Genomic DNA, 144,179 nt, shown 5'->3' on the forward strand with positions numbered 1-144,179 from the left:
TTCGAGCAGACATAAAGCCAAGTTTACAGGACTGTCAGGTGACTTATGAAGTTCTGTTGGAGAAAATGATCACTGCATATAGTCTTGAAATGGAAAGAAAGATCAAGCTGTCAACCACAACAAAGGCAAGGATGATAAGAGTGTCAGCAATCAGCAGTGAGAGCTCCACTCACTGGTAAACAGCGACAAACACCGAAGTTGGTGGGAAAGAGATGTCTGGTTTTAGCCTACTTAGGAGGTGCTGACACAACAATACCGTGGCACACTGGTTCACAAGTATCAATAGTGGGAGTGAATTGGAAAAAACGTATCCCTACTAGATGTTGAGTTGAGGCCTGTGAAAGAGCTGCTCGATGATGGACCATTGGAGCACAGCAGCAAATGGAACTGACATTGAGGGATGGCTGGAAATCGAACTGTCCGAACATGTCCAAACATGCTATGGCTGCAATGAGTGACAAACTTGTGCTGGTTCCGATCCTGGTTAAACATTCTATTATTGGCTTTAATGTAATTGATACATAGCAATGACTTGGACTCACTAACGCCCCTGCATGCCTTCAGCGCTACATGGAGGAATGCCTGTGCGATCTCAGAGATGAAGCTTGTGTCCCATATCTGGATGACATGCCAGTGTTTAGCCTCAGATTCGATGAAGACATTAGACATGTATGTTATGTGGGGTGAATCATCTCTGCAGAGGAATAAAAGGTGAATCCCAAAGAGGTGGAGGCAGTCCATGTACTGAAAAATGAGGCAACAACCACAGTATGAGAGGTGAGAAAGCTGAAGTGATACAGTTAGGTCCATAAATATTGGGACATCGACACAATTCTCTTTGTTTTGGCTCTATACACCACTACAATGGATTTTAAATGAAATGAACAAGATGTGCTTTAACTGCACACTTTCATCTTTAATTTGAGGTTATTTACATCCAAACCAGTTGAACATTGTAGGAATTACAACACTTTCTATATGTGCCTCCCACTTTTTAGGGGACCAAAAGTAATGGGACAAACTAAACAATCATCAATCAAACTTTCATTGTTTAATACTTGCATGCAAGTCCTTTGCAGTCAATTACAGCCTCAAGTCTGGAAGGCATAGACATCACCAGATGCTGGGATTCATCCCTGGTGATGCTCTGTCAGGCCGAGTGTAACGGTCTTCAGTTCCTGCATGTTCTTATGTTCTTGGGACATTTTCCTTTCAGTTTGGTCTTCAGCAAGTGAAATGCATACTCAATCAGATTCAGGTCAGGTGATTGCCTTGGCCATTGCATAACATTCCACTCATTTGCCTTAAAAAACTCTTTGGTTGCTTTTGCAGTTTGCTTTGGATCATTGTCCATCTGCACTGTGAAGCGCCGTCCAATGAGTTCTGAAGCATTTGGCTGAATATGAGCAGATAATATTGTTAGAAAAACTTCAGAAATCATCATGCTGCTTTTGTCAGCAGTTACATCATCAATAAATACAAGGGAACCCACACCATGACACTACCACCACCATGCTTCACTGATGAGGTGGTATGTTGTGGATCATGAGCAGTTCCTTTCCTTCTCCACACTATTCTTTTCCCATCACTGTGGTACAAGTTGATCTTGGTCTCATCTGTCAGAGGATGTTCGTCCAGAATTATAACAGCTTTTTTAGGTGTTGTTTGGCAAATTCTAATCTTGTCTTCCTGTTTTTGAGGTTCACCAATGGTTTACATCTTGTGGTGAACCCTCTGTATTCACTCTGGTGAAGTCTTCTTTTGATTGTTGACTTTGAAACACTACCTCCTGGAGCGTGTTTTTGATCTGGTCAACTGTTTTAAAGGGGTTTTTCTTCACCAGGGAAATAATTCTTCTGTCATCCACCACAGTGGTTTTCTGTGGTCTTCCAGGTCTTTTGGTGTTTCTGAGCTCACTGGTGCATTCTCTCTGTTTAAGAATGTTACAAACAGTTGATTTGGCCACACCTAATGTTTTTGCTATTTCTCTGATGGGTTTGTTTTGATTTTTCAGCCTAATGATGGCTTGCTTCACTGTCAGTGACAGCTCCTTGGATCTCATATTGAGACTTTTATCTGCTTAATTGAAGATTAAATAATGAGGGGATAGCCCAAACCTGTCCATGAAATAGCTTTTCAGTCAATTGTCCCATTACTTTTCGTCCCCTAAAAATTGGGAGGCACATATAGAAAGTAATTCCTACACCGTTCACATGATTTGGATGTAAATAACCTCACATTATAGCTGAAAGTGTGCAGTTAGAGCACAACTTGTTTGTTTGATTTCAAATCCATTGTAGTGGTGTATAGAGCCAAAATAAAGAGAATTTGGTCGATGTCCTAATATTTATCGACCTAACTGTATCTCAGTTACAGATCATAGATCCCGTACTTCTCTAGAACAGCCAAAACCCAGCTGGCAAACCCACCAGTAATGGCCTATCTGGACCTAGAGAAACCCTTAAACCATTAATCAGTAATTTGTGTATAACTGATTTACTGTGAAACAAATACAACAGAAATGCTATTATCAGTAAGAGTCGAATGTTAGGCATTTTGGAATCCTAACTCGAGGTATGTGAGGTTCCTCCAGGCTTCCAATTTGGAAATTTTAGTTTTGACTACAAATGGAACACACCATGTTTCAGTTCTTGTGAAAGTTTGAGATTGTGAATTTGTTCACCTCCAACATAAAAAAGTATGTATCCCCGTTTTCCGTGCATTATCCTGTGAAAATCCAATGACACGAACGACAGTGTGCATGCGTTTGTTGCCGCTAGGAGAATTCCCCCGGGGCAATTTCACTCCTGGAGAGTGAATTTATGGAGATCCTTACCTCCATAAATACTAAATTGGATAACTTTGATGCTCGACTTTCCTTGGTAGAAGTGCTACACAAAGAATTTCAATTCCTGCACGGATCTCTGGAGTTTAGCCAGCAAACAGATGCCCCTACTTGCGGCCGAAAATAACTCCCTGAAAGGATCAGTAAAAACCCTCACTGAGGAAATGAGGCACCTTAAAGAGGAAAACAGACATATTAAGGACACAGTTATAGATCTACAGGCACGCAGCATGAGGGACAATCTGGTTTTCTCCAGGATCCCAGAAAAAACAGAAGAGGATGCAGAAGCGACAGTTCGGAGACTTTAGTGAGAAACAACTGAAACTCCCGGCGGACACAGTCAAAAACATCCCGTTCCAACGAGCACACCGCCTAGGAGGGAAACGGCAGGAAGGTCAGCGCCCATAATACACATCACAAGCGCGTACACACACACACACACACACACACACACATTCTTGTACTTGCTGCATACTGACTGGGTTGCTGGCAAAGTGAGGACCAGCAATTTCCACTTTATAAATCAACACAATTACAAATATTGACATCTATAAAGAACTACTGGTTGCAGGGTTGCAGCTGGAAAACTTTCTTGATTTTTTTTTCATCCAAAATTAAAAAAAAAAAAACTTTGACCAAAAATGTTTGGTCCAAAATTTGAAAAAAATTTTTTACCCAAAATGTTTGGTCCAAAATTTGACAAAAACATCATACTATACTATGTCGTCCAAAATTTGAAAAAATCTTGGACAAAAACATTTTGGCCAAAAATTTGACAAAAACGTCATACTATACTATGTCGTCAAAAATGTGAAAAAATCTAGAGCAAAAAAATTTGGGTCCCAAATTTGACAAAAACGTCATACTTTACTATGTCGTCCAAAAATTGAAAAAATCTCGGGCAAAAAAATGTTGGTCCAAAATTTTACAAAAACATCATACTATACTGTCGTCACCCAAAAGTTGAAAAAAAAATTTGACCAAAAATTGTTGGTTTAAAATTTCATACAACGTCATACTATACTATGTCGTCCAAATTTTGAATAAAAAAAAAAATTGAGTATAGCATGTTAGCATGATAGCAACCTAAGGAAGTGATTTCAATGAAAACAAAGTGAGAACCGGCCAAAATGTCCTCACTCTGTAAAAATGACCTCACTCTGTTGGTTAAAAACCCTCATGGTCCTCAATATGCCGCAAGTACAAGAACACACACACACACACACACACACACACATCCACATGGTTATAATTTCCACATAGATTAAGGTTAATAACATGAATACACTCAGGCTTGTCACTTGGAATGTGCACAGAATTGGCTCTAAGCATAAACGGCTTAAAGTTCTTAACCACTTCAATAGCCTTCAAGCAGACATTGTCTTACTTCAAGAGACACACTTATATAAGACAGATTGCCAGTTCACTTCATCACAATTTCCCCACATATACACAGCAAACTACAACTCAAGACAGAGATCATGATCAATAGAAAACTACATTTAACACATAAAAATACTACAATCAAATACCTGTTCAAATTGCAACAAGAACACAGCAGATAGCTACATGCATGCTATATGGCTATGCACACCTGTGTATAACTTCTGGTGTAGGGTATGTGAGGACCTCTCAGCATGTTTTGGTTGCACCATACCACCTTCCCCAGCATTATGCATATTGGTGATTTAAATTGGTGATTTAAATCAAATACATATAGACACAAATAAATCACACATACTAATCACTAGCCTAAGCATCGCCGAGAAAACTATCCTCCTGAATTGGATAAATAAGAAACACTTAAGTTTAAGGCATGTTGCTAAAATCACGAAATCTGCCCGTCTTTTATCATGATTTGGTGTATTTTTATTATTTTTATTTATGTGTGAATTTAATTTGGGTTCTTTAAATTTGAATGGAGCCAGAGCAGATGTTAAAAGAGCCGCGCTTTTTAAACTCATGGAGATTAAGAGAGACGTCATGTTTTGTGCAGGAAACCCACAGCACTGAAGATAATGACTGAATGGAGGCAGGCTTTTAATGGGGAGGTGATTTTAAGCCATAAGTCCAGCCGTAGTGGGGGGGATTTTATTATCTAGAAGTTTTCTAACTGTCTCTTTTGCTACTGAGGAAATTATTCCAGGTGTGTTTTTAAAAGTGAAAGCAATTTTTGAGAATACTCAACTTGTGTTTTTAAATGTCCATGCCCCAACCAATGCTTTGGAGAGGATGGCATTTTTAAACATTTTAAATGAAAAGGCAAAGGAAAAGGCATTTGACCGGGTCGAACTCCGGGTCGAACATCAATACCTCTGGTAGACTTTAGCTGGGTATGGCTTCGACCCTGTGTTCATTGCCAAGATCAGGGCTCTCTACAGTGCAGTTGTGAGTGTGCTTAAAATTGCTGATGTATTTGGGAGTCTGAGACCAACACAAAGAAAAACTGGGACAACGTTGTCGAAACGGTGAGGGGCCGACTAAATAAGTGTAAGTGACTCCTCCCGAAAATGTCATACAGAGGCAGGGTCCTGGTCGCCAACAACCTGGTCTCGTCTTATGGCATAGGTTGACTTGCCTGGATCCTCCAGCCTCTCTCCTCTCCCAGGTACAAAGGCCTTGATTTGATTTTATTTGGGACAGGATGCACTGGGTCCCACAGAGTGTCCTCTTCCTTCCAAAGGAGGAAGGAGGGCAGGGCCTGGTCCATTTGGTAAGCACTGCATTTCGTCTGCAGTTTATCCAGAGGCCGCTAAATGGAAGAGAGGACACTGTGTGGAGGACTCTGGCCTGCTGCATCCTGAAGCGATTTAACAGCCTGGGTATGGATTTAAATTTGTTTTTAATGGACAGAGAGACAAAAGCAGGCAGACTCTCATTGGTTGTTACAGGAGCCGGTGCTTCACGGGACAGTCCTGGACTGTCCGGACTGGGTTGGCTCCTGTCTGTCCTCCATGTTCCAGGCTGCAGGGGTTACCACTCTGGGCAGATTGGTGGAGCTGGCTGGTCCCAGTTTGGAGGACTCTGCGGGTCTGGCTTTAGTCTTGGGTCTGAGGTCCAGTAGAGTCGCCTGACAACTTCTGGACCACTGGAGGGGGAGACTGAGTGGACACGAACTCTGGATGTTGGACACCTTTGCCTGTAGTGAAACCACACCCAACACCCAGGACTCCTTCCCCCTCATCCAGCTAACCCCAGACCTGAAGGACTGTGCAGGTCCTCATCTGGATTGCTGCCCTCAGGCCTCTCTGCAGGAGGCGTCGTGAAAGACCTTTTACCGTCTAAAGCCCAATTTATACTTCTGCGTAAAGTTCTCTGCGTAGGTTACGCAGAGTCCTCTGCTTCGACGCAGAGCCTGTCGGGGAGACTCTGCGTCGTCTCTGACTGCACAAAATATTTTTTAAGTGTCCGTCACTCCGTCAAGGGACAACGGAGACGGCAAGAGCTGCGATTGGTCCTCAGGACAGGCCGAGATAATGCTGCTCTGTGCCGGCTCACAGTGCGCACCCGAGCGTCCACAGACGCGGGGCTGATCCCCACCGATAACGCCGCTGCCAAACTATAAATACGTCATATCTTAATACACACGCCGCATGTTTAGACTCTAAATGGCCAATTTCTCGCCTCAAATGATCTTAAAACTGCGTTCCGTGACACAGAAAAGTGAGAAACGGCCACTGTTTCAACAACAACAGTCTTTCTCTCTCGGACTCCATTGCCCACTGTAGCCAGAAGCACAACAACCTTGCGCAGCGACCCCTACTGATCGGGCGGGAAATTGCAGTGCGTATCCGTCACCACGACGCAGAAGTATAAAGGCTTGAGGTGTTTCCGTGGTGACGCAGTCGGATAACGCATTATGCAGTCAGAGAAGTATAATGTGGCTGAACACTGAACAAAGAAAAGCTGAATGGACGCATTGACCCTCTACTTTGACCTGGAGGGAGGGACACATCTCTCCTGTCCCTGTTTGTGTAGAACTGATCAGGGCCAGGACCAAACTGGATTTTAGCTTTTTTAAATTGTCATGAGATTTTGACCTAAAATCCCAAACCTTCTCCCTTCCCTCGTCTGTCCACCTTCCATCCCCCTGTCTGGTCTGGTTGCCGGACAGGGGGATGGCAACCGGACACCAACTGCTTATACCTTAGTCTTGAACAAATACACTGTCAACAATAAAAGCATATCACAGTAAAAGAGGTCCAGTAAAAAAAAGGAAACGAAACTGCAAATAACTCGAACTTGTCACCTCAAGCAATGATTTCACCCTGGGTTGTTAGTCTGGTCTACTCCTGCAAAACCTGACAGGGTGCTTGACAGCCTTACCATATGACTCGTTTCTTGAATGCAAACTTCTGGTTTTTCATGTTTTAAAGCTGCACATGATTTTGTTTTCTGCATACAGTATTGTGCAGAAGTCTTAGGCTACCATTAGATTTGTTGTTTTAGAGCATGGGTGTCAAACTCTGGCCCGCGGGCCAAATTTGGCGCGCCGTGTAATTTCATTTGGCCCTTGAGGCAATATCAAATTAACATTAGAGCTGGCCCGCCGGTATTATTATACACTTATCTATGTGAGCAACTTTTCTCCTCAATGAAGATGACGAAAACGTCTCACAGGATACGTCTGACTGATAAACACCTTCGTTCGATAATGAAGGTTGCCTCAGCTCAAAGACTGAACCCCGACATTTATGAACTAGCATCCAAGAAAAGATGCCAGGTATCTGTCTTGGGCACATCAGATTAGATCAGTGTGTCGCAAACTGAGCAGTAAAAAGGCCTGAATGGTTCATTTATTCATTGTTATTTTATTTTCAAATTTATTAGCTTGTGGAAAAAATTAATGTTGATATTAACCTCAGAAGGCTGCAAATAGAAAAGAGGCATTAAATGTTTTATTTAAATTTTATTTAATATGCCATTGATGTTTTTTCGTTTGTTTTTTGAAAGTTGATTTTGCACTTTTAAGTTATATAAGCTTTGTTTGTTCCATATTCAGTGTTAAAGCAAATCAGTGTAGCAAACTGAGCAATAATTAACATTTTATTCATGCACTTTCTCTTGCTACTTCAAGGCTTGAATGTTTGATTCATTCATTATTGTTATTTTATTTTCAAATGTATTATTAGCCTGTGGAAAAAGTTTATTTTGATATTAACCTCAGAAGGCTGCAAATAGAAAAGAGGCATTAAATTTTTATCCATCCATTATCTACCGCTTATCCTGTATTTAGGGTGCATTAAATTTTTATTTAAATTTTATTTGATATGTTCAACATGGCGCCTTCCATGTGGCAGCCTGTTGCAGCAGCTCTCGCTACTTTTTAGCTCTTTTACACTTAAAACTAAAATACACTTATTGCGATAGCTGCATACATTCCTCCCTCTGCTAACGCTAATGCAGCCTGTGATGCTCTGCACTCAGTGGTGACCAGGCTGCGGTCACAGCATCCACAGGCTCTCTTCTTGATCTCTGGGGATTTTAATCATGTATCTCCTTCCTCCTCTCTGCCCACATTCACTTAGTATGTCACCTGCCACACCAGAGACAATAAAATACTGGACCTTTTCTATGTCAACACCATACAGCTCATCCCCCTCCCCCCCTTGGAAGATCTACATCAACTTCTGTGTAGAGAGCACTGTACCCACCAGGACAGTACGGTGTTTCTCCAACAACAAACCCTGGATTAATCCTGACATAAGAGCCCTCCTTAAGGAGAAAAAGAGAGCTTTTACATCAGGAAACAAGGACGGGCTGAAGACTGTACAGAGGGAGATCAGGGAGGGCAAGGACAGCTACAGGAGGAAGATGGAGGAGCAGCTGCAGCAGAATAATGTCAGTGGAGTCTCCTGAGGCCTGAAATCTGGCCACAAGAAGCTGTGGCCAGACTGTAGGGGACCAGAGGTGGGCTAAAGACCTAAAATTATTCTTCAATAGGTTTGATCAGCTTCCCACCCCTCCCCCGACCCAGCCAGCCCTGCTGCAACCCCTTTCATCTGCATCTCTAGTCCACTGCCCAACCTCCAACAACAGTGCCAAAAACAATGCACCCGAAAGATCTCAACAGTTACAGGACGGTGGCACTAACATCCCACCTGATGAAGATCCTGGAGCGGCTATTACTGTCTCATCTTCACCCTGTGGTGAGCCTACCAGCCTTGCATCGGGGTGGATGATGCTGTCATCTACCTGCAGGACAGAGCTCTTTCTCACCTGGAGAAGTCTGGAAGCACTGTGAGGATCACGTTTTTTGATTTCTCCAGTGCTTTCAACACCATACAGCCAGAATTTCTGAAGGCCAAGCTGAAGCATGTAGGTGTGGATCCTCACCTCACATCCTGGATTGTGGATTATCTGACTGATCGACCCCAGTATGTGGCATCAGCCATCCTCTATGGAGTGGTCTGCTGGGACAGTAGTATCACAGCTGTGGACAAGAACAAGCTGGATAGACTGATTAAAAAAGCAAGCTCTGTTCTTGGATGTCCCCTTGACCCAGTGGAGGTGGTGGGAGAGAGCAGAATGGCTACCAATCTATCATCTCTGATGGACAATCTCTCCCACCCCCTGCAGGACACCATCACAGCACTGGGCAGCTCCTTCAGTAACAGACTGAAACATCCTTAATGTCTGAAGGAGCGTAATCGCAGGTCATTCCTCACTGCAGCTGTTAGACTGTACAACAAGCACTGCTCTAAGTAGACCACATGTAATCAGGCTCCTCATCCCATGTGCAATATACTGTCTTTTTACACATGTGCAATATAAATATCCCATGCTAAATCTCTCTCTAATGTAAATATCTAGTCCAAACTGTGAATATTCTGGAAATTGTTTATTATGTACACGATAGATTCTACTCTATTTAATGTTTTATATAGTCTTAGTGTTAATATCTTTATTTTGTACTTTATTTTTGTTAATGCATGCTTATTATTTATTATCCTTATCTTTACTGTCTTGCTGCTGTAACATTTCCCGAATTCCAGAATGTCCCCACCGCGGGACGTATAAAGGACTATCTTATCTTTTCTTATCTTGAACAATAACACAGCTCCGTTTATACTGGAGTGGAACCTTAATCAGTGTTACTGGTAAATCCTGTGTTTGTCCTATTATTTTATTTAAATAAATATCTGCTGTAAAAAAGTCTACTACGCCAGGCTTACACTCATTGACAGCTTGCAAATATTCGACCAGCTTTAAGTCGCATCACTTCATTCCAAATTCCAGGGGGGAGGAGCAAAGCCACAATTCTACTGTCATCCTCCTGCTGGAAGCATGGACTAGATACAGTGTGAGCAAAGTGAGGATGAGTAGGAGAATCACTTCTGAGGCTCCAGACTGAAACAAAGGACTGCAGTGGAGACGGTGTAGTAGCAAACGTTTAGATCACAAATCCCATTCTTACTGTGCAACATTAGGCAGGAACAGGCGCATGCAGTACGGTGGGAGGTATTCTTGCAAGCATAAGTGAAGCAGTAATCAGGGTAGCAATCGAAGCACATTTACCAGAGGAGGGACAGAGGAGGGAGGAGGTAGGAGAGAGGCAAGAGAGAGAGAAAGAGAGCAGATCACTGAGAGGAGGGAGGGGGGTTGTTGCATGCTCACACAGACAGAGATAGAGTGATTCCACGAGCAAGAAAGAAGCACAGAGAGGCAGAGCCAAAGCAAAGATGGGGAGTGAGCACAGAGGCAGTTGGCAGGAGTGAGCTCTGCACACACATGTAAGCATAGGCAAGGAGAGAGGAGGATAGTGGAGGTTGAAGGAGAGCCAGAGGAGAAGGAGACAGAAGGGGGGATGCAAGACGATGGAACCCAGAAATAGGCTTTTCAGGACAGCAGTTCATCTCAGCTCTCTGCGGCAGACATGACTGGCACTGGACTGTGCTGAAATTTGAAAAGCCAGGGGGACAACACAGGACAGCAGGTCTATAGCACACGCAATGGATACAGCAATGCAGTTGATTTATTACTGAGGAGCTGGGTGATAGCGTGTTTGTGTGTGCAGCTGTGTGCATGTGTGTGTGTGTGCGTGCAGGTTTTTATAGGTTCCTGAGGTGCTTGGATATGTGGGAGCAACCGTTCCTTTAGTCATAAAATGACGTTCAGCAGGCAGTGGCTTTGTGTGCTGGTGAGCATCTACGGTCCTCAATAGGGAGAGGGAAGATGGCTATATGTATGTAATCAGCTATATATTGCGCATGTGTGTTTAGGTTCGAACAGCAAGAGTGCTGCAAAGGCACAGATCACTCACAATGCAAGGACAAGCACAGAGCAGCACTGATGGTAGGGAGTGCAGCTAAGGTACACAGAGTGTCCTGGGGGTTGGGTGAAGGACAAGGAGAGGCAAATCGAAAAGAGAGGGTGATCATGGCTGTCATTGGTGAACTATAGCATATGCTGTAGCATAGAACAGACTGGTGCGGCAGAGAGAGGGCAAGCATCACTGCATAGGGGAGGGGAGAGACTGAGGGAGAGGTTATCGGCTCTGTACCTCTCTTTCACCAGGAAGAGAAGCCCAGGAGGAGACACTCAGTCACACACACACACAGTCAAAAAGGAACTGACTCGTGAGTTGATCAGTGTGTGGAGGTCAGAAGGGAGCTGGTGTGACACGGGGGCTGGGTTTACCCCACGCTGGCTGGCAGGTCTACCAGAGCAGAAGCTGATCCTTGGCAGAAGAAGACGAAGTAGAAGAAAGAGGGGTCGACTCCCCAAGTGCTGTTTCCTCTGACAGTTCTGCCACCTTTCTGTCACCATGGGGGAATGGACAATTTTGGAGAGGCTGCTGGAGGCGGCTGTCCAGCAGCATTCTACCATGATTGGAAGGTAAGACTGGTTGATATTTTTTGTGTGAAAAGGTTTTATTTTACTATATTTGTATCCATTTTCTTCCATAAAGATGATGGATGAGTATTTTTTAAGTGTACATGTAATTCTGTGTGTATCAGTTGATGGTATCTCTACAGTACCTACCCACCTCGGGATTGTCCCAGTGCTCTTCTCTGTTCTACAATCCCCCACAGTGATCCCTGCCTCCCCCATTCTCTCCACACCCCTGCTCTTGTCATCCTTGTCCTCCACAACCACCTTGTCCTCCACCACTTGGTTGTGCTGTATATAATCAATTACAGGCATTAATGAGCATTATAGTTGATTCAGAGAGGTTCCTGTGTTGATAGCATTAGCCTCTGTATTAATAGATTACACTTACATTTGGCCAGAGACCAATAGGACAAAAGTAGGAGAGGGATGTGGAAATGACGGGAAAAGCAGAGGCACAGAAGATGAAAGAATGGTGAGCAAGCAGGTGTAGGATGTAGACTCATAGGGGACATAGTGGATCTGAGGTATGCCAACTTGAGAGAGAAAAACATTTATCCAGTATGTTCTCATTCAGTGGAGACTTAGCAAGAGTCAAGTTTAATTATATCATATTTTTTGTCAGTGGTACATGAAGAAGAGTTGAAAAGATTAGCTCTTTGCCTCACGGAACAGTGAAATTTGTGATTACTAAAGGTTCCCACAAAGTAAACACAATCCACATATCTTGCTGGGGTGCTCATTTAGAAAAAAATGAAGAGTCAACATGCTTTAGATTTTGGAGCATGTGTGTATAGATTTGTGAACTGAAAATTGCTCTTGAAGGAAAAAAAATACCTAAGTCATGAATTGGTTTTGCACTGCTGCGCTCATTAGTTCACATCACAGGGCTTCTGAAACAAGGGCATGGTCTCTCTCTCTCTCTCTCTCTCTCTCGCTCTCTCTCTCTCTCTCTGTGTGTGTGTGTGTGTGTGTGTGCTATGGTTCATACCTTTTCCAAGTCATTTTAAAGTGATGTTTAATGCTTTGGTAAATTAACCAGTATACTCAAAATGATTATTTCACTCTGGCACATTAAGAGAGATGCTATTTTATGATTAACCGTGTCACTGTCACACACAAACAAGCTAGGTCCAGGCCCAGTTTTTTTGGTATTTGTTTATGCCTCCATCTAATAAGCAAACTGTTTTTGCTCTTTTCAAACCTTGAAAAAACATCAAGCCTTTTTAAGGATTTCAAGCACCTGTATGAACCCTGGCATGTGTGTATATGTATGCTTGTGTGCGTGTGTGTGAGAGAGTGAGTGAGAGAGAGGTCAGAAATCTGCTGGTCAGGAAAATTAAACTATGTGAGATTGAGATTTTCCTTCCAACCTACTGCAAGTAATTTAAGTGAATTCTTCTTTGGATGATAAACATTTGTTAAAATCACCTGGTCTAGTCAAGTGTAACGAAAATCTGCAAATAACTGAGCATGTTGACTTGATTTAAAGATGCATTAAGCAGTATTTCATACCATTTAATTTTAACTCCCGCCTGCCTCTGAAATTGGCAATATGGCTGCTACCACTGAAAACATCCTACTTTGAAGCTGTGTATTTATTTTATTTTCAGCTCATTGGTTTGGTTTTATGAAGTGATAAAATCAAAACAATAATTTATTTCAATATTGGTATTGCTGCTCCTAGCAGACAAGCTAAAAGCTAATGTAATAACTATGCAGTGCTAAATGGCAAAGAGCTGAAGACGTAATGAAAGAATAACAAGCCAAAAGACACATATGAGCGGGGAGACCTGAGAGGGGCTATATGCCAGTGAATACTGGGATTACATTCAACAGGTGGCCAGAAAAAGGAGACCACAGGGATATCCGTGTTGCTCTGTTTCTGCTGGATATGTAAGTAGGCAACTGTTTGCTAATATGTTAGCCATAATGACATCATTAGCTATCTGCTAACTGTTGTGAACGAGTCTTTCTGCCCCCTAGTGGTCAACAATTACGTAATGCAGCTTTAAAATTCTGTCCTGGCAGTTGAATCAGTAATACCCTGGAAGCACAGGGGTACAAAAATGGTGAAAATCTATCTTTGGATGATTCAGTGACTGTAAGCCACCAACAGTTTCTCAGAGGCACAGAAGCAACTCTCAATTTGTCTGCTACCTCTTTCAAAAGTCTTAACGAATACTTGACGATGTAATGGCTTTCTCTTATAATTTGTGCTATTTGTTGATCATGCACTTCACTGGCTGAACATTATAACTGGTTCTCTGAAAACCCAATAAACACATTTAGTAAAAGGAGCTATGCTTTTCTGGGTCAATTTATGCACATAATTTTGTTCTCCATATGACAGAGTATATGCTTTCCAAACTGATATGAGTTAGTCAAACTGTGAACTCGTAAAACCCTTTGATCGTACAGGAAGTATGATGACCACAGCGATGCGCTACTGTGCTGAATTCAGTAAATTGCTCTGTAAATGATCCCTGTGTGTTTTGGCTTCCCTCAAACTGTGTTTGTCCTACACGGCTCTCTACTCTATCTGAGGGTATTAGCTGTAACATAAGCCGCTTTCCACTGAGGTTCTCTTTTTCTACATTGCATTTTTATACCATGCAAGCCAAAATGTATTGTGTCCCAAATCACTTTGAATATTTTACAATGTAGTTTCCTAATTTTTTTTTAGCTTTGCCCTACAAATATTGTTTTTTCTTGTTTTAATTATTCTGTTTGCAGGAAATATAAAATATACTGGAGAATTATTGGTGGACAGAGAGAACTTGGGTTAGAGTGTATTAATATTAAATTAAGTGGTGGTCTGGATCTTGACTTTTTACCTGAAGACAGGTATATTAAATATTCAAAGATATTACACGTAACACAAAACTAAAGACTTGAGTCTTAATCCTAAGCATGTGTCTGCATGGTCAGGAAATCAGTGACAGTTAATATTTAAATTATCATTAAGATGTTTTGTGGATGTACCAGCAAGTTGGAGAATTGTTCACCACTGGCACAATTTTGTGCTGAAAAGGTGCCTCCTAGTTTGTTCATGAGCAACTCCACACTAAATAATGTACAGAGTCAAAATTGTTGCACTGACCTCTATGGGTTGAAAGGTTCAAGTCTGTTGTACCACTGATCACACCCAACAACTCAAGTGGGTGTGGTCAGGTATGTACACCACCAACTTTGTGTAGTGTTGCACTGTTGCTGTGTTGCACTGCATTGTAAGTCCTGCATTTCAGAGGATGTGGCCAGAGCATGCAGCGAACACAAGATGGCATCATATATAGAATGTTCAGCCCATGTGCAGTGTCTTTTTTAAGAGTTTGCATGTGTGCACCTGCAGTACCAGTGATGCAATTTAACAGAGCAGTGAAACTTCCCCAGGACTGTTGTGTCTCCCCTGCATCAAAACTTTGGAACGTGGATGCATGTCACTGATCAGTGAGTGTTTGAGTGCCAACCCTCTTTCCAGCAACAAGAGGATGAGCTTCCAGAAGACACTATCAGATAGCATTGTTGGATGTCTAGACTGTCTAATACAGCTACAATTAAGCCATGTCTTAATTGTAGGTTTTAAGCTAACCCATGCCTTTGCATAGGACAGATAATAAGACTAGGAATATAGAACTGTGATCAAAGTAGGGACGGAGAAGCTCAACGCAGTGGCATAGGTTAGCTTAATTATAGTGTTTGAAAGAGACACACGAGACTTGCTTCTATGCCTCTGACTAACCACAGGTGGCTTGCACATTATGTTGTGTTTTGTCATTTCCCTCAATCTGACTTCTAACTCGGCAATATTCAGTGAGTGTGCATGGATAACCAATGAACAGAAACCTTCATCATTGTCAAGGCTGCATTACTGATCTCAGACTCACAGTTATACTGATCCTGAAGTGTACAGCATCAGTTATAAGGCAGTTCAGTGTGGGCTGTGTGTACTAATTAGGAAGCCTCCATGAATTGTGTTTATTGCTCTTGATCTAACCACCGGTATCCTGATAATAGGTGAAAATACAGTCAGGCTTATTGTTAAGAACTGGTGCTCATAAAATGAAAATACAGCCTAACAAATGCTTTTCAATCTCTATCTGCAAAAGGCCTGGGTCATAGTTTCCGCAGAAGGCTGCTATGGCCTATGCTCCGTAAATGTTGCTATCTCCAAACACATTTGTGATACCTCAACATTTTCTGACTACATGGACCACACGTGCTGACTGTGCAAGTAGATAATGACGTAGCCTGGGTAAACCACCAATTTGATACTGCTCTGCAGACACTTCTAGCAAGGACGCCATTTTGGCCAACTGAGAGAATGGGAACCAAACACAAAACCGGCCATACAAGCGACATCTAACAGATTTTGTATATATCCAACTGGAGTGCAGCTGTCTTTCAAATTGGATGTTGCTTCCAATTTAAGCGAATTGCTCCACAAAGCTCAACCAGGCAGAATTAATTAGACACCATTACACGATAGCCATTGCTTCTACGACACTACAACAAGCACGTTTGTTGACATGTTTTGAGTCGCTCTGCATTTGTCGTTCATTAGTCTGATTGGTTGTAGGTCTATCCAGTTGTGTACAGAGGTATTTGGATCAATGTCAGTCAAGACTCTTGAGAGTGGGAGTGGACTACGCCAGTTCCAGACCCGCATTTAAATTCATTGAGATGTGTCTGGCTTTAGCCAGACTTACAATGACAAGCGAACAAGGGAAAACTCCTGAGGCCCGTTGCGCAAAAAGCAGGATATGTTATGACATAAGTTACCATGGAGATTTATCCTGTGGCGTTAGCCTGGTCTGGAGCAGGCTAAATTCAGGATTTATTAAATCTCATCCTTCATCTCAGCCAGCAGTCACCACAAATGGAAACTAATAGTTATTCCACTGCCCACTACACTATGTTTTCACATGCAATTATACCCACAGTCATTATCTAAATATTTGTGATAATTGATTATAATAATTCATAATGAACGTATATTTTTACACACAATAGAAATATAAAAACACATCAAAGAGTAACATGATGTTGCTTTATTGAATAAAATCAAAGCAAGTAAATCAGCTCCTTTCAAAAATGAAGTCTGTCTCTACAAGACAAAAAGCACCAATTCAAAGAATATTATAGAACATAAGAATAAATGCACATTCAAAGGTCTGTATATAATATAGACCCCACATGTCTGCACATTGAAATGAATGCAGGACAAATCCATACACAAATGAAAAGACAAATGAATGGATGCCTCCCAGCAGCTTGTATGCATACAGTATACAACACAAACATCATAAGAGGCCAAATATTAATGCATATTAACTGAAATAGATGGCAGGATTGTCCTAGTCCAAGTGTGATGGCACTCTGGAAGCCCTCTCCCTCCTCAGGCAGGACACACTGTGAAGGACAGCACAGATAATGTGTTTGTAGACATCCTATAGGTAAACTAATGTATGTTTGTGCTTTGGCCCAGTTATCTTTAATCTAAACACAGAAATCACCACTCCTCAAATGGAATATGAGATCGAGAACAAATATGCTGAACACTGTCATGTAAATGCATGGGCAGTGCACTGCGGATATCAAACCCAGGCTTAAACAGTCAATTGAGAACTGCAAGGAAGCAAATTGCTACAGATTAGCCTCAAGTGACTTTCTATAGACCTCCACATAGCATAGTTTTGTCACAAAATGTATTTAGTTGATATACTGATGACAGGCAGCTATATTTGTGTACAATGATTCCAGCAGCCTTGATAATGTTAGTAGTTGTGCTACATGTCTCAAAGGTTTGTACACACAATTATTCATTCACATTTACACTTAAACATATATATATATCTATATCTATATAATATGTTGGTATTGCAGTTAATATTAAAGAGTCAAAGATTTGCTGATAGTTATAGTGTAGCACAGATTCTACTACTAATAATGTTGTTCGGTTAAACTTTTTATTATATTCCTCTGTGTCAGACCAGCATTTGAACACCTCCACAATATTTTCATGGACGTAGACATTAGCAGTTGCACAAACAGCTGCTGGTAAAATAACACAACATTGCTGAATGTATCATACAGCATCTTTGTGTATCTGTGTTCATGACTTATTGTTCTTGCGATATGTCACTTTCAATCTCTTTTTATTGACTTCAAGTCACTTTAGTTCAGGTTTTTTAAGAGTGCTTGTATGAGGCACTGGCACATAGACAAGGACAGTGCCCTCATTAAAAATGGCTGCCAGCAGGGACACAAGGACAAAGTGATTTCATGGTGCCTTCCATTAGTAGTTGAAACTCTGAATTTTCAAGGGCATGAGGCATTCCTTACAGAGGAAAGCCCCCTGAACTTTCCAACAATGATAACTGTCATATTTGTTTCACAGTAAATCAGTAGCTCACATACTGTTTAATTCTTAAATGTAGACTTGATGCTATGTGGTTTGTGCAAAATAGTATGTAGAGTGTTGTTATTGACTGCTATTGCCTCACCTGACAATGGCTCACCTGAGATACGATTGTGCACATGCTTTTTTCCAACTGAACTGGAATATTCTGAGTTCCGTCATAAATGGAACACAGAGTCAAACACTTAACAAGGGAGAGGTGGGCGAAAGAGTGTGTAGCAGTGAGGGGTTGTGGTCCAGTAGTGAAAACTATTAGTTACACTTTAAAAAACCTTTGAACGATTTACAAATAATGTATTTTAAAAAAGAAAAAAAATCTGCAACCTATATAGCATTTAACAGAATTCTGTGACATACAGTGTAGTGTATGTGCTATAGCATACTGCAGTAGAATGTCCAACGTGAAATAAATTGAAACACAACATTCTATTTACATGTGGTGCTCAGATGTTTTTTGTGTCATATAATATTTGAAATACATTTTAAAAGAACATGACAGAATGAAGCCTTAGGTTTGAATTGTTCACCATGTAGTTTGGGAGGAAGTGAGAAAGACAGTGTGTTGATGCATCTTCATCTGCACTGCAATGCTGTAGTGAGGTCAGTGCCAAAGACAAGTACAGTGAAAAAAAGAACCAGAGATAATGGTGGAGTAGAGTGATCTATGGAGGATAAAAAGGGTTGTGGATGAAGAGATAGAGAGGAGAGGGGAGAGAGGGAGGGAGTTGTAGAAGCAGATCAAAAAAGAGACAGAAAAAAAGAGTTAGAGACAGAGAGAGAGATGACAGAGGAATGAAGCAAGTTTTCTCTTTGCAGAGGTTTAGTGAAGGAACTGTGTCAGTAAAGGTTCATTCAATTCATCTGAATGTAAAACTGGCTCAAACATGAAGATAATAACATTGTGAAAGGCATTCCATGCAACTATCTATTCACTCTCTATGCAAGCAAAACAAAGCAGGTTTAGCATAGAGGGAAAATAACTCATTGTGTATCTTACCTTACAGGGATTTGTCTTATATGATCTCTTTTTCCACTGAAAAATTGAGTGAAATAATGTAGATGTAATGTATTATTCACACCTATCATGACCCCCTTGAGTGTTTTTAATACTTCATAAAATCTTAATAATTGTGGCCCCTGTTGCATGGAAAGATATCAAGACATCATTAAACATTTATTAAGCCCTGACCAGCCTTTTCATTTAATAGACAAGGTAATAAGTAAACTCCCTGTCGTTCTTAACTCTGAAAGCATGGACAGGCTTGAAATGATTGATGGACCCAAATACATCAACATCCAATTTGTAGGTTCTAAAAGCTAAATATAGTCTAGTTGGATGCTTGACTCCTTTGCCCTAATGTCCACTCCTGTAGCGTTCACTTTTCCTAATAGGCCAAGATATCCACAGAAGAAGATACTCTACTTTCACAAAGGGCACACCACTTCTCCCAAAATAATCAGCGGTACAAAAACTCAACTTTAACGGAGGGTGTCATTCTGTTTGATAGTGTACTGTATATGTATTTCTTCATTAAAAAAACGAAAACGCCAGCAAATAAGAAAACGCCAGCAAATAAGAAAACGCCAGCAAATAAGAAAACACCAGCAAATAAGAAAACGCCAGCAAATAAGAAAACACCAGCAAGTAACAAAACGCCAGCAAATAAGTAAACACCGGCAAGTAACACAATGGGCGCTGTCGTGCAGGACCAACCTGACCAACCTTCGACCAACCTGTTGACTCGCAGTGTTGGGCCAAACTGAAATACCGGTAAGTGATGGATGAAGATGATGAAAATGTGTCTTTTAAGTAAATGTGGCTTTCATTTTTCCTGAATGTATAAAAGAGGTGATAGTTTTGTAGTGAAAGAGTGTGTTTTCCTGGTCTAACATTTAACAGGAACTAATGGTTTACGTAGTAGCTAAGAACTTAAGCACCCGTCACAATTAACCATCCTCTACAGTATCCCTGCTGTTGATAGATATATTGAAAAGGTAAGCACAATGCATAAATTTCATTAATTCGTTAATTAATGAAATGAATTATATTAGTGACCTGAGGGGGAAACATCTCTTCAGTGGCAGTCATGAGCACATGTGCCTCATGCGTTTTGTGTTCTTGGGTGTGTTACAGAAGGACCTTGATGAATACCGTGAAAAATGGAACACCCATACCATCCGACCTGTTAAACACTCTCGTTGTCCATCTGGTAAACCTGAACATTTACCAATTAATGATCATTATCTTGAAATGCAATAAATTATTGTTTGTTACGTAGCTTTCAATCAATGTTTTAAAAAAAGGCAGCATCTTCAGTCCAGTGGCAAACATCAGGATGTCTTGGAGTGAGAGTCCTGTTTGATTTTCTGGAAGAAAAAAAAACACACAAGAAAAACATTTAAGTTAAGTCTGGAATACTGATGCATGCTGCTGCAAGGCGTGGAGAACATTCAGTGTTGAAAAAACATTCAAAGCAATCCTAATTTATTAGTTCTAAAGAATCTAAAGATTTCTAACAAGAATAATGAAATCTCTCGCAAATTGTAATCATAGCAAAGTTTGCATTTAAAAAAATGTGCCCTTGTCTGTACTGACTTCAGCCTGGAGGCTTTAAATTATTATTAATGAGGTGGAAGACTTCAAAAAACTTCATATGGGTATTATTTCATGTAATTTACATGTTTTGTAGACCAACCAAATATGACGATTTTGTTATCTGAACCCTAAATAAAGCCCCAGTCCAACACTTACAGTTCCATCCATCCATCCATTTTCTACCGCTTATCCGGGGCCGGGTCGCGGGGGCAGCAGTCTGAGAAGGGACGCCCAGACCTCCCTCTCGCAGGACACTTCCTCCAGCTCTTCCGGGGGGGACCCCAAGGCGTTCCCAGGCCAGCCGGGTGACGTAGTCACTCCAGCGTGTCCTGGGTCTTCCTCTGGGTCTCCTCCCAGTGGGACACTTACAGTTCCATCCATCCATCCATTTTCTACCGCTTATCCGGGGCCGGGTCGCGGGGGCAGCAGTCTGAGAAGGGACGCCCAGACCTCCCTCTCGCAGGACACTTCCTCCAGCTCTTCCGGGGGGACCCCAAGGCGTTCCCAGGCCAGCCGGGTGACGTAGTCACTCCAGCGTGTCCTGGGTCTTCCTCTGGGTCTCCTCCCGGTGGGACATCCGATACAGATGCCCGAGCCACCTCAGCTGGCTCCTCTCGATGTGGAGGAGCAGCAGCTCTACTCCGAGCTCCTCCCGGGTGACAGAGCTCCTCACCCTATCTCTAAGGGATTGCTCTGCCACCCTGCGGAGAAAACTCATTTCAGCCGCTTGTATCCGTGATCTTGTTCTTTCGGTCATAACCCAAAGTTCATGACCATAGGTGAGGGTAGGAACGTAGATTGACCGGTAAATCGAGAGCTTTGCCTTTCGGCTCAGCTCCTTCTTCACCACAATGGACCGATACAACGACCGCATTACTGCGGCCGCTGCACCGATCCGTCTGTCAATCTCACGCTCCATCCTTCCCTCACTCGTGAACAAGACCCCAAGATACTTAAACTCCTCCACCTGAGGCAGGATCTCTCCACTGACCTGGAGGGAGCAACCCACCTTTTTCCGGTCGAGAACCATGGCCTCGGACTTAGAGGTGCTGATTCTCATCCCCGCCGCTTCACACTCGGCTGAAAACCGCCCCAGCGCATTCTGGAGTTCCTTTTTTCGTAGGAGCCATCAAGACCACATCATCTGCAAAGATCAGAGATGGAATCCAGCTGCTCCCAAACCAGACCCCTTCCGGCCCCCGGCTGCACCTAGAAATTCTGTCCATAAAAATAATGAACAGAACCGGTGACAAAGGGCAGCCCTGCCGGAGTCCAACATGCACTGGGAACAAGTCTGACTTACTGCCGGCAAGTATGGGGTCGGGGGCCCTTAACAAAGGGCCCCCGACCCCATACTCCCGGAGCACCCCCCACAGAATGCCACGAGGGACACGGTCGAAAGCCTTCTCCAAGTCCACAAAACACATGTGGACTGGTTGAGCAAACTCCCATGAACCCTCGAGCACCCTGCGAAGGGTATAGAGCTGGTCCAGTGTTCCACGGCCAGGACAAAAACCGCATTGTTCCTCTTGAATCCGAGGTTCGACTATCGGCCGAACTCTCCTCTCCAGTACCCTGGAATAGACTTTCCCCGGGAGGCTGAGGAGTGTGATCCCCCGATAGTTTGAACACACCATCCGATCCCCCTTTTTGAAAAGAGGGACCACCACCCCGGTCTGCCATTCCAGAGGCACTGTCCCCAACCGCCACGCAATGCTGCAGAGATGTGTCAACCAGGACAGCCCTACAGCATCCAGAGACTTAAGGTACTCAGGCCGGATCTCATCCACTCCCGGTGCCTTGCCACTGGGCAGCTTCCTAACTACCTCAGTGACTTCGGCTTGGGTAATGGATGAGTCGACCCCTGAGTCCTCAGCCTCTGCTTCCTCTAGGGAAGGCGTGTCAGTGGGGTTGAGGAGATCCTCGAAGTATTCCTTCCACCGTCCAACGATGTCCCCAGTCGAGGTCAACAGCTCCCCACCTCCACTGTAAACAGTGTTGGCGGAGTACTGCTTCCCCCTCCTGAGGCGCCGGACAGTTTGCCAGAATCTCTTTGAGGCCGACCGGTAGTCCTCCTCCATGGCCTCCCCGAACTTTTCCCAGACCCGAGATTTTGCTTCTGCGACTGCTCGGGCCGCCGTCCGCTTGGCCTGCCGGTACCCGTCAGCTGCCTCAGGAGTCCCTCGAACCAACCAGGCTCGATAGGACTCCTTCTTCAGCTTGACAGCATCCCTTACTTCCGGCGTCCACCACCGGGTTCGGGGATTGCCGCCGCGACAGGCACCGGAGACCCTACGGCCGCAGCTTCAAACAGCCGTGTCCACAATGAAAGTGGAGAACATGGTCCACTCTGACTCAATATCTCCAGCTTCCCTCGGGATCTGGTCAAAGCTCTCCCGGAGGTGGGAGTTGAAGACCTCCCTGACAGGTGATTCCGCCGCCTCTCTCAAGGAGTTGGGTTCCAGAGCCCAGACTGTGCGTGGAGGTGAGCCCGACTATTTCTAGCTCAGGCTCTTTCCCCCCCAGCGAGGTGACATTCCATGTCCCCATAGCTAGGGTTGTTGTCCCGCGATTGGGCCGCTGGGGCCCCCGCCCACGACTGCCACCATGACCACATTGCACCGGCCCCTTATGGCCCTTCATGTGGGTGGTGGGTCCACTTGAAAGGGCGCCCACCTCGCTCTTTCGGGCTGAGCCCGGCCGGGTCCCGTGAGCAAAGACCCGGCCACCAGGCGCTCGCCTGCGAGCCCCACTCCCGGGCCTGGCTCCAGGATGGGGCCCCGGTAACGCCAGTCTGGGCGACGTACTCGTCTTTGATTTCTTTCTTCTCATAAGGGGTAAGTGAACTGCTCTTCGTCTGATCCGTCACCTAGGACCTGTTTGCCTTGGGAGACCCTACCAGGGGCATTAAGCCCCGGACAACATAGCTCCTACGATCATACGGATAGCACACTTACACTTACAGCTAAATAGCTTTAATGTTTTCATTTTAACTTAGGTCAAATTAGGCTAGCATATTACCTCTGTATCAAGAAATGGTTGCAGTAAATAATTTACCACAGCATGAAATCCTTTATGATGTTCTTTTTATCATCCACGCTGTCAGGATATCGAAAGCAACCAGCAGTTTGCAACAAGCTGGAATACCTGTCAACCGCTGCCTACAGTTCATCACTTGATATCTAGGGTAGACAACAAACAGGAGAAACAAACTCTATTAAGGATATCTGAGCAATCTAATGCAATGCAACTCGGCCACTTGATATCATTAGTAGTTTCAATGGTGGTTGACAAACTTTTCACTGACTAAAAGAAGGGTGGTTTAAAAATACATTAAAAATTTTTGTTTTTTTCAGGTGGAGAATGGACCGTTTTTAAAAAGATTTGTTGAAGATGGTATGATGCTGATCTAGTAGCATTACTCACAAAAAGCAAGAACGTTACTTATAATGTTATGATCTGAATTATAATAACAATGATAATGTTAATAAAATATTTGTCAAAGGACTTGACAGTGCCTTGAGATGTGCGAGTATGTTGTGATTTGGTGCTATACAAATAGAAATTAAGTGAACTGGCACTACGTTAAGTGCATGTTACATTGTGACGGTGGAACCAAATGAGTTTTGATTTGACAACCTACTTCAAACAGGGAAGTTCTCATAGTTTCGTCAGTAACATCTTCGATAGTGGCTCCAATATAACTTGTGTCTCCAGGGAGGTGCTGGTAGAGAATCTCTGACAGGAAGCGAGGACCTGGACCAACATGAACTATTGAGGTAGCAATCATTTTACCAGCAACAAAGTACTCGTAATCTCTCACAGCTGTTGAAAAATGTCAATTAGAAACCCATTTAACATTCAAGAGTTAATATCAAAGTTAAACATTTCTGACACACACCCTTAATCACCATTACCTGCACGGTCAAAAATCTTTTATCTTCTGGGCCATCAAATATTCTTCGCATTCTCAGGCAGTCCATTAGTAGGGTCAGGAACTCACGTTTGGGACCACCATTGTCCAGCCCATCATCAGGTCGCCCCTCATCATCAGTGAACTTTACCAGTATCTCGTTACATGGATCAAACGAAGCACGTTTATGCCACGGACTGCACCATCCCAAACAGTAGCTTTATTTATATTGAACCTGCTAAAAGATGTCCTGGTTATCTTTCCTGAGAGTTCAGAAATAATGTTGGCGGCTGTCAAATCCTCTGTGCTGTAAGAAAAATATGGTATGTTTACTATGAAATGATATAAAGCCATGTATATTTAGAGAAATGCTAATAATACATTTTCTCTGAACTGGTCTCGATTTTGAATTTCTGGATCTGATTCAGTGTCAATAATTATTGGTGCATACACATTAGTGTAATTGCTACAGAGAGGATAGGTGAGTATAATACTCTATAATCACTTTTATATCCACAAGACAATCATGGTGTAAACTTAACATCCTAAGTGCTATTTTCCAGTGCAGCCAGTCCATGTAAAGGTGAAAAGACTTAATGAATGGGTGCACAGGATGTGTTAGTTCCTCATTTTTATTGAGGGACAATACCAATAAATGTCAATTTGGTGGGCACCGAAAGAGATGAAGGTAAAATGAAATATCAAGTCACATAAATATTTGGTATTTTGGCTTTCCAAGGTTTCAGGATCAATGCTAATAACTTCCACTATCAACAAAGCTTACCTGTAGAAGCTGCTCTGTCCCTGTGTTGATTCAACCTGTTCCTGGACTACAGCTTCTTTGCCATCCTAGTTATAAACTTATTTATTTATAAAACTGTGGCAGTATCATTGTCTTACAAATTAACAGTTTACAAGCCATAGAGATTTGTTTGTATCTACACAGATATTTTCAAGTTAAGTGGTGATTCATCTAACACCATTTTCTCTTACTTAACTATATCTTACATTTTTAGATGCTGGTTTGGGGTCTCTGCCATGCCTATAGATATTAAAACACAAATAAAGTACACTTATGCACTGAGGTCACATGGTGCTGCTTGTACATCAAATATAATATTGGCCATATTGTGTTTTACCCATGCAAAATATTCTCCAGTGTGGGAGTGCTTGCATCATTTGGACCTTCCCACACTTGTACACAACACACAAATGACATAGTGGAACAAAATGCAACATAATTTAATTGACTGATCACAAAAAGAAATGCCATTATAGTTCCCATGATAGAAACTAACCAAAGTGTCCGACAGTGAGACATCTCCAGACGGTAATTGAACATGAATACTCTCATCTTTGCTGGAAGACTGCTCACTGTAACCTTAAAATAAAGATATGAAATGGCAATAATTGTCATGATTGATGTGGTTAAAATTATGTTAAACACATTCCAGATTCATCAAAACAAAATTTTGAAATAAAATCACGATATAGATTTGGTTTATTCGTACAATATTCAAAATAAAGTGCTCATAGTTTATTCCCCTATGACTGCTGAAGTTTGCAATGTGGAAGAATAACCAACATACAGTTATGGTTAGAAAGTTGTACTGGAACGTCAGACCAAAAGAGACAATTACTATTAAGTTTAAAATGAAGTGACTTACCGGTATTGAAAGTCTGATAATAGTTCCAAAGAATATGATTTAATTTGGTGACATTTATCATTAAACTTGCACTCTATTATTGATATAATTCCTACCAAAACACTATGGTGGTCTATTGTTGACTACTGTAAATATGTACAATGTACATATACCTGTAACTGTACAACATGATGGAAGAAGAATCGCTGAAGTAGAGAATCTGTTCACTGATCACTAGGCAGGAATGTTTCATTTAAATGTACTGGTAGGTCTTCCCAATTGCGTCCTTGCATTTTTCAACTGTGTAAGGGATGTCTGTTCCTGGAATGTTTTTCACTTCTCTTCCCTCAGGATATAAGAGAAGATAGGTGTTTTTTTACTGCTGCAGTCAACACATGCTCAGAAGACCAGTGAAGTTGTATCTGGAGAGGAAGGGTCATCCCTCTCATGGCTTTGATTGTGTTGCCTCTAAAAGTCATATAGCCAACAGATATCTGAAGAAACAAACATTTGGAGATGCATGAAAAGCAATAAAAACTATGCAATATCTAAGGGTATGAGTGTACAATTTTTTTTTCTTTACTTTTACGGTGCCTTTTGGTAAAGAATGCTGAATCTTTTGTTTCCCTAAATTTCAGAAATGACTCTACCGCTGAGAAATTACACATTACTTTTAAATAATACAATAAGCACACTTGAAGTTTATCTCTATCAACGGCGAAATATAGGAGACATCACATCAATATTTAACTGGGAAAACAACATAGCACTGTAATGTGTCTGAATACAGGAACACAGTTAAGATGCTTAACCTATTTTCTAAGTTCAATTTTCTATCAAATAATTTTATGAGTTAGGTTGTGCATTACTGGCTGTGAAGGTGGTTGGCACCTCCTCTGCTTCATTTGACCAACTTTTTAGAAACTTTACAAAAGCCAGGGGCAGAAGTCAGAGTTCCACCATAGAATTGACAGTACATCTCTGAAAAAGGAGAGGAATATGAGTGTTAGCAAAACATTACCAGTGACTTTTTTTTTCTGTATATCTAAATGAAAAAGAGATACTTTTACATAGCTTCAATGCATGAATTAGAGTAGAATTAGGGGTCTAAAAATTGTCATGGAACTAGTCGCCTGACTAATACTAATATATAACAATAATAATATATTTTCTATCTTATAGCTTTCATTATGACAAAATGTACTTTCGACCATCTACATTTCTGAAATCTACATGTTTCAAAAATACCCTATCAACAGCAGGTGCTTAAGTACTTATCTACTACGTATACCAGTAGTTCCTGTTAAATGTTAACGACCAGGAAAACACACTCTTTCACTCCAAAACTATCACCTCTTTTATACATTCGGGAAAAACGAAAGCCACGTTTACTTAAAAGACACATTTTCATCACCTTTATCCATCACTTACCGGTATTTCAGTTTGGCCCAACACTGCGAGTCATCCGGTTGGTCGAAGACCTGCACGACAGCGCCCCCACAGACCTGGAGAACTTCCGTTTTGTTACCTGCTGGCGTTTTCTTACTTGCCGATGTTTTCTTATCAGCTTGTGTTTTGGGGTTTGCAGTGCGTTTACCACTGTCGGCCACCGTATGATACAATCTCATGTGGGGATGCATATTAGGAAACATTTTAATGCCAGGTGTGAACAATTATGATGACTGAGGATGGAAGTTTAATGGTGCGTTGCATTTGTAGAACTCAGACTTGGAGTTAGGATTCTAAGATGGCTACATCATATAAACACTGCTACTTATACCATTTCATCAGCCATCAGTATTGTTAATGACCACTTCTCAGTAGTCCTCAGATTTTCTCTGTACTGGTATTGTTAATCTTGACTCATATACAGTAAAAGGTGACAGTGTGAATGTGTGTGAAAGTAAAAAGTCTATTTCCCCAAAGTATCTTCTGCTGTGCTCCAGGTCATTTCTATCCCAGGAGGTTAGTGACAGCAGCTGCTGCATGAATGAAAGTGCATGAGTGTGTGTGTGTGTGTGTGTGTGTGTGTGTGTGTGTGTGTGTGTGTGTGTGTGTGTGTGTGTGTGTGTGTGTGTGTCTGTGTGTCTGTGTGTCTGTGTTAGGACCTTTTTTGGCATAAACACTGAAGTACACTGAAACAGGACCAGCAGTCCTTATGGAGATACTATCTTGGTTAGCCTGTCCAAACCCAGCCAGCAGGTCCATGTGAGTGCCATAAGGGTTATATTCGGGCTGACAATTTTTGTCCGTGGTTTCCATGGTGGCCTCACCTGTGTTTGCCATTGTTAGGACCAACACTTATAAACCACAGGAAGTGAGGACATGTTGGCTTCCCCTTACATTCTCTCACACTTAAAAAGGCAGTTTAAGGGTTATGACTTTGTTTCAGGGTTGTGTGTGTGCATTATGTGTGTGAGAGTGAAATCCACAGGGAAAGACAGCCTGCATGTTGAGATCAAAACAGCTGCATACTGTAAGTATGCCACTGATACAAGTCAGTCAGCTGCCTACACATCAGTTTCTGAAGTCACAGAGCAATAAAGTTTAAGGTTTGGTGTCCTTAATCTTTACTTCCTTGTCTTAATCTTAACTTGACTGTAAACTGCTTGGTTGTGTGAGTGACGCAAACAAGCGGTAGTGAAAATTAAGAAAGAGACTCACAGATGAAGAGTAATGTAATATAATTCATGACAAAAATATTTTACATTTTTTTTAACATAAACCTACACAATAAATTTGACATGATGCATATGCAGTGTAACAACTCCTATTCATTTGAAATTCATATTCACCAGGTGTATGCATTTAATATTAATATCATTTATTGAATTAAACGCATATTAATCAGATGATGTATTCAGAATACATAAAGTATATTTATACATATTATGTTTGAATTACAGATAGTTAGGTTACCTATTCAAGATGAATAATGTGTATTTGTTTGAAATACATAATAATCAAGCTGAAATTAAATCATGCATTACATTTATATATTTTTATGATTAATATGGAATTATTTTTTTCTATTTCCCATTCAACAACTTAATGAAGCATACAATCAGACCTTGTTTATTCAACACATTGACTTGATATAAATTCACCCAGACAGGCACAGACAGTACTCAGAGCAGGTAAAAAAAATGTTTTCTAACAGTTTAGTAAAGCTTTCAGGATAGCTTAGATTAAGTGCGTAGATTAAGCCCATTAAGCACATTAACGGCGTTATAACGCATGACGAGTTTCCATGACTGACCGGAAAAAGACGTGCGTAACGTCATGTTTACGTGCCTCCCGATTGTTAAAATAATTTTTTTGTGCCACGGCACAGGAGTCCATGTGCTGTTTACCAGTTAGCTCCGTTAGCTGCATTAGCTCCTTGTGTCCTTTAGCACGCCTATAGTGGAACTGGAGCAGTCTGTTTATTAAAGGAAAAGAGCAGCGCTACAAATGACCAGCGTACCTGTGTACTGCGTATGTGTGCCTCTGTTTTTAAAGTTTAACGTTACTTTAGAGACTCATTTTAACAATCGGGAGTCAAGTGCGTCTTTTTTCGGTCAGTTGTCATGGAAACGTGTCATTCGTTAATATTAACGCATTATAGTGCCCAGCGCTATATATTATAAATCATTTTTTATGAATTTTAGATGTAATATTCGTGAAACATTTAGGTAAGCAGTAGGGCTGCAACGATGAATTCATCGATTTTAGAGAGGTTTTTTGTTTGTTTTTTTAACAATCAATACAAGCTTTGTGATATTTTAGCTTCTTAAATGTGAATACTGTCTGGTTTCTTTGCTCCATTTGACAATAAATCATCAACTAGGTTCCACAATTATTTTCATCATAATGTGGGTGTCTGTGTCTTGCTGCTACATCAAACTGCACAACCATCACAAAATTACTTCATCAATGAATTGATATTAATGTAATATGAGTAAAACAAAGGGTGGCTTGGATTACTCACCATTAAAGGAAAAGAAAGGAAAAGAATTTCCGGTTTCGAGACTATAATTAATTTTAATCCGTAAAAAAAAAAATTGTATTTAAATAAAGTCAAGTAGATTTATATGTTTAAAATTAAACTCTACCATGATTCATCAGTCTCAGTGTCAGTTTTCAATCAATCAATAGAATGTTTGAAAAGTTAATCAATGTTCTTAGTCAGAGGTTCCTAAAGGAAGCCAGCTGCAGTGCTGTTATATCTGCACTCAATTCATGTTGTCCTTTTAGAAACCACTCAGTGACTGTGTCCTGTTTTCACGTTCAACCCATCAGGATTTAGATTCTAAAATCTTGTTCATCATTTATGAAACTTATTAGTTTTTCTGCAGGTTCAGGACTTTGTAGCTGTCCCACCCAAATCTGCTCAAACATCCAATATTGACTTGTTACACTGCAGTGCTTAAAACACTGATGTTTGCAGATAACCACTGCCCACTGTTTTCTGCAAATGCAGCAATCTGCCCCATGCTGATTATCCTGTTATCCAGCTGGAGAGTGCACACATCCACATACACAAACAGTACACATATGCCTGCCGACACAACACTTAATATTTGTGATGTATTTGAGTTTTCTTGATGATACTGTAAAGATTTTTTTTTTTTGTTAATCCTTTGGAAAGAAAATTCCCAAACGTGCAGTCCATAACTAGCATGATTCTCCTCTGGGGCTGATATAAGGAAACATCGACAACAGAGCAGCTCACTTTGCTCTTTTAGACAGAAGGTGACAAAATGAGAGTCATGGTGCATATGGTATGGTCATGTGCAGAGGAAGGACAATGATTATATTTGACAAAGGATGTTGAATATAGAGCTGCTGGGCAGGAGGAAAAGTGGAAAACCACAGAGTTGGTGTAGGACAAGATGGAGGCAGCCAGCATTTAAAATGCCCCTTTACTCTCAATCCAATCCAGTGCTACCCTCAGTTAGCACACAACCAAAACAAATTTTCTCAGCATGTGCTGGGAGCTTATTGATAATTTGTAAATGTGTAATTCGTAAAAAACTAGTGACTTGTAAAGCAGTTGTTTTCAGTGTAACTGAATCATTAGAATCAGTTTATTAAAACTATTTGTTCAGTACTTCCTCCATGACCGGATCACAGACTCCGTCTGACACAGTCACTGGACTGAAGTACATCGGCAGGGTTTTTGAGAGTTTTTGCTCGTGATCAGCAGTGCTGTCGCTAAAAACAGCCGACACCTCTGTTAAATATTGAGATTTTAGACATTTTCTGGTAATTGTTGGAGATTGGGATTGTTAAGTCTTTTTAACGGATCTACAGTTCAGCATTGTTTGGCATGATTCTTGTGCCGGACGTCTACGGAGCACAGACTGACAGTCACTGGACTGAAATACAGTGGCAGGAATGTAAGCATGCAAAAATCTGCATTTGGCAAGTGGAGTCACACTGGGAAACTTACTAATGGAGGCACCAGTGGATCAACAACTCTATGTGCATTGATCACTGAAAATCATTTGTTTTCTTTATGGATTTGCTGCTGAGCAGTAAGAGATTGAGATAGCAACACATACAGACTGCCAGAAAAACTGTCTAATGGTGATGGCAGTGACCCGCTTCTGGGCGAGGGACTGTGTGGTTCCCATTTATTGTTCTTTTCATAGTAGGTCTTTGAACCACTCTTTGTCCAGTCCCTCACCTAGGATCTGTTTGCCTTGGGTGACCCTACCAGGGGCATAAAGCCCCCAACAACAGAGCTCCTAGGATCATTGGGACACGCAAACCCCTCCACAACGTTAAGGTGGCGGCTCATCGGAGGGGTGAAGTGAACATATTCTTAAGATATGAAGCTGACGTACATTTTATTTGGTGAGCCTTTAAGCAATTAAAATCTGTTTTCCTTGTGTCCCTATTTGAAGCCTTGTAGCCCTTTAAAAATAACAAAGAAAATATAGTTTAGTTTACTCAGCATATTTTAGGATGAGGGATTGCCAGTGAATTCCACAGAGGTGTTCGATTTATATTTTTTGCATAATTCCACCATCTTTTAGTTTTGGATTGTTATATCGAAAAAAAATCATGAAAAATATGTTTTTGAGGATAATAAAATATCCACCTGTTCTATGAGATTGTGTCACTATGAAGACTAGACTCAGCGGCATTAAACAAATTTGTTTAATGCCATTATAATGTAGCAATATCCCTGTGATCTTAGCTTGAAAAGAAACTGAATGCAGACTTGCTGTATTGTCTTTCGACCCATGTTCGCAATGACACTGAACGCTGCCTTTATCATTTAAATAATTATCTTTTTTTATATATCACTTTTTTTAATACAAGGCATTGTCACTCGAAGTGCTTCACAAGTTAAAAATATAATAAAGGACAAAAAACAACTCATCATGGCTGCCATCTGAAGACATGGGAGCTTTTGATGGACAAATTAAAAGCAAAGACCATTACACCAAAAGACCAAAAAAACAAACTTTTTTTTATTCTAAAAGAAATAGGAAGCCAGTACAATGATTTTGACATTAGTGTAGTGTGTGCACTTTTTCTGGTCCTGGTCAGCACATGTGCAGCTGAGCTAAACTTCCGGGTTTTTTGTGTGAAATTGAAGCCATTCAAGTCCAATGAATAGCTTGAAATGGTACAAATGTAATTTGAACTGCTGGAGGTGAAAAAAAGGTAAGGTTACCCAAAACGAAAAGAAGAAAGTCAAGGTGTCAGTGAGTACAGTTTCCTTCACCATCAAAAGGCACTCAGAAACTCTGACAGGAAGAGGTCTGGCAGACCCAAAGCCACAACAGAATCAGAAGACACGTTTCTGAGAGTCAACAGCTTATGTGATAGGACAACAGCTTCAAACACACAGCTTCATAGTGGTCGTGGTGAGCAAGTTCAGTTTCAACTGTGAGGAGAAGACTTCGAGTTACAGGTTTGAACGGTCGAGTTGCAGCAAGAAAGCCATTGCCAAACTTTTGACCGGTAGTGTATATTCATACATAATTGTGCTGTGTTGATGACAGGTTTCTATATCAATGTAGTAGTAGTATGTCTCCAATAAATGTGGTGCCAATAACCCTCAGTGAAAAGCCTTCTGTCAAATCCACTGTTGTCAAATGACAAGTGAAAGGTGATACATCTGGCTCACAGCTAAATCTGTTGTGGAGTTTTCTGTTACCAAATCTTTGGAAACCAGTGAAGAACTCTTTGGAGTGAGTGGTGAGAACAGAGAAAACATCAGACAAGAGCAGCTGGTCTGCTGGATTCTGACATGCAGCCTGTCAGTGATGATACATGTAGTAATCTATCTATCTATGACTTTATAAACACAAACTGTCTCTGGAATAATCTGCTTTCGGCTCCACTAAGGTCCGACGGTAGCGAGTTCTGATTTCTGCGGAGACAACCTTGACTAGAACACACTTTCTGCGTATTATCATCTCCCTTCAGTAAGAGTTAAGAAACAATACGTGTCCAGTGTGAAATAAAGTGTGACAAATTTAGAGAGACGAGCATTCTCTCCAGTCTCCAACACTGCAATGTGAAGAAACAAACAATAATGATTATTTTCATGACTTTATTTTGCAAAGTTTTGGGTATCTGTTTTCAGCTGTCAGCTGAGCCCCCCACGACCCTCATGTGGAGGTTAAAGTGGTAGAAGATGGCTGGATAGTCTGCATAGCAATGTTAACATAGCAATTATTTATATTACACTACTCAGTACTAATGCTAATACTAATGTTACAAAGCCAGATTGTGTCCATTAGTTTCCCTCCAGAATTATATGGGGCTTGTACACTTTGCTAGTCACCTGGAATAAAACAAGAATGATGTCTTAGGTGAGCACTGATTATTCTCTGCTGCTGGTAAGAGTCGTAACCTACAACATTTTACTTTACCGCCTTTTGTCTTTGTTTGTGTGTGTGTGTGTGTGTGTGTGGGGGGGGGGGGGGTTACTTCTAGTTTTAAAATAATGTAATCGTTTGTATAAAAAAAGTCCTCCTTCAGGGTTCACTGGTATCACTGGCTTGTCAATTAATGCACATTACCTTGAAATACAGTATATTATATCCTACATTGTGTTACTTGAGTCTGAGTATAAGTCCCCATCTCTGGACTAATATAACAAATAAAAATTAGAAATGCCCCTCACAGAATCAAATATAAGACCTGCTTTTAGCTTCTGGTAGACAAAAGGTGCAGAGAGGCTTCATTCAGCTGATTTTCCAAACATACTGAAAGTCATTGTAGCGTATCTGCTGGCAGCTGCTCCCAACACAGATGCCAGATGCCATTTTATGCAAGTCACACACATGGCTTACTCTCCTTTTGTCCCTGTGTCTGTCTTTCTTACACAATTATAACAAAAAACAAGATCACACGCACATACTTATTTAGAGTAGAAACAGGACTGCAGCATCGCCCTGCTCTATTTTCAGCCTGTTTCACATCATGTTTCTTACCTGTTTTCCTCTTGGCTCTCACAGACTGTCGCTCCCAAAGGAACAAAACACGTTTCAGAGGTCTTTTCTCTATGTCCCCTCTGTGTCTAAACCATTTTCCCTCCTTGCACTAAATTGTAGAACCTCTCATTTCTATTTTGTGGTTACTGGCCATGGAAGGCTTTTTTTGAGGCCTCATTAAAAGATCAAAATTAAGGAATAATCATTTGACATGTTTTGGATTAAACAAACAAAAGAAAAACGTTTTTATTATGTTTACATTTAAAATGTGCAGGTATCACCTACATCACCCAAAATAAAGGTTATTTCCTTATGAATCTGCCATTTTCAGCAGTTGTTCCAATCCACCATATATATCCCTTTAGTTACCTTGGATGCCCCTCTTCTGTCTTCTAAGTGACTTCTCTTTTCAGGGAACATACACATCCACTGCGTTGTAGCATAAATACCAGGGAGCCCTATGATGTACAGGCTTGCCTCACTCATTAAAAAGAGCTGACAGTGCAGCCCTAAAGCCTCAGTCTTCCACTGCAGTGCCAACAATGATTCAACACCAGAATCCACTGGACACAGCTGTTTTACTGCAGCACTGATGGTGAAAGTCCTCCCAGTTTTTACAAAACATCACCCACATCCATTACATGACTCTTGAAGCAGGAGCTACCTCCATTTTAGCAACTGATGCTGAAGCTTTGATGAGCAGTAAATAAGTAAATCTTTTTTTTGTTTTTTTTAAGATTATTGGCATAGTTCCAGCTTTTTGAAATGTGGTTGTATGGGTTACTGACACATGGTCAGCTTTGACTGAGCTGTAAGCGTCCCCCTGTTAATGAAAACATGGCTGCCGATGGGGACCAAGGGGAAAAAAGTCTCACTTATTTAAATCACCTGCTTCATTCTATGATGTCTTTAGGAAATTGTTACCTATTGTTAATAATGTTAAGCCTGGTTCACACTTAATGCATGATGAGTAGATTACGGCTGCTGTGTCTCGCTCGCGCATGTGTGTTTTCACTGGCTGCTTGTCTGCTGTGTTTCTGCTGCAGTTTTATGTAATCATAAACACTCTCATCTGTTAACATGGGTACCAAAATTAATAATATGATGGAAAGCAGCAGCGACACACACAACGCGACTGGTGTGAAATTAGCGTTTCCTAAATTCATACAAATCAGTGATTTTACATCTCAGCACACACAAATTGTTATCCACTGCTGCCACAAATTTGAATGTGTTTGAATGTGTTATTTTGTTTCTTTTCTTTGGTGGAACTAATTGAGGTAGTAGACCAACAGCTCTCCTGCCACTGCGAGAAACTAAAACTAAAAACTTTGGTGCAGGATAATGAGAATTTAGAAAATTAAATGTTCTGCCAAATCTGGCAGTCTAATAGTGACATAAGGTGGTTGTTATTTAGAAGAAATGGTAGGCTTAAGCGTAAGCTAGAAGTTTTAGTTGAGCCTTTGGGAGACACTAAAAACCTTATACAGTGCTTCATACAAAACCTGAAACGTCACTTTAATTATAATAATTACACACTTTGTATATTATCTTAACAGTTAAAATACCTCTGTTGGAGGATCTCAATGTGGGATGTATGGAGATAAAATCGTCTAATATATAATATATGGAGGAGCCAGGCCATTAAGAGCCTTTTGTGTACTTGAAAGAACCTTAAAATAAATTCTAAAAGGTACAGGGATAGAGTACCAAGGCTAAAATGGAATGCGTTAAAACCTATTTACTCTGGTTAAAAGACTGGCAGCTGAATACAGTCTACAGGTTTTCTCTTAAAGGTACAGTGTAAAATTTAGCAACATCTATAGATGCAGTTACATGTTGGAGCTGAATATCCCTCACCTCACCCTTCCCTTTCAAGTGTGTTTCAGCATCAAAGCTCAAAAGCTGTTTAGTTTGTTCATTGTAATATAAAATGAATCAATAAAAGAAGTATAATTATATTGTCATCAAATTAATTTAGATTGTGTTTATCTTCAAATATAATTTCACTTAAATCCAACACACTGGACCTATTATAAAAGCTATTATATCTCAGGCGTGATAAAAACAGAAACAGAATGTGTGTTTAGATGCCTTGCAGTATTTGACTGTTGATGTGGTTTGGGCCAGTTATGAGAATTTATGTTTTAGATTGATTTCATTGCATGAAGTTCTTGGACATCCAAGATGATAATCCTAAAATGACTATCCTGAAAGAACTCAGATGAACTCAATGGCCTTCTACAAATACAGAGCAGTGAATTAAGCGTTTTTTCCCCAGAGGTTTAACACAAGAGAGATTTCTGATGAAGATGAATATGAGGAATGACACTTTTCCTGAAATTGGTATACAGCGGTAGACTAACCCAAGAAAACATGTCTAACTTTGTCTTATTAAATTATATTTCTCATGGTTTGCATTAAATACCAAATTAAAATACACTATCATAGAGTGTATGTGCAAATATAAGAAATTCTAAGGAATAATACTCATTTTAACTAAACATTTCTTAAATGACATTGTTGCTTATTATAAGCACAACTTTCTTAAATTTTGGCCAGTTTAGTCCTGTTTTTGGCCCATTGTTCCTAATTTACAAGCTAGTTTAGTGACCTTTAGTATCCAACCACACTAGGTATCCCATCAACACATTATCAGACTCAAACCCAGATATTTCTGCATCTGTGCATGTGCTCATCACTTTCTCTGTCTTTTTCTTCTTCTCCTCCCCCTCTTGCCGCTCCTCCTCCTCCCTCTGTCTATCTGCAGGATCCTGCTGACTGTGGTGGTGATTTTCCGCATCCTAATAGTCGGCATAGTTGGTGAAAAGGTGTATGAGGATGAGCAAATCATGTTCGTCTGCAACACTTTGCAGCCTGGCTGCAACCAGGCTTGTTATGACAAGGCTTTCCCCATCTCGCACATCCGCTTCTGGGTCTTTCAGATCATCCTGGTGTGCACACCCAGCCTGTGCTTCATCACATACTCTGTTCATCAGTCTGCTAAAGCCCGCGACCGCAGCTATTCTCTGCTGCATCCTTTCATGGATCACCACAGTCACGGTCACCATGGTCGGCACCATGACCATCACACTCGCAAGCTTCATGCTCGCAACATTAATGGCATCCTGGTGCACCCTGACAGTAGCAAGGAGGATCACGACTGCCTGGAAGTCAAGGAGATCCCCAATGGACCTCGAGGTCTCCCTCAAACACACAAAAGTCCTAAGGTGCGGCGACAGGAAGGCATCTCACGTTTCTACGTCATCCAGGTGGTGTTCCGCAACGCACTTGAGATCGGCTTCCTGGCCGGCCAGTACTTCCTCTATGGTTTCAATGTGCCGGGAATGTTTGAATGTGATCGCTACCCATGTGTGAGGGAGGTGGAATGTTATGTGTCTCGTCCCACAGAAAAGACCGTCTTTCTGGTCTTTATGTTTGCAGTGAGTGGCATATGTGTGGTGCTCAACCTCGCTGAGCTCAACCACCTCGGCTGGAGGAAGATAAAGACGGCCATCCGAGGGGTGCAGGCTCGAAGGAAGTCCATTTGTGAAGTGCGCAAGAAGGATGTTTCACACCTGTCCCAGGCCCCCAACCTGGGCAGGACCCAGTCGAGTGAGTCAGCTTACGTCTGACAGAGGCTTCTCTGTCTGGAAGCTCGAGGACCTCTTAGATTTTGGAGAAGAGTGTTTCCCTGGCCCAGGACCTGTGAACATTAGGGCACAGAACTCACCGCTGCATTATTATTCAGGAGCACAGACATACTCTGTGTAGTCATGAAGACACATCAATTCACACGGTAGAAACTGTGACACAAAGAGGTGAACCACTTTCCTTAAAAAGCAACTATGTTGCTGGAACAAAGCTTACATCTCAAGCTTACATGCTGGAGAGTTCTGCTCTGCCAAGAGGACACTAGGTGCCTTTTAAAGAAACAACAGATACTGAGCAATGAATTGGGAATAACATCAAATGAAAAATACTTTGTCTGAGGTTGAATTATCTGAAGTTTTTTTAATTATTATTTGTCTTTGCTGTAGGTTAGACATAGTCCCCTCAGTTTTTAGTTATGTGCACATATGCAAGAGCTTAACCGTGTGCATGCATACGCATGTGTATGGGGGAAAAAAGCCAATCTTTAGAATTTTGAGAATTAAAAACATATCTGAGATCTATTGAGATAAGGTAATGTTATTTCTCATTGTCCAGAGACTTTGAGTGAAGCCACTTGAATGATGAAAGATGAAAATGCACATTTTTAGACATGTTCTATGAAAAAGTCACACACACACAAGTCAATAGCTTAAATGGATATTTGAGCCACAACACAATGTTTGTGATCAGTGTTTGAGTCATTTCCAAAAAATCTAATTGTCACTATTACTCTTCATATTCAGTAGTTTGTAGCTTTTGAGGTCAGCCAGACTGCAAACAGACATTGACCGGAAAGTTGTGCTCAAAGTGAGACATGTTGCATTGAAGACTCAGATTTACTTTTAAACATGATCTTAAGTCTGCTCTTTACTCCCAGAAACCACTGAACTGTGTGTGTCAGTGTTTCCACTTTGGCTCATAAAGTGTGAACACGGATTAAGAGGATGAAAGAAAGACAAGAAGATTTAGTTTTTAGTTAAAAAGGATAAAAGGTGTTATACTCTCAAAAAATCTCAATATGTAATCACCAACCTTATATTTCACAAGCAGATCTGGTGCCATATTTTACTTTCAAAGTGACTGTACATAGATGATATGATTAAGTTCATGTAGCCTCTTCCCTCTATGGTAGACAGGCTTTACTTTGATTGGGGAAACAGGGATTTAGGTGGTATTGAAGATTCGTCATAGATTACCAGCTTTAACAATATGTATTAATGTGCTTTTTGCTTAAGAGAGTATACTTTCCCAAAAGTATTTTACCCTATGGACTTTGAAAAAGGCATGTTACTCAAGCATTAATAGAATGGATAGATTATGACTTGTATTTAAGAAGAGACTGTTTTATTTATTTGCACCCTGCTCCTGTGTAATGTATTACTCAGCATGCATGAAGATGAAAAATATAAGGAACATAAAATAGAATCCCATTGTGGGATAATTGAAAGAGGATAACTGAAAGAACCCGAAATCGCAGCAATAATAATAATATATAGTATGAGAAATTATGTGAATAAATTATTATGCAAACAGAACTTGGCTGTGGTGTCTTTACCAAACCCAAACCCACCTAACTGCTTTTCTTCTCATCAAGATGTTGTCAGGTAAGTGTTATGCAATTTGTACATTCTGGATAAGTCATAGCCTACTGCTATACTACTGTATCAAATGTGAAGACTGGAGCAGAACCCACCAATGGGTCGCAGAAAATAGCTGAATTGTAAGATGTATCTTAAAAGGGAAGTAAGTGGGTTCTGGTAACATCTCGAGGAGAGGCTGAAATTTACAACACAAAACTGCTCCTCTGCTCACTCCCTCCCTTCCCTGAGCTCTACGGTGGCCTCCGCCGATCAAATTCCCTCCTCGTCATCTGTGACCGCATCAACAGATGAGGTTCCCGACAAGACACGTTTATAAATGTTCTTGTCTAAATACTTATCAGAGACGTGTATGATATCGAAACTTGTTATTTTTTTCATAGCCTGTTAGCATTTGTGTGCTAACTGTGGGCTAGCTGTTCAACGTAATCGTAAAACAAGTAGCAATAATTGCATTTTACTGTACGTGATCAGTCTGGACGAGACGAGGAGGGCAGTAAACATCACTCGAGAAGAGAAGCTCCTCACACTGAAGACAAATAACAGAGGTTTGTACTGATAATGTGCGATTTTCTTACCAGAAACAACAACAGAAATGCAATATGTATTTATATAACGTTAGCATCATACTGTAAATGACAGTGTAATCTACATGTTTTCTCATTATAACAGTTGTTGCCTGAGTAACTTCAGATGAATGATTATATGTAAACCAGGAGGAAGAATTATGACAATATACATGCACAGACCAAATTATGTTCCATACTTATGTTATTGTAGTGCTGAATAACCTACTAACCATAACATGCAGTTTGCTGTCATCTATCAAACGTCATTCAAACAAACCCTTTATTTTTCTTTTCTATGTTTTATGGTCATAGACTTGTGGTGAAGACAGAGATCCAACAGCTCAGCTGCTGGAGACAAAACCAGGTCTAGTTTTTGATGCTCTGAAGGTGCATCAGTGCAGGGATGATAACCCACCTTCTGCTGCTGTGTCAGGGCTAAGGCTAAACTGGTGTTCTTTTGCCAACTATAGGGACATGACTACAGACCAGGAGAGGATAATCTGAGGCCAGGTTCCAACCATGTAAAACTACAACCACACTGCTCCCAGTACTGCCTTTAATGTTTTTGTACATTCACAGACACTGGGAGGATCTTACCTTATCCTGTCTATAGATATTTCATATGTTCATTTCGATTCAATTTATATGATCCAATTTATAACACACAGTGGTATGCAAAAGGTTTGGCACCCCTGTACATTTTCATGATTTTCCTTTATAAATGATTGGTTGCTTGGATAAGAAATGTCAGTTAAATATATCACACAGGAGACAAACACATTGATACTTCAGAAGTGAAATAAAGTTTATATGATTTACAGAAAGTATGCAAGAATTGTTTAAACAAAATTAGGCATGTGCACAAGTTTAGGCACCACAAAAGAAAGATTTTGTGCATCCTTCTTTTGCAGAAATAACAGCCTCTAAACGCTTGAGAAGAAGAAAGGGTTAGTTATAAAAATAAAATACATTTTAATTTTAATCAGCTGGTATGTATTTATTAACCCCTTTTCCATCCAAATCAACAATTAAAGTTATTTTTTTTAATTAAGTATTCACCTTGCTGTGCCTCTCAGTTGATCATGTCATCCCTTACAAACTACGTGATGCTAATAGTCTTTCGCTAAACCTCTCTATATCGCAAATGAAATGATTTCAAAGACTCTAATTATATGTGCTGTCTTTCCAGAATCATAATAATGTATGAAATATATTTCTGTAACGTGTTTACGGGCTCTCAGATTAATCATAAAACCTCAGTGAAAAGTCACAGAGTGAGGCAAACAGTATGCTTGACTCATGAGCCGGAACCACTGCAATTGTCTTCTTCGTCTTGTTTTATATTGCATTAAAAATCCGCCTTATCAAAAAAATTGCAACTCTGGACTTTCAATCAAAACAAGAGGTAATAACTAAAGGAAGCTGAGAGGATTACTTCAGACCACGGGAAAGAGCGTTACCCGATCTTTTCAAACGGAGTACATGGATGTTCTACGAGCGACATGCACACGTATTTGTGTTATATAGGCATTATTTTCTTGGGGGGGGGGGAAGGGTGGCACACAGAAATTACATTTTTCATTTTTCTGTGGGTGGTGCTAAACGACACAAGGAGCTAATGAAGCTAACGGAGCTAACTGGTAACCGGCGCATGGACTCCGGTGCAGTGGCACAAAAAACTCATTTTAACAATCAGGAGGCACGTAAACATGATATTACGCGCGTCTTTTTCCGGTCAGTCGTCATGGAAACTCGTCATTCGTTATAACGCCGTTAACGTGCGCAGCACTTATACTTTTTTAATGAGATTGTCTATAGTGTGCAAGCTAGGTTTTTATTTTTCAAACAAGGAGCACTTGGTTCATTAATTACATGGGACTTTCTGTTGTTTGCTTGGGGCTGGAGCTAACTAACTGTTACTACCAGGAGTGATGAATACTTACTTTCTTGAAAAACTTTCTGATGTCCATTCTTAATTCACGTTATTCTGCTAAGATGCTGTATTCGCTCTGTGTGCTTCAAGGTGCACACACGCTGCAGGAGTGCAAGCAAGGTCGCAGGGAAAACGTGGACTAGATTTTTAGTGGTGAGCGTTCTCTATATGAACAAGTGGAATGGATTGGATAACGACGCACTGCAGGGGCTCTCTCTGCCTTACACTATGAAGTGAAGGGAAACTGGCAGATTTATGATCATATTTGAGTGAATAATGACAAGTTATATCATTGTTTATTTAAACTCAGATTATGGCCATAATATAATATTATTATTTTTTATTTTATATAGAATTTGTTGGCAGTTTTTTATAAAAAAATAAAATAAAATAAAAACTCAAAATTATGTAGGCGGCTTAAGAATATTTTAGGGGGGCTTCAGACCCCCTAAAATAGACCTAATGACGCCACTGGGCCCCATAACCCGGTAATAAACATGGAAGTTGGCATATGTGCTGGGTGAGCAGCTCCATAGGAAATGGAGCCAAATGGGCGGTGCTCTATCCAGATTTTATAATACAACTCCTCTCTGCACCTGCATCATCTCCACTACAACTTCTTCCTCGGTCACATTTCTTCTTCGTGGCTAGAGCATGGATGTATTATAAAATCTGGCTAGAGCACCGCCCCTCTGGCTCCTTCATTCCTATTGAGTTATCGACATGCTTGGCGTGTCCATGAACAGCGAAAGGCATGATAGGAATACGCTAATGATGTCCACTAGAGGATTTCATGAATACCGACCAGTTTCATGAATAAACCATGGATTGGTAAATCAATGGCAAAACCGATAGTGAAATACAGTTAGCTGAAAAGCATGATGTAATTAAAGATTAAAATTATCAATAAAAATGGTTTATTTAAGTGACCGTGGCCCTTAATGTATATGTGTTACAGGAATCATGTTGTTTTTGACTGATTTCCCTTATATAATTGTATAATTATTAGGGATGCAACGGTACAGTTTTCCCACAGTATGCATCACGGTTTTTGGGCCACGTAACGGTATGGTTTTGATATCTTAAAGGTGAAGTAAGTAGTTTATAGTGACATCTAGAGGAGAGGCTGGAATTTACAACAAAGAACTGCTCCTCTGCTCACCCCCTCCCTTCCCTGATTGCTACGGTATCCTCAGCCGGTCAAATGTCGTCCTCGTCGTCTTTCTCCGTGTCAGCAGATGAGGTTCGTGAGGCGAGGGAGAGGGCGAGCTACCACGGCCGTAGCAGACGAAGCGGAGAGAGAGGAGGCGGGACTTCCGCTTCAAGTAAAGCGACGCTTGATTTGTTCTCTCGCGTTTGTCTATACAGGCTCCCGTAGAAACATGGCGATGTGGCAATGCAGTAGTGGCCCGTGACCATGTTATTTTACATGACTTTTTGAAACACTACAAAATGAAACAAAGATTATACAGCGACTAGACAATGCAGGAGCACATAATATGTATAAAATAGTGGATTTTGGGTCATATAAACCCATAATTACTACACAGTGTCGCTTTAAATGTCCAGTGCACAAGTATTCTCAGCATTATGGTAAATGCGTGGAAACGGCGTATGGAAACAGCGTATTTACTTCCAGTCCGGATAACTTCATCATAAAGGTATTAAAACGGTAAACTATAATTCTAACAGATTTTGAATAAAACATGTTCCATTCCAGTGTTTCATCCGCCCATGTTGAATAAAAAAGTATCTTTACTCTACTACTGTGTGGAGAAATTTCAAAATAAATGTCAAAATTTTCAAGTGGCATAATCGGCCATATCTGAGCGACTGTAAAAATATTTTAAAAATAATTCCTGACTATGGATGGCATCTCTGTCTTCTACACATCTAAGACTACATACACACTCAATATCAAACATTTTAACTGTACCAATATGGAAAGTTTCAACATTAAAAATTCATGTTTGTTCTGTTATAATCCATCAATAAATGATTCTAGTTTAAAAAGGGATTTACAAAACAACATGGAATTATATATTTACATTATCATCTCTCGCTATATATATAATATAATGTATTATATAATATGATATATATATATATATATATATGTACATATATATGTATATATATATGTATATATATATAATTATACTGCATTGACGTTTGAGTATGTGCTGCCTGATCTCCGCCACCAGATGTCATTCGCGCTGAATCAAAAGTTTAGCGGGCGGAGTCAAACGTTTAGCCACGCCCACATTTAGCCCATCCCTGGTCTGCGGACTGCAGTCAGGTGCACTTGGTGTAGGGACCGAAACAACGTTGTTTGCTGTTGTTTATTGAACCGAACAGGGTGTACAGAACACTTCGGTAAAATACCGAATACCGTTGCATCGCTAATAAGTATTATTAGGAACAATAACAACGTGTTAAAAGTAGTTTTATAACTCCAGATTCCTTCACTCAACATGTTTATTTTCAACTCTAATTCTCTGTTCATTACATTTAACAGTAACTTTATGAACCAATAGTGATGAAAAGACAAGCAGCCTCAAGACATAAGTGTAAATAAATAAATGCATAGATAAATCAATAAATGCATCAATAAATGATTAAAAATATAAATAGAAGAATAAAGAAAGAAATGCTTTACATTTATTTATACATTTCTGTTTATCTAGAAATAGAGAAATAAATAAATGTAGGTGAACAGCAATGTAGAAATAAATGTAAATAATGTATTTATTAAATCTGTATTCATCTATGCATGCATTTATTATTGTATTTATACATTTATTTATTCCTGTAATTATTTATTATTTTATGTATATATCTATGTGTTCAATTATGAATACTTTGCAACCATTAATACATGGCCAAATACTCTTAAACAGAATGCAGCATTCAGGGTATCAGGTGCATTATCTTTTTTTTTTTTTTTGATCAACTGCAATCCATTATCCTTCTTATTGAGGTTTCCATTAGGTATATAGGTATGTAGATGTAAGTAACATACTTACTGTATGTAAGTATGTTACTGTTTTTGGCACCAAAATGCCAGAAAAATTGTTGCCCTCCATAAGGAGAACTTCAACAAATTTCAGAGGACAAAAAGAAGGCAGTCAAGGTATTTTTTATTATATTTTTTAAAAATGGAGAAATTGTCAAAATATATATTTTTTTTAATTATTTGATACACAACTTGCTATGGTGCTGAGCAAACAACAAGATGAATGTAGTGGCTATTTGTAAAAGAGTTCTTTCAATTTTGTAACTTACACAAAATTGCCACTGATGCACCAGTTCGATGAGGATGTACTCAGGCAAAAGAACTCCATTGTCCAGGCAGGATTCATGTTTTGTTTAATTTAATTTCCAGTCCAAAGCAAACAAATATTTTATGCTGCCTCTCTGTGTCCCTTCTGGTGCCTTACCTGTCACTACCGCCTGCTACCTTTATCAATGCCCGATACCTGTTTGGTCTGGTGCTTAATGCCCTAGTGTACACAAAAATAAATACAAAATAAAGAATAATATAACAATAATAATAATAATAATAATTATAGTATTTAAATCTAAATCAAATCAATTAACATAATAACAGTCAAACTCTTGGTGTTTTTCATTGTACTTTTGCTTGTTTTGCTTGTTTGAGTGGAGGAGCTGGGTTAGGTCATTCAGAAGTGGGTGCTGAATTCCCCTCAATGTCCCAAATGCAGGGACAGTGATTTAAGTGAGAATTGTTTTGTGTTGATCGGCATGGGGGAGGTGGTAACTGCCCTCCATGATGTTTCCTCATATTTTTTTGAAAATTGTGTACTTGTTCTTGTTTCATTCAGAGTGTTGTTTTAATATAGTACTGTTTTTTTTTTTTGTATATACTCGTTTTGTTGTTAGAAAGTAAATGATGGCTTCCCACACATGCATGGTCTCTTCTTTAATAAGCTATAGTAAATGCTGGATGTGCAACCACACATCATTTGTGTTATTTATTTTGATAACCATTTCAGACCTGTAGATATTTATGTGCAGATACAGTGCGACACCTGCTGGTCAGATTCTGTCATGCTTCATTTTATGTCTATTTATGCTCTCCATGGAGTGAAGGGAGCAAAAATATGCATATTTTGCAAATAGATATGATTCTTAAAGATATATTTGGCAGCCGACCAGCTGTCGAGATGAAATAGGAAACAGACAAAGAATAAAAATAGGGAACATACTCAGCTAGGTTATAAGCACATTTTGACTAAAACTACAAGTCTTGAACCCTGACCCATAAGTTACAAGACTGGTACTAAACCCACTCACCCACCATGACTCCTTGTAAGTGCTCACACCCAGACACGTCGTAAGTTTTTAAAAATAAAAAAAGTATTAATTGTCAGTCAGTGATCAAACTAAGATTTCATATCAAGTCTAATTGACAGAGGTAAATAGCAGTAATGATCAGTGGCGGCTCCTGAATAAAATTTCAGGGGGGGCAATTTTTTCTGATAATGATAAGGTGACCCATTCAATAAGTGCATAAAGCAAGACAGTATCATTGTGTTGTTAGGTGATTAACAGTCCTTGTGTCCACTAGATGGCAACTTGATAAACAAATATTATTTACATGAATCTAATGTATGATGTAAAATAGCTAAACAGGACACAGGATGTGTCCAGCAACCACATAAAGACAGGGGCAGCATATTAAGTCAAGTATTTATTAACTGACCAAGGATCAAGAGCTTTCACAACTTTTACCAGATAAATACAACAAACATGACAAGATAGTGCATTTAAATTATTAATTAAGTGTAAAGGAAAGTGCAGAATTGGATCTTTACATGTGTTGCTAAAGGCATCTTAGAATACTTTCTTACACAAAACAGTCCGATTGTCTACCTGAAGTTTAACCTGACTGCTGTCCGCTGCTATGAGCCATAAACAGCTAACACGTATGAAAGCGTGAATTCTGTGGCACTGGTAAAACTACGTGTACTTATCCTTTGTGCTGGGACTGATTAAACGAGCACAATCCTCCGTGTATTTTTAAAAACGCTGAGCTTCGCTTTGCTCAGCGCGCTGCGAGCAGAGACGAACAACTTATCGAGAGACGTGAAGTGAAGAGAAGTTATCCCCTCTATGGCAAGCCGTTTAATCATTTATTCGATATCCTTGATATCAGACTTAGGGTCCATGTACTAGTAAGCTTTTTGTCTTCACTAGTAAGACAGTTTGGCACACTAGTAGAACTACTAGGGTGCACTAGTAGAATGACTGTGTCTTACATGTAACGCTTTTTCCATTACTAGTGCTACTTTTGGCCTACTAGTGCGCAATCAAACCTTACTAGTAAACCACTGTGCTGTACTAGTCACACTACTAGGCCTACTAGTAGGCATGTGTCACGCACTAGTAGCCTCCTGGACCATACTAGTAGCGCCAAAATGCCCACTAGTAGCACTAGTAAGGCATTTTTTACCTCACTAGTGCCACTAGTAAATACCAAAATGCCCACTAGTAGTACTAGTAAGAGACATAATGTCCACAAGTAGCACTCATAAGATGTTTTTGACCTTACTAGTACTACTAGTGAGGCTCAAAATGTCAACTAGTAATACTAGTGAACATTTGGACCCTTACTAGTGCTACTAGTAGGCCAAAGACACCTTACTAGTACTACAAGTGGACATTTTGTCTACTAGTACCACTAGTAAGAACTAGAGTAACCACTAGTTGCACTAGTTCGGATAGTTTGGACCATACGAGTACTACTAGTAATGGCAAAAATGCTGACTAGTTGAACTAGTAGAAACAAAAGTACTTACTAGTAACACTAGTCGCACAAAATGCTAATGGAAAGGTAGGGAAGAAGCATGCATTGAGGTTTCCTATTGGCTCTCTAATTCAGAATAAATAGTGCCAACCAACCAAGACTCAGGATTGTATTTTTATCCCACCTGCTTTATTTGCATTTTGCGCACTAGTACTTCATGTTGGCCAGACAAAATGCAACTAGTGACACTAGTGGATTGATGGCGCAGCTTACATGTTTACTAGTAAGTACCAAACTGTCCACTAGTAGTACTAGAACAACATTTGTGACCTTACTAGTACAACTAGTGTGTGCCATAATGTCTACTAGTACTACTATTAACAGCCAAAATGTCTACTAGTAGCACTAGTGAGCGATTTATGATTTATGATCTTACTAGTACTACTAGTAGATACAGCCATGTGTCACTAGTGGACTGCATGCAAATGAAGAAGGTGGGACATGGATTCTGATTGGTGAATGTTCAAACTGTGTGCTTGAGGCCTTAAAGGGGCAGCTCTGAATACCTGAGTGTTTAGCAGCAGTCATTTCGAAAGATGTGTCAACTTGTTTTGTATTACTATAGTCTATAACATTAAAATAAACTGAATGCATTTCTTGTATTAAAAGTGTTACTTATAAGGTCCTTAAATCAGTGTTCCTCAAGTATTTTTTGTTTATTTGTGTGTATTATATATATTAAATTATTTACAAATCAATATCGCTGTTATCTACATTTGTAGGAATTTAAATGTTCTAAGCTTAGATAGATAGATAGATAGATAGATAGATAGATAGATAGATAGATAGATAGATAGATAGATAGATAGATAGATAGCGGCTGATATGCCCATAATTATTATTGCAAAAGTTTTTGTCATTACTTTAGTAGACAGTACGTGAGTGTTCTTTGTTCTTTGGCTGCTGAGCTGTTTGACTACTCTTGGATGTACTAAAACCTGGATGTTTGTGAACTCCGCTGACTGAATTCCAAAGAAAGTGACTGAAAAGTATTGAATTGTTGTTTTTATTGACTCCCTACCTTTTATTTACAAATCCCCTGCAGCCTTGGGGTAAATTTTCGAACTCTCACTCGGACGACCCGGGATCGATTCCCCGGTGTGAATATACTTATTCTAGTTGCCACTATATTATGTGTAACATGTAGCACGAGTGGACCTCTGCTAAGCCGTTTGAGCATTAATTCAACATGTAGCATGAGTGGACCTCTGGCAAGCCGTTTGAGCATTAATTCAACATGTAGTACTAGTGGACCGTAAGGTTTGATATCGTGGATATCAACATGTAACGAGCAACATGTAGTACTAGTGGACCTTAAGGTTTGATATCACGGATATCAACATGTAACAAGCAACATGTAGTACTAGTGGACCTTAAGGTTTGATATCACGGATATCAACATGTAACGCGCAACATGTAGTACTAGTGGACCTTAAGGTTTGATATCACGGATATCAACATGTAACAAGCAACATGTAGTACTAGTAGACCTTAAGGTTTGATATCACGGATATCAACATGTAACGCGCAACATCTATCTTATTAAATCCATCATCAGCCCTACTCCAATACACAGTTGTTGAGCTCCTCCAGCTTCGGTTTCATCCAACTGCCGATGCTGCGCTTCTATCCGGACATCGCTCGCCTGCCATATCGGAAATACATCCACCGTGGTTCCCGACGAAGCTTCCACATTGATGACTCCACTGCCTAAACTCCATTTGGTCCACGAAACGCCGTCGACCGTGAATCTCTACCCGCAAAGTGGACCACAGTGTGTTAGCTCGCATTCCCAGAGCGGCGGCTAACGTTAGCTTATCCAACGACCGTTGCAACATCAAAGTAGGTTTAATTAATATCCGTTCTCTCACAAGCAAAGGACGTCTGCTCCATGACCTGCTCCTCGACCGCAAGTATGACTTTTTATGACTTTTTATATCAAACCGAGACGTGGCAACAACTTAATGATTTCTCTCAGCTCAATGAAGCTACACCACCTGGGTTTGTTTACTCCAGTCAGCCCCGTCTCACCGGAAGAGGAGGAGGCCTCACGATAATTTATCGCGAGACCTGGAAGATCTCGTCTGTCAAACTGATCTGGCTCATCTATCAGCCTCATCGCGACTCCTGCCCGTCTGACCACCATCGGGGCCATGGAACTCTCTCCCCCCCGGCATCAGGAACATTGTCTCGTTCGCCATCTTCAAATCCCATCTGAAAACCCACATTTTTTAACAGGCCTACTCCCTCTAACTCTCCAACTCTCTACCCGTTGCTCTTACCTTTTGTTATTTTTTGTTATTTTTTGTTATTTTTTGTTATTTTTTGTTATTTTTTTTTTTTGTTATTTTTTTTTATTTTGTTGTTGTACGGCGACCTTGAGTGTCTTGAAAGGCGCCTTAAATATAATGCATTATTATTATTATTATTAACATGTAGTACTAGTGGACCTTAGGGTTTGATATCACTAATATCACGGATATCAACATGTTACGCGGAACATGTAGTACTAGTGGACCTTAAGGTTTGATATCACAGATATCAACATGTAACACGCAATATGTATGTTGTATTGGTGATATCAAACCTTAAGGTCCACTAGTACTACATGTTTAGCGTTACATGTTGATATCCGTGATATCAAACCTTAAGGTCCACTAGTACTACATGTTGCTCGTTACATGTTGATATCCGTGATATCAACCTTAACGTCCACTAGTACTACATGTTTAGCGTTACATGTTGATATCCGTGATATCAAACCTTAAGGTCCACTAGTACTACATGTTGCGCGTAACATGTTGATATCCGTGATATCACACCTTAAGGTCCACTAGTACTACATGTTGCGCATTACATGTTGATATCCGTGATATCAACCTTAACGTCCACTAGTACTACATGTTGAGCGTTACATGTTGATATCCGTGATATCAAACCTTAAGGTTTACTAGTACTACATGTTTCGCGCTACATGTTGATATCCGTGATATCAAACCTTAACGTCCACTAGTACTACATGTTGCGCGTTACATGTTGATATCCGTGATATCAACCTTAAGGTCCACTAGTACTACATGTTGCGTGTTACATGTTGATATCCGTGATATCAAGCTTTAAGGTCCACCAGTACTACATGTTGCGCGTTACATGTTGATATCCGTGATATCAAACCTTAAGGTCCACTAGTTGTACATGTTGAATTAATGCTCAAACGGCTTGCCAGTGGTCCACTAGTTCTACATGTTGAATTAATGCTCAAACGGCTTGCCAGTGGTCCACTAGTTCTACATGTTGAATTAATGCTCAAACGGCTTGCCAGAGGTCCACCAGTGCTACATGTTTCACTTAATATAGTGGCAACTAGAATAAGTAATGGATTGCCAGGGATTCGATCCCGGTTCTCCTGCATGAGAGTCAGTAAATCTACCCCTAGGTTACAGGGGATTTGGAATGAGGGATAGAGAGGCAGACAACATCACAAATATCCAGGGTTCAGTACATTCAGGTATCAGTACATCCATAAGCAGTCAAGCAAAAGTATTTAAACGGATAAAAAAAGGATTCAGCTCAGCAGCCAAAGAACACTCACGTACTGTCATGGCCTTGTGTCAAATCAAGACTGAGCAAAAACACAAAGGATCAGGCATAATTAATCACTGATTAAGGTAGACGTGACTGGCATACTAACACACTGAGGATCCCACATGGACAAAACAGGTATTACATTAAAATATTTATCTAATTGAGTAATGATTATAGACACTGTGACATATTTTGGATATGATTGTTACATTACTGGACAGAACGGGAACATAATTGAAATAAAAAACAAACTTTTAATAAAGGAGTTACAGGAAATTAATTCTTTATGATGATGATACCACAACCATTGTAGCTTTTGTAAAAAGGTGAGACAACCAGGCACAATGCTTGCTTAATCAGTGCTAGCTCAGGATACTTGCTATAACTTAAAATTTCCTCATGATGAAAAAGAGATGGCTATAAAATTAGTTATTTCATGTATCATTAATCATGCTGTTTCCTCTCTAACATATATTATATTATATACTGTATACTCTGTGTATGTATATCATTATTAATTAACGATACTGTTGTTCTTTTTACCCACAAAAACTCATCAGGCTTTATGGGGTTAAATTTTTGTTGGGTGGAATTCTTTCAGAAGAACCAATAGGAAACCTCAATGTATGTGCTGTCCCCACCTCCTCATTAGCATTTTATTTCACTAGTTCTACTAGTGAACATTTGAACCCTTACTAGTGTTACTAGTAAGCAATTGAGCTTCTACTAGTTGAACTAGTCAGCATGTTTGCCCTTACTAGTAGTACTAGTAGAGTCCAAAATAACCCAACTAGTGCTACTAGTGGTTGCTCTGACTTATACTAGTAATACTAGTAGACAATTTGGCCTTTACTAGTAGTACTAGTAAGGGCTATAGTGTCCACTAGTAGGACTAGTAAGGTGTTTTTGGCCTACTAGTAGCACTAGTAAGGGTCCAAGTGTTCACTAGTATTACTAGTAGACATTTTGAGCCTCATTAGTAGTACTAGTAAGGTCAACACATCTTACTAGTGCTACTAGTGGACATTCTGTCTCTTACTAGTACTTCTAGTGGGCATTTTGGTATTAACTAGTGGTACTAGTGAGGTAAGACATACCTTACAAGTACGTCTAGTGGACATTTAGGTGCTTACTAGTAGTACTAGTGAGGCCAAAAATGTCTTACTAGTGCTACTAGTGGGCATTTTGGCGGTACTAGTAGGGTCCAGGAGGCTACTAGTGCGTGACACATGCCTACTAGTAGGGCCTTGTAGTGTTACTAGTGCAGCACAGCAGTTTACTGGTAAGGTTTGATTGCGCACTAGTAGGCCAAAAGTGGCACTAGTAGTGGAAAAAGCATTACATGTAAGACACAGTCATTCTACTAGTGCACACTAGTAGTTCTACTCGTGTGTCAAACTGTCTTACTAGTGAAGACAAAAAGCTTACTAGTACGTGGACCTTAAGTCTGATATCAAGGATATCGAATAAATGATCAAACGGCTTGCCATACCCCTCCTCTCTTTGCTCAATTTACATATGTTAGTGCATGCACATAAATCCTCATTAAAAATGCATTGGAGGGTATGTTTTTCGAAAAAAAAAAGTTTTTAACATGAGAGTCAATGGGAGAATTTTTGGGCGATTCTTCAAGTCAGTCAAATCGCCCGAGAAGAGGCGGAACCATAAAACGTGACTTGAATCTGACGATTCTGATTGGACGATGACAGACAATATGTCTAGAACACTGATAATAACTACATTTGCTGGCAAAGACGACTGAAATGAATATTAGTACCAAGGATCTTTAGAATTGCTGAGGAAAAAAATGATCTTTCTACTCCTAGTTGGGAGGGTGTCGCCCAAATCGTCCCTATACACCGTCCGCCCCTGGTAATGATACGAATGCTGAAAACACACCAGTGGTTAAATTATACAAACTTTCTGAGTAGAGGGGATGAATATTACAAACTAAAATGTATGGCCTTTTTTAATACCTCATGACAAACTGAAATGTAAATATGATATACTGTAGTCATTATACAGCGTGGCTGCTCACTGTATTGTCTCAGCTCACAATATATTTGGAGACTTGTTTGGATTTAACTTCCATTGTTTTTATTTTGCAGTGCTCAGATGTAAGAATGCTATTGCACCCTATGTGACAGAACATATTGCATTAAAGTTTATTCATGTCACTGCAAATATACATATTGTATAACATCATGTTTTGTTCAGTCTTACAAATACACTGGAGTGTAAAGGGAGAAGATAGAGAAATATCTTTTGCGTAGCTGAGCTCTCCATGTTTCAGGCTGATAAAATTCCATACAGTTCACTCCGAAAACAGTGTTGAGTCATTATATAGCACAGTGTGGTTTTTTGACAAAAAACCTTACGTTACATAAGATACAATTACATTAGTAACACAAAAACAAGCACAGGTGGTGCAGTGACTGTGTGGTAAGGTTTGAAACCTTGATATTACGGATATCAAACCTTGATATCACGGATATCAAACCTTGATATCACGGATATCAAACCTTGATATCAAAGGTATCAAAGTACTAGAGCACTAGTAGTAGTAGTTCCACTAATACTTCTAGACATCGAGACAATCCTCATCTTTTTGGCTCTATACACCACTACAATGTATTTGAAATGAAACGAACAAGATGTCCTTTAACTGCACACTTTCAGCTTTAATTTGAGGGCATTTACATCCAAATCAAGTGAACGGTGTAGGAATTTCAACACTTTTAGGGGTCCAAAAGTAATGGGACAAACTAAACAATCAAAAACCAAAATTTCATTGTTTAATACTTGGTTGCAAATCCTTTGCAGTCAATTACAACCTGAAGTCTGGAAGGCATAGACATCACCAGACACTGGGTTTCATCCCTGGTGATGCTCTGTGAGGCCTCTACTGACACGGTCTTCAGTTCCTGCTTGTTCTTGGAGCATTTTCCCTTCGGTTTGGTGAAATGCATGCTCAATCAGATTCAGGTCAGGTGATTGACTTTTCCATTGCACAACATTCCATATTTGCCTTAAAAACTCTTTGGTTGCTTTTGCAGTATGCTTTGGATCATTGTCCATCTGCACTGTGAAGCGCCATCCAATGAGTTCTGAAGCATTTGGCTGAATATGAGCAGATAATATTGCTTCAGATCATCAATAAATACAAGGGAACCAGTTCCATTGGCAGCCATACATGCCCACACCATGTCACTACCACCACCATGCTTCACTGGTGAGTGGGTATGTTTTGGATCGTGAGCAGTACCTTTCCTTCTCCTAACTCTTCTCTTCCCATCAGAGAAGGTTTTGTTTTGATTTATAAACCTAATGATGGCTTGCTTCACTGACAGTGACAGCTCCTTGGATCTCATATTGAGAGTTAACAGCAACAGATTCCAAATGCAAAGGTCACTCCTGGAATCAACTCCAGAACTTTCACCTGCTAAACACACGTATACGTAATAATATTAGTTATGATGCAAAATTAAAGTATTCTGCGCCATCTGTAACAATGCGGCCAAAAACGGTTACTACACTCAAAATCAAAACACTGCAGTGAGTCGTATCCGCCTCCCACTCCACCCCTCCCTTCCAGAGTCGGGGTTGCCAGAGCGGTTGATATGTAACTCCCATCAGCAACGAGCGAGGAGCCAGCGTTTTATCATAAATGAGTGGCTCTAAGACACACAATTCTGTTCTCTCAGTAAAGATTGAGATGTATAATCATTTATGGTAACATTAGCTGTTGACTAGGGATGAATATATCAGATGGAATAACTTTATGCATGATAATTGACAGAGCTGTCCTTCATTTTTGCCTCCCCTTTTACAATGTTATATAGCAGGGCTGCCAACTTCTGACAAAACCTTAGAGTGAGACATCGTGGCATGCGGGGCAAATTACCCTAACCCACACCACAGCCAATATATTTATTTATGGTAATATTTTATGCATTGCAAGCTTATTAATAAGGTAAATAATGTTGACACTGTCCGGAATCAATCCTACAACCTTCCCGACACAAGTACACCTATTTAACCACTCGGCTACTGCTGTGATTATCTCTATGTGTGTCAAAAGAAGATCATTAGGTTAGATTAGAAAGCTACTAAAAAAACGCATCTTCGTGTCATCTGGTCCACCGGTTGTTCAACAGCTGCAGCCGCCAACAGAACAGAACCGACCGGCGGTTGTTCTGTCGGCGGTGGCGGCTCCGGCAGCAGCCATACCCGATTCGGTGCTAGAAGACGGCAGCCTCCAAAACCGGGGGAACAGTTCAAAACACAACTCGACAGTCGAGCTATGATGCTAACTTAGTTAGCCAAGCTTTTGACATTCATACCGTGGTCTTTTAGGTTTTGTTTAGTTTAATTTCCATTGTAGCTATGTAATTGGCAACCCATGGTTGCTCGGCAGCTGAGACTCTACTGACTGCTATGACGGCAGTAGGTGGCGCCTTATGCCAAAACATAATTTCAAAACATAAACATAACTTTTCGGTTGCAAAATATCATTTTAATCCAAACATTTTGTCTGTACTGTTGTTGTTGGTGAGTTCAGTTTGTCATATGAACATTATTCCTGAGTCTCTGTGACATATTAGGAGGATTTTATGGGCAGTTGCTTTAGATTTATTACATAATGCACCTTTAAATTTAGTGACAGCACAACAGCTGAGCTGATAAACTAGCGTTAGTGTGTGCGCTTTACCGCACCTTTGCATGGAGTTCAGGCTCTGCATGGTTTACAAAGTGTTTTGTTCTCTGTAATATTGAATGTAACATTTGACCCTTTGTTGTCGCTTCACCTAATGCAAACTTTTTAATTAATTTCTACCACTTTACCCCATGTGTCCTTGCTCGTGTTGGCATCTGGGTATCGACCTAACCTCTGGCAAAGACTTAAGATCTGATTGGATCTCTTTTCTTATTTGTTTCTACTTAACATTTCCATCTAGTTTTTATGTTTTGATGTAGATTTCATCATCGTTTTTTTCAAAAACAACTTTATTTTTATTGAGTTACCATCTTGTTTTCAGTGAGGGAAAAAAAGTTTGTTGACAAACATTTTTCATCATTGATGAATGAACAGATTTGAGAGACCACCAATATTCCCTCCTGTCTTTGCTCCTAATCCTCGCCTTTTGTTTAACAGAGAGGAGAAATGTGCAGAATTCTTTTCACTGACCGCACCAAACTCTCCTGTCACATGCTCTCTTTTTCCTTCCTGTCCCTCTCCTAAAAAAGGAATTACAATTTGAGTGGGGAAAAAGAGGGAGGAGTGGTGAGAGAGAGAGCCTAGAGGGCGGGACACAGATTGAAATAAGAGGCTATGAAGGCGTTTTCCTCTTGCGTGGAGAAGTCAATGTGGTGAAGTCATATATTTCAGACACTGGTGTTTGCTGCATTCACACTCCTGTCCAGAAGAGTGGGGCCAAAGACGCAAACCCAAACCAACCTGTGCTCACCTGAAACAACACAAAGTAAGTATTTTCTCATGTCCTTATTCATTAAGCTCACTCTTTTCAGTTTAACCCATTTGCTTTGTAGAGCTTCTCACCGACTCACTCGAACTTCTCAGGAAATACTGTATAATAAATTAGACACCACACCCTCTGTGTCTGTCTCCTTCTCTCTTGTTCATATTTGATCATGCAAAGACTCAGGCTGACATCTTAGTTTAAGTTTACTTCGATGACTCACAACTAACCCATGGATTCTTGAGTTATGAAATCTTGTTATCTGCCTCTCCGCTCTCTTCAAAATGTGACCACATTGAACCTTTGACAAATTGTGACCCTGCACTGTCTAATCAGATTGTTCTCCTTGAATATGCACTGACAACATAAAACTGCAAGAGCCAGACACAGCAGTGAAAGAAACATTTATGTACAAGCCTAAAGATTTATGTGTAAATAAGTGTTTTGGACTGTGACATTAGCTGCATGGTGTCTGTTCTTGTTAACTTTAGCGATTGAAGTAAAGAGCAGTGAACTAACAGTGTGCCTCAACAGCAGAATTTCTTAGAAATAACCACATGAATCGTGTATTATATTTGTCTCACAAAGGCTTCACAGAACAACCTTTTTGCAATTGTTAATCTTATCAGCAAATTTTACTATGCTGTCAGACAGAGCTTAAGTACAGTGGTATGCAAAGGTTTGGGCACACCTGTTAATTTTGATGATTTTCCTTCATAAATCATTGGTTGTTTGGATAAGAAATTTCAGTTAAATATATCATAAAGGAGACAAACAGTAATATTTGAGAAGTGAAATAAAGTTTATATGATTTACAGAAAGTGTGCACAAATTGTTTAAACAAAATTAGGCATGTGCATGAGTTTAGGCACACAAACGAAAAATGTGCATCCTCCTTTTGCAGAAATAACAGCCTCTAAACGCTTCCTATAGCTTCTAATTAGAGTCTGGATTCTGGTGAAAGGCATTTTGGGCCATTCTTCTTTACAAAACATCTCCAGTTCAGTCAGGTTTGATGGTTTCCGAGCATGGACAGTCCGCTTTAAATCACACCACAAATGCCATCCATCCATCCATCCATTTTCCACCGCTTATCCGGGGCCGGGTCGCGGGGGCAGCAGTCTGAGAAGGGACGCCCAGACCTCCCTCTCGCAGGACACTTCCTCCAGCTCTTCCGGGGGGACCCCAAGGCGTTCCCAGGCCAGCCGGGTGACGTAGTCACTCCAGCGTGTCCTGGGTCTTCCTCTGGGTCTCCTCCCGGTGGGACATGCCCGGAGCACCTCCCGAGGGAGGCGTCCAGGGGGCATCCGATTCAGATGCCCGAGCCACCTCAGCTGGCTCCTCTCGATGTGGAGGAGCAGCGGCTCTACTCCGAGCTCCTCCCGGGTGACAGAGCTCCTCACCCTATCTCTAAGGGAGCGCTCCGCCACCCTGCGGAGAAAACTCATTTCAGCCGCTTGTATCCGGGATCTTGTTCTTTCGGTCATAACCCAAAGCTCATGACCATAGGTGAGGGTAGGAACGTAGATTGACCGGTAAATCGAGAGCTTTGCCTTTCGGCTCAGCTCCTTCTTCACCACAACGGACCGATACAACGACCGCATTACTGCGGCCGCTGCACCGATCCGCCTGTCAATCTCACGCTCCATCCTTCCCTCACTCGTGAACAAGACCCCAAGATACTTAAACTCCTCCACCTGAGGCAGGATCTCTCCACTGACCCGGAGGGAGCAAGCCACCTTTTTCCGGTCGAGAACCATGGCCTCGGACTTAGAGGTGCTAATTCTCATCCCCGCCGCTTCACACTCGGCTGCAAACCGCCCCAGCGCATTCTGGAGTTCCTGGTTCGTAGGAGCCATCAAGACCACATCATCTGCAAAGAGCAGAGATGGAATCCAACCGCTCCCGAACTGGACCCCTTCCGGCCCCCGGCTGTGCCTAGAAATTCTGTCCATAAAAATAATAAACAGAACCGGTGACAAAGGGCAGCCCTGCCGGAGTCCGACATGCACTGGGAACAAGTCTGACTTACTGCCGGCGATGCGAACCAAGCTCCTGCTCCGGTCGTACAGGGACCGCACGGCCCTTAGCAAAGGGCCCCCGACCCCATACTCCCGGAGCACCCCCCACAGAATGCCACGAGGGACACGGTCGAAAGCCTTCTCCAAGTCCACAAAACACATGTGGACTGGTTGAGCAAACTCCCATGAACCCTCGAGCACCCTGCGAAGGGTATAGAGCTGGTCCAGTGTTCCACGGCCAGGACGAAAGCCGCATTGTTCCTCTTGAATCCGAGGTTCGACTATCGGCCGAACTCTCCTCTCCAGTACCCTGGAATAGACTTTCCCCGGGAGGCTGAGGAGTGTGATCCCCCGATAGTTGGAACACACCCTCCGATCCCCCTTTTTAAAAAGAGGGACCACCACCCCGGTCTGCCATTCCAGAGGCACTGTCCCCAACCGCCACGCAATGCTGCAGAGACGTGTCAACCAGGACAGCCCTACAGCATCCAGAGACTTAAGGTACTCAGGTCGGATCTCATCCACTCCCGGTGCCTTGCCACTGGGCAGCTTTCTAACCACCTCAGTGACTTCAGCTTGGGTAATGGATGAGTCGACCCCTGAGTCCCCAGCCTCTGCTTCCTCTGGGGAATGCGTGTCAGTGGGATTGAGGAGATCCTCGAAGTATTCCTTCCACCGCCCAACGATGTCCCCAGTCGAGATCAACAGCTCCCCACCCCCACTGTAGACAGTGTTGGCGGAGTACTGCTTCCCCCTCCTGAGGCGCCGGACAGTTTGGCAGAATCTCTTCGAGGTCGACCGGTAGTCCTCCTCCATGGCCTCCCCGAACTTTTCCCAGTCCCGAGTTTTTGCTTCTGCGACTGCTCGGGCCGCCGTCCGCTTGGTCTGTCGGTACCTGTCAGCTGCCTCAGGAGTCCCTCGAACCAACCAGGCTCGATAGGACTCCTTCTTCAGCTTGACAGCATCCCTTACTTCCGGCGTCCACCACCGGGTTCGGGGATTGCCGCCACGACAGGCACCGGAGACCTTACGGCCGCAGCTTCGAACAGCCGCGTCCACAATGGAAGTGGAGAACATGGTCCACTCTGACTCAATATCTCCAGCTTCCCTCGGGATCTGGTCAAAGCTCTCCCGGAGGTGGGAGTTGAAGACCTCCCTGACAGGTGATTCCGCCAGGCGTTCCCAACAGACCCTCACAACACGCTTGGGCCTGCCAAGTCTGTCCAGCTTCCTCCCCCGCCAGCGGATCCAACTCACCACCAGGTGGTGATCGGTTGACAGCTCAGCCCCTCTCTTCACCCGAGTGTCCAAGACATGCGGTCGGAGGCCAGATGACACGACCACAAAGTCGATCATTGACCTCCGGCCTAGGGTGTCCTGGTGCCACGTGCACTGATGGACACCCTTATGCTTGAACATGGTGTTTGTTATGGACAAACCATGACTAGCACAGAAGTCCAATAACAAAACACCACTCGGGTTCAGATCGGGGAGGCCATTCCTCCCAATCACGCCCCTCCAGGTCACACTGTCATTACCCACGTGAGCATTGAAGTCTCCCAACAGAACTACGGAGTCCCCGGTTGGAGCACTTTCCAGTACGCCTTCCAGGGACTCCAAAAAGGCCGGGTACTCCGCACTGCTGTTCGGCCCGTAAGCCGAAACAACAGTGAGAGACCTACCCCCCACCCGAAGGCGGAGGGACGCGACCCTTTCGCTCTGCGGGGAGAACTCCAACACATGGCGGCTGAGCTGGGGAGCTATAAGCAAGCCCACACCAGCCCGCCGCCTCTCACCTTGGGCAACTCCAGAGTAGTAGAGAGTCCAGCCTCTCTCAAGGAGTTGGGTTCCAGAGCCCAGACTGTGCGTGGAGGTGAGCCCGACTATTTCTAGTCGGTATCGCTCCACCTCCCGCACAAGTTCAGGCTCCTTCCCCCCCAGCGAGGTGACATTCCATGTCCCCATAGCTAGGATTGTTGTCCCGCGATTGGGCCGTCGGGGCCCCCGCCCACGACTGCCACCCATATCACATTGCACCGGCCCCTTATGGCCCTTCATGTGGGTGGTGGGCCCACTTGAAAGGGCGCCCACGTCGCTCTTTCGGGCTGAGCCCGGCCGGGTCTCGTAGGCAAAGACCCGGCGAGATCGCCTGCGAGCCCCCCTCCCGGGCCTGGCTCCAGGATGGGGCCCCGGTAACGCCAGTCCGGGCGACGTACTCGTCTTGATGTGATTTCTTCTCATAAGGGGGTAAGTGAACTGCTCTTCGTCTGATCCGTCACCTAGGACCTGTTTGCCTTGGGAGACCCTACCAGGGGCATTAAGCCCCGGACAACGTAGCTCCTGGGATCATACGGATACTCAAACCCCTCCACCACGATAAGGTGCCAGTTCAAGGAGGGGACACCACAAATGTTCAATAATAATCAGGTCTGGGGACTGAGATGGCCATTCCAGAATGTTGTATTTGTTCCTCTGTATGAATGCCTTAGTAGATTTTGAGCAGTGTTCGAGGTCGTTGTCTTGTTGAAAGATCCAACGATTTTATTTTCATCAGTCCACCTTATTCCAAAATGACGCTGGCTTGTTGAAATGTGCTTTATCATACCTCAAGCGACTGTGTTTGTGGCGGGTGCAGAGGAAAGGCTTGATGTTGAACACTACACTAGTTAATATCCTGAAACCAGCCACAGAGATGTCAGAAAAGCTAGACAAAATAGTAGACAGACTGGGGGTGGTGGAACAACGCGTCTCCGACTTGGAGAACAATGCAGCAGCTAATGCACCCGTTTGAATTGGTGGAGTCAACGCTGAAAAAGCAATGGAAAAACTCAAGAATTATGAGAACCAGAGTCGACGAGAAAATGTCAGAATTGTTGGACTGAAAGAAGACACTGAAGGTAAGAATCCACCTGTTTTTGATAAATGGATTCTAGAGGTCTTGAACATGGACCTGCAAGGGGACCGGCTGAAAGTTGAACGAGCTTTCCGTGTGGGACCTGCACCCCTCCCCCCCCCCGTGGTCCTGGTGAGGCTTCACGACTACATGGACAGACAGAGGATCTTACCCGCAGCAAGAAACAAGGGCAGAGTTTCCACGGATGGTCAAGCTGTGTCTTTTTACCAGGACTTTTCTGCTGAGATTGTAAAGTAGAGACAAGAATCTGCAGATGCGCGCAGAAGGCTCCAGGAAGCAGGGATCAAATACACATTTGCGTATCCAGCTGTAATTAAGGTTCTCCCTCCAAATGGAAAACCGATCTTCTTCCCACAATGAAGGAAATCAACGACTACGTGAAGACACTCCCCGACCCAGTGACTCTATCAATCCACCTGTAATCAGGGACATTATATCATCTGCCTCTTCTTATACAAACAAATAGAGAAAGCCTCATGTAATGGACAGTGAGTACTATATAACTTTAAGATCATTTCTGTTCATCTTAATTTAAACACACATGTACATGTATATTTCTCAGTGTACTTGAGTTGCTGTGTGTATCACTATTATTCACTGGTGGAACCGTTGGAAGTTGTGATGCACAGGATAGGATTTGCGTACCTGTAACAATGATTTGTGAACCTGTAGCCCCTATTTTGTGTTAACAAGGTATAAAAATATTATGTACAACTTCAAATTTACAGTTACAAATGTGTGACTTTCGTGTGCGCATGTGAAATCTGCAGTTAAATGTGCCTGTGACTTAGCACCAAATATACCTTCATATACTCTTGTTTGTAAATAATAAAGGTAAACAAATGATAACTGTGTGATTTGTCCTGCAGCAAAGGTAATCAATGTTAGCTCAACTGTGAGATCATTTGTGATTAACTGCATCACAACTTAGACATCACTGAACAAATACGTCCCATAAAGTATACGTGAATATGAGCAGGCAACTCCTGCCAGAGAATAAATAGTAATTAGATAGGTAAATAATGTAAACGTAATTGTCCAGAAATTAGAAATGAGTCACGTATATTGAAGTGTCATCCCTTAAAACATAAGTTCTTTGAAATAGAATTGTGTTCTTTTTCCAGTGTCGTGGTACCAAGTTGAGCAGGAAGTACAATGAAAAATGTTGGGCCCTTCCAGGTCTCTGTAATAAATTAACCAAATAACTTGATTTCCATATAATTTCTGCTTTTCACACATTTTGCAGTAACATTTTGTTGTTAGCCCTTAGCTGTGGCTAAACAATTACACTATTTTACCTGTAACTGTGACCAAGCCAGGGCAACAGAAGGTGTAGTGGCTATCACTGTTGCCTTACAGCAAAGAGTTCAGCAGTTCAGATACCTGTTCAATTGAAGGCCTTTCTGTGTGGATGCCTAACACTCAAAAACTGGACACTTTAACCCTAGAACACTATAGCTCAAATTCAAAACACCATCACTAATGCGGTTGATTTACTTTTGGTTGAAGTACTTGTCATCAAAATATATCAAAACATGACAATACATGACAAATTTGAGTAGTTTTTTTTATTTTAAACTGTGTCATGTCTAACAAACTGAAAGAAAGGCATCATGAGGGGACCATATAAAAATGCTCCAAAATTACTGGAAAATAAGGAATTTGGGTACAAAAAAAAAAAAATAAAAAAAAAAATATGAAAATGAAAATCACATACATTTATTTGCTTGGGTGAAAACCACCCGGCAATGGTGTTCTAGGGTTAAGAGGTTTTTCCTCACTTCCTTTGTTGCACTGAGGTCAGAGTCCAGGCCATAACCTGGAGAAATTGGTTGTGTCATAGTGACGAGCAAGCTGTCTTGTTTTGAATTAACACGTCAAGGAACTTTGTTTCGCCATCGTTGTGGTGTTAACCCTGAAAAGCCAACTAGCGTGCCTGTGAAACAAAGCAACACCAATTACATTCCAGGTGTCCGACCACTCATTTCAATAGTTCCATTTTAATCGCACTCGACTCATATTCACAAATGAGATGTGTTCAGGCATGTGCCATGCCACTTCTACATAGTATTCACACAAACACACAGGGACAATGGTGGATTAGTGGTAGAGAGAGGTGTCTTTCAAGTGGAAGGTTGTGGGTTCGATTCAAGACATTTAACTTGTTGCTCCTACGAGCTGTGCAGGCAGAGTGTGACTGGGTATGAAAGCTGTGTGATGAAAATAAAAACCTGTAGTTTTGAGACTTTTAGAGGTCATCAAGACTAGAATTGCTATATATAGTGACAGACCATTTTCAAACATCTGTACATGCTGATGCTTGAACAGTTCACCCTGTTATTTACTAACAGGATCACAGTAAATCAGCCCTGCAGCTTTCTGATCGATATTGTACATGTGCTTATAAGTGTAGTACAATGGTCAAAGGGCAGGCCTGTGTGAGGCTCATCTAAGTTATTGGACTCTTGACGTGATCTGCCTCTATCAGTAACTGCAAAAGCAGCTGCTGAATGTTGTTTGGGCATGCTGGGACACCGCAGAGGGAACGCCTCTGATTGAGAAAGATATCGTTCAAGAGTTCACATTTGGATATTTACTTCACCCTTGTTATTGTCATGAACTGGCTCTGGAACAATGTCATTGACAGGAAGACAATTCAATTCTCCTACACAGCTTTACGTCAGACAAGGAACAGAGACACAAATGTAATCTGTGGCCAGCAGTGTGGAGCTGTTGGACACAGATGATTTGTCACATATTTCACAACACATATTGTGTAAGACTGCCAAGCCTATGTTATGCAAGGGATGTTGTTTGTGTGTGTCTTTGTTTAGACATAAATTTGGTCCTCACACCTTTAAAGATCTTGTTGTGGGTTAATACTTCATTTTACGGTTAGAATTAGGTTACGGTTAGGGTGAGGGGCTAAGCAGTGTCCTTAATAACATGGCTGTACAAATGTGTGTTCCAGGTTACTAATGTTGTGGGGATTTAAATCTCTTTGCAAAGCTACATTATGGAGACGTTTCATATGGGGACAAAAATCAAGTCCTTATAACGTTAAATATTACATTTTAAGTTTAGTTTTAATGTAAGCCAAAATAATGTCCTTTTCCACTTTCATGCTCACAAAATTCTGAGCAAGAACTGAAGAAAAGGAAGAACTATGAACAGCTTTATATGTCAAATTTAAAAATAAATTATCTGATTCTAATTTGTATGTTTACATACACTGTTTCCTGTTTCCATAGTAACAGCAGTTTGTGTGTTGTGTTTAGTGTCCTGTATTCACACCTTTGTCAGGACATAAGGAAGGAAGTGGCAGCATGAGCAAGCACAATGAGCAAACAGGAAGCAGGGAGCAGTGAAAATCTGCTAAAGCTATACGGAGGATGTGAGAGGCCAACCATAAACACTTACAGCAGAGCAGTGTGGGCTCTTTAAGACAAGAAGCATTTTCAACCTTCATATTACTAATGCACATAACAACTAGCAAAGAACGTGATTTATATTTGGTGTTATTGTCATATTAAACTAAACCCTACGTTCAGCTTATCTGTCCTCGTTTCCAACCTCCTCTAATGGTTAGACATTTTGTGTATAGTATACTTTCTTCACTCTCTCCGATAGGCAGATACATCACGAGTGCTTGAGAATAACCAATACCGATACAGATACACATTTTTCCCTCCGCCCAACTGAATAGGTCATTTAGTCTCCTCTCTGGTGAAATTAACATGCTATACTCATTTCACAACAGATGTGTATATTAATTTTCTTCACAAATTTCGACCTCAGGCAGAAACTCTAAACTTTTGGCTTCCTGCTTCTCAGTGCAGACGCTTTTCTTCTTTGCTCTCACCTCTGCTTGTGATTTTCTGCTTTTATTCCTGCTTTTATTCTGTAAATTACAAGCAGCGGCTCCTCGATACCTATAAATCGCTGGGACTATACAATTTTTTTTTTTTTTTTTTTGTAGATAGCAGGCTACTGTCATAATTAAACATTTTAACGACTTTGCAAACTTGGCCTACCTGTAGCACAAGCCTGAAGCGAGACGTGGGGAAATTTGACTAGATTCTACTACAGAAGATTGCAGTACTAGAGACTAAAATTCACAGGTTAGAAGTGAATGTGGAAATGAATGGACAATGTGGAAATGATACAACTTTACTATGGACTCAGAACAGTCGACAAGATAATGCTAATACCCAGCTAGTTAGCACTACAAAGAAGGACTGTGTGTACTGTGAGTAAATCATCTCCCTGGGACATGCGAGGGCGTTTAACAGGCAGAGTGGATTTGGATCCACTGGCAGACTTAAGCAAAAGTTGCTCTTTGCACTAGCATATTCTTTGGTGCCAACCAATTCACCTTCCTCCCCTCCACAAATCCCACCCATGTCACCTTACTCTACACCAACCCTTTCCCCCTCTTCCCCTCTATTAGTTCACTGAAAAATGAAAGAACTGGTCACTGCTGGAACCAAATTCACACCCCGCCTTACCCCTGGGTACCATCCTTCAAATGCCCCACTGCCCCCTCTCCCATCACTGGCACTGACTCAATTTCTAGCAAAATGTTGAATGTGAATGCTGACACTCATTATGTCATAAAATCTAAGATATAATGCCAAGGTTGTTGAAATCTTACTTTCCCTGCCAACAGGATTGACATGTCAAACAGAGTTCAAGCCTTTGGTCTGAGCCGTGAGGTTCAGAGTAAGATTGATAAGAAATACGACCAAGAACTGGAGGAAAGGCTGGTGGAATGGATAGTTTCTCAGTGTGGCCCTTGTGTGGATCGGCCTGAGCCGGACAGGGTCGGCTTCCAAAAGTGGCTCAAGGATGGATGTGTAAGTGTTTTCCAGAACATAAATATCTCTGAACAGGATTGTAATTTAGATTAATGTGCTTTAAATTGAGTTTGGAGAGATATGCTCCTTGTGTGTGCATCTAGGTGCTGTGTGAACTCATCAACAGCCTGTCTGGAGCCAGCAAGCCCATCAAAGTCATCAAGCGCTCCACTATGCCTTTTAAACAGATGGAGCAAATCTCCTTGTTCCTCCAAGCTGCGGAAAGCTATGGAGTCACTAAAACTGATATGTTCCAGACTGTGGACCTTTATGAAGGTAAGACCAGGAACATAACCCATGTATGCTGTTGCAACAGAGACATTTTAAGTGACTTGTAGATTTATTACAGCATAAATGAGGAAATGAAGCGACACTGAGTGGTTGGAAAGTCACAGACGTCCGTGTATTTGATCCATCTATTTATTTGATACTGTGCATGTGTTCAGGCACAGACATGGCTACTGTCCAGAGGACTCTGATGGCTCTTGGGAGTTTGGCAGTCACAAAGGGTGATGGGAATTACAAAGGAGATCCCAAATGGTTCCATAAGTGAGTATCAGCTTTTCCCCTTTCATGTATGAACTTGTTCAATAAAACAAAGGAATTCAAATTTTCAGTGCTGAGGAATGTTGACTGAGGGGTGTGTTTATCTGTGTGCAGGAAGGCCCAAGAGAACAGGAGGGATTTCTCAGAGGAACAACTGAGCCAAGGCAGAAATGTCATTGGCCTGCAAATGGGCACAAATAGAGGAGCATCTCAATCTGGAATGACAGGCTATGGTCAAGGCAGGCAGATTATCAACAATCCCTGAAGCCGAGCACAACACACTCCTCTCTGTCCTCTCAAGCATCAGTCAGCATGGGGGAACAAAACTCTTACCCCGACTCTTACCTTGGCCATTAGATTAAACATAACCTGACAGATTTCAAGACTTAACTGGAACAAAATAGGGACCAACGAGAAAATGCACACATGTACAACACACACACATTCCATATTCAAGGACACACACATAGGCTATACAAATAATTAGACAATTACAGCCTTTTACATGTTTTTTTTACATGACTACGCTTTTGATTGTAAATAATATATTTTTCATTTAAGTTGTTTTACACTTTCTAAGCCATTGAATACATCTTAAATAATTGTTTCCTTTTTTTTCTCAAATAAAACTCAATCATCAGAAACTTGTAATTTGCTTAACCCTTAAACAGAGTGCATTGCAGACGACTCGTTTGCGCAAGTGCACATTGCATTACCGTAATTATGAGATGGTTTGCCCTATCTAAAACATTCGAACTGTTTGTGAAAGCTCAGACGTTGCAGATCTAAGCCAACATGTGGTGACACACACAATCGACTTCAGTATTTTTTCTAAATAAAACTTTGGGTTTTTCTAATACTATTTTAACATGCAGTAAATTGTAAATAAATGCCAGATATTGAACGTTATTCTGGGAAAAATGGGCAAAAGCACTTATTCACAGGAAATGTATTTTTGGCCCTTTTCATAGACAAAAAAGTTTTTTGCTTTTTTTAGATTTTAAATCTCAGGTACTGGATGTAGGAAAAACATTATTCGGCCTTCTCTAAAGGTATCAGCTCCCATTCCTAAGCACAAGCCTAAACAATTCAGGATGGTGCGTGCCACAACTATCTAATCACAGCAGCCTTGGTGTAGCACTGGCTCCAGTCTGTTGTCTACAGAATTCGTCTCTTCATATTTTCGCTCAGCCTAACCAGACTGGGTCAGATGACTGACGCTATTGCGCAGTCCTCACCAAGGTCAGCTCAATGTAACACCTTTAAATATCCTAACTGTGGGACTCACAGGCAGACTGACAGAGGATTCCCAACTGTTAACACGTTTTATGTTCGGCATTGTCTCAGTTCTCCTCAGATCTGAGTTTCTTCCAATAAAGCTTTTCAACTTAACTCATCTCTGACTCCAGAAAACTTCATCTTTCGTCGACTCACTAAATAATCAAATCTCCGCAACACTGGTCAGTTCTTAACATACCTATATAATAGATATATAAATAGAAAAAATATATAATAAAAATATTATTATTATAAAAATAGAATAGAAAAAAAATAAAGATAAAAAATAAGTTCCCAAATATTTTACCAGTTATAGAAGTTTACCACAGTTTAAAAGTAGAACATTTCAGGTCATACAGGACTTAAAGGGATACTTCACTGATTTGCATGTGGCTTTGTATTGCTACAATAGCAGTAGTATTTAAAAAAAAATGTGCTTCCCTCACTCACTTGTTCACTGAGCTGCAAAAAATCTGTTCTCCCTTTTCCATCTTTGCTAACAGTTACGACCGGCTCTGGCTCCCTTTGGCCTTGTGAACTGAGAATTACAATATACTTTTCAAATTAATATGGCTGCGAGGTAAAAGACATGCATTTCGCCGCGGGCTCTGGCTACAAGACGCCCGCTGTGGCTCCAGGCGCTGGTGCACCCACTGCGGTTGGGCACCAGGGCTATATTTTCTATCCCTTTGTGTTCCTCCATTAGCGTATTATTAGGTGAAAAGTGATTTCATTTGGAGAAAATGGTTGATAAACACTTCAGAATTATAGCTACTTTGTTTACTGATGACAACTACATCATTTTTATTGTGTAAATCTAACTTATGTAGTATAGTAATAAAACAAAATCAGTAACTATTCAGCCTCCATCCGCCAACTACCTACTACTGTTGAACTGTGTACATAATTATGCATACAATGTAAGGTGAAAAAATTCACAAAGGAAAATGTTTTACCATCATATTCAAGAGTACAAATTAAAATAAACAAGGAGCCAAACCTAAAAACATGTCTAACACAATATGCAAACAAAAAAGAAATAATGAAACATGTAGAGCGGTGTCAGAATCTGATGTGGGACAGCTGGAGGAGTCACAGTGGTGAAGAGGAGCAGATGATGTGAAGATTTTTCCCAAGACTTGATTAATCCATGCTTCAACTGTAAAGGACGAGGAATACATTTACACAGAAAATATGAACTAAGATTTTACTTTTTTCCAGGAAAACAAACCTTTCAGCAAAATATACCAACTGGGTGAGCTGTGAACATTATAATGTTGTCTATATAGGCTATGAATAACATTAGATGAACATGACAATATTGTCTGTGACTTCTTGAACAAACAATAACATATGAAACACTTTTTGCGGGCGAACATGAAAACGAAAAAGCATTTCTCTGTTTGCATTTTCTTTTAATTAAGGCACAGAATGAGCAGTTTTGAATTTGAAAATTAAAATGCAGTTTGAAATATTGATTATTCATTTTATTTACGAGTCACAAAATGCAGCTCCATTTTGAAAATGAAAAATCCATCCATCCATCATCTACCGCTTTATCCTCCACCAGAGGGTCCTGTGCCTATCTCAGCAGACATTGGGCGATAGGCGGGGTACACCCTGGACAGTTCGCCATTCTATCACAGGGCCACATATAGAGACAAACAACCAATCACTCACACACGGTCAATTTAGAGTGACCAATTCACCTAATCCCCATATCGCCATGTTTTTGGACTGTGGGAAACCCACGCACACACGGAGAACATGCAAACTTGTTGTGCCTTGCAGAAAGGCCCTTGTTCCGAAGTTGTTCCAAACGGGGCTTGAACCCGGGAACCCGGGTCTTCTTGCTGCAAAGGCAAGAGTGCTAACCACTACACCAACCGTGGGCCCCAAATGAAAAATCATTTCTGTTAATGCATTTTAATTTGGATAATTGCACACATTTGCTTCCATATGCATATAGACACAATATGCTGGTGCATTACTTATTAAACACGACACAAAAATGGAACAAGACATTTAAAATCAAAGGTAAACAATACCATGAGAGGGGAAAGGCTGATAAAGAAAGAAAGAAGAAGCGTGAGATTATGACAGTCAGTTTACATATACACTTTAAAAGAACAACATTCAGTCATATTTACTCATTTTAATTTTTAATAATTAGTAATTGTGATATATGTTTTGTTCTATGAGGGAGAGATCGTTGATATACTGTTACATTTCTTTCATAAACAGAAATAGTTTTTTTTGTTTGTGAATTTACACGTGAAACATACTTAACAGTAGAATTGTGTCTATGTGTGCATCAAACTTTTCTGTGCAGTTATGCTGTCTTTGTGTGTATTTCATGTATTGAAATGATAGCTCTGTTGTTCAGAGTAACGTTCATTTTCGCTGACGAGGTCAATATTGAACTCAGCGTCCACACATGGCTTGATGTTTTTTCCTGCATTGCAAGTTCTAAGACAGTTTCATCCAGACTAACTTCAAACTTGAATACATGGGTTGTTTGGTAACATGTACCTTCTATATAGGCTAGGCTTTCCAAAGATGCCAAACATGTTCATATTTACTGTGAAATTGTGGAGAAAATAAATTTCAGACCGAAGTCAGCAATTGTTGCAATAAAAGCATGCAACATAACCCTTTCCTGTATTGTCCTCAATGTCCTGTACAACATCGCTACCTAGCGCAAACAGGACGTGCAACAAGGGATGCAATAGTTAGACACTATTTCTGATTTGGATTTCAAAAACCAGTGATGTCATTGCCATTGCTTTGTTATTCTGTTTTATCATTGCATGCATCACTAAAAATTATTCTAAAAACAAAACAAAAATATTTTTATACACATTAATTAGTGACAGAATTTAATATATTATTTGTGGTCAATATTGACAGCTGGAGGATTTGGAGGATTATTTTATGAGGCCAAACTAATCACTGTAGCCTGATGGATGTACAAATCAAATTAAAACCTTATGAATAAGTAGGATATCTTGTAGGCTATACTGCATGATCCAAATATAGTATTATTTGATACAATTTTAAAGTTTCATTACATTTTGGGCCTGAAATCCACACTGAATCCACCCTTGTGATGGGATCAATTTAATCCAGATTTTTTGGATCAACATGATCCCAATCCTACAACAAAGTTCTGAAAAACCCAAACTAAAGGTTTGATCCGGATCAAAACCAAGATTGGATTACGTGATCTAATCCGATTACATAATCCGTTTTTTCTTTTGAAAAACCCATTTTCAAGATTTGATCCAATCCGTTATCCAAAATCCGAGCGGATTACTTCTTAAGCCCTGGTTATCCAGATTTGGTGAGCATAAAACGTTTCTATCCGGATCAGATTGATCCAATCCGATGTTGCTTTGAAAAACCGGCTCAAAAGTAAGATGGATTACATGATGATGGATCGCAAAAAGAAAAGGTTTACCAAATCCGATCAATTTTATCCAGATTAAACCTTTTGAAAAACCGAGCCCAGGGTATGTTACTTTTGATCAGGGTCATTTGGATAGTTTGTGTTGTAATTATGATTTAAAAAGAGTAAACACAGTTGTTTGACAATAAATGTGTTCAGCCAACCACTAACCATGAGTGAAAGAAGTTTTTGTGTTTTTGTGTTTTGTGTGTTATCAATCAATCAATCAATCAATCAATCAATCTTTATTTGTATAGCCCACAGTTTACAAAACATAGTTTGTCTCACGGGACTTCACAGGGTTGGTAACATCCTCTGTCCTTAGACCTTCGACCAGGGTAAGGAAAAACTACCAGGGAAAAAAAAACCCTTGTAAAAGGGAAAAAGGGTAGAAACCTTAGGGAGAACCACAGATGAGGGATCCACTCCTTGAACGGACAGACGTGCAGTAGATGTTACCCAAAACATACAATACATAATGACAAAGAATAACCAGTAAAAAGTCTTTAAATGCCAGGATCCATCTGGATCACTGGGTTATCATTCTTATTCTCTGAAAAATGGTTAAGAAATCATACATTCTGCCAGGGTGTGTAAACTTATTGACCTTTTATATCTGAATGGAGCCCCTCAGCCAAATTGTTATGTGATAACAAATTTTCCAGGACCCCTTGGACTATGTTATCCACCCCTGATGACTAATGTTTCTAATATAGGGCCCCTCAATCATGTTATAATTATTATTATTATTACTACGATTATTATTAGCCAGTTATCACCTGATAAAAAGTACATAGTGGCATACATGTTTTGTTTATTATTCAACAGTATATGCCTGTATATGTATCATTGCAAGTAAGCATATTTGTTTAATAAGTAAATAGTCACATATTTTGTAGACCTCATGGTTAATAAAATGTTCTTTTTACAATGTAGGGTCAGTAATAACTTTATAAACAGTTTTTCAGTCAAATGACCTTAATGTATGCACTTATGCTCATTACCCTTTGTGTCTACTTTCATGGATTAAGCTGCTAATTATTTCTTATAATTTATATTATAATATTTATTTTTAGTCATTATTATATCTTCTTATATTTTTTCTTTTGTGACACAAGAGTTCCTAACTGAATCCTGATTTTTGTAAGTTTCTATTATTTCTTCAGTGATTATGTTTTCTTTTTTGCTTCCTGGGTCGTCTGTGTGCATTGTTTAAACAAAGTCTGATTAATGAAGGAGTTTGGAATGTTATGTCCTGTATTGTCGTTCTTTAGCCGGAGGCTGTTTCACTTCACCCAGCAACATTAGCACCTGAATGCAACACAACAATGCAACATTGACTTACGGCTGTAGATGAATGACTGACTGTGTTTTGTGATACAGGGTGTGGCCACAAGGTGGTACAGGCTTACACTCTTGGGTGGACGTGGTAGAGCACAGACTAAACCCCGCCTACCAGGTGCGTTCAGGGGTGAGTCACTCTCTGTTTTCTCACACAGACCGAAGTGAAGTTTCACGGAAACACAGAGTTTTTTACCGCAACTTTTCCCTCCTTGACTCCATGAGTCCAGTCTGCAAACGTGTATGAAGGGACAGTGACAGAGGATAGTCCGTATAAATGTTGTTGGACCGAATGTTTTGGATATTATGGCCTCTGCTTCTACTGGTGACAGGTGAGTGTGAACTACTTCCTGGAGAAAGAGAGACCAACACTTTTAAAGTACAGTGGTAACGAAGCAGCATCAGTGGTTTACGTTAATAATCATGTTCATGAGTGATTTTTGAACACACAAATTCAGATTCAACGCTATGGGTAATGTGGTTTAACCGCGTAGTCGTAATTTAATCATTGTAGCATGTGTGAACTTGTTTGTATGTAGGCCGCAAAAACATGTTATTAGATATAAAAAGTTTAATATCATTTGATATCGATAATTATCGCGATAAACTAAAGGCTGGGATCAATTTATTATGTATTTGTAATTAATTAGCAATTAATTAATTACCCAAGTTAAGATTTATACCATATATCAACCCCTGATTGCCCATGTATATCAATACACTTCGGTAAAGTTAGAAATTGGCAGATTCGCAAGATTCTAAGTTTGCAGTTCAATAAATCATAAGCAAAACCGTCATGGGCACCTGATCTAACCGTAGTAAGGTAGAAAACTAGCTACAACACTGGTTTCGCACCGTCTACATGTGTGGATGAATTAAATGAGCGTTCTGCTTTCGAGTGTCTAGGGACCGTCTACAAAGTGCAAAACGGAAATTGGAGACAAAGATGAAATTTAAATAGCTGCACTCTTACTGAGCCCAGTGCTTCCAAAATCATGCCACACATCTAGGGCCTCCCTATCAACATACTACCTGCTGATTATTGAAATGCTGACTTGGCCTATTTATAATATATTTTTATTTATGGGAAAAAATCCATATGTTCACTGCTCTTAACAGTAGTGTTTAAAAAAATCACCTCACACAAAGATGACCTTCCCACGGGCTCACTACACCTCTTATTTTGGACCAGAGATGCTTTTGACAATGACCATTTTGGTGAATTTTTATTTCAAATCATGTTTGACAACTTTGCTACTGTACATTACAGGGTCACCAAAATCACCCTGGACAAATATGACCTTGCCACGGTCACACTACACCTCTTATTTTGGAAGAAAATGCTTTAAAATAATTTGGGTGAATTTATATTTGAAATAATTGTTGATAACCTCGCTAATGTACATTACACTACACCTCTTATTTTGGACAAAAATTATTTTAACCAATTTTGGTGAATTTTAGGGCTGTCAAAATTAACGTGTTAACGCAGTATGATTAATTTTTGGAATTTACATGTATATTTTTTTACGCATTAACACACTTTCTCACTTTCATTGTGCTACGGGTAGACGTGCAGTTTATGAGCAGGCAAGGCAGGCAACTGCTTGGGGCCCCGAGCCGATAAGGGCACCCGACACTCGGATCATGAGTGCTGTTGCTTGAGTGCTGTTGCTTAAATGCATCAGTGACCAGCCGCATCCCCGTCCCCCTTAAACAACAATGGTTGATTTGCAATGTCATCTCAGTAGGAAACCTCCCTAAAGCGGCCCCACGTCACCTCACGTTAACCTGTGTGAAGTTATCGTTCTGCAAGTTGTAAATGAAGCTGAAGGAAAATGAAGAGGAGTTATCAATCAGGTATTTAGAAGAGGAAGAAAAAAAAGAGGATGAAGAAAAAAGAAAGAAAGACACAGTTGTAAGTGGCGCTACCGGCGCAACATTAATACAGGGTTCGTACGGTCATGGAAAACCTGGAAAAGTTTTGGAAATTGAAAATGCATTTTCTAAGTCCTTCAAAAGTTAATGAAAAACTAAATTTCCTGTAAAGTTTTGGAAAAGTAATGGAAATATTCCATGGATAATATTTTGGATGCATAAAACATAAATAAATGATGTAATGTGCGATTAAAATTTAAATTGACCGGAAGTGTTAAGCAGAAACAATCAGATCACTGGCGCCGTGCTTAGCTACCCTCCAGTCCTCCTGGATTCTGAGATACTCTATTCAACGAGTGTAGTTTCAAGGAGTTTGATATGATTTAACTGTGTCTATGCAAATAAGGCGTACAGAGACGATCATTCAGTCCTGGCGTGTGGGTTTCGGGTTTCGCCGGCTAACACGCCAGGGTTTCCCCCAGTGTATGCCGTAGTGTAGCCACCAGGCTTATGGCCACATTATACTTCTCCGACTGCGTATGCATTATCCGTCTGCGTCACCACGGAGACACCTCAAGCCTTTATACTTCTGCGTCGTGGTGACGGATACGCACTGCAATTTCCCGCCCGATCAGTAGGGGTCGCTGCGCAAGGTTGTTGTGCTTCTGGCTACAGTGAGCAATGGTGTCCGAGAGAGAAAGACTGTTGTTGTTGAAACAGTGGCCGTTTCTCACTTTTCTGTGTCCCAGAACGCAGTTTTAAGATAATTTGAGGCGAGAAATTGGCCATTTAGAGTCTAAACATGTGGCGTGTGTATTAAGATATGACGTATTTATAGTTTGGCAGTGGCATTATCGGCGGGGATCAGCTCCGCCTCTGTGGACGCTCGGGTGCACACTGTGAGCCGGCACAGAGCAGCGTTATCTCGGCCTGTCCTGAGGACCAATCGCAGCTCTTGCCGTCTCCGTTGTCCCTTGACGGAGTGACGGACACTTATTATATACAATATACACAACATTTCGTGCAGTCGGAGACAACGCAGAGGCTCCCCGACAGGCAGAGTCTCTGCATAACCTACGCAGAGAACTTCACGCAGAAGTATAAATTGGGCTTTATAATACACTGGGGGTATTATAAGCCTGTGTCAGTGAATAAAATGTCCATTGAAATGCAACTTTCTTCTCAATTTTTCAATTGTTTTCACTTATGTTAAATCCTAATTAAGTAAATGCCAGTGAATCTTAAAACAAGCCATGCAATGCTGGTCACATTTATAAGTAAAATAATTAACATAAATAAAAAAGTGGTAGTGCCCCCTCATCTGGTGCAGACAGATTTCTGCGCACCGCCCCTGCGCTGTACTGTTCTCCCTCTCCTGCGCCGTCCGCTTCTCCGTATCCGACTGGATCATTTCTCTACACGCAATTTTACCCCTACAACGCTGCAATTAAGGGAATAAGAGATGCATCAGATGAGCCGATGTCTTTAGTTAACTGTTCAAAGAGAGAGAATGTTCTCTGCTGTGAAGTGAATGTCGTGGGGAGTTCCATTTTTTTACTTTTGGGCAAAGAGACTTTCCAGCATTTAATAGTCGATGTTCAAGTTTACTCGCCGTGTTTCGGCCGCCGAATCTTTGCATTCCTAAATATAACATCTTTATTGACAATAACAATATAACCGTAATAGTGGCGTATGTAATAATGGCGTATTTGATAATGTGACTTGAGTTTCAATCGGCACCTGGACAAGAGGACACTCACCGGTTACATGCAGGTGCATCGCATTTGTTCCACGGTTTAGAAAAATCCTTGGTGTACAAAAAAAAGTGTATATAAAGTAAATAAACGCGAGAGATGATTGCATATGTGAGGAGATGCACGGGTGGTGCCACGAATGTGGTGCCACGAATGAGCGGCCCCCGTTACATTTCCCCAGACAAACGTTCCTTCTCCTCACGATGACAGCATTTCAGTCACATTATGTCAATTTCTGTAATATTCCGCATTTAACATTAGATTCTGTTTTTATTGGCCAATTCGACGATTCCGTCCGCGATCCCGTTAACGCAGAAATCATAGGGCCCTAATACAGGTAGCCTGCCTACCTACACACACAGCAAAAAACAACTTTTATTTTGTTTTCTTTTTTTTTTAATTATGGAATGTATGGATAATGGCAAAATTATGTTGATTATCGTCGTGAATTTCGATAACGATAAATTTTCGATATATCGCCCAGCCCTACCCCTCATGTGCCTCATCTGGTGCAGACAAACGGCCCTTTTATTTCTGCGCACCGCCCCTGTGCTGCTCTCTTCTCCCTCTCCTGTGCCAGACTGGATAATTTTTCTACATGTTTTATCCCCAGATACAAATAATGATCTTTATGACGAGGATCCAGTACAGTCACGATGAAGTGCAGGTGATCCGAGTAGATCTTAGTAAACCGTGGTGACAGACTCTTAAGCGCAGAGCGCACTTTTCATTGTGTTCACTCCGTGGTCTCAACCTTTGCGTAGAAGATGCTTTAGCGCTGTAATTAAGGGAATAACGGATGCATCGGATGAGCTGATCTCTATAGTTAACTGCAAAGAGAGAGATAATGTTCTCTTGTGCGGGAGGTCATAATCTGCGCCATATGCAGCCAAGTTTCGCTTTTGCGCAACAAGACTTTCCAGCATTTAATAGGTGCTGTTCCACATTGTACTTGCTGTGTTTTGGCCACTGAATTATTGGTGCGTCCCTAAATATAATATATTTATTGACAAGAACAATGTAACCGTAATAATGACGCATTTGTTGGTGTGACTTGGGTTTTAATCGGCACCTGAGCGCTGCACACTTGTTCCCCAGTTTAGAAAAATCTGTGGTGTATAAAGAAATCTGTTTAAAATAAATAAACAAGCAACGCTAAGCCTGGTGGGGGGCAAGTAAGGCTTGAAAATTCTTTCACATAAACATTCACCAAAATTGTTTAGAATCATCATCATCAAATAAGAGCTGTAGTGTGACCATGGGAAGGTCATCTTTGACCAAGGTGATTTTGGTGACTCCACAATGTACATTAGCAAAGATATTATATATATATTGTATACCTAGCCAATCAGCAGACAGTTCGGCTGCTCCCAAGCCGATTGAGAGCAGCTTGATAACCTGCCTTCACCAGCTGATTGACAGAAATTTACTAAACCAAAATAGTTTAAATCTCGGCTCCACAGGAAGAAATCAACGGTGTTAAACTGATTATTTGACTTAATTTCTTCATCCAGAGCCTGTGACAACTTCCAGTTCATTGAGCTGTCACTCCAAAAATCAGTAGCCAGTCCGCAAACAAAAAACCACGGCGCAAAGAACAAATCAGGGAGCGGAAGGAACAAAATGTATTTTCAAACAATAAAATAATATATTTTGAATGATTAAATCAAACAATTTTTTGCTTCTGAAAAAGTGTTGCTTGCTTTGTGAAAAGAGTTTGAAAATATTGACACAAATCTTATTCCATAGACAACAGTTGATAGTTCAGGACAACAAGAAGGTCACTAGTTAGAATCCCACTCTAGGACTTTTCTGCATGGAGTTTGCATGTTCTCCCCATATGTGGGTGGTTGCTTTTTCCAGGTACTCCAGCTTCCTCCCACAATCAAAAAACATCCATCCATCCATTATCTACCGCTTTATCCTCCACTGCAGGGTCGTGGGGGGTGCTGTGCCTATCTCAGCTGACATAAAGTGATGTGTAAAAATCTGTCATGACAAGAAATTGCATATGTGGTGCAATGAAGCAAGAATCCAGTGGGCAATAGGCTGGGTACACCCTGGACAGTTTGAGTCCAAAAACATGCAGAGGTTAATTGGACACTCTAAATTGACCCTAGTCTAATTGTTAGTCTCTGTGTGTTTGTCCTGTGATGGACTAGTGACCTGTCCTGGGTGTAACACGCCTTTTGCCCGATGTCAGCAGGGATTGACTCCAGCTCTCCACGACCCTGACGTGGAGGATTAAGTCGTAGACAGTGAGAGTGATTTAGAAGTTTTTGCAAAACACAGATATGTCTATCGTGTGTACAAATGACTAAATAATGTGGAGAGAAAAAATAATGTGGTCTTATTTAATCTCTTATTTGTTGAAAGGCTGTAACTAACAATGGTCCAGAAAATGTTGAAAGTGTTTTTGTATTGTATGTCATGTTTTAACCACATAATATAACAATATGTCTTTGTTATATGAAGTAAGTAATCTTGGAATATCCACATTTGTATTATTTGGAAGAAATAACCACACACCAATTGAAAGGAGATCTTAATAGTTTACGATTCATTTAATAATCGATTGTTTGGTGCTGCCCTGATTTGTTGTATGAATTATGTGATGTCATGCTGCTATGTAGGAAATCAGGCTTTCTTTAATCTCCAGCAGCAACCTTAGAATTGACGTCAGTAATAAACATGATACAGTTTATATATAAATAAACTGTATCATAGATTGTAAACACAGAGATCCTCAGGAGTTACTTTCATCTCAGTTGTCTGTTTAATAAACATAAACATATCAACATTACTGATATGTGTTTGACTGCTGTTTTCTGAACCTGAGAGTTGAAATGAGAGACCTGAGCAGTTTAACCCTTGCACATATGTTCAGTCAGCAGAGTTTTGTGTAACTATGGAAGAAGATTAGGGCCACAAGTGGGAGTTCTTACTTTAATCATTATCATAATTAATAGAAGTGAGAAAAAAAAACTTGAATTCTGAGAAAGTCAGAATGTAAGATTAAAGAGAGAATTCTTAGGTAAGCATTTGTGAGATTAAAGTCAGAATTTGAGTTTTTTTTTTTTTTTTTTTTGAGTTTTTATATTGTTTCCAAAACAATATTCACATGTGGCCCTAATCTACAAATCTACATCCCTGAGTTTTCTTTCTCACTCTTTTGTCTTTATCACAGGGGTACGACATGTGAGTGGAATAGATATTTACACTCCAAACGAAGTGGAAGCAGTGAACGGCACAAATGTGAAACTGAAGTGCACCTTCAGCTCCAGTCAGCCAGTGACGCCTCAGTCAGTCATCGTGTCTTGGAACTTCCGCCCCATCAACTCAGGAGCAGATGAGTCGGTGTGTAAGAACCTACATAAAAACTTTTTAATGTTTGTTTTGATTATGTTTCAAGACCATCATGTTTGATTTGGTTTAATTTTCTTGTTCTTGTACAATTATTAAATGGTCACTAGGTTTCCTTCAGGAAAACGATGACATCATATCCCCAGCTCTCTCTTCCGCTGTCATTCATTGGCTTGTGTTTTGAGATTGTTTGACAGTTTTAACAACTACTGTCAATGAAAAACTAAAGTCTGTCACTAGATATCACTTGAACACATCCACATCTTTAGAGATTTCCCACACAGTGGGGACAAAAGTGTTGAATTGTAAAATAAAGAGAGGAGAAAACAAAACCTATTTTTACTTGAATAAACAAAACAGATCAGTAATTGTCCCACACACACAATCATTGGACTGGACATCCACAGCTCGTTCTTCTGTGACTCTGTTTATGTGTGCTGTGTGTGTGTGTGTGTCTCAGCCTGCAGTAAATACAGGTAGATTGATCTCACTGTGCTGGAGAATTGTGCATTTTCGTGAAGTATTTCGGTTTATGACAGAAACACGGTAGATATGTCGCTAGTCACTTTTTAAAATTTTTTAAAAGTTGCTGGGGGTCTGTCTCCGATTCTCTTATATCTAATGTTCACAACGTCTTCTCCTGTTTTTTTGGTGTAACATTACAGTGCAACTATAGCGCTGGTATATATAACTACAGCGTTTAGCGTACACCATTTACATCGGAACCTGGGAGTGACATCACCTGCCAGTTTAGTTAAGAAGTCAGAAAAAAAGTGGGTCACCATTACTTTGACTTGACTACTATGGCAAAATCACTGCACAGCCTAGTGCTGCTTCTGAGGGAGCTATGAGCTTTCTCATGCGTGTTAGTGTGTCTGAACTCATACACTCATTATCTGTACGTATTACACAAGTGTGTTTTTGTGTGTTTATCTCAGGTGTTTTACTACCAGGAGGTACCATACCCTCCCCAGCATGGGCGTTTCAAAGGCCATGCTGTGTGGTCAGGTGATATAATGAGACGGGACGCCTCAATCACCCTACATGAGGTGCCTCCAACCTTTAACGGTACATTCATCTGCCAGGTGCGCAACCGTCCAGATGTGCATGGCAGTAATGGAGAAATCATGCTTAAAGTTGTCAACAAAGGTAAAACTTGCAGCACAGAATACATCAATAACTCTGTATTGACTCATAGACTGCAATGATTTGCTTCTCGTGCATCAGTAAGAGTATTCAGTAAAAAGACAATTAAGCCACTGAAATGTTCTACCACTATAATTGTATGTGTTTTTGCTCTCCTCACACTGCTTTCACCCTCTCTCCTTATTGATCATGATTTTTGGTCCCATCACTTTCAGTTTCTTTGTCTGAGATCAGCATGCTGGCGCTCATAGTTGGAATTTCCTGTGGTTTAATCCTGATCCTGCTCGGCATTGTTGTGGCAGTGAAGTTGTACAAGAAGAGGCGCATGGACAGCGACATAGAGCTGCACTCTCGGGAGCAGGAGTGGAAGGACCCAACTGTGTGGTGAGGGCCACAGAGCTTCTTTTCGGGACTGGTGTGGAGTCTGATTAGCTGTGCGGGTCCACTCTGTTGGAAGAGCCTAATGAAAGTTGAGGCTGGGAAGGTGTCTTTCTCTTCTGTCTTTGCTCCTCTAATGTGAAACTCTCGCATATCATTATAGTTTATTACCTTCAGTATTCTTGCTTCAATGCACCACATATCCAATTTCTGCCAGATTTTTATACGTCACTTTATATGTTTTTACATTGGGTGTAACATTGTTTTTATGATGTTAATATGGATAGATTTTTTAACGTGTGGTCCTATAGTCTGGTTCATTAACCTTAATTCACAACAGCAGTGCTCACTGCACTTATTAGTGCTGGTATTGATTTTCTCTTTTATCAAAAATCCAAGGAACAATGAGTTACATGTTTTGTATTTGTTTTTAATCAATACTTGTTTTATTGTGGGTTTTTATAGAACTGTTCAATTCAAATCAATTTAAAGTAATTATTGTTTATATCATTTCACCCATAAAGAGCAGTTGCACTTTTTGTGATCAACTTTTTATTACTTTTAATCAATAATGACACAGATACAAAACACACACTGAACATACAGAACACCAGCCCCTGTCCTTCCACCCCACAGAACACACAGTCCAATGTAGTTATTCACAAAATCAAGACATGATACTGTTGTAGTGAATTGACTTGTATACTGTATCCATGTATGCTCTCTATCTCCTGCTGCTGAAGAGAACAGATGAACTGTTTTTCTGGGTGTGTAAACTTCCCTCTGCTTAACAGTGTGTGTCACTCTGATCCGTGAACACAGGTGAAGATTTGTACTAGATCTTAAAACGCAGAGAACCACAGTGGTTTTGGTGGAGAAATGTTCATGAACTCTTGTTTTGGTCACCTTGTCCACTGAAAGAAGCTGTACATCAATTCTCTGTGGTACTCTGGCTGGGTTTACTTGGAGCCAAGGATTGTGGGTATTGTATTCTTTATGGTACTTTGACAGCACATATTTGCTGAAGTAAACCAATGTGAACCTTGAGTTTATTTGCTGCACTTTTCCATTTGCCTCATCATTCACCTTAAATCGCCCATCTGTTCATATCTGTGTATGTGATGTAACTGAACTTGTCTTGTGGGGGCGGGGTCAGCACACCGGCAGAGGCAGCTCATCTGACACTTGTGACAGAGAAGAAAGAAGCTGGTAGTTCAGATGATGAAGAGTCTGAGCCCAGCAGTGGAGATGATGAGGAGGAGGAGGATGGTGAAGATGATGATGATGATGACGATGACGACGATGACGACGATGATGATGATGATGATGACGATGGGGGTGGTGGTGATGATTAAGATTTGATGAGAGTCTCATTTATCATTACAGCGCCAGGCTTTGTAAATAAAGCTGCAGGAGGAATGATCACTAGGGAAAGAGTTGTCCGTTGGTTTTCATCCACTGGTTATTTAAACGCTAAGGTTTTGGGATGCAGCTCTCATCAGATGAGTCAGGACAAACACAAATGCACCTATAGATTTTTTCCTCTTTTAGGTTACTTTGCGTTTTAAGAAGTTGTGAGTAAATTAACAATTCAATATTAGTTTCCAATCTGCATGTTGTGTCTGCAGTGCACTTACATTCTAATAAAAATAAAGAATAAGTTAAATAGTATTAATACATGAATATTGTGGTCATGTTTTTTAATGGCATAAATCACTTATTTTTGAGACTCAAAACAGATCTGGCTCAGAGAAGGTGCAGAAGCAGTGAAAGGTGAAAGGTTATTATGGAGTGTTTTATCGGCAACACCAAAACATCCTGCCTACTTATCATTTCTAGCAGTGTCCTTCGTTGGTCTGGCATTGGACTCACGAGGGAGAGGTCTTTTCTGGTTATTTCTTTATCCCTGTCAAAACCTGCATTGACGTCAGGATGATTGTCGATTAGGAAAATTGTAAATTGCATTGCCAGATGTAACTTTAAACTGCAAGCAGGGATATGGATAATGCTAGAGAGGTTTGGGAGGATCGTGTTTTCTTTTGTTTGATTGTTTTTTTCATAATCCAAGATTTATTTTACTCTTAAGTGTTGAACTGTTCAAATGCATCCATCTACTTCTGGTAATAATACTTTCCGTCAGGCTGTGCTGAGGGGGTAATGCTGCCATCGACATTTCAAGATTCTTAATCACAGTTCAAGTTGTCCTTCTCATCCTCATTCTGTTATCCTCATCCCTAACATGAGGACATCGTTTTGGATTTCATGTTGCATGAGAGAGAAAAACTGTGCTTTATTCAAATGTAGTAGTTTTCCCCAAGGTCTTTTAACATACTTTGTAAAATGTTGCTCATTTACTGACACAGATTGATGCAGATGTACTAATTTGACTGTTTACATGTAGCAGCTGCTGGAAATGTATTGTCTCGAACAGCAAGGATATTCATGAATTTTAATGTTTTATGAATGAGCTATATATTTTTGTACAGAGCCTGTTCAATTGAGCTTCCTCACACACACTGTTCATGCATATGACTCACTGCCACATTTCTTCTGTTCATTAAAGGCCTTAATGCAGTGGCTGAGACAAAGCTAAATTATAAAGAGTATTTTGAGTGTTGGGAGTGAAATGAGAGAATGGATGTTCTTTTAAACTTCCAGAGACTCCAGAATGAGATGTATGAGTGATAACCAAAGCATTTTGTAATTCCATCGGCTATATATATATGTATGTATATGTATATATATGTATGTATATATATATATTCATATAATATGTATTAAAACATCAGGTGTGGCAACAGGACATGTCTTGAGGTGAGCAGACTGGATGTTGGAGTGTGACATATTAACCACTGTCACTCCTTTGTGTCACACTTCCTGGTCCTGAAAAGGGCATTGCATAGCTCATGCTTTAATAACATTATAATACTTAGATACATTCATGACCACCCTGGTGGTATCCTGGATCTGTTGTTCATCTCGGTTCATTTCTGATTAATTTAAACATTTATAATCTTGTGACTTTTAACTCTGTGAACTTTAGCCTATAATGTTGCCTGAATAATCCAAGGTTAAGGTCCTGTCAGAGGTTTGCAAATCTGCCATAATAAAAGATAAATAAGAGGCTCAGCTGTGTGATTCAGCCTCCAAATCCCAGCTCTCAACAGATAAGATGCAGATGCAGAATTCCTCCAGAAAAGATAGAGAAAAAAACAAAGCACAGTGCTGACTGAGCCATACCAATTGATGACTGAAAGTGAACCTGAGGAATATAATTAAGTCATTTCTGAAGCATGGGGCTCCGATCACACAATGAACTGGGAAAGACTGTGTGTGTGTTGTGTGAAAGTTGCTTTTATTACAGACCCTAGAGGCATTAACACCATGGGACAAGTGACAACCTGTCTGAGATCACCCAAACCTGACATTAATGCTTCTCCACATGTAACAGTTTACATTCCATGTCCATTTTACTTGGTGTGTAATGTAATTTCCAGGTTATAGTTTGGTACAAATAATTGTAATAGTGTGATTATAAGGAGTTATTATTGCAATAAATGGTATTTCTAGGGATGTCATGATACCGATATCACAAACTTGAGTATCTACCATTACCGATATCAGTCCAATACAGTCTTTTAGACATTTTAAAGTATGAACCTGTTAACCTATTTTTCAGCCATTGCACGCTATTTCAAATACATTATTCTCCAACTGTGTAACAGCCTAGAGCATGACTCAGCTAAAATGCTGTTGATCACACTCCCAGACTAGTATATTAAAAAACAATGGCACACTTAATAATCTTATGCAGTCTTACAATATGGTGGATATCTGGAGGCTTCTCCACCCCACCACGAAAGATTTTTCTTATTTTTTCACAGTTCATAAATCCTACTGTAGGATTGATTACTTTTTGTTGGACTCTACAGTCAGTTGTTGATTGCAGTTATAACACAATATGACCGGCTGGTAATACATCAATATATGTAACATAGGGGACGCTAGGACCCAGGTTACCGTACATGGGTACATGAGACTAGGATCTCGCGGGACTTTAGAAGGCTACGTTTGTTCTCGCAGCTCACCCTCGTCCATGTTCCTGTTGCCATCGCTGTGTGTCTGAGACGAAAGATAAACATTTTCTGGGTCTATACAACTCGGGTCCGAGAAGAAAAGAGGTACAAATAGTGATGGGTAGATGAGGCCTCGTGAAGCGTTGCGGCACATTACTCAAACTGTATTGATACTGTGTCACTGTGTTGCTCAATACTGACACCTCCTGGATCTTAAAAATCATTACCGGCCACTCAATGACAGACTCACAGACATGCTGATTTAATGACCTAGCTATATATAGCTATATAATATATATATAATTTAAGGTATTGTATTTTATATTGTACTATTTCATATCCTTTTTTTTGTAATGATATCTTCATTTGGGATGGACATGTAAAACATCGGCAAAATACTGTGATGACAATAAACAAAATGTCCTTCCAGTTTTGTTGTTTTGAGTCCAAAAATGCACTTATCCAGGTGTAAGAGTCATGAGAATACATTCACAGAACGTTAATCAAATTACATTCGACCCTAATAGTGTTTCCTCTCCTCTAAAAGCTTAAACATTTGTAACCAAATAACATCACTGTATCTACATTATCATCTTAGAAACCATATTAACAATCTGCCTGGTATAGACAAAACCAGAGAGATTCACATCTCGAATGAGCTCCGAAACAACTTATTTGTTAATAGAACATCAATAGAAATGGTTAAATTACAAAACAATGCTACAAATGGGATCAGATAATGGGATCTCGTGGGGGTTATAAATAGGATCCAGTTGTGCCATATTAGATAAAAATTTCTCCTTTTGTATCCTTAGCTGATAGGTCAGTTTTTCCATCCCTAAAAATCTCTAAAGTAATTTCAATCCAATCATCCAGGGTAGGCAGGGTGAAGCTTAACCATCTCCTTGTAATTGTTTTCTTACTTGCCACCACGAGTAATTATAGCAGCTTTATTTAACTCCTTCGTTCCAAAAGAGGGACGAGGCCCAGCTACAGAACATCAAATCTTAGGGGTATTGGAGTATTAAAAACCTTGTTTAAGGAAGTCTGAATACTCTTCCAGAAAGAATGTAATTTAGGACATTCCCAGAAAATATGGAAGTGGTTAGCAGCAGTCTAGCCACATTGTCTCTAGCATGGCATATGTGCACCTTTGTATATTTCCTGATATGGAGTCCTAAAAGATTTAATGATATTCTTCCAGCAGTGCTCTCTCCAAATCATGCAACTGGATGTCGACCATTGGAAGGTCCAGATACTGCTCCACGCCTTATCAAAAATCTTAATCGCAGATTCCCTTTCCCATTTACTTTTAATGTATAAAGTGTTGTTATCTTTAGCAAGGAACAAGCTGCGTACAGCTTTGAAATGGAATTAGAGGGGGTCATGGCCGTGGCATTTTTCAAAATGTGGCAGAAATCTGATTTGGCTTCTGTAAGGCCAGTCAATTTTCATTCATGGTCAATATATTATCGTAATTGCAGATTGCAGATCTATGAAATTCGTTTCGTGCCAGGCCATGTTGATCGAGCAAAGTCTCAAAACTGCGCACAGTGGTTTTTTGAGTAAGCGACAGGAATGATGTGAGTCTGTACCCCGTCCATGATTTGAAGCTGGGATCATGTCTGTTAGGAGCAAAATCTGAGTCATAAGCAAACCATCTGAGGATTCTCAACATTCTGTGTATCCCACAGGTGTTAATAACCTTCTTATTCTTTGGCAAATTTAATCCTCGGTTTCCGACCTTGCCAGATAAATCTTGAGGTCCACTTGTCACACTCCCTGAATTGACCTCCAGTCACCTCTATTGGCAGATTTCTAAAGAGGTAAAGAAGTCAGGGGAGAATGTTCATCTTAACTGCGCTTATCCTAGAACTAAGGCTCAAGAAGGGGATCAAATTCCTCTGTGTAAATCAGCTTTTGTACTCAAGGATATTGGCTCATAGTTTGCCCGGAAGAGCGCCGAGAGGTCACTAGTCAAGTGTATCCCCAAATATTTAATGTTCTCATTATCCCATTTTACATTAAATTTATTGTCGCAGGTGCTACAAAATGAAGTGTTTTTGAAATGTTGACTTTGTAGCCAGATAAATTTCCAAAATTCGTTAATGTAGACATCAATTCCCCAAACGACTCCTCTGGCTCCCCCAGGCAAACCAGCACATCATCAGCGAACATTGCTACTTTATGTTCGAATCCAGACAATACAATACCGTTAATATTCTGATTTTGTCTTAGTATTAGTTGACCCAGTGTTGCTATGAATAAGTCGAAGAGGAGTGGTGAGATTGCCCAACCCTGTCTGCACCCCTGCCTTAGATTAAAGGCCTCAGATAGATCGCCATTGACCTTAATGCGAGCTAATGGACTATCATATAGTCCCTAGATTATTCTGATAAATTTGTCCTGAAAGCCAAATTTCCCCAGCTCCTTGTACAAGAAAACCCATCTGACAGAGTCGAACGCTTTCTCTGTGTCCATACTCCCTATCATTGATTGATTTTTGTCCTGTTTTATTTGACTTAAGATTTGTAATATTCTTCTCATGTTGTCAGTCGTTTGTCTGTGATGAATAAAACCAGTCTGGTCTAAATTGATGATGTCAGGCAACAGTAAAACAGGGCAAAAATAGAGGTGAACAATTTATAATCTAAGTTGAGGACACTAATCGGTCGATAATTCCCACATTCTTGTCTATACTTCCCCTCTTTTGGGATAATTGAGATTGTTTCCTCCCTCCACGAGGGTGGCATTTTACCCTCCCGTAGGATATAGTTAAACGTCATTGACAGTAGTGTAACTAGTTCTGTCCTCAGGCTACGATACCACTGAGAACCATACCCATCCAGCCCAACTGCCTTTCCTGATTTTAATCTGGTGATAGCCACGTTAATTTCCTCCACTGAGATTGGTTTTATCAAGTTCTCATTTTGAGAAACTGAGAGTGTTGGTAATCTAAAGAGCCAAGAAAGGCATCTACGCAGTCCTCCTTAGAAGCAGTGGGTTGTGAGTAAAGGTCCCTGAAGAAGGCCTCAAAACACTCTTGAATCCTTTCCTATTTTGTCTCCAGTATATTAGTTTGGGGGTTCTTAATTTGGTGTATTGTACTTTCCTTCTGTTGTTTACGTAGTTTGTACGCCAGGTATTTAGCTGATTTCCCACCCACCTCATAGTATTTCTGCCTCACGAAGGTTAAATTCTTCTGGGCCTCCAGTGTATAGATATCATTGATTTCACCTTGTATCTTCCTGATTTCCTGCTTTACAACGGGGTTTGGGTTATTTATATCTTCCTGTTGTTTCAACTTTAGACTCTTCTGAAGGTTTGTTAATCTGTCCTTTAATTTTCTTTAGGTGAGAAGTAATAGAGATTAATTTTCTCATTACCACTTAAGCGTATCCTATAGGATAATTGGTGATACCTCCCCTGTGTTGTTAATCTCTAGAAACTCTTTTATATCTTCCTTTATGTTAAATATTATTGCAGAGTCATTGGGTATATGTGAGTTAAGTTTCCACAGAGTGTTCCGTTTTTTATTAGCCACCTGGAGAGACACAATGATGGGACTATGATCCGAAAAATCCCAATATTTCACATTTTCTAATATTAAATCTATCCACATTAAACATAAACAAGTAATCCAGTCTAGCATAAACTTTAAATGAGCCTGAATAGTGCGTATAGTCTCTGGTAGATATAGTTCTCTCCATACACCTATTATCCCCATTTCTTCCATTCAAGAGTTAACTTTCCTTATAAGCAGGTTAGTTTGGTTTGACGGATTGGATGAATCCAGTTCAGGATCGAGCCTAAAATTAATGTCCCCACCACAAACAACTGAGAGTCCTGATAGTCCACCATTAAGTCAAAAATATTTCTATAGAATACCCAATGGCTCCCAGGTGGGGCATATACATTTAATATTATGATTTCTGACCCCTCTATTTTTCCCATTACCTTGATGAATTTGCCTTCATCATCACTGATTTCTGAGATATGTTCGTAGTTAAGTATACCAGAGGCCACCTGGTTTGTTTTTAATTTGGTTCTTTGGTTCTTCCTGGTTCTTTAATTTGTTGCAGTTAAAGCGGACCTAGACCGGAAGTTCAAGTCCAGTTAACGCTGTTTTTTAGTGTGTATCTGTGTCATTACCTTGTTTACGAAGCCCTGAAGTTTCGAAACAAACAGTTCAGCCAGGGCTCAGCGAGATCTCTGAAAAAACCCGGTCCGGTTACGTAAACAGCGGTTCTCCTGAACAGCAGATCCTCCTGCTCTGGAACAGAGTTATCTCGGTCTTGACTGAATGACGGACATTTAAAAAATATTTTGTGCAGTCGGAGACGACACAGAGCTATCCGACAAGCTCTGCGTTGATGCAGAGGACTCTGCGTAACCTACGCAGAGCACTTAACGCAGGAGTATCAATTGGGCTTTAATAATAATAATAATAATAATGCATTATATTTAAGGCGCCTTTCAAGACACTCAAGGTCGCCATACAACAACAAAATAAAAAATAACAAAAGGTAAGAGCAACTGGTAGAGAGTTAGAGTGTCAGAGGGAGTAGGCCTGTTTAAAAAGGTGGGTTTTCAGATGGGATTGGAAGATGGTGTTGTGATTCAACTTGTAATTGGTCAGAAATATTAATACAAAGGATTAATTATTTTTAATAATTAATTTTGTTATTAATTTTCTTTAAAACCCTTGCACGGGGCACCATTATGTTGTTGTTCAACAATAGTGGCAATCATTCGATTGATAAAAATAAAAGTAATAAACATTAATTAATTTGTTTAATAATTAATTAACTTTAGATCGGGGCACCACCCTGAAATCAGGTGTGTGTGTGTGTGTGTGTGTGTGTGTGTGTGTGTGTGTGTGTGTGAACAAGAAGAGATAAGATAAGAGAAGGGAATGACGCGGTTGATAGTCACTCCCCCTTTTGACACCAACATAGTGGAACATGCGCAGTAGCTGTGACTGTAACGCAAGCCTCCACCAAAGATGGCGCCAAAACACATTAACATCAGGCTGCTGATCTTAGACCGAACATGCGACAGCATGGCTGTAGGAGCGCGTGTTCGACTCAAGATGGCGCCTGTGAGACCTTTCATTCATGAATGAAAGAGAGTTAGTGAATGAGCGAGAGAGAAAGCGGGAGTACACGATTGATCTTGCGTGCAGACACAGAGGGTGGTTCGAGCCCAGCGTGTTCTGTGACTGAAAACAGCATCGCGTGTAAGTCAATGGCAGTAAAAACACACATACAGACTTGACGTAGGCAACGCCAGGCCAGTCTGTGATTCGTAAGGTTTAAACAGCCATCATCTCACCACGTGATCTCTCTGCTCGTTCACAGCAGGGGAGGATACCTGCGGAGCACAGCGTTGCAGCGTATGCTCCCCGCATTCAACAGTAAAATCACAATATACAAACACCAAACGTAAACAAAGAAACATGTGGTTATGATGCAAGCGTGTGGATGCGCAGTCCAACACGTTCAACACAAAGAAAAATTAACAAACACAGAAATATAACCTAACTCTGCCCAGAACACATTTGCCTCTTACTGTAAGCGGATCTCAGGTTTTGTGGTCAGTCCATGGATTTGGTTCAGTTTGTTGGAACCGTGGAGTGTGGACGGGCCGTTATTTGGCTCACAGCGGACAGCTGTTGATCCTCGTTGTCTCTGACTGGAAGCAGAGCGGGCGTCAGGTATGGAGCGCTGCGCATGTTGGAGGGCACGGCCGGAGCCGCGTGGCCCAAGGGCCAGGAGCCCCCGAGCAGGAACCAGTGCAGCAGGCAAGAGCGAAGGAACAAGGCGAAGAACAAGAGAGGGAAGAAAGTTCTGTCTTCCAACTTATATCATGGGGTCATAAACCCCATTTGGTGTTACAAAGTAGAGCTTGCAGGATTGGTTAACTCACAGTCAGGCTTCGAATCCTGCATACAGGCCTTAGTCAGAGAACAATAGATTTCAGCCATACTGTTAGGGCCCAACAGTGGCGAATGAGACAATGTTCCTGATGCCGGGGGGGAGGGAGTTCCAGAGGCATGACCCCCATGGTGGTCAGACGGGCAGGAGGCGCCATGAGGCTGATAGATGAGCCAGATCTTAGTGTCCGGGAAGGGGTGTTGGTGTGAAGGAGGTCAGAGAAGTATGGGGGAGAGAGGTTATAGATGGCCTTGAAGGTGAGAAGGAGAATTTTGAAAACGATGCGGAATTTAACCGGAAGCCAGTGAAGCTGTTGCAGAACAGGTGTGATGTGATTGATAGAAGGGATCCTGGTGATGATCCGGGCAGCAGAGTTCTGAACCAATTGGAGTTTATGAATGGACTTGTGGGGAAGACCAATAAGAAGGGAGTTACAATAGTCCAGGCAGGATGTGACCAAGGAGTGGACCAGGATAGCAGTAGAGTTGGGAGTAAGGGATGGGCGGAGATGGTTGATGCTGCGTAGGTGGTAATAGGCTGACCGAGTGGTGTTATTGATGTGGGTCTGGTATGAGAGAGTGCCGTCAAGGACGACACCCAGACTCTTACTCTGTAGGGAGGGGGAAACAGAGGAGTTATCGATGGGGATAGTGAAACTTGGAGTGTTGGCGAGAGTGGATTTGGAACCTATGAGGAGAACCTCGGTTTTGTCACTGTTGAGTTTCAGGAAATTGGAAGAGAACCAGGTTTTGATTTCTTGTAAACAGTTACAGAGGGAGGAGGGCGGGAAGGTGGAGGTGGGTTTGGAAGAAAGGTAGAGCTGGGTGTCGTCCGCATAACAGTGGAAGTGGATATTGAATTTGCGGAAGATCTGACCAAGGGGGAGGAGATAGATGATTGAACAGGATGGGGCCAAGTACAGAGCCTTGGGGAACACCAGAGGAGAGGGGAGATGGTTGGGATGTGAAGGTTTTCAACTGGATGAGCTGGGTGCGGCCAGAGAGATAAGATTTAGTCATTTTTAGGAGGGCTGTTTCTGTGCTGTGATGTGGGTGGAATCCAGACTGGAACTGTTCATAAATGTTATTTCTATGGAAATGTGTGTGAACCTGTGAAGCCCCAGCTTTCTCCAGAATCTTGGAGAGAAATGGTAGGTTGGAGATCGGTCGCAGGTTATTAAAGTCACTGGGGTCTAAACAGGGTTTCTTAAGTATAGGTGTAACAGCAGCAGATTTAAGAGTGGACGGTACAGAACCAGAGATGAGGTAGGAGTGAATAATGGCAGTTATCAGAGGTAGCAAGAAAGGTAGACAGGAAGTGACTAAGGAGGTTGGGAGGGGGTCAAGTTGACAGGTAGATGTTTTAGATTTCAGGATGAGATCCGAAATGTCAGCAGCAGAGGGCAGTTGGAAGCTAGAGAATGCTTGGGAGAAGAGGGCATGAAAAACCGGAGGAGAAGGAATGCAGGGGATTTGAGGGGTCAGTACCTGGTGGATCCTGTGTATTTTTTCATTGAAAAATGACATTAGGGAGTTGCAGTGATCTGAGGAGTAGAACTGTGGAGGAAGTGAGGTCGGAGGCCGTACTGTGTTGTTGAGGACTGAGAACAGGGCTCGAGTATTCCCATTACCAGCACTGATTAAACCTGCATAGTATTGAGATTTGACCAGGGCTGTCAAAATTAACGCGTTAACGCAGGATGATTAATTTGTGGAATTAACGCGTACATTTTTTTAACGCATTAACGCACTTTCTCACTTTCATCGCGCTATGGGTAGACGTTAGGGATGCACCGATTGCCATTTTTGGGGCCGATTCCGATTTTTCAAGAAGTTTGACCTGCCGATACCGATTTTAGCCGATTACGATTTCAATTTTTTAAACCACTTTTCAGCATACTGAAAGATATATATTTTTGCATCTTTCTCTTTAATAGAACATTTTAACATAGAAATACAATCAGTTAACATCCAATATCCAACTAAAAATACAAAAATGAATCACTATAAAATAGAAGTATATATAAAAATACAAAAACAATTGTCATGTGTCATGATACATTTGAACATGCTACCATGGAACATAATAACTTAAAGTGTGACTTTTTGAACAGATTACCACTATAAAATAGAACTAAATAATGCTGTGGAATATTCACACACATCTTAAAAGTGCAGTGTTATGGAACCATGTTGTTCACATCCAATATCCAACTAAAAATAAATAAACTACACATACAGGTATTGATTCGTTTTTGTAAGTTTAAACATATTTCACAACAAGGTACCTACACACAAATTAGTAAATGACCTCACGCTCTCTCTCTCTCTCTCTCTCTCGCTCGCTCTCTCTCTCCCGCCCCGTGCCAACAATGCCTCGCGCTCTCTGCGCACACAGGTTTAAATGACAAACAAACAAATGATCAAAAGTTTTGTGCAAGTGATTTAAGGTCCTGACTCTTGTCTTAAATATGACAGGCTTCGTTCAGTGATTGAAACAAATATATAAACATGAATAAAACGTTTACATGCAGAGCGCGTAGCGCCGCGGCTGCGCGGGTGTTGTGTAATAAAATACACCGGTATGGCCGTATATTAAAAATTCATATCATAACGGAAAAAAAACGGTATTCGGTGTGAACCGGTATACCCCAGCCCTACACTCTACTACATGTGCGTGTAGCCGCGTGCACGTGTGTTGCTGATGCTGCGCGATGCCGGTGCATTTGAACGGCTTATTAAAATCGGAATATTCTGACTGATCGGCCAGTCCCCGATTTCAGCCGATCACGTGAAAATTGGCCGATTCCGATCACTGGCCGATTAATCGGTGCATCCCTAGTAGACGTGCAGTTTATGAACAGGCAAGGCGGCGGGCAACTGCTTGGGGCCCCGAGCCGATAGGGGGGCTCCCGACACTCGGAGCCTAAATGCATCAGTGACCAGCCGCATCCCCGCCCCCTTAAACAACAAGGGTTGATTTGCAATGACGTCTCGGTCGGAAACCCCCCTAACGGGGCCCCACGTCTCCTCACATTAACCTGTGTGAAGCTGAGGGAAAATGAAGAGGAGTTATCAATCAGGAAGTTAGAAGAGGGAGAAAAAAAGAGGATGAAGAAAAAGAAAGAAAGACACGCAGTTGTAAGTGGCGCTACTGGCGCAGATAATGATATAATCATAACATTAACAGTCACTGTCTAACTAACAGGGACACAGACAGCAGCTAACATTAGTGTCAGAATGCTAGCTGACGCTAACGCTAACTAGTAGAAGCAGTGCTTCAAAGTGCTGATGAGGAATTTCCTGCTGTGGGTTTAGTACCAAGAAAACTATTAAACTTCTATACTTTATATCTTGTTTATAATGTGAGATATTTACAGTGCAATGTATGATTTTTTTAAAAGTTATTTACAGCATTTAATTTTTTCTATTTATTTATATTGTCTTATAAGGTGGGTTTTTTACAATGTGATGTTTATTTTTTACTAAGTTTGTATAGGTTTTTACAAGTTATTTACAGTATTTTATTGTTCTTTACATTTATATTTTCACATACTTTATTTATCTCTCCGTTCCTACAACAATATAAAGAGAAAATTAGAATTTTTTGGGCATATTTATGAATGGTAATTAATCGTGATTAATCGTGATTAATCCACAGCTACCCTGTGATTAATCTGATTAAAAATGTTAATCTTTTGACAGCCCTAGATTTGACTGAGGAGATGGTGTCTTTGTAGAGAAGGATGTGGGTGTGATACATTTCTTTGTGAACGGAGAGTCCGGTTTTCTTGAAGAGCCTCTCTAGTTAACGTCCCTTGGCTTTGAGTTGTCGTAGATCCGGTGTGAACCAGGGAGCAGAGTTGGTGAATGACACAGTCCTAGTTTTAACAGGAGCAAGTGAATTCAGCAGGGAATGGAGGCCATGATTATAGTGGGTAACCAGTTGATCAGGAGTGGATGAAGAACTGAGGCTGGGGAGGCTATTAATGCCTGTGGTGAGATCAGCTAAATTAATATTTTTGATGTTTCGAAAAGAAATAAGCCGAGACTTCTTAACTTTCGTTAGTGTTCAGGTAGCGTTGAAATATATTAACACGTGATCAGAAATGTGAAGGTCATCAGCAGAACATTTAAAGGGAGTGATGCCAGAGCAGCAGACGAGATCTAGGATATGGCCTTTAGAGTGGGTGGGGAAATCAACATACTGTTTAAGATCAAAACTATCCAGGCAGGATGTAAAATCCTTGGAGAGGGTTTTGTTGGGTTTGTCCACATGGATGTTAAAATCACCAAGCAGAATTATATTGGGACAGAGTGAGGTAAGGTGGGTGAAAAGAGCAGAAAAGTCATCAATAAAATCCTTATTTGGCTTAGGTGGACGATAGACAGTGACTAAAACAGTGGGAGTTGGACTATCAGTTGAAGAGCCATGGCTTCAAAAGATGAGTATGTCGTCAGTTTGACAGACGAGATCTTCCAGGTCTCGCGATAAATTATCCCGAGACCTCCTCCTCTTCCCGTGAGACGGGGCTGACAGGGGTAAACAAACCCAGGTGGTGTAGCTTCATTGAGCTGAGAGAAATCATTAAGTTGTTGCCACGTCTCAGTTAGACATAAAAAGTCATACTTGCGGTCGAGGAGGAGGTCATGGAGCAGACGTCCTTTGCTTGTGAGGGACCGGATGTTAATTAAACCCATTTTTTTTTTTTTTTTTTTTTTTTTTTTTTTTTTTTTTTTTTTTAACCTGTCCTGTCCAGTACCTTGGGCATGCACTATGGTTGACTGCATGTCTGTTGGTGTTGAACAGATTTTGCTGTTTGCAGGGCGAGTGATTACAGCGCTGGAATGCCCGTCCTGCTATTTATGTATTTATTTTTATTGACTTTATTAATTAGGTTGTGTGGGAGGACCGGGCCAGACAGGGGGGGTGGGGGTGAGGGTGGGTAGACAGACAAGGGAGGTGTGAGAGAGATGGGGAGAAAGAGGGAGAGAAAAGAGAGGGGGAGGGAGGGAGGGAGAGAGGGGGAGCGAGAGAGGGAGGGAAAGAGAGACACTAGATAGAAATTAGTAGCATAACACACTAAGGCAGTAATGACAACATTACAACATTAATAACACTGATATGCATTTGTATTACAGTACCATTAGAATTTGTTAACAACCACATATAGATAAGGTGATCTTGTTTATAACGGTTGTATCAGTTTATATTGGTTCTATCATGAACCAGAGTTTGTCTGTGTGTGTATCTGTATGTCTGTGTATTCGCGCATCCATATATATGTATGTGCGGAGGTTGTCACTTGGTGTGGTCGGGAATCGGTGGTGAAACCGTGTCGCCGCCCCCCAGCCCCCCGGAAGGAGACCGGCGGTAACCCAGGCACACGGGGCGTCCACCAGCCCCCCGGGCCCGGAGATACCCGCCGCCGCCCGACCCAGGGCCAGCCGCGAGTCCACCCCACGCACAGAGCACGCCCCGAGGGGGCAGGAGACGACGGCACCACGAGCGCAGACCAGCCCACCACACGCCGAGGCAGGTCCTGAGGCCCCAGGTCCCCACACCCGGGACCCACCCAGGCCCCCGGGGCAGCCCAGCCCATCACCAGGGACAGTAGAGCCTCCCCCAGAACGCCCCCCCAGGAGGCAGGCCGGAGCCCGCCACAGCTATCCCCGACGCTTACCCCGGAGCCAACCACACGACTTCCCCCCCAGAGGGGAGCCGGCAGAGGCTCATGTAGGGATCCCAGCCGGGGGCCCCCAAGGAACAGGAGGCAGCAGGGTCCCGGATCCGCCCCGGGCAAGCCCCCTCACGCAGGTATGGGTCAGAGGCCGTAAGACCTGTCACAGCGGACCCCACGCCCACCCGGCAGGGCGCCCAAAGTCAGCCCCCGCCGAGCAACGAGCCCGCCGCCCACCATCACCCTTCCCAGGAGTCATGGAGAGCCACGGCCAGGTCCCCGGGGGCTCCCCCCGACAGACAGCCGACCCAACTACCCGCCGCAGCCGCCAGCGCCCCGGAGCTCCACAACCGCCCCCCAGCCCAAACCAATGACCCCAGCCCAGCCGGGAGGCGGGCGGGACACAGGTACCCGGGAGGTCCCCCCACCCATCCCCCACCCCCCCCCACCAGGATGTTGTGTGGTGTGTATGTATGTGTGCTGTGGGATGTGTGTATGGGGGATGTTGGTATCTAGTATGCATTAAAAATGTGGGGGGGAGGATGAGGTGACAACACCCCGCTGCTTGCTGACAGCGGGGTAGTCGATATGCCCCACCCCACCCCCAGGCCCTAGTGTCTAATATGCCATAAAATATTGGGGGAGAGCGGAGACCCCTGGAGGGGAAGATGGGGGATAGGCCCACTACTTGGTGGGCCCGCCCCCCAACCCCCCCATGGTCTTCCTGTATCTCCCCCAATACCCTAGTTGTGTGTGTGAGAGTGATGGGGGAGCACGGAGGGCAGGCAAGGTTGGCCACCTGGGCCGGCTGCTAGCTTCCTGACTAGCAGACCGTGTATCCCCGCCCACCCAGCCCAGCAGAGGCCAGTCCGCTCAGACCGGGGCGACGCCGCAGCTCTCCACAGGCACCACCGGTGCGGCAGGGCCAGGTCCGGCCCCGCTCCCCCAGGGGGGGAAGCCAACAGTGAGCGCCGCACCCCGGACGCCAGCAGGACCCGTAGCCAGGTCAGCACGGCATCCGCCATGACAGTCCAGGCCCCCGCCTCACCCACCGCTCGGAGACAGCCCAGGCCGGGCCAGGCCCCCCCCCCCAGTCCCCGGGACCCCCCATGCCAGGAAGCCCACCCGCCTCTACCACCTTACCCGGCCAGGGGAAAAGAGAAGCGTCGGTCCACCCCAGGGCAACGCCGGGGCGCCGCAGCGAGCGCCCCCCCCCACCTCACTGGGGAGCGACTCTAGTGGGGCCCCCCCGCCACCGGCAGGGGCCAAGCCCACCCATAGGGGCCCAGCGAGCCCCAGCATACGGAGGCCTAGGGCCCCCCTCCACCCACGACGCAGGACAGTCCAGCCCACACCCGCAGCCCCCCCGGCCCCAACCCCCCCCCAGCGCCCCCCGCACGAGGGCGGCAGCCGCCCAGCCACCCCCCCCAGTCCCCGCGGGCCAGGCCCACAGCCACCGAGAGACAGCCGGAAAGCGGGACCACCAGACGCCAAAGGCCACCAAACAGCCCCAGTACCCCGGACCCACGGCCCCCACCCCAGGAGGCCGGCCAGCAGAGACGCCAGCCCCCCACTGCCCTAAGTAATATAGTTAATTAAAGGTGCCCAGGTAGAATTGAAGTCGGCCAACTGTTTTTTAAGTGAGGCATACTCTATCAAATGCTTTTTCTGCGTCTAGTGACATAATTGCTGATTTAAGTTTATTGATTGTGCAATAGTCTACTATATTGATTAACCTGCGCATATTATTTGTTGAGTGTCTGCCCTTGATAAATCCTGTCTGGTCTGGGTGAATTATGAAGGGGGTGATTTTTTCCAGTCTCCTCGCTAAGGCTTTGCAGATGATTTTAAGATCTGCATTTATGAGTGAGATTGGTCGGTAGCTGGATGGGAGTGAGGGGTCTTTATCTGGTTTGAGGTGGAGGCAGATATGTGCTGTGTTTATGTGTGGGGGGAGAGTGCCACTTTCCTTTATTTCCATTACCATTTTATGAAATATGGGTGCCAGTATGGGCCAAAATGTTTTGTAGAATTCCGCTGGGAATCCGTCTGGTCCTGGGGCTTTCCTGTTTGGCATGTGGTGGCGGGCATCATAGAGTTCTACCGTTGAAATGGGAGATTCTATGGTGCTGATCTGTTCATTGTTAAGTGTTGGCAGATTTATAGAGTTTAGAAATGTGTCTATCTCTCTCTTTGGGGCAGCTGTGGCCTAGTGGTTAGGGCTTCGAGCTTGAGACCGGAAGGTAGCCGGTTGAGCAAGGCACTTAACCCCCTCACTTAACCCCCTCACTGCTCCCCAGTGCCAGTGAGCGCCGCTCACTGGCAGCTCACTGCGCTGGGTTAGCATGTTCTCCACCTCACTGTGTGCTGTGTGTGTTCACTAACTCACTGCAGAATTGAATTTCCCCTTGCTAAAGGGTTCTTAATCTTAATCTTAATCTAATCTCTGTACTAGATGAGGTATTATTGGAAGAATATAAGTTTTTGTAGAAATCTCTGAAGACGTTATTTATTTCCTCCGGTGTGTGGGTTAAGTTCCCGTCAGGACCTTTTATGGAATGGATAGTTGTTTTTTCCTTATTTATTTTAAGTTGATTAACTAAAAACCTACTGGATTTGTTACTATGTTCGAAGTTTTCTAAGCGTAGCCTTTCCAGTTGGAACTGTGTTTTCCTTTCAATTATTTTATTTAATTCAAGTTTTAATTGTCGTATATTGTTCAAAAGGTGTTCGTCTTGTGAGGTGGTGTAAGCAGTCTCCAGTGTTTTAATTTTCTGTTCTAATTCTATTTCTAGTGAATTGTCTTTCTTTTTTTTAAATGAGGAGAAGGAGATTATTCTACCCCTTATTACTGCTTTAGCTGTTTCCCACAGGATACATTGCGAAGTTCCTGGTAGGTTATTGAACTCCAGAAAGGTTGCCCACTCGTCCTCGATGTATTTGATGAAGTTTGGGTCATTTAGCAAAGATGTATTAAGTCTCCAGTTTCTGTTTGGTGGGGTAACTGCCTTTATAGTTATGTTTAGTGAGACCGGTGCATGGTCACTGATAGTGATAGGGTGGATATCGGTGTCTGCAATATTTGCTAAAGTTGAGCTGCTGGTCAGGAAGAAGTCAAGTCGTGAGTATGAGTTGTGTACCGGTGAGAAGAAGGTGTATTTTTTCGTAGCTGGGTTCCGGGAGCGCCAAGCATCACAGAGACCACAATCCTCCATATATTTTTTAAGAATCACTGTCGACTGCCAGTTTCGTGTTGTTTCTGTCATACTGAGCCTGTCTAATTCTGGGTTGAGTGTCATGTTGTGTCACATTAAACCTACTTTGATGTCGCAATGGTCGTTGGATAAGCTAACGTTAGCCGCCGCTCTGGGTATGCGAGCTAACACACTGTGGTCCACTTTGCGGGCAGAGATTCTCGGTCGATGGCGTTTCGTGGATCAATTGGAGTTTATGGCAGTGGAGTCATCAATGTGGAAGTTTCGTCGGGAACCACGGTGAATGTATTTCTGATATGGCAGGCGAACGATGTCGGATAGAAGTGCAGCATCGGCGGGGAAACAGTTGGATGAAACCGAAGCTGGAGGAGCTCAGCAGCTGTGTATTGGAGTAGATGATGGATTTAATAAGATGGATATAATAGTCCAGAGGAGAACAAGCCTCACAGGCAGGTAAATCCGCATGATGAGCGAGTGAGAGGCACCAGGAGATAACGGTCGGGAGGAGTAAGAGCGCCACGATCATCCATAAAGATAAACACACACAGTGCTAACAGCAAATCGTTTGCAGAGGAACCAGTGTAGACTATGAAACCAACATTTTTGTCTGAGTCAGGACGAGAAAAGTTCAGATAACAGTTAAGTTCAGATAACAGTTAAGATCAGAAAGGTGGCAGTTAAGATCAGAAAGGTGGGGCCGGAGAGCAGCAGCAGCCAACCACGCCAGCGTACGCTCAACCGGATATATATGCTTAAGTGTCTTGTTTAGAGACAACAGGGCTCACACACGCAAATCAATTTCTAATAAGGACAGAGATGTGATTTCAATACAAAAACTAGTGGACGTGAACAACAGGTGGTGCAATCCTGGTCACATCACCATTAAAGACCGCATCTGCAGCCCGGATATTGAACTGTTAGCTGTGGGTCTCCAACCTTACTATCTACCCCCGTGAATTCTCACATGACATTGTAGTTGCTGCGTATATTCCCCCGTCCGCTAACCCGACGTCAGCATGTGACGTCATCCACACTACAGTCGCTGGACTACAGACTGCACCGAGTGCTCTCATAATAATCTCGGGTGACTTCAACCATGTTTCCATTAAAAAAACACTCCCGAAATTCACCCAGTATGTGACCTGTAAAACCAGAGAGGAGAAGACACTGGACCTGCTGTATGCTAATGTAAAGGACGCATACACCTCCACGTCTCTTCCCCCGCTGGGAAGATCAGATCACAACTTGGTGCTTCTCACCCCCTGCTATGTGCCTCTAGTGAAGAGGCTGCCTGTGACCACAAAGACAGTGAGGACATGGTCAGAGGACTGCTATGAGGCACTGCAGGGCTGTTTCGAGGTGACTGACTGGAATGTACTCTGTGAGCCACATGGAGAGGACAAAGATGGGCTTACTGAGTGCATTACAGACTACATCAATTTCTGTGTGGACAACATTGTCCCAGCAAGGAATGTGCACTGTTACCCAACAAACAAGCCCTGGGTAACAAAAGACATCAAAGCCATACTCAACAAGAAGAAGAGGGCTTTCAAAGGTGGGAATAGGGAGGAGCTGAGAGACATTCAGAGGGACCACTTCATGTAAGAAGACAACTGAGCAAACTCCCCGCTGGTAAGGCTGCAGGCCCTGACGGTGTCAGTCCACGTGTTCTCAAAGCCTGCGCTGAACAGCTCTGTGGAGTGCTTCACCATGTCTTCAACATGAGCCTGAGTCTCCAGAGGGTCCCTGTGATATGGAAGACGCAGCAGCCCACTGCTTTCTCTGACTACCGACCGCTGGCACTGACGTCACATATCATGAAGACCCTGGAGAGACTCGTGCTGGAGCAGCTCAGGCCTATGGTCAGGTCGAATCTGGATCCCTTCCAGTTCGCCTACCAGCCCCGGATTGGAGTTGAGGATGCCCTCATCTACCTGCTGAATCGTGCCTACGCCCACCTGGACAAGCCGGGGAGCACTGAGAGCGTCACATTCTTTGACTTCTCCAGTGCTTTCAATACCATCAGGCCTGCTCTACTGGGTGACAAGCTGACAACGATGCTGGTGGACCCTTCCCTTGTGTCCTGGATTGTTGACTACCTCACTGGCAGACCACAGTACGTGCGCTTGCGGCACTGTGTGTCAGATATATTGGTCAGCAACACTGGGGCCCCACAAGGGACTGTCCTCTCTCCTTTCCTCTTCACCCTTTACACCACAGACTTCAGCTACAAGACAGAGTCTTGTCATCTTCAGAGGTTTTCTGATGACTCTGCTGTGGTTGGATGTATCACTAAGGGTGAGGAGGCTGAGTACAGGGCTGTGGTGGACAACTCTGTCTCATGGTGTGAGCTGAACCACCTGCAGCTCAACACTACAAAAACCAAAGAGCTGGTGGTGGATCTGAGGAGGAAGAGGACACCAGTGACCCCACTTTCCATCCAGGGGCATAATGTGGACACTGTTGAACACTACAAATATCTGGGAGTGTTCATTGACAATAAACTGGACTGGACTAAAAACACTGAATTCCTTTACAAGAAGGGACAGAGCCGCCTCTATTTTCTGAGGAGGCTCCGCTCCTTTAACATCTGCCGGACAATGCTGAGGATGTTCTATGAGTCTGTGGTGGCCAGTGCTGTTCTGTTTGCTGTTCTGTGCTGGGGCAGCAGACTGAGAGTAGCAGATGCCAACAGACTCAACAAGCTGCTCAGGAAGGCCAGTGACTTTGTGGGGATGGAGCTGGACACTTTGACATCAGTGTCAGACAGAAGGATGCTGTCAAAGGTGAAGGCTAAATGCACCACAGAGCGCCACAGGAAGTCATTTCTGCCTGTGGCCATAAATCTTTACAACTCCTCCCTCTGATGATCAGACTCTTTATAAATAAATAAAAAACAAACAAACAACAAACAAACTTTACCCATTCTCATCTAATTTCTTTCATTTGTTTATACTTACATTCACTGTATATTGTGTATATTCCCAGATTGTCTACTTATTATTGTATTTTATTTTTGTTTATTTTATTGTTTTATTGTTTATTGTATTGTTTATTTTATTTCATTTAGCTTATTGTCTATTTCACGGTCTTATTTTATTTTATTTATTTTATTTTATTTTATTTTATTTTATTTTATTTTATTTTATTTTATTTTATTTTATTTTATTTTATTGACATATTTATTTTATTTACATCTGTATATCTTGCTCTTGTTTCCTCGTGCTGTATTTCTTCTTACTTTGCACAGAGCATCTGGAACAAAAACAAAGGTTTTAATTCGTTATTTGATTTTATTTAGATTTAGATTTAGCAGTTAGCATTTAAATTTAACATTTACATATGACAATTATATTTATATTTAACATGTATATGTATATTTAGCAGTTAGATTTAACATTTAGATTAATATTTATATTTAACATTTAGGTGCAACATTTAATATTTAGATTTAATTGTTTGATACATTTCTAAGGTCAATATTGTTGTAAATGTGCTAAAAAGTGACTTTAAAAAATTTGCACCACTTTTTCGAAACTAAATGTGCAATATAAAAATATTGCAGTTCTTTTCAGCATGTGCTGCTTTATAGCACCTCGTACCCTCCTGTCTCTCACTCAGGTTTCAGACCAGTTTCTGGCCTGCTGTATCCTTCTGTACACAGTCACAGCTAAATTATATATTTTACCACTTGGTAACTTCAACATACTCCAACTGTGACCATGCATGCAGTCAAATGTGTACTTAAAATAATTCCTTTTCGATTTAAAATGTGTGTGGTTGATTGTTTTGCTGGCATATGTTTGGCCACTTGGAGGCAGCAAACTCTTTAGTTGTAAACTAAACTTTGACATACAGACATATTTAACAAACAATTGAGTGAGTCATATTTTTGGATGCCCCATGATTCACTATGATTTTCATATATAAGACAGTGGGAACATTTTTGCATTGAGGCATCCGTGTACAAATCTATGCTACACTGCTTTTTTTTCTTTTAAAGGTATTTCAGTTTTCACTGCAGTACTTTAATATACAAAGTAGTATTTTACAGCAATACACTGGTAAGGTTGGGATGCTTCTTTGCCAGTGAATGTTTGTTCTCTGTCTCTATGAACACACTGTCTCACAGTAGTGACACTGCATTCCATTGGAATTTCTGCAGTCATGGACCATTCTTTACATAGAAATGTCCCCTGGACTCAAATTTACAACATGGAAAGCAACTTCATGTACTCCAAGTTAGGATTCCAAGATGGCTGACAAACACTGATACTTTTACAGTTAATAGCATGTTTGCAGTGTTTTTTTCTCCAGAGATGATGTCACTCCTAGCTCTGACTTCCGATGTAAATTGAACACAGCGCAAGATGTGTGTCCTTGTCTATCTAGGGCAGCAGGCATGTTGCTGCAGCAAATAGACTCCTCTATTTTTAAAAGGTTATCGGTACATATACATGTAAACTATGAACAATGTAGTAGGATGACTGTTTATGGTCCTGCTGTCTGTGTATTTACACTTGCCCTGTACAGGTCCACAGCAACATCCTGCCTTCCTGCAGCAAAATGTTTTTTTTTTTTTTCTCTTGCAGTTCTGGAAGAGTTCCCACAGCTGCTGCATTGATACTCTAGTGGAGGGGCATGAAGAGGAGAGCAGTGAGCCTGCAGTCCAGTCACTATCTATCACTTAAAGCTCCACACCCATGAAACAACCTTCTACGCTGCCTTCTGTCATCTCACACCACTCCCCCACCTTCATAGTCACCATGGATCACTCAACCAGATTATCACAAACACTGGTTGTTGTTAGTGTAGTTATGGCTATTCACCCTGCAGATGATCACTGAGGTCAGTCTCTTTATGTATACGTGTCTGCATACTTTTCCATGTATGCAGTTACATAGAATAAGCATTACTTTAACTATAATTATGTATTAATTAACCATTATTAACCATTAGTAATTCTCCTTGTAAAGTGAGAAACATGTTCCACAGATGTTTAGTATTTAGTGTTGTGTTGGGCATTAATACAGATTAACAATTGTTAATAGATAGTATACTGTGCTTGTGCAAGACTTATTTATCATGTTTATATATTAGTGAAGTCTTTGTTAAAGGTACAATATGTAGTATTTATGGGTTTATATAACCCAAAATCCACTTTTTTATACATATTATGTGCTCCTGCATTGTCTAGTCGCTGTATAATAGTTTTTGTTTCATTTTCGTAGTGTTTCAAAAAGTCATGTAAAATAACATGACCGCGGACCGCGGTTGCATAGCCACTGTTAGCAGAGAGACGCCATGTTTCTACCGGAGCCTGTAAGGACAAACGCGAGAGAACAAATCAAGCGTCTCTTTACTTGTAGCTGAAGTCCCGCCTCCTCTCTCTCCGCTTCATCTGCTACGGCCGCGGTAGCTCGCCCTCTCCCTCACCTCACGAACCTCATCTGCTGACACAGAGAAAGACGACGAGGACGACATTTGACCAGCTGCGAATACCGTAGCGCTCAGGGAAGGGAGGGGGTGAGCTGAGCAACAGGTCTTTGTTGTAAATTTCAGCCTCTCCTCTAGATGGCACTATAAACTACTTATTTCCCCTTTAAGTGATACGCGACCCACTTCATATTAAAGGTCACAAGGGGCCTTAATAAAGTTTAACAACGATTAAGCAACGCTTATTCTGTTAGTAAATGCTTATTACAGCATTTACTAACGTTCACGTGTGTGTGTGTGTGTAGACAGCCGATGTATGACTGCTGCAGCACTTGCTAACTTATTTATTTGTTTATTTATTATTCTTAACATTGTATAGTGAATGCTAAAGCACTTTATAAACTTTTAACCCCTTTATGGATGGATGGGTGTCACAAAGCGGCAGTTATGTTAGTTAAGTTGGTGGGTTTTTTTTAGTTAGTTAGTTTTCGGTTTCCGTCACTTCCTGTTTTATTTTGGTGATGGGTTTTTCGCTGTCTGTGTTCACTGTCTCTGTCTTCACTGCGTCCCCGTTGATTACTTACCACTTGCACCTGGTGATGATTACCCTTGTCCCTTTAAAGGTTCCTTCTCCCCAGGTCACTTTTTTTCCACGCTGCACGACTGTCGTTTTGTTTTCCGTTTTTTTCGCAGCAAGTCTGTTGTTTTATTTTCTAGTTTTCACAGCAAGTCTGTTGTTTTATTTTCTGTGTTTTTGTGGAGCTTTGTTTGGACCTCTGGTCACCTTTTTTCTTTTTCTTTTTTATTGCTTATTCTAGCAAATAAACTTTTTTCTTGAAACCAGCTTTAGTTCTTGTGCAATTGAGTCCAACATCCTGACTCGGGTCTTGACGGGTTGGGTTGGCTGTAAACCAAATTGCCCCTTGGGAACTAATAAAGTTATCTGAATCTGAATATGAATCTGAATCTATCAGACATGACTGAGGGAGCATTTATCCCAGCAAACCGCTGAATGACGGGAGATTTGCACAATAAAAGTAACTTCTGAAAGTTTTCTGTTACACTTATACAACCAGTCATCTTGCTTTACTAGCACTTGCTTATGAGCTACATGGGAATGTAAAGCTATGGCTGACACGTGATCTGGAGCCTCTAGGCTTTATGGTAAATGGTCTGTATTTATAAAGTGCTTCTCTGGTCTCGATGACCACTCATAGATAAAATTATTAATTTTACATCACAACACTCAGAAGTTTGTATCTCCTTCAGGATAAGTTGTATAGTTAATTTTCTGACTTTGATATTTGAAATGATTTATTCAGGTTATTGAATTAGTGTATACCTCAGTGACTCCAACATACCAGCAGTAGTAGCTCTTACGCTGAAACACAGATTTTCGAAATGGACTTTGGTGCAGGAGAGTGAGTGAGGGGAAAGGTTTGCTGGTCTTGATGAAAGAGGCACCAGAGACACACAATGCACAGTCAGTGCTGACTACCAAAAACTATCCCTAATCGACTCTCAGTAAAACTGTATTAACATGTTCTATTAATAATTGATGAATACATTATGGATGCAAAGTTAGAGTTTATTCTGTTTATCTAAACAGTAAACAAAGTCGTGCCTTTGTGATTGTTCAGTAACTCAGATTGCAAACTGTCACATTCTCTCAGTTTTAACTATTCACAATTTTCCTTTCTAATAAAATCATACCAATAGGCCATCATTACTGCATAGTCAGTTTCTCTCTACAGACTCTGACTGACAGGCCTCTACGTGTATGAATGTAATATGAGTGAGGTCGAAAAAGTGACTAATCAGATCTGGAACCTCTGAGCTAAGCAGTTCCTCCATCGTGTCCTGCAGTGAATAGTGCAGACGCAAGCTGTTGTTGAGTGATTGTGTTTGGATATTTTAAAAAGGATAAAAATAATCGAATCATAATAAGCTTACAGTTGCATCACAAGGGAATAAGCAGTGCATATGATTCACATGACAGTTTGACCTTCCAGGTTTCGAATGGGACACCGGAGAGGAGAGGAGAATAAAGTCATCTCAAGGATGAGTGCAGAAATAAGAAGAATAAAATAAGGGACCATTTGAAATTTCATTAGAAAGAAAAGATAATAACTCGTCTCTCTCTTCTTCTTGTGAGTGTGCTGAGTGCTGATGCTGTCAGTGACAGAACCTGTCTGTGAATGGAGTGTGTGGCTCAACCCTGGGGCTGCATTATCCAGCCTCCTCCCCCCCACCCCCTCCTCAACCTGCAGTGCAGAACTTTCCTCTGATCTTTACAAACACTCTAGTGAGAGTCTGCATACACGCCCAGAGGCACGAGATGGGGAGGAGGGTGAGAGTAGCAGACGGGAGGCAGGTAAGGGAGGGGGAACAGATGGGGGAGGCAGAGAGAGAGAAAAGGGGGGAGCTACATGCAGCTACTTGGAAGTAGAGGGAAAAGTTGTGAGATAACCAGAGGGACAGGCAGGGAGAAGAGCCAGCTTCACTGTGGCTCCACTGAGGATGAAGAGGAGCAGTAGCTTTCCATCCTGTCCCCCTGTCTTACTCTGTGTGTCTGTCCTTCTTTCTGCTTGTCCACACCCTCTCCTCCTGTAATTGTCTCATCCCAGCCACCACTGCAATGTGGCTGTCTCTGCATTGAGAGTGGTGGCAGCTTCTCCTTGAGTGAACCCTGACTGTGCAGAGTGAGTGTTAGTCCACACTGCCAGACTCCTGTGAGTGAACGAGCGAGCACCGGCTGCACAGCAGGTAAGACAGAGAAAAACTTGAACTGCATCACATTATGTTCCTTCACTCAAACATGTAAGGACACATGCATGCAAGAAACATGCAAGGACACCTTTAACCTTTAACTTCTTTGAGTGTTGATTAACCTCATCTTGCTCTCTGCTCTCTCCTGATCCTTTCTCCTCTGACCTCTGTCTCACCTGCAGTGTCTGCTACTGGAGTGTGGCTGGAGCTGGAAACTCACCAGGACCGAGGACCACTGGGATGTGCCTTGTCTAGGCTCGACACACTTACGACAGCCTTTTCCACATTGAATCCAGTTTAGCAGCTACATTGTGCTAAGGTTTATTCTCCCAGCTGTCCTGAGCCTGGACTGGATCCTGCAAAACTGTTTGCTGTCATGGAGGTTCTGTGGTTTGGGGTTGAACCCGCAAGGTTGGATCCGTCATACACAGCCATCGGCCTGATCTTCTCTGTGCTGCTCGGTAATGTCTATCTCTGCACTGCATGTCATGACACAATTTACAATAAGGGTTCATTAATTAACATTCCTTAATGCTGTTATAAGCATTTGCTAACACAGTAATGCCACTAATAACTGTTAACTGAGAGTTACAAATGACATTAAAAGTAACTGTAAATGTCTTTCTTTTTCTTAAAATGTATTAAAGGCTTCTGTGTCTGTAAAGCTGAAAATGTGTTTATCGTAATGGATAATAGCACTAAATAATTAAAAAACTATGCTAAGCATTTACCTTTATTTATGACCCTTATTGTAAAGTAAGTAAATCATGCATCCTGTAACAAGGACTTCATAAACATATGGATGTACAGAATAAGCATTACTATAATGAAGCATCCATTAACCATTATTACCCTTTATTGATGTTCCTTGTGACTCTTATGGTAACATTGTAAACATGTTCCACAAATGTTTTGTGTCTGTGTAGTTGTTTAAGACTTCCATATAATTATATTATATATGTATATATATATATATATATGTATATATGTGTGTATATATATATTAAGTACTTCCGTATAAGCAACACATAACTGTTTAACTGACTTTACCACTACCTTTTTGAAATCCTTGAATAATGTATGAAGTAATACCTTCATTAACCTGAATATTTAACGGCTAGAAAAGCTTATTACAGCATTTCCTAACCATTAATTAACTTTTTGTAAAGTGTCACCCCTCGCTATTTTTGCTCTGTGGTCAGACAACCCAAACATTGTGAACAATATCAGTGTGTTTGTTTTTCTTCTGCTGTAGCTCCTCTGGTCCTCATCTGCATCTGACCTGCATATAGTGGTTTTTAGATGCAGACCTATTCATTGTGTTGTTACAGTGGGGATTTTTGTGGTAGGATTTTCCTTTGGTGACAGAACTGGTTGGCAGAAGTGCACTGTATGTTGTGATTTGTGCTGCAACTAATAGTTTTTGTTACTGATTCATTGTTTGGTCCATAACATGTCTGTTTTAATTATTTATTTGTGGATATGGTGCAAAGAAACCAGAAATGATTCATATTTAAGAAGCTGAATGAAGCTTCTTGAATTACTTGAATGAATTACTTTCAATGTCATGTTACATCCAGGTAATTGTTCTTGGTAACATGGCAGAGACTATAAAAGCTAAAACAACAAATTGGCAGCTTGGAATAGAGTGTATGATGCAGCTGAGGACATTCTTGCAGTTTAACAGTGTGGCGTAATCTGTGATCCGTGAGGTGTGTCCTGTTTGAGTCATGACGTTTGGAAAGAGTCATAGACTAAAGCTTTTTTGGTGCTGACAGTGAGAGAACAGCACAGTAGGAATCTGATAGTGATAATGTTGTGGGTCAATTCACATGGTGGTGATAGCCTCTCATATAATAGAATAGTATACAACAAAACTGTGTTTGGTAGAAAATGAGCAGCATCAGTCAGGAAATAATTAGGTAAAAATAAAAAACAAGATAAACGAAAAAAACCAAGAAAAATATTCATGTGGGTCGCAGGGGATGCTGTGCCTATCTCAGCTGACAGGGTGATAGGCGGGGTACACCCTGGACAGTTCACCAGTCCATCACAGGGCTAAGAAAAGTTTGTGTACACAAAATTAAAAGGCTGCACAATATAAGAATATTTACTGTCCAGGTAGTAGTGCAAATAGTGCAATATAAACAGTAAGAACACAGTAGTGCAGGCAGTACAGTGATCTCATGTACTGGCAAATGTAACAGTCAGTTTAATGTACCATAAAATGTGTGTTTACAGTTTTCATTTACCTATCAACCAATCAAAAGGGTTTCCTTAAAAGGATAGTCCGGGTTTTTTGTGGTATTGACATCAGAATCAGGTTTATTGGCAACATTGGTAACACAATACAAGGAATTTGTTCTGGTCATTGGTGCAAAAAAAATAAAACATGAAAAGAGTGCAATTATTTATAATACAAATCTATGCAATATGTGAGAGCAAAAAATAAGAGACTGTACAATTTATGCAATCTGAAATTGAAAGTGCAAAGCAGCCCTCAGTCTCCTGCCAGAAGGAAGAGGGTCAAACAGTCCATGTCCAGGGTGGGAGGGGGCGGACACAACTTTAACTGCCTTCCTCAGAGCCTGGAGCTTTAGTTTCTCTATATTCAATGCTGACTGGACGAAACACTGCTTGTGTACCATGGAACCAGCTCTAAAATACGATTATGTTTGTGTTCAACTAATCAAATTAATTACATTTCCTTGTAAAATGTGTTTACCAAACCTGTTGTCTTGTTTTGTCCACAAAGCAAAATGATAGTTTAATGATGTATTTGTTACATGGAGCATAGAAACCAGAAAATATTCAAAACCTCAAACCGATCTATTATTATTATCAAAACAGGTGATTATGAATTAATCGAATAATCATTGCAATATGATCACTGCTTTGCTTGTTATTCTGCTCACGCCCTACACCACTGTCTGAAGAGAAAATTAGCTAATTAAAACCACAGCCTATTGGCTGCTCTTTCACTTCTGCTTCCATCAATAACTTCAAATGTGTTATTTTGGGACTTTGATGTTCAAAATCGGTGTTCAGATTTATACTACTTATATTGTATAATGTCATTTATGGGTGTGGAGCATCAGTGTAGCAGTAATACAGCAAGCATGGAGTAAATTGCCAAGTGCCCATGTGACTGATGTGTCACATTTAGGAACTGTTAGCAAAGATGGCAGACACTGTTTACATTCTGGGAATGAGGTCCGTTCCCCCTACGGCTGGGTCTACACAATTGCAGAATTAGCTTTGCACTTTCAAGCCTCGGACCAAGTGACCAAGTGTCACTGGTGGGAAAAATGATGAAAAAAATATATTTCCCAACTCAGGAGAAATACTTTTTCAAAAATACTACCCCCTATTCTAGTAATACAAAGCTAAATGCAAATCGGTGAAGTATTCCTTTAAATGCTATTTTTGCTCACAGGTGTTGTCTTAATATAGAGGGAAGATGCTACAAAAACTGCAAGGTAGACTAAAAACCAGCTAACATAGGCAGCAAACTCAGCTGAATTAGAGAGATATATTAGTTCATTTGATGAAGTACACTGCATGTGTGTGGGATAACCCACATATCTCCTGTGTTTTTGACTGTAGAATGCACCAAAGTCACCAAATGTTTATTAAACTGAATAGACAGCTCAGTTTTTGAACACAAAACTAATACACACCAATAGTGAACACAAAACAGGAGCAGGAGCCTTTGGGATTTCATGCAAACCAATGTGTTAGTAATTAAATCTGGTAATTCAAATGTAAAGGTAAGCTGTAATGTAACTTGCTTGCCAATATTACTTTTCTTTATAAGCAAAACATTCAAAAAACTTTAGTTTATTGAACATATTTTTTGCTGTGATAGATTAGATTACAATAGATTACAGACGGAAATCATAAAAAAAAGCTTTGTGAAAATAAACAGGATATTTCATGAGAAAACCTTTACTATAGATAAATTAATACTTTATTAGTCCCACAATGGAGAAATGTACAGTGTCACAGTATATACATCAAGTATGAGCTTAATATTTACAGTGTATATACTTTACTAGTGTATGTAGACTTACATTTCTATTACTGTCAGCAGGGCGAAACAAGCCAGAATGACTCTTTAGAACAGGGGTAGACAATTATTTTCCCCATGGAGCCACATAGATAAAATATTGTTGAGGGCCGGACCAATAGGCTGAATTAATTCTGCTCAATATTAATTGTATCCCTTTATGTAAAAAAAACTGTAAATCATATTGTTTTGGTAAAAATTGGGCAGCATACAAACAAACAATAAACAAAATTAAGGAACATTCGGATTGTATTCAATTATAACTAACTATTGAAAATCTCAAATTAATACACCATACCCCACACTATACACTATACAGAAGAGAAAATGCCCAGGTCTGCTGTAGGAGGTGATGTTGTTGCTCCTCTGTCGCTGTATTTGCAAGCTCACTGTGCTGCAGTGGACCAGCTGAGGAAAATACTGGAGAGACAGCAGAGATAGATGAGAGAAGCAATCAATAACATCCCCACACATCCCCACATACATCCCCAAATACACACATTCACTGTTTTTCACTCTTCCTATGCTGTGGCATTCATATGGCATTCATTGCTGCAGTGATGCTCACCCACCGTTGCACACTGACCTTGAGTGTGTTAGTGACAGAGCACTGTGTGTGCGAAAAAAAAGAGCTGAATCATCAGAAAATATCGCAGCTGCTCCTGCAGACTTTCATTCCATGTGTTTTTCTCCAGGTGGGTGTCTGCATGAGCACATTGTGAGAATGTAGTTGTAGTTGAGTACAACTCACACAGGAGATGTACACATTCAGCCCATGGTGCTTTAATAATGTATAAAAGTGCTATAACAGAGTCTATTGTTGACCTCATGTAATGCTATACTGCAGCTGTTTGCTACTAATATGACCTTGACACATGACTGATCAGGAAACTGAGCAGCTAAATGAAGATGATACACCTGCACCATGTAGAAATGTGATTGTTTTCTCAATGAATCTTGTAGTAAGTCAATAAGTGTATAAGTAATGGGTGTGACTTTTCAGTGTTGTTTAAATTTCATCCTTTGGTATACAGTTACAGTGTTCATAGGGAGCAGCAGATTTCATCCTCTCTTATTTACAGTAACATAAAGGACTAAAAAAGGACCCTGTGGTCATACAACCCCAACTGTATCTCCCACTGCTGCAATCCAAGCAGTGGGAGATACAGCTGGAGTTGAGAGCCAATCTCAGCTCACATAGGATGAAAGGCTGGGTACACCTTCGGACCGCAGGGCCAACATACAGAGACAAACAACCATTCACTATAATATTCATACCTATGGTAAATTTAGAGCAGGGGTCACCAACAGGGTGTCCGAGGGCACCAGGTTACCCACAGGGACCACACGAGTTGTGAGGCATGTTCTAAAAAAAACACTAGTCACCAATGAGCTCCGTCTAAAGTTTTATTTAATTTTTCTTTTCGAATCACACTTGCATTGATGTAGATTTGAAAAAGAAAATGTTGAAGAAAAACAATATTTAAAAGCTCACATAGAGTGGTCCTGTTGCACATATATGTTAGTTATGGAGGTCTACTTACATACAACCTCCTAGTTGCTGTAAACGTGCCGATAGAAATCTCTTTTTTCTAATGCTGTCAGCCAAGATATTTCAGACTGAACTCTCACACCCAGAAGACAGAGTGTGTTGTGATTGGCCAGCCAGCGTAGAGCCTTCCCAACTGTCTTGTGATTGGCCAATAACCGGAAGTGACATAATCAGCACACCCGTTCTCAGAAGCGCAGCTCCCCCCTCTGGAACGGTGGATGCACTGCTATTCATTATCAAAACATTGTTTTAACAGTGTTTAAAAATAGCTTCTTCACAACTCCTCGCTGCAGTCCCTTTTATGACTTTGACCCGGAGTCAGACCCAGAGTCAGAAGACACTGTCGCTCGTGAAACCCCTCCACAACGGACGTTATTCTTCTTCTGTGGTTCAATGTACGCAACCGGATGTGCCCGGACTAGTGCCCGTACCAGGATGATCTGCTGTTCATGAGAACCACTGTTTGCGTAAGCAGAGATCTCGCTGAGCCCGAGATTACAATAAAACACAGCGTTCTCAGCAGTGGCTGAACTGTTTGTTTTGAAACTTCAGGGCTTTGTAAACAAGGTAATGACGCAGATACACACTAAAAAACAGCGTTAATTGGAACTTCCAGTCCGCTTTAAAATGAATATGTTATGTATACATCTGATTGATGATCTGACTCTGATTACTAGTCTGGTTCAAAGGTCACTATTATTCACAGTACTCGTGACAAATCTCATGAGCTAGCTCACAGGATTCTCATCTGTGATGAGGCCGACAATTGCAGAGTCATCAGAGAACTTCTGCAGGTGACAGGAGGGATAGATGTAGGAGAATTATGCATTGTACAGGGTGAAGAGGAGCAGAGCCAGTACTGTTCCCTGTGGGGTCCCAGTACTGCAGACAGCCATGTCCTGCAGGTAGATGACAGCGTCATCCACACCGATGCTAGGCTGATAGGCAAATTGCAGCAGATCCATCACTGGTCTCACCACAGGGTGAAGATGAAACAGCACCAGTCGCTCCAGGATCTTCATCAGGTGGGATGTTAGTGACACCGGCCTGTACCTGTTGAGCTCTTTCGGGTGTGGTGTTTTTGGCACCGGTACCACACGGGAGGTCTTCCATAACTGTGGAACCCTCCCCAGTGTCAGGCTCATGTTGAAGATGGTCCTGTTGGGACTTAAGCCGTGTGGCTGTAATCCATTGTTCTTTGTCAAAGGCCTGTATGCAGACAAAAAGCCTAATTTGAGTTTAAACAAATCCTGCAGCCCCCTCATTTTGTAACATTCCTTGTTTTAAGTCTGGAGGTGACTTTCTGGGGGGGAAGGAGCCTTAAAGTCTCATTGGCCGTCTCTGTTTCATGGCCCCTCCTCTGGTAACCTTATAAAAGCTGAAGACAGACATTTTTTCTCTCTCTTATTCCTCTCTACTTTTTGCATGCTTGTCCTCTGGCCCCGAGGCCCATGGCTCCGGCCATGCAGCGCTCATCCCATGCTGCACGAACGATGCCCTTTTTGAAGAAGCTGTCGAATCATGCATCCTTCCAGAACCGAGATGGAGACTATGCAGCCGCCAGCTTCCATCGCTCCGCCTGCGAGGCCCGCACCTGGGCCGACCCATCACGCTAACCTTACGCCCGAACTGCTTCCCTCCAGAGACACAGAGGATCGCACACCTTGGTATCGGCTTATAGTAACAGGCAAAAGTGTTCTGGGCAGAGTTAAATTAAGTTTTGTATTTTTGTTTGTATTACAGTAACATAACAATGTTTTTAATTGGTTTCTGGATGTCTATTGCCCAAACGTTTGTCCAGTGTGTTAGCATGTGCTAGCATGTGTAATTGAACCAACCGTGTTTTGAGATTAATTTTAAAGGTTTGCTGCTAACTGTGTGCTAAGTGGTTTGATCTCTGATACACCCCTTTAACAGTTGGTTAAACATAACCAACATAATAGCTGTAGCTTCCAGTCATCACTGGTGAGTCATGGGTGGACATTTCCTCATGCAAAGCCTAGCTACAAAAAGCTGGGACTGTCTATTTAATCCTTGCCAAGTGGACATTCCCTGCGCCCTGCTAGTGAGTCACAGGACGATTTTCCCTGTGCATGGTCCACGACCACAATGATAGCAGTGACCATTTATAGGCCACGAGTCAATTCTCCCTGCTGTGAGCAGTACCCAATTCACAGAAACTGCGGTACTGTTAGTCACCGGAAGATTTTCCCTCTGCATAGTCCCAGCCTACAAAGGTAGCTGCGACCATTTATAGGCCACAGGTCAATTCTCCTTGCACCTAGCCCAGTACAGAAACTGCGGCACCCTTTTAGCCTCAGATCAACTTTCCCTGTACACGCTCAGTCTTAAAGAAGCTCTGCATCGTCCTAGGACACAGGATAACTTGGTCTGTGTTGAACCTTAGCTTGCCATGTCAGTAGCATAGCTGAACGAAGATGAGGCGCCGAATAACACTGCCAGCAACGCTCAAAACGCCAGTGATGAGACCACTTTTTCCCCACAGGACATAGTGGCGAGCCCATCCTGAAAAAACTCACCTGAGGAGATATGATGTGGACTGCAAAGATACTTTCCTCAAAGACCTCCTCAAGCCCCAGTAGGTAAACCGAAACGCTCTATCCCGGACCTACTTGGACAACTGCTTCTGGTGCAAGAGCACAAGGTTTGGCAACTAGCTGAAAAGCATCAGAAACAAAGTCCAGGGACACAAGCCTTCCTTGTGGCCTCCGCGTGGGCAGCCTGGGGGGATCACCCAGAGCGCTAGTGGGCTCTGGGTGCAGGGGACCCAGACCTTTGCGATCTGCCTGGGTTTGGGTTGAATCGGCCTCTGTCTGTGGTTTTATTCTGCGGGGTGGATGCATAGCTAACCCTGGGAATGGTGGCTGCAGGTCTCTCCTGCTCTGTGCGACTGCTGGGTGCCCTAGACGTCTGGATCCTGGGGTTGCCCGGGCATTGGCTTGGTTCCCCACAAATACCTTCCACATCCCTGCACATATACACACACAAACAGTCACACTACGTTATAAGATAAATCTAAACTGATACAGCTGTTGTTAGCCTGGAAACCCTCTCTTAATGTGGTCGTTTGTTTTGTCAAGTATGTTCTGTCTGTTTTATATAATTTTAATTGTTTAATGTTGCTAACCTGTACACTGTCATTGATATTGTTGTTCGGGCTCCCCGTGTAAGCCATAAATGAAGGATGGATGAGGATAGTAGTAACATTATACTGTCAGCAGCTGATTAACTTGTGTGTATGAAGATAGTTTCCATCTTATCATGTAGTTCTCGTCTCACAGGTGTGTGGTCTACTGAGGCCCTGGAGATGTCAGTAGGGAAGATTCCCTTCCTGGAGGCAGTGAACGGCAGCACAGTCATGTTGCCCTGCACATACTCAAGCTGCATTGGCATCGAGAACCTCTACTTCAACTGGCAGTTCAACGAAAATGGCACCATGCATAAGGTAAACAAAAAAAAACGGTCTAAGAGAAAGAACGGTAACACTTTTTTTGATCGTCCATTGTTGACACTATTAGTAATCAACAGATATAGTAGGGGTTTGCTTGTACCAGTGATCCTAGGTGATCAGTTGTCGGGATATTTATGCCCCTGGTAGGGTTACCCAAGGCAGGGACAAAGAGTGGTTCAAAGACCTCTATGACCACACTCTCCCTTGCCCAGACACAGGTCGCCAGGCCCCCCCCTGGTGCAGGCCTGGTGCTTTGTTATTGGACTTCACAGATTTTTCCATAACAGGTGAGGTGTTCTGGGTACATCCCACTAGGAGGAAGCCCTGGGGAAGAAACAGGACTCAATGGAGAGACTCTGACTCTCGGTTGGCTGAACACCTTGGCTGAACAGTCTGGACTTCTCTACTCAAGCTGCAACCCTGTGACCCGACCTCAGATAAGCGGTAGAAAATGTATGGATTTATGAGACCTCACTGCAAAATGGTTACTTGCTTCTCCACGGAAGCTGACAGCTGCAGCACACAGCAGCATCATGCCGCAAGTTGTCCTCGCTGTTTGTGATGTGCCCTGCATATATCGTGTTTGAAGACTTAATAACAGTTTGCAATTTTGTGTTTGGGGGACCCAAACATTTTTTCCTGTGACCCATCTGTGGGTCCCGACCCAGTTTTTGGGATCCATGGTATCAACTATTCATACTACGACATACACTACACTTGATACTACACTGCATCTGTAGATGTGTCAGGGCCATCTAATTAATGTGAACAATTACTAGTAAAGAGCCAACAATGGACTATCAATATAAAGTATAAAGTTTTTTGTGGTTGTGGTGGTTTGTGATGATTGATAGCTCACTGCTTGTCTCAGGTTTGTGAGTCAACGATAGCATCAGAAGGAGTGGAAGTTGAAGTGTCCATATTAAGAGATCGAGTGGAGTTTGTGGGGAAGAACCATCACAACAACATCTCTATTTTGCTGTGGAACATCACCTTCGATGATGGAGGCCAGTACACTTGTTTTGGACGAAACCCAAAAGAGAAGGGCAAGAACCACAGTGCCATCTTTAACCTCATTGTGGTGGATGAATGTAAGTGGTTGAAATCTGTATATCGGTCCTGTGTGTTGATATAGGTGAGGTTGTGGTCTCATCTGTTTGTTTGACTGCCATTATACACATATATTAGGGCATCATGTGAAGAGACACAAAGCAAAAAATAAGTCAGTGCCAGCCCAAACCTTTATTGGGTCCAAAGCTGTGTTTGGTGTTACAATTGTAACACTATAAATTGATTTGATTATAGATTCATTATTTAAACTAAACCAGTGTCACTCTTGTTTTTTTTTGTTTTTTTACATTTCAGGGAAATGAATCACAAAAGTGTCCTAGTATTAATTTGCACTTTAATATTCAAAAACTAGCCTACGCTGTCGGGGGCCGACAGCAAGGGGTATATCTGCGAACTTGTCCAATCCTCAACTTTCCAATATACCCAAAGTATACGCACTCGCACCTGCCACTAACTGTTTTAATTAATTATTTATAAATTCAACGAAATAACTGTTAAATATTATGATATAATGCTGACTACACTTTATACATGTTCAAAGTATCCATATACAGTAAACTCGATATTGAACTCAGAATACCTGAAATAAATTTCTCTCTAGTTTTTAATAAAACTAGTTAACCTATTATACCTTGTTAAATATTATGAATATTAAAATGCTAACCACACCTGCCATATCTTCAAAGTGTCCAAATGTCATGAAAAAGCATACACTGTGTTTATTAAATTTCATGAAAAAGCTACAATATGGTCAAACTTTCCATTCAATTCATTAATAAAGAAATGGAGGGTTAACTATTTTTTATATGATAATTAATACATTTATATTATAATGTAATAAATATTATGAATAAGTGCTAAATAAACCCATGATATCCTCAATGTGTCCAAATGAGCTCAATAATAAAGAAAAAATGCCTTAACTATTTTTTCTGTGTTCACTAATAAGTTTACCAGTTAACTTATTATGTAACTATTACCAATCAAAATAAAGTTTATATTATTTACAGAAAGTGTGTAAGAATTATTTAAACAAAATTAGGCATGTGCATAAGTTTAGGCACCACAAAAGAAACATTTTGTGCATCCTCCTTTTGCAGAAATAACAGCCTCTAAACACTTCCTCTATCTTCCAATTAGAGTCTGGATTCTGGCGGAAGGTATTTTGGACCATTCTTCTTTACAAAACATCTCCAGTTCAGTCAGGTTTGATGGTTTCAGAGCATGGACAGTCCGCTTTAAATCACACCACAAATGTTCAACAATATTCAGGTCTGGGGACTAAGATGGCCATTCCAGAACGTTGTATTTGTTCCTCTGCATGAATACCTTAGTATATTTTGAGCAGTGTTTAGGGTCGTTGTCTTGTTGAAAGATCCAGCCCCAACACAACTTCACCTTTGTCACTGATTCCTGGACATTGTTCTCCAGAATCTGCTGATATTGAGTGGAATCCATGCGACCCCAACTTGAACAGTCCCTGCACTGGCCACACAGCCCCACAGCATGATGGAACCACCACCAAATTTTACTAAAGGTAGAAAATGTTTTTCTTGGAATGCTGTGTTCTTTTTCCACCATGCATAACACCCTTGTTTTGCCCAAATAACTCTTTTAGTTTCATCAGTCCACAGCACCTTATTCCAAAATGAAGCTGGCTTGTCTAAATGTGCTTTAGCATACCTCAAGCTACCCTGTTTGTGGCGGATGCAGAGAAAAGGCTTTTTCTGCATTACTCTTCCAAACAGCATCTCCTTGTGTAAAGTGCGCTGAATAGTTGAGCGATGCACAGCGACACCATCTGCAGCAAGATGATGTTGTAGGTCTTTGGAGCTAATCTGTGGGTTGGCTGTGACTGTTCTCACCATCCTCTGCTTATCTGAGATTTTTCTTGGTCTGCCACTTCAGGCCTTAACTAGAACTGTGCCTGTGGTCTTCCAATTCCTCACAATGTTCCTCACAGTTGAAACTGAGAGCTTAAATCTCTGAGATAGCTTTCTGTATCCTTCCCCTAAACCATGATGTTGAACAATCATTGTTTTCAGGTCATTTGAGAGTTGTTTTGAGGCTCCCGTGTTGCCAGAAACACTTACAATTGGCCTCCTTAAATACCCTTTCCCATGATGGGATTCACCTGTGTATGGAGGTCAAGTGTCACTGAGGTTACCAAACCAATTCTGAGTTCCAATAATTAGTGCTGATGGTATTGAAATCAATAAAATTACAAGGGTGCCTAAATTTATGCACATGCCTAATTTTGTTTAAATAATTCTTGCACTTTCTGTAAATCATATAAACTTTATTTCACTTCTCAAATATCAATCAATCACTGTGTTTATCTCCTATGTGATATATTTAACTGCCATTTCTTATCTAAACAACCAATGATTTATAAAGGAAAATCATGAAAATGTACAGGGCCCAAACTTAATTAATTAATTAATAATCATTCATTATTTCCTTTATTTTTTTCATCAGGGTGGGTTTATCTGTAAGTTTGTAATGTAACATGGTTCAGGTGTGTGTGTATCATCTTAACAGATCAGGAATCATTTTATCATGCTTATGAAAGATGGTGATACCTATAAAAAGGTAAAGTTCTATGTGCATTTCAGGAGCGGTATGACAACATTTTCAAGCCTTGGTGGAGGTCTGTGCTCTGCTTTTGTTTTCTTTTTGAATGTATGGTTTGTTGTTCGTAAACTGTTTTTACTTCACTGCTGATGGCTCACACACTTACATTTTCAACATCAAGCTGAACATCACACCCTGATCTATCTATCTATCTATCTATCTATCTATCTATCTATCTATCTATCTATCTATCTATCTATCTATCTATCTATCTATCTATCTATCTATCTATCTATCTATCTATCTATCTATCTATCTATCTGTCTGTCTATGTGTCTATGTGTCTATATGTCTGTGGTGTGGTGTTGTTTGCAGTGAGGGTGGTGGACAAGACATTGACCATCATCATAGCATCAGCTGTGGGTGGAGGCATCGCCTTGTTGATGGGCTTCATGTTGCTGAAGAACTTCACTCTCTTTGTTCTTTCCAAGCTGGAGGAAAAAAAGTGAGTTTTTTTTTTATTCCACATTTACCACAAACATAACCACTTTTTTCTCAGGGTTTCATTGGAGGATGTTGCTGGTAATTTTAAATTTTTCAAGTTTTTAAATCAAACCTTGTAACATTTATTCAGAATGTCTTTTACAGTTTTTCTCCATTGGTTTGGCTCATTTCTTGAAACATTCTCAAAATTACATTCCCTAAACTCTAAGATCATTTGGCAAAACAGTCTTACAGTTCAGCACAACACCATCCTTCACCTGCAAAAACTCATATCTCCCAAAACAGTTTACTCACGTGTAAAAACTAAATGTCTTTCTCATATAGATAGATAGATTGACGACACCCAGCTCAACCTTTCTTCCAAACCTACCTCCACCTTCCCGCCCTCCTCCCTCTGTAACTGTTTACAAGAAATCAAAACCTGGTGCTCTTCCAATTTCCTGAAACTCAACAGTGACAAAACCGAGGTTCTCCTCATAGGTTCCAAATCCACTCTCACCAACACTCCAAGTTTCACCATCCCCATCGATAACTCCTCTGTTTCCCCCTCCCTACAGAGTAAGAGTCTGGGTGTCGTCCTTGACGGCACTCTCTCATACCAGACCCACATCAATAACACCACTCGGTCAGCCTATTACCACCTACGCAGCATCAACCGTCTCCGCCCATCCCTTACTCCCAACTCTACTGCTATCCTGGTCCACTCCTTGGTCACATCCTGCCTTGACTATTGTAACTCCCTTCTTATTGGTCTTCCCCACAAGTCCATTCATAAACTCCAATTGGTTCAGAACTCTGCTGCCCGGATCATCACCAGGATCCCTTCTATCAATCACATCACACCTGTTCTGCAACAGCTTCACTGGCTTCTGGTTAAATTCCACATCGATTTCGAAATTCTGCTTCTCACCTTCAGGGCCATCCATAACCTCTCTCCCCCATACCTCTCTGACCTCCTTCACATCAACACCCCTTCCTGGACACTCAGATCTGGCTTATCTATCAGCCTCATTGCGCCTCCTGTCCGTCTGACCTACATGGGGGCCAGAGCCTTCAGCCCAGGGCCTCTGGAACTCCCTCCCCCCCTGGTCTCATTCCCCATCTTCAAATCCCATCTGAAAATCCACATTTTTAAACAGGCCTACTCCCTCTAACTCTCTACCCGTTGTTGTTATTATTGTTATTATTATTTTGTTGTAAGGTGACCTTGAGTGTCATGAAAGGCGCCTCCACTCCAATATAATGCATCATCATCATCATCATCATATAAATAGTCAGTGCCCCTGCATTGTCCCTTTGACATTGTGTAAGCACTGCAAGTCAAAATCTGTGTATGTTTCAGGACCATTGTCAGGTAACCAAACATATTGTTTGATTGGTCATTCTAGGTTCTAGTTTCATCTGACTTAGGTTCTTGATTAATTTTGGCAATTTAACAGACTATTATGGGGCCTCTTCTGTCTAACATCTACAGTATATGCTCCCACTGGCTCAGATCATGAAAAGCAACAAAATATGTTACCATAGCTATGCAGACGACACACATTTACATAACAATATCACCAGGAGATCAATACAAGGTTCTGAGTAGATGAATGATTTAGGGCCAAAACACATCTCCGATCTTCTGCTTAGCTACGAACCATCCAGAATCATCTGGGACAGGTCTGCTCTGTGTACCCAGAGTCAGAACTAAACATGGAGAGGCAGCGTTCAGTTTCTTTGCAACACAAACTCCCAGAAAACTGCAGGTCTGCTGCAACTCTCACCTCTTTTAAATCAAGACTGAAGACGTTTGCCACTGCATTTCAGTAATTTACTACACTCCAATACTCCTTTGATACTCTTGATTTTATATATTTTATTTTTTTATATAATTTTAACTTTATTAAAGTATTTTCTATTTTATTTGTATATTTTTTTAATGTTCTATTACCTCAATGTTTTTCATATATATTTTACCTGCTTGTTTTTAGTTTTTTGATTTTATATCTGAATGTTATTTCTTTTCTATGCTTTTTAATGTTTAATGTAAAGCACTTTGAATTACCTTGTTGTTGAAAGGTGCTCTACAAAGAAAATGGCCTTGCCTTGCCTATTGTGCATGTGATAACTTGAATTGATGCAAACATGTTTTGTAGAGAACAACCATTAGACTGAGAATCAATAATCAGTTTAGATCAACAAGATCTATTCACTTGGAAATTGTGCTAAATGTAGGCTTACTGTGCTAACTAAAAGCTACCTGTACTTAACCATATGCAAAGATGTACTTAGACATTTGCAATTTGACGAAATGAATGAGAAATTCAATTATGTTTTGAACAATTGCCAACAACTAGAATGCATTTCCAGGGGAACTGCAGAGTGTGCTTGCTCAGGTGCATTTCACTAATGCGAGCAGCTAGTGGAATAGGGTGTGTTGATGTTTCAGCTGAGAATTTCATCAATACTTCATTTTTTTTGCTTCCTCATATTGGTGTCCCGAGTTCATGTACAAAGTTTGGTTTCGATACGTATAAGCGTTTCTGATATATGAGCTAAGTTTCTGTTTGGTGGCTATGCCGCCAATTTTGTCTGGCTGTGACGGGCAAATGCTTCCGAAAAAATCAAAAATCCTTCTGGTAAATTTTGTGAGGCTTGGTCCAAGGATCGTGTACGTCGAGTTTTGTGAAGATCGGACAAAATGTATGACCTGTGAAAGTTTAGTTTCACTTTCTATTCAATCCAATATGGCGGAAGAACAGCAAGGGTCAGTAACACTATCTTCAATTTCCACACTACACCGGTTCCGGCCGGACGTTCCAGAGTTGGACCGGTGGAGATACCGGGGGGACTGTCCAGGGTGTACCCCGCCTATAGTCCTATATCAGCTGAGATAGGCACAGTGGAGGATAAAGCGGTGGATGGATGGAATTTCTGTTTCAAGAAATGAGCCAAACCAATGGAAAAATTGTATTACCCAGTAACGTGGGGACCGTTTTTATATTTTTTTATTATTTGTATTTTTTTAGTTCACATTTTATAATTGTGTGTTTTATTTTGGTATTTTCATGCTTTGAATGTATTTTTATGTTTGATGAATTTGTTCTTACCGTCTCTTTTAGTTAATGCTGTGTCTGTAATGCTTTCAGTTTGTAAAGCATTGTGGTCAACCGTGGGTTGTTGTAAAGGGCTACAGAAAAAAGTACATTTTATTACATATTTATAATATCACAAATGTACATATGTAAAAAGATGAAGAAGTGTTTGGAGCTGCTGTTTCTCTGCACCTTGTCTGTCTGTCTTACGTTTTGTCTTCATCTGCAGTAAGGAGTGCCTTGTAACTTCATCAGGGATCGACAACACCGAAAATGGCCTCTCAGGATCCAAAGCTGACTCTAAGGCAACACCAAAAAAGAAATGAGGAGGTGCATGTATAAGAACCACATATCCTCTCTGCATATATCTGTATATGCACGTGTGGTTGGAAACTTTCAAGTTCATTTTTCTTGCAATTTGAAAACAACTCTGCCTGGCTGTGGGCGTAAACCCATGTGTACCCAACATTATCATGTGCTTAGAAAAGTAACTGCAGATTTTATGAAAACTTACAGATGTGCAACTCATGACATCAAATTTACAAATAATTTACTTGCAAATAGCAGCTATCAGAAATAATCCAGCTTGACTTATTTATGTGCTATTTTATATATACTGAATTTGCATCACTTAATTCTATTAGTTTAGTTAACAGGGATTGTGTACACCTTCTTGGCTGCAGCACAGAGTGAAGTGAACAGCCCTGATTACAGGTCACTGACTTCAGATCTGCTCACAACAATCACATTCAGGTGGTTGGAGTCAGACCTGCCATGCTGTATGACTTGGAAACAGTGGCACTGTTTAAAAGACAGGGGGCAGAGCGGAAGATGTGTTTGGGGTGACCAGAAAACTGGATTAGAAATGAGCATATTGGAGGGACAGCTCAGATTGAACGGTTTGGAAATAAAGTAAGAGTCAAGGTTGAGATGGTTTGGTCACATGCAGAGGCGGGAAAGTCATGTTATGTACATTTATTTTGGACAAAGGATGTTGACGATGGAGTTGGTGGGCAGGAGGAAAAGAGAAGGTTCATGGATGTTGTGAGGGAGGACATGAGGATAGTTGGTGTTATAAAAGAGGACACAAGGAAGAGGACAAGATGGAGGCAGAGGATCTGTGATGAGTTGAAAGAAGAACAAGAAGTACCTAAGTAGCCACTGTTATAAGTTATAACTGCACTACTGCCTCTGCCTTTGCAGTGAAGGAAGTGCAACCATAAAGACGCTTGGAGGAAAGAAGAATGTTATCCTCCCTCTACATCTAACAACAATTATTATATAATCATTATTAGATGGTTGTTTATAAGAAGTCACACGTAAATGGTTAAATGCTATAAATACTGGGTATGTTTTGATTTTGCACAGTTATGACATTGTGCCAGTTGATCCCTGACAAAGTTGCATGTCATTGCAGTGTTTTGCACTGTTTAAAGTGCTTTGGTGCAATGACATAGCAGTCGTATGTTTCCACAGCCAGAGCAGAGATTCAAAGTGTTTATCATATGACTTCCAAACTAACATTTTTTTTTCTTAAAGTGCTTGAAATTAAAAAAAAAAACAAGCCTGGATTTAAGTTGAAAAAACATTTTAAAGCAGGTATATTTAACAGATATCCTAATGCATTTGTAACTGCTCACCTGAGTATGTTGTCTGATTTACCAAAAAAAGTAAAAAAAAAAAAAAGTAGCACAAAGCTGATATTGACAAGATACTGATTCACCATAGTTCTTTATCTTCTACCTTCTCTTTGCTTGATAAAACACAGGTGCCTGCTAGTGCTTTTCTGCTCTTCTGTAAGTGATGTCGACGACATATTGCAATAGTTTATAAAATGCAGGGGTCTCAAACTCAAATGACCTCGGGGCCACATGAGCTTCAGGTCTGTTCAGATAGAGGGCCTGTCAAGTGAAAAAATAAATGAGCTGGGTGGGATTGTTCCGTACGAAAATGAAATTATATCACAGTATTATTCCATCATGATATAGCAGTAATGAGGGCCAGCCTATGGCCGAGTGGAATGGAATTGGGCTTGTAGCCCTGCCAAGGGCTTGGGTACCCCTGAGCAAAGTTTCCAGTCCTCATTGCTCATGAACACTCTAAATTGACCCCAGGGTGACGGTAGATCAGTGGTAGAGCTGTTTTTCAACTCGAAGGTTGTGGGTTCAATTCCCAGCTCCGCTAGTCTACATGCTGTCTTAGGTGAGACACTTAACCCCATGTTGCTCCTGATGGCTGTGCTGGCAGTGTGTAAGGGCATGAAAGATGAGTGGAAAATGCACTGGGTGTGAATGGGTGAATGGCAAAAACTGTTGTGTACAGCAGCTTTGAGTGGTCATCGAGACTCGAAAAAAGTCAAAGTTTGTCCAAACTTCAGACTGGTAGTGTAAATACAAACCATTTACCATTACCCAAGCCACGGGGGGGCTACATCCCAGTGGCAGTCCCAAATATGTTTGTTTTGGGACGCTGTGCTGACCCAAACAGAGGGAAAAGAAAAATAATAATAATGTGTATATATATATACACATGCGTAAGTAGAGAGAGATAATTAAAGTGTTTATTTCTATAATGAAAGATATATAGTTCACAATAAAGAATCATGATGGAAAATTAAACTATGATTATCAAAAAGAGACATTGAAGTGGTCACCCCAATTTACCCCACACCCCCACAGAATTTACTGTATGTGGCCCATGGTCACAAGTTTAAGACCCCTGCCTTAAAGCCTCCAGCCTTTAGAAAAAAAAATGAATTAACCCCCTGATGATGCTACTTTTAAAACAAATAACCAATGCATTTTAAGCATGTGCAACATGGGGCAGACTTCAGACAACGTGCTTGAAAACAGAAGTGAAAACCTGGTAGTGTCAGTGCGGAATTTTACTGCAAATCCCATTTAATGCCATGCTACTTACATCGAGCTAACCCGTGCTAAGGATAAACACTATTTGCCTTTATTCTTTAGGCTGGGCCTGGATCAGGGTCCACATTGCTTATAGTAATAACCTCTTTATAGAAATGGCTTGGTTCTGCTGAACTGACTCATGTTCATTTAGTGCATTTCGAGTTTACTCTCCATAAACTCACGGTTTTAACAAACATGGGCTCAGGGCTCAGACAGCAGGCTGTGTGTGTGTGTGTGTGTGTGTGTGTGTGTGCGTGCGTGCGTGCGTGCGTGCGTGCGTGCGTCTGTGTGTGTGTGTGTGTGTGTGTGTGTGTGTGTGTGTGTGTGTGTGTGTGTGTGTGTGTGTGTGTGCGTGCGTGCGTGTGTTGTGTTGTGTTGTGTTGTGTTGTGTTGTGTTGTGTTGTGTTGTGTGAAGGACCAGTGCTGACAGGGACAATTCCTACTGATCATTTCATTAGGAGACAAATGTATCTGCATCAAATCCAGCAGCAAAATGGATATTTTGAAACTGCTTTTGCATATTCAAGACTCAGACTGTCTGGCTTTAAAATAAATAGAAATACCTCTGCAGAGTGTGACACAGTGTGTGGATCAACACTGTCAAGTCAGATGTGTCGTCAGACTCTCTGTTACGTCAGTAATAATGTACCTCCAGTGTCACTGGCGTGTAGCAATATTATCGTAATGGACACATTAAACTGTATATTTTTGGGTATATATAGTAACATGTTGGCGCACAAAATGTACCCATGGAGTAGCCACAAAAGGGCAAAATATCAAGATTGGATAACTGTTTCAGAGGTACAGTATACATCAGTTGGAATACTCACACTCTCATGTGTCATTGGAGGAGCTGGAAAGACAACATATTATCTCATGGGCCAATAATAATTGTATGATGGCCTGAGTTTGACATGTGGCTGTTACTCTCCATGACAGACAGGGAGAAATCTTCTCATATAAATCTCAGCAAGAGAGCAAACATACAGTATGCACTTTCCAAAATGATTACCTCAAGTATGTTCCATTTCATGTATATATAGGTTATATACACTATATGGTCAAAAGTATTCAGATGCCTGACCATTACACCAACAGAGACTGTAATGACAATTCACATACATAGTAATTTAATATGGAGCTGGTGCCCCTTTCCTCAAGATTTTTAAATATTTATTTATGAATTTGTGCCCATTCATTCTTGTAGAGCATTTATGAGGTCAGGCACTGATGTTGGACTGGCTCGCAATCTGTTCCAATTTACCCCAAAAATCCTCGACTAGATTGAGGTCAGGGCTCTGTGCGGGTCAGTCCAGTTCTTCCACACCAAACTTGTTAATGTGTCTTTATTGTCCTTGCTTTGTGCACTGGGGCACAGTCAGGCATGGGCAAAAATACATATAAATGTATTTTCAAATAAAATACCAAATTCCCATCTAATAAATGTAGCAAAATAAACGACAAATAAAATATTTTTTTGTATTTTCAAAATATTAAAAATACTCAAGGAAGTCTTCATCAGTATCTTTATTTCATTTATTGGTGTCCAGTAAAAGATGGCAAACAATCCAAATTGCACAACAAGTGTGCACAACTTCTATTAAAAACAAAAAAAACATCTGTTTACCGTCCAATACAATAATTACTTAGAAGCCAATAATCATGATATGATGAAGTGACCCTGCCAATCGTACACACCACAGCACTTTCTTAAGGATTGAGAACATACACAAATTCAAAGTCTGGAAGAGATCAATTATTATAACCGAAATCACTAAATGGAGAATAAATAAATACATTTCAAAAAGGGTCACTCAAGTGTGCCTCTGAAAGCTTGTGACCTCGTCACTGCGTTGCTTTTTGTGACTTTAACAAGTCCAGACAAATTAAAGTTGGCACCACGCACCATGACGTCCAATCTGCAGCAGCTCACAAATTCTTATGCTGTCATCATGTTGTTTCAGAGAGATTGAATTGCATGTATTTCACAGTATTTTAAAATACAAAAATAAATGGCATTTAAGTATTTTGATTAAAAAAATATGAAGGGATTGTTGTCCAAATACAATACAAATACATTAAATAAATGTATCAGAAATACTACCCATCCCTGGGCGCAATTATGTTGGAATCGGAAAGGGCCTTCCTCAAACTGTTGCCACAAAGTTGGAAACATTATGCCGAGTACTTGCTCATTGTGTGAATTGTTGGGTTTCTCTGCTCTGCATGATGTTGTCTATGTACAGTGCCTTAAGATGATGCATGTTGTGATTTGGCGCTATACAAATAAATAGAATTTAATTGAATTATCCAAAACATCAAAGTGTTAAGATTGCCCTTCAGTTGAGATGAAGGGTTTGCCCAAAGCCTAATTGAAACACCTCAATTCAATACTGACATAACTTTATAACAGGTGTGGTCAAATACTTTTGTCCATATAGTGTATATAAAGTTTTGTTATGTTTCTAATTTAAAGAAAATCACCCTCTAGTAGGCGTCTGAGATATGCATAGAATCTATTGCTGTGTCCAGGAGCGTTACAGTGGAGTTTGGGGGCCCTGGCAAAGGGATGTGAGGGGCCCTTCATCATACAAGACGTTCTTTGCATGTATGCATTAATTTGTTTGGACAGATGTGAGTCCACTTTAAATAATCATATTTAAAAAAAAAACAATTTCATATATTTTAAAAAGATCCGTTTTTGAGTTTTAAGCAGTTGAACTCTTGAAAGTGTGTTAAATATGGGTAAAAAAAAAAAAAAAGCTTTTAAATGTCAGAACACACAAAACACATTGGATTTTAAATTTTACATAAATCTATTTCTCACTTGACTGAAAAATATACATCACATGAAATGGATCTATCTGTTTATGTTAAAACTGCGTAATCCCAACCAGAATGTCCATGTAGGCTTATAATATGGGTCCCAATTTGTCAGTAGTTTCCATGGTGACCCCACCTGTGTTTGACCATGCCCATGTAGTACCCCTTCCTGTCCACCTGGGTATTAAGTGGGCATGGGCTTCCAGTGGACAAATTATGCAGGTCCCATATGGGTTCAGTAACTTGGGCAATATTCAATATGGGTCCCAAGTGGGATTTGTTTGTGGTTTCCCCACACTTGATTATATTATAATCCTTATAGGACTCACATGGACATGCTGGCTGGGTTCTATGAGCGTGTGTTTACTCTGTTGCAACACACCAGACTGTGACTTTGGAACAACACCACTGCTTTTTGAAAGATAGATAAAATCAAATTATTTAATTTCAAATTGAGAATATTAAATGGTTGGTTTATCTTCTGACTTGTCTGTTACATTAGTGGTCTGTGGATGAATTTGAAGTACCAAAGTACCAGTGTATCACAATTTCGAACTTCATGTAATTGTGCAGAACATTTTAGCATCACTTTTTACAATGACGTGTATCAGCGCACTCCAAAAAATGATTGGTGATATTGATTTTTGGACTCATTTTTCCTCGTTTTAAGGCTAATTGCAGTCTTAATGTGGCTGTACAAACAATTTTTAAGCCAAAGCTTTGGCCATAAAAATTGTATCGTCAGTCCAAATATAACCAGTATGGGACCCACATAGCATGCTGGCTGGTCAGTGAAAACTCAATAAACAAAACGGGGACAAAAATGTTTACTTGTGCAACGGCCCCCGAGAGGGTACCCCACCATGGTTTCTTTGCAGTCCTGTGTATAGCTGATTATGGGGTGCACACAACATGTCCATTGCTGTGGACCCATGTAATCAGCTGTTCTTGAGGGCCCCTTTCAGCTTTGTCCACCACACCCTGTTGTTGATTCTGACAGTTTTTTAACATTGTTCTGGATCAGAAAGTTGTGATGTTGAGATGCAGAGTGAATGCGGAGGATCTGCAGAGGAGCGTGGAGAGAAATGCAGCTCTTGTACTTGACTGGAGCCACAGTGCATCAAATCCCAGTCATCCACCTCACTGCTTCACAAACACAGCTATAATACTCTGCTCACCCTTAAATGATGTCCCCATGTGCAAACATGGAATCTAATAAAAGTTTGAAATAAAACCTGTCTTATGTTGTCGTTTTAATTAATTCCTTGACATCACTGGTTCCTGTTGGATAGAGGGAGGAAGTACAGTTGTGCTCATAAGTTTACATACCCTTTTTCAGAGAATATGAATGATAACACAAAATATTTTCTTTTACTCATGGTTAGTGGTTGGCTGAAGGAATTTATGGTAACGACTGTATTTACTCTTTTTAAATCATACTTACACACACACAAACTATCCAAATGACCCTGATCAAAAGTTTACATACCCCAGTTTTTAATAGCATGTATTGCCCGCTTTAACATTAATGACAGCTTGAAGTCTTTGTGGTAGCCCATCTTTGTTGAAGTGCATCCTCATTGTACATCTTGAAACAGCCACACCACATTTTTTCAGTGAGTCCTGTATTTCACCTGAAGTTAGTTGTGGCTTTTTCTTTGCATCCCGAACAATTTTCCTGGCAGTTGAGGCTGAAATTTTAGTTGGTCTACCTGACCGTGGTTTGGTTTCAACAGAACTCATTTTCACAGAGATCAACTACCTTTTCCTGCAGATCCTTTGACAATTCTTTTGCTTTCCCCATGACTTAGAATCCAAAAAACGTCAGTGCAGCTCATGACAATAAATGGCTTCAGCCAACCACTAACCACGAGTGAAAGAAAAGTTTTTGTGTTATCATTCATATTCTTTGAAAAATGGCCAAAAAATCGTAAATTCGGCCAGGATATGTAAACTTATGAGAACAACTGTATCTATCCATCTATCTATAATGTCTGTCTGTGACAGGCATATCTCGCTGACCGTTAGTCAGATCGCCCTAAGACTTTGGTTATGGGTTGAGCATGGCCCGATGGTGTGCATATCCTTTTTTTCACAATTTTTGGAGGAATTTAAATTTTCGCTGATTTATCACGTTACACCAGGCAGGCAGCGGCTTCACTGTCTGGAGCGGGGAGATGGGAGAGAAGAGGCTGTCCTCACCATGGTTGAGACATTTTCACACGTTTTACCGCAGAACATGGAACACCAATACACAAGCACATATTTATTAGGGTACGAGCACGAATGTGCACAAACCCTCTTGAAATGCAAAGAGTTAATATTAGGGTTCTGTTGAAACTGAAGGAGTTATTCTTCAGGTTCAAACTCAGATTTTTGCGACTGCTTTAGAACTGGTGAAAATTTATGTCTGAAATTGGTTCGGGTAATGCACATGAAAAAATTGGAAGTGGGTGGGGATAAACTAACTGACTCAAAAAACTTCTATTAGGTCATCTGATGTCGGGTTTAACGTACATGAACGAAACTTGGTAAACACGTTCATTAGGTTGTGCTGTAAATAAAAGTCGATGACAAGTGTGTCCTGTGAATCCTACAGGAAGGTCGCCATTTTAAATTGAACGCGAAAACGGAGGCGTTTTTGGCGATTTTGCACCAATGCTACAACATCTATCTAGTCCTACATTTTTTGAGGGATCACCTACAAACTTGGTGAGGTCACAGTTGACCAGTTGAGGAACGGAAAAAGTTGGAAGGTTTTTTTTAAATATTGCATGGCGCACGAGATAGGGGGCGGCAAAGTTGGCGAAAATCCCCATTTTCCCAACAAGATTGTCTGTGCAGTAGTTCTGGGGAATAGAGTCACTGGCCGTTTCTCAATACCCAAGTATGCCAGTAAGTACTGGCTTACTTGGAAAGTACATACTTGAGAAGTACGACTGAAGAACATACTTACCAAGCATGGGAGTACACAAGCACGATTCTTCAATTGGAACAGCAGTGTACTCCCTTGCTCTACTGTTTGAATGGCGGGTGGCGCGAAGCACTTAAGCCTCATTACCGCCACCTACAGTGTTGATGGAGCCGTCTGAGCCAGCGGATCATTTCGTCAGGACAGGCCGAGGTTAGGCTGCTCTGTGCCGGGCACTGTGCGCACCGAGTGTCCGCAGAGGCAGAGCTGATCACCTCCGACAGCACCGCTGTCATACTATAAATACGTCATATCTTATTACACAAACCACAAGTTTGGATTCTAAATGACTAATTTCTCGCCTCAAATGATTTCAAAACTGCGTTCAGGGACACAGAAAAATATTTATTTCAGGATTATATTTGTATTTTATCCTGCTGTGTTCCGCCGAAATGCATTGTGGTATATATGGCTTTCCCAAGTACGCTCAAGTCACCACCCGATGCATACTTGGTAAAATGGGCGGAGCGAGAACATTTCTGGGTATGAAAACCGTACTCGCTGCTCGCGCTCTTGAGAAATGGAACAGAACTTGGACTGAGGCTGATGACGTTTTCACAAGTACGGGAGTACGCAAGTACGCACAGGTATGGATATTGAGAAACGGCCACTGCTTGGATTGTTATTTTATCATTATTATTATTATATTATTTTTATTCTCACGCTTGATACCAAACAAGTCGTTTTCAACCCCTCGTAAATGTATTTTCCAAAGTTTGGCTCTCACAAATAAACCCACAATTCATAACACAATAACACAATCTGTCTTGTCCATTGTCATTTGACATCACTTAAGAAAATGGCACTGCAAATATTATAAACAACAACAACAACAATAACAACAATAATTAAAGCTGCGAGCAGCGATGGGCGGGTCCTCGTTTCCGCCGGCGCCACCGCCAGGCCAAAAGCCACCAGCAGGCCGGGTAAGTCCTGGACTCTGCACTCTGTGTTTTTCGAGTCAATCGGTCAATATATGGGCGAGTTACAGGGCACTTCCTGTTTCGGGTGACCTACTTCCTGTGTGCTCCCCCTCCCCCCTCCCTCTCCTCCTTCTCTTACACACGCACACACACACCTGTCGTTAACTGTCGAAAACCCAGAAGAAACAGGGAAACTAGCACCTTTTAAACTTGTCATAATTCATGAACGGTAGATGATAGAGCAAAAATGTTCGGTTCGTGAGCGTCACAAGACGTTCAGCTGCGCCCACTTTGAATTTCGTGAGAAACGGGTGTGAATTGAGCGATGAATGACAGTTTTAAAATCTTTGTCGTCGTGAAATTTCCAAACTCCAAATCACAGTTTTTAACATGGGTGTGGATGAGAGCGCTGACCAGAACTCTCTGGGCAATTAGGTGATTTGAAGAAAAACCGCAAGTCGTATGAAAATAAAAACAACACACAGGGTTAGCCAACAACCATAGCAACGTTTTGATGTAAAAAATGTTTGTTTAAGTTGGAAATTGTGGGCAGGAGAGAAGTTTGTTTGGATATTTTACTTAATACTTTTCTTAGAGTGAGAGAAGACCACGCCCACACAATTTCAGAGCTCAGAAAATGGGCAAAACGTAAACTGCGATTGTGGAAAAATCGTGATATGTATGGAAACGTCGACTTAGGTGGTAAAAGTCCCAAGTCTTGTGACCCGTTTAAAGTTTCAATGACGTTTCTAGGTCAAAGTATGACGACACTGCGAGGCTCCAAAGAGGGCTTGGTTTGTCTCATTTTCCCATTTGTGTGTATGTGAAAATGAAAAGACAAAATTTTAGTCGTTTTTTGCGATTTGTGTTGCCATGGTAACTCGAAACTCTTAGAAAAGTCATAGCCGGCATTTCACGAAGAAACCGCACGTTCTGATATAAGATATGTGAGGGTTTTCTCAAAACTGTAGGAGGAGATACATTTCAAAGTTTTGCGCGGGAGAAGAACGCATCCAAGATGGCCGACATCGCTTTTGTGAGAAATTTGCGTTCGTGGACATGTTTGGGGACGTTGTCCCGTGTCACCTGTGAAGTTTCATGCCGATCGGTCAATGTATGGCAAAGTAATAGCGCGTTTCGTGTTTGGTGGCGAGCCCTCGAAATTCGCCAAAGTTCCGATGGCTGCCGTTTGCGCGCCCTTTCAAATGTGGGAAATATTCTCCAAAGGTTTGATCATGGAAGGGTCTAGTACAGTTTGACGCGTTTTTCATCTTCCTAGGATAAACGGCCTCAGAGCGGCAAGCTCAGATACGAAACTTGCGAAAAGCCCAGGAAAACGCCAAATCCAAGATGGCGGACTTCCTGTTGAGTTGAGGTCATGGTGTCAAGAGGAATTTTTGTTCGTCTCGGGCCGGGCAATATATCCACTGATTTTCAAGTACTTCGGTGCAACTAAACTTTTTCCAGCTCCATAGGGCCCTGACCTGTGGAGGCGCTACTGAGCCATTTTGTAACGGTTTGTCACAAGTCCATTATTTTATAAAATTTTTCGCCAGTTCTGATGTGCGTGCAAATTTTCGTTCGTTTTGAAGCACGTTTAGGGGGTCAAATTCCAGTTTCCCTGGAGAGAAAAATAATAATAATAATAATTAAAGCTGCGAGCAGCGATTGGGCGGGTCCTCGTTTCCGCCGGCGCCACCGCCAGGCCAAAAGCCACCAGCAGGCCGGGTAAGTCCTGGACTCTGCACTCTGTGTTTTTCGAGTCAATCGGTCAATATATGGGCGAGTTACAGGGCACTTCCGGTTTCGGGTGACCTACTTCCTGTGTGCTCCCCCTCCCCCTCCCCCTCCTCCTTCTCTTACACACGCACACACACACCTGTCGTTAACTGTCGAAAACCCAGAAGAAACAGGGAAACTAGCACCTTTTAAACTTGTCATAATTCATGAACGGTAGATGACAGAGCTAAAATTTTCGGTTCGTGAGCGTCACAAGACGTTCAGCTGCGCCCACGTTGAATTTCGTGAGAAACGGGTGTGAATTGACCAAGTAATGACAGTTTTAAAATCTTTGTCGTCATGAAATGTCCAAACTCCAAATCACAGTTTTTAACATGGGCGTGGATGAGAGGGTTGACCGGAACTCTCTGCGCAATTAGGTGATTTGAAGAAAAACCGCAAGTCGTATGAAAATAAAAACAACACACAGGGTTAGCCAACAACCATAGCAACGTTTTGATGTAAAAAATGTTTGTTTAAGTTGGAAATTGTGGGCAGGAGAGAAGTTTGTTTGGATATTTTACTTAATACTTTTCTTAGAGTGAGAGAAGACCACGCCCACACAATTTCAGAGCTCAGAAAATGGGCAAAACGTAAATTGCGATTGTGGAAAATTTGTGATATGTATGGAAACGTCGACTTAGGTGAGAAAAGTCCCAAGTCTTGTGACCCGTTTAAAGTTTTAATGACGTTTCTACGTCAAAGTATGCCGACACTGCGAGGCTCCAAAGAGGGCTTGGTTTGTCTCATTTTCCCATTCGTGTGTATGTGAAAATGAAAAGGCAAATTTTTTGTTGTTTTTTGCGATTTGTGTCGCCATGGTAACTCGAAACTCTTAGAAAAGTCATAGCCAGCATTTCACGAAGAAACCGCACGTTCTGATATAAGATATGTGAGGGTTTTCTCAAAACTGTAGGAGGAGATACATTTCAAAGTTTTGCGCCGGAGAAGAACGCATCCAAGATGGCCGACATAGCTTTTGCGAGAAATTTGCATTCGTGGACATGTTCAGGGACGTAGTCCCGTGTCACATGTGAAGTTTCATGCCGATCGGGCAATGTATGGCAAAGTTATAGTGTGTTTCGTGTTTGGCGGCGAGCCCTCGAAATGCGCCAAAGTTCTGATGGCTGCCGTTTGCACGCCCTTTCAAATGTGGGAAATATTCTCCAAAGGTTTGATCGTGGAAGGGTCTAGTACAGTTTGACGCATTTTTCATCTTCCTAGGATAAACGGCCTCAGAGCGGCAAGCTCAGATACGAAACTTGCGAAAAGCCCAGGAAAACGCCAAATCCAAGATGGCGGACTTCCTGTTGAGTTGAGGTCATGGTGTCAAGAGGAATTTTTGTTCGTCTCGGGCCGGGCAATATATCCACCAATTTTCAAGTACTTTGGCGAAACTAAACTTTTTCCAGCTCCATAGGGCCCTGACCTGTGGAGGCGCTACTGAGCCATTTTGCATCGGTTTGTCACAAGTCCATTATTTTATAAAATTTTTCGCCAGTTCTGATGTGCGTGCAAATTTTCGTTCGTTTTGAAGCACGTTTAGGGGGTCAAATTCCAGTTTCCCTGGAGAGAAAAATAATAATAATTAAACTTGTCATAATTCATGAACGGTAGATGATAGAGCAAACATTTTCGGTTCGTGAGCGTCACAAGACGTTCAGCTGCGCCCACGTTGAATTTCGTGAGAAACGGGTGTGAATTGAGCGATTAATGACAGTTTTAAAATCTTTGTCGTCGTGAATTTTCAAAACTCCAAATCACAGTTTTTAACATGGGCGTGGATGAGAGTGCTGACCGGAACTCTCTGCGCAATTAGGTGATTTGAAGAAAAACCGCAAGTCGTATGCAAATAAAAACAACACACAGGGTTAGCCAACAATCATAGCAACGTTTTGATGTAAAAAATGTTTGTTTAAGTTGGAAATTGTGGGCAGGAGAGAAGTTTGTTTGTATATTTTTGTTAATACTTTTCTTAGAGTGAGAGAAGACCACGCCCACACAATTTCAGAGCTCTGAAAATGGGTAAAACGTAAATTGCGATTGTGGAAAAATCGTGATATGTATGGAAACGTCGACTTAGGTGATAAAAGTCCCAAGTCTTGTGACCCGTTTAAAGTTTCAATGACGTTTCTACGTCAAAGTATGACAACACTGCGAGGCTCCAAAGAGGGCTTGATTTGTCTCATTTTCCCATTCGTGTGTATGTGAAACTGAAAAGACAAAATTTTTGTCGTTTTTTGCGATTTGTGTCGCCATGGTAACTCGAAACTCTTAGAAAAGTCATAGCCGGCATTTCACGAAGAAACCGCACGTTCTGATATAAGATATGTCAGGGTTTTCTCAAAACTGTAGGAGGAGATACATTTCAAAGTTTTGCGCGGGAGAAGAATGCATCCAAAATGGCCGATATGGCTTTTGCGAGAAATTCGCGTTCGCGGACATGTTGGCGGACGCAGTCCCGTGTCACCTGTGAAGTTTCATGCCGATCGGTCAATGTATGGCAAAGTTATAGCGCGTTTCGTGTTTGGCGGCGAGCCCTCGAAATTCGCCAAAGTTCAGATGGCTGCCGTTTGCACGCCGTTTTGAATCTGGGAAATATTCTCCAAAGGTTTGATCGTGTAAGGGTCTAGTACAGTTTGACGCGTTTTTCGTCTTCCTAGGATAAACGGCCTCAGAGCGGCAAGCTCAGATACGAAACTAGCGAAAAGCCCGGGAAAACGCCAAATCCAAGATGGCGGACTTCCTGTTGAGTTGAGGTCATGGTGTCAAGAGGAATTTTTGTTGGTCTCGGGCCGGGCAATATACTAACCAATTTTCAAGTACTTCGACGAAACTAAACTTTTTCCAGCTCCATAGGGACCTCACCTGTGGGGGCACTACTGAGCTATTTTGCAGTGGTTTGGCACAAGTCCATTATTTTATCGAATTTTTCGCCAGTTCTGATGTGCGGGCAAATTTTCGTTCGTTTTGAAGCACGTTTAGGGGGTCAAATTTGAGTTCGAAGACGGAAAATAATAATAATAATAATAAGAATTTGTACAATTTCAATTTAAATCTATGCTCTTCATCATCACTATGCTCCTCATCATCACTATGCTCCTCTTCATCACTGGGCTCCTCATCACTGTTGTGTACGCGGTCTTGTGTACGCGTTTTTACAATTAAAGCTGCGAGCAGCGATGGGCGGGTCCTCGTTTCCGCCGGCGCCACCGCCAGGCCAAAAGCCACCAGCAGGCCGGGTAAGTCCTGGACTCTGCACTCTGTGTTTTTCGAGTCAATCGGTCAATATATGGGCGAGTTACAGGACACTTCCTGTTTCGGTTGACCTACTTCCTGTGTGCTCCCCCTCCCCCCTCCCTCTCCTCCTTCTCTTACACACGCACACACACACCTGTCGTTAACTGTCGAAAACCCAGAAGAAACAGGGAAACTAGCACCTTTTAAACTTGTCATAATTCATGAACGGTAGATGATAGAGCAAACATTTTCGGTTCGTGAGCGTCACAAGACGTTCAGCTGCGCCCACGTTGAATTTCGTGAGAAACGGGTGTGAATTGAGCGATTAATGACAGTTTTAAAATCTTTGTCGTCGTGAATTTTCAAAACTCCAAATCACAGTTTTTAACATGGGCGTGGATGAGAGTGCTGACCGGAACTCTCTGCGCAATTAGGTGATTTGAAGAAAAACCGCAAGTCGTATGCAAATAAAAACAACACACAGGGTTAGCCAACAATCATAGCAACGTTTTGATGTAAAAAATGTTTGTTTAAGTTGGAAATTGTGGGCAGGAGAGAAGTTTGTTTGTATATTTTTGTTAATACTTTTCTTAGAGTGAGAGAAGACCACGCCCACACAATTTCAGAGCTCTGAAAATGGGTAAAACGTAAATTGCGATTGTGGAAAAATCGTGATATGTATGGAAACGTCGACTTAGGTGATAAAAGTCCCAAGTCTTGTGACCCGTTTAAAGTTTCAATGACGTTTCTACGTCAAAGTATGACAACACTGCGAGGCTCCAAAGAGGGCTTGATTTGTCTCATTTTCCCATTCGTGTGTATGTGAAACTGAAAAGACAAAATTTTTGTCGTTTTTTGCGATTTGTGTCGCCATGGTAACTCGAAACTCTTAGAAAAGTCATAGCCGGCATTTCACGAAGAAACCGCACGTTCTGATATAAGATATGTCAGGGTTTTCTCAAAACTGTAGGAGGAGATACATTTCAAAGTTTTGCGCGGGAGAAGAATGCATCCAAAATGGCCGATATGGCTTTTGCGAGAAATTCGCGTTCGCGGACATGTTGGCGGACGCAGTCCCGTGTCACCTGTGAAGTTTCATGCCGATCGGTCAATGTATGGCAAAGTTATAGCGCGTTTCGTGTTTGGCGGCGAGCCCTCGAAATTCGCCAAAGTTCAGATGGCTGCCGTTTGCACGCCGTTTTGAATCTGGGAAATATTCTCCAAAGGTTTGATCGTGTAAGGGTCTAGTACAGTTTGACGCGTTTTTCGTCTTCCTAGGATAAACGGCCTCAGAGCGGCAAGCTCAGATACGAAACTAGCGAAAAGCCCGGGAAAACGCCAAATCCAAGATGGCGGACTTCCTGTTGAGTTGAGGTCATGGTGTCAAGAGGAATTTTTGTTGGTCTCGGGCCGGGCAATATACTAACCAATTTTCAAGTACTTCGACGAAACTAAACTTTTTCCAGCTCCATAGGGACCTCACCTGTGGGGGCACTACTGAGCTATTTTGCAGTGGTTTGGCACAAGTCCATTATTTTATCGAATTTTTCGCCAGTTCTGATGTGCGGGCAAATTTTCGTTCGTTTTGAAGCACGTTTAGGGGGTCAAATTTGAGTTCGAAGACGGAAAATAATAATAATAATAATAAGAATTTGTACAATTTCAATTTAAATCTATGCTCTTCATCATCACTATGCTCCTCATCATCACTATGCTCCTCTTCATCACTGGGCTCCTCATCACTGTTGTGTACGCGGTCTTGTGTACGCGTTTTTACAATTACAATAGGTTCCTCGTCACGAGTGTAACGAGGACCCTAATAATAATTAAAGCTGCGAGCAGCGATGGGCGGGTCCTCGTTTCCGCCGGCGCCACCGCCAGGCCAAAAGCCACCAGCAGGCCGGGTAAGTCCTGGACTCTGCACTCTGTGTTTTTCGAGTCAATCGGTCAATATATGGGCGAGTTACAGGGCACTTCCTGTTTCGGGTGACCTACTTCCTGTGTGCTCCCCCTCCCCCCTCCCTCTCCTCCTTCTCTTACACACGCACACACACACACCTGTCGTTAACTGTCGAAAACCCAGAAGAAACAGGGAAACTAGCACCTTTTAAACTTGTCATAATTCATGAACGGTAGATGATAGAGCAAAAATGTTCAGTTCGTGAGCGTCACACGACTTTCAGCTGCGCCCACGTTGAATTTCGTGAGAAACGGGTGAGAATTGAGCGATTAATGACAGTTTTAAAATCTTTGTCGTCGTGAAATTTCCAAACTCCAAATCACAGTTTTTAACATGGGCGTGGATGAGAGCGCTGACCGGAACTCTCTGCGCAATTAGGTGATTTGAAGAAAAACCGCAAGTCGTATGCAAATAAAAACAACACACAGGGTTAGCCAACAACCATAGCAACGTTTTGATGTAAAAAATGTTTGTTTAAGTTGGAAATTGTGGGCAGGAGAGAAGTTTGTTTGGATATTTTACTTAATACTTTTCTTAGAGTGAGAGAAGACCACGCCCACACAATTTCAGAGCTCAGAAAATGGGTAAAACGTAAATTGCGATTGTGGAAAATCTGTGATATGTATGGAAACGTCGACTTAGGTGATAAAAGTCCCAAGTCTTGTAACCCGTTTAAAGTTTCAATGACGTTTCTACGTCAAAGTATGACGACACTGCGAGGCTCCAAAGAGGGCTTGGTTTGTCTCATTTTCCCATTCGTGTGTATGTGAAACTGAAAAGACAAAATTTTTGTTGTTTTTTGCGATTTGTGTCGCCATGGTAACTCGAAACTCTTAGAAAAGTCATAGCCGGCATTTCACGAAGAAACCGCATGTTCTGATATAAGATATGTGAGGGTTTTCTCAAAACTGTAGGAGGAGATACATTTCAAAGTTTTGCGCGGGAGAAGAACGCAGCCAAGATGGCCGACATCGCTTTTGCGAGAAATTCGCGTTCGTGGACATGTTCGGGGACGTTGTCCCGTGTCACCTGTGAAGTTTCATGCCGATCGGTCAATGTATGGCAAAGTTATAGCGCGTTTCGTGTTTGGCGGTGGGCCCTCGAAATTCGCCAAAGTTCAGATGGCTGCCGTTTGCACGCCGTTTTGAATCTGGGAAATATTCTCCAAAGGTTTGATCGTGTAAGGGTCTAGTACAGTTTGACGCGTTTTTCATCTTCCTAGGATAAACGGCCTCAGAGCGGCAAGCTCAGATACGAAACTAGCGAAAAGCCCAGGAAAACGCCAAATCCAAGATGGCGGACTTCTTGTTGAGTTGAGGTCATGGTGTCAAGAGGAATTTTTGTTGGTCTCGGGCCGGGCAATATACTCACCAATTTTCAAGTACTTCGACGAAATTAAACTTTTTCCAGCTCCATAGGGACCTCACCTGTGGGGGCGCTACTGAGCTATTTTGCAGTGGTTTGGCACAAGTCCATTATTTTATCGAATTTTTCGCCAGTTCTGATGTGCGGGCAAATTTTCGTTCGTTTTGAAGCACGTTTAGGGGGTCAAATTTGAGTTCGAAGACGGAAAATAATAATAATAATAATAATTAAAGCTGCGAGCAGCGATGGGCGGGTCCTCGTTTCCGCCGGCGCCACCGCCAGGCCAAAAGCCACCAGCAGGCCGGGTAAGTCCTGGACTCTGCGCAGACATGTTCAGGACGGATCCCTGGTCTCACATGTCAAGTTTGGAGCTGATCGGTCAATGTACGGCGAAGTTACAGGGCACTTCCGGTTTCGGGTGACCCACTTCCTGTGTACAGATCATAGTTTGCAGACACCTATCAAGTTTCCCGGCAATCGGTCGATATACGGGTGAGTTACAGGGCACT

At 41.4% G+C, this 144,179-nt stretch overlaps 4 protein-coding genes across 4 annotated transcripts; all 4 read left to right on the plus strand.

Annotated features, from left to right (window-relative positions):
• Positions 1 to 11,612: 11,612 nt before the first annotated feature.
• Positions 11,613 to 38,329, plus strand: LOC310943448 (gap junction delta-2 protein-like; the record flags this gene model as incomplete). The annotated part of the gene is made up of 2 exons (XM_083909019.1): positions 11,613 to 11,683; positions 37,465 to 38,329. 2 exons carry the CDS (start codon positions 11,613 to 11,615, stop codon positions 38,327 to 38,329), a joined length of 936 nt encoding a protein of 311 aa, XP_083765145.1.
• Positions 38,330 to 57,216: 18,887 nt separating this feature from the next.
• LOC310943266 (transgelin-like) lies at positions 57,217 to 70,543 on the plus strand. Its single transcript, XM_083908797.1, has 5 exons — positions 57,217 to 57,346; positions 66,948 to 67,134; positions 67,239 to 67,410; positions 67,581 to 67,683; positions 67,795 to 70,543. Exons 2-5 carry the CDS (start codon positions 66,955 to 66,957, stop codon positions 67,943 to 67,945), a joined length of 606 nt encoding a protein of 201 aa, XP_083764923.1. The 5' UTR covers positions 57,217 to 57,346; positions 66,948 to 66,954; the 3' UTR covers positions 67,946 to 70,543.
• Positions 70,544 to 73,981: 3,438 nt separating this feature from the next.
• LOC310943363 (myelin protein zero-like protein 2) lies at positions 73,982 to 83,621 on the plus strand (the record flags this gene model as incomplete). Its single annotated transcript, XM_083908912.1, has 5 exons — positions 73,982 to 74,079; positions 80,567 to 80,736; positions 81,681 to 81,891; positions 82,104 to 82,272; positions 83,423 to 83,621. The coding sequence occupies exons 1-5, from the start codon at positions 74,025 to 74,027 to the stop codon at positions 83,619 to 83,621; spliced, it is 804 nt and encodes a 267-aa protein (XP_083765038.1). The 5' UTR covers positions 73,982 to 74,024.
• A 26,133-nt stretch (positions 83,622 to 109,754) lies between these two features.
• Positions 109,755 to 126,026, plus strand: LOC310943431 (sodium channel regulatory subunit beta-4-like; the record flags this gene model as incomplete). The annotated part of the gene is made up of 5 exons (XM_083908994.1): positions 109,755 to 109,839; positions 118,302 to 118,465; positions 119,343 to 119,562; positions 122,492 to 122,621; positions 125,930 to 126,026. 5 exons carry the CDS (start codon positions 109,755 to 109,757, stop codon positions 126,024 to 126,026), a joined length of 696 nt encoding a protein of 231 aa, XP_083765120.1.
• Positions 126,027 to 144,179: the final 18,153 nt, after the last annotated feature.

Source organism: Microchirus variegatus, assembly GCF_963457635.1.
Source record: "Microchirus variegatus genome assembly, chromosome: 22".
Lineage (NCBI taxonomy): Eukaryota > Metazoa > Chordata > Actinopteri > Pleuronectiformes > Soleidae > Microchirus > Microchirus variegatus.

Coding starts and splice junctions, on each gene's coding strand:
- LOC310943266 (XM_083908797.1), top strand. CDS start 66,955: ATGTCAAACAGAGTTCAAGCCTTTGGTCTGAGCCGTGAGGTTCAGAGT. Junction 67,135..67,238: donor AGTGGCTCAAGGATGGATGT/GTAAGTGTTTTC, acceptor GTGTGCATCTAG/GTGCTGTGTGAACTCATCAA. Junction 67,411..67,580: donor GACTGTGGACCTTTATGAAG/GTAAGACCAGGA, acceptor GCATGTGTTCAG/GCACAGACATGGCTACTGTC.